The sequence below is a fragment of the Perna viridis genome, chromosome 7 (genome assembly GCF_037379345.1).
Source record: "Perna viridis isolate PV_CMFRI_1.1 ecotype Kerala chromosome 7, ASM3737934v1, whole genome shotgun sequence".
Taxonomy (NCBI): Eukaryota; Metazoa; Mollusca; class Bivalvia; order Mytilida; family Mytilidae; genus Perna; species Perna viridis.
The window spans coordinates 34,546,056-34,690,234 of NC_142451.1; the positions used below are offsets into that span (position 1 = coordinate 34,546,056).

General features: G+C 32.9%; 3 protein-coding genes and 2 long non-coding RNA genes across 12 annotated transcripts; 2 read left to right on the plus strand and 3 right to left on the minus strand.

Annotated features, from left to right (window-relative positions):
* Positions 1-1,210: 1,210 nt before the first annotated feature.
* Positions 1,211-94,376, minus strand: LOC148612434 (kelch-like protein 18). 3 transcript variants are annotated; one of them, XM_088593852.1, is made up of 12 exons: positions 94,303-94,376; positions 50,434-50,549; positions 44,006-44,136; positions 36,219-36,359; positions 29,344-29,542; positions 27,705-27,865; positions 26,438-26,574; positions 24,472-24,579; positions 19,497-19,611; positions 18,975-19,079; positions 5,856-5,967; positions 1,211-1,652 (listed from the first exon to the last, which is right to left on the minus strand). In XM_088593852.1, the coding sequence occupies exons 2-12, from the start codon at positions 50,539-50,541 to the stop codon at positions 1,263-1,265; spliced, it is 1,707 nt and encodes a 568-aa protein (XP_088449978.1). In that variant the 5' UTR covers positions 50,542-50,549; positions 94,303-94,376; the 3' UTR covers positions 1,211-1,262. The 3 variants fall into 3 exon arrangements, with proteins under 3 accessions (XP_088449978.1, XP_088449979.1, XP_088449977.1); XM_088593853.1 differs by lacking the exon at positions 94,303-94,376 and adding an exon at positions 55,794-55,954; XM_088593851.1 differs by lacking the exon at positions 94,303-94,376 and having other exon boundaries at positions 50,434-50,867.
* LOC148612435 (uncharacterized) lies at positions 7,246-11,339 on the minus strand. Of its 2 annotated transcripts, none has more exons than XM_088593855.1 (2): positions 9,851-11,339; positions 7,246-7,699 (listed from the first exon to the last, which is right to left on the minus strand). In XM_088593855.1, the coding sequence occupies exons 1-2, from the start codon at positions 10,574-10,576 to the stop codon at positions 7,691-7,693; spliced, it is 735 nt and encodes a 244-aa protein (XP_088449981.1). In that variant the 5' UTR covers positions 10,577-11,339; the 3' UTR covers positions 7,246-7,690. Both variants share the same exon structure in this region, with proteins under 2 accessions (XP_088449981.1, XP_088449982.1).
* LOC148612436 (uncharacterized) lies at positions 7,817-9,844 on the minus strand. Its single transcript, XM_088593850.1, has one exon. The coding sequence runs from the start codon at positions 9,836-9,838 to the stop codon at positions 7,916-7,918; it is 1,923 nt and encodes a 640-aa protein (XP_088449976.1). The 5' UTR covers positions 9,839-9,844; the 3' UTR covers positions 7,817-7,915.
* LOC148612437 (uncharacterized) lies at positions 52,016-56,737 on the plus strand. Of its 2 annotated transcripts, none has more exons than XR_015924405.1 (5): positions 52,016-52,595; positions 54,030-54,245; positions 55,061-55,136; positions 55,978-56,084; positions 56,596-56,737. It is a non-coding gene; the product is annotated as an uncharacterized LOC148612437 (long non-coding RNA). The 2 variants fall into 2 exon arrangements; XR_015924404.1 differs by having other exon boundaries at positions 52,048-52,543.
* LOC148612438 (uncharacterized) lies at positions 89,816-92,384 on the plus strand. Of its 4 annotated transcripts, XR_015924403.1 has the most exons (3): positions 89,816-90,564; positions 91,687-91,725; positions 91,937-92,375. It is a non-coding gene; the product is annotated as an uncharacterized LOC148612438 (long non-coding RNA). The 4 variants fall into 4 exon arrangements; XR_015924401.1 differs by having other exon boundaries at positions 91,687-92,384; XR_015924400.1 differs by lacking the exon at positions 91,687-91,725.
* Positions 94,377-144,179: the final 49,803 nt, after the last annotated feature.

The window sequence follows — 144,179 nt, forward strand, 5'->3', positions numbered from 1 at the left end:
AACACTGAAACGTAAAAATATATTGTTTCTCGTTTATCAACTTTCTGTTTTCTGGAACATAGAAATTTTCAATTTATGTATTGACATGTAAAATTTTTGTTGCAAAAATCTTTGCTCACTTAATCAGAATTATTGTTTCAATTTGATATCATATAACACAAGTTGTTAGCAATTAGTGTCGGTATCTAATATAACTCCCTATTGAACGGTAATAAAGAATGAGTTAGGATATACTTAGCTTGACACCCTGTACAACCCATTGTTATTCTAAAAACATTTATTATGTTTTTTCACAAGAGGACAGGCGAATTATGTGCTCGTGGCATTCATTTAGACAAAATGTTGCTTTTTAAATTTCGCAGCGCTCACTCCATGCGTATTGCCCAGGTTTGAGTTTCCTTTTTTGTACACTGTTCTGTTAACATCATTGCCAAGAATCCGAGAATACCTTATACTGAACAGATAAGTTAACTATAAGCTTGAACCCGTACTAGTAGACTTGTTTCTTTCATCTAAATGCTCCGAAAGTACAGTACTTACAAATATATGCTTTGAATTAACATATATATAGCCTTTGTTTAATAATGAGTTTAATTTTAGAAGAACCTGAATGCACTATACAAAGTTCTGTTTTTTAATATAGTGAATTATTCCAAAAGAAATTAAACTTGCAGTATATTCGAAAGAACAACAATTATGGATTAAACGGAATAAATCTGAAATTCTCCTTTTTATTACAGTTCTGTTATTATATAAAAGCCATGACTAAGGTAGTACCTTTATAGGTCACAATAAGTCTTTATTCCGAGCTCGAGTTCGCCAAGGTTTTACTTACAGATTAAGTGTGATACAAATGGGTATCTTTTATACCAATTTTAAGGTTATAGTGGTAGGGTATAAGAATTATTATTCCATGGAAAAAATATTTTTAAAATGTTTTATTTAATAGACAATGATACCAAATGTAAAAACAATTTTAAAAAAAAATTTCAGTAATAATACAAAATATGAGTTGCATCTTAACATCTGACTAAAGTGTCAAACAACAACTTCACCACAACAGTATATGACCCCATTCCACCAGCATATAAAAAAGCTTACTATTGTAAATGTGATACAATGACTACAGGTTTTATAATGAATAGCAGTTATGCTTTGATTTTATTTCATAATTATTGAACGTCAACAAATTAACAGTGACACAAACAAGTTCTCAATATTTTTAGTATTTTATTACAGTTAATGATCACATTTTTAAGGTCTCATATATCTAACTCAATAGGTAATACGCCAACACCAACACCACCTTCATGTGTACACATAGGCTTCAATCCTGTCCATTCATCTTTCTCAGGATCATAGCATTCTACAGTTGTCAATTGCACGATACCATCATAACCACCAATAGCAAACAATTTGCCATAAGTAGCAACCATGGCTACTCTACTTCTTCGAATTTGCAAAGGTTTAACATAAGTCCATTCTTTCTTCACTGGATCATAGCACTCTACACTATTTAAAAACACTGAGCCATCATAACCTCCAGCTACATACAGTTTGCCATTTAATGCTGCAACGCCTAAACGACAACGTTTAGTCAACATGTTTGGGGCATCAGTCCAAGTATTTGTAGATGGATTATAGCATTCTACCTAAAAGTGAATTTAACACTATACTTTATTTCAGGAGTTAACATGTGCGTTATAACAAAATAGTAACAGGTTAGGTATAGAAAAGTTTGTTTGTTTGTCCGAGCAGCAATATTTCAGCTATATTCAGACGATGAACATGAAATTGATGATAAAATGAACATGAAATGATGATGAAATGAAAAAAGGGATGGGACACAAGGACAATGGGGTCGACAAAATTTGATTGCCACTGGAAATAAGGAGAGGTGGGTAGGGTCGGGCAATTTAGCCATCTGTGGCGGAGCCCTATGGTTCCTACTCCGGGAGAATACCACAGTAGGGTTCTTTTACGTGCGAGGAACGTGGCATCTTTCCCAACACGGTGCACCACTATGGTTTGCGGTCAGGTTTTCCGTGTTATACCTGACAGCCCCAACATGTAACACGCCATGGGTACCCCATTCCACCACCTGGGGCACACATCCCAGTTGCTCTGTGGGCAGAGCGCCCTAGCCCCCGGCTAGGGTTCTGAGCACTATTTAGACGCCTTTTACGACAAGCTTAGCGCTGCTGCAGGCCTATTCTTTTAACACTGCACGGGGTGGTATAGAAATGAAATGATTCACACCGCACAGCTTGATATAACTGTAGGGGTCGAACATTGAGTATGGACAAAACATTCAAGCCTGATACAAGTATGAATTAGACTGTAATTAATTCTTTAACAAAACATAACTTCATGACACAGAAAGCATGAAAGAGTTAAAAATAAACTATGAAATTTGCAACCATGCGTTTCCTAGATATGACCATCCTTAAATTATTTGACATGTCAAAGAATGTCTTGAGTGTAACTTTTGCTTATAACTACTGCTAAGTTTTGGGACCCACTGGACCAACCAGACAACATGGGGCAAGAGCATTGATTACTTGTTTAAAGTACTGCTAGAATTTAATGCTATGTTGAAACTAAAATTATACATGAACTGAGTGATATTGGTAAAACATGAATTTGGAATATCTATGAAGCACCCAACAATAATTATCAAGCTTCAAACACATCTATCTATGATGCCTAGACTTATATAAAGTTTCATCAAATGCCAATGAATAGTTTAGGAGCGTTTGACCTGCCTTTAATAGGTGATCATGATGGATCAGGTCATGATCCGTTGTAAAACTTGGGTCACTTCAAAACAGTATAAACTAGACATTGCCCCTAATGGAACTATTACCTCCTGCAGCCTGTTGAACTCTACATACATTTGGGGACCAATGTGGACATACGATTCATATTGGACACAATTTTATGGTGGATGGACAAAGCACTTTTGACACACAATTTGCTGCTATTTCTAAAACACCCAAACAGGAATCAGCACTATTTATTTGTTGAAAACACAATTATAACAGAATATGACTAACTCTTGACAATATGCATATCTCTATACTGGTAATCTAACATTCCATTTTCTAAATAATGTCAAAGAATGTCTTGAGTGTAACTTTTGCTTATAACTACTGCTAAGTTTTGGATAGTATGCACATCTCCAGGTGGTTATATTACATCCCACAAAGTTTCATAACAATACTGCAAGCTGCTTAGAAAACAGTTTGGACGGACGGACAGGTTGAAACCTATATACACCCAAACTAGTGAAACCCCCACTTTATATCAGAATACAAGGAAAATAAACAAAGTCCTCAGCACACAGGAAGTTATTCCAAAATTGGATCCCACAATATGGCAATCTACAGAAAGAATGTATTAAAATTTTGATTTGAAAATATTGTTACGAACACACTGAAACACAGATACTTGAACACACCCACAAGAGTAAAACTGTACTTACCCTCTAATAAAGGACTGAATAGCAAATGCATTTTTCCACTGAACTTTACACTGATGCAGTTTTAATAACAATTATTTCCTAACAAAGTAGGTTGAAGAAATCACATGTAAATAAGAAAAACCCTTGATTTCCTTATATGGATAATCTGCAAGTTGAAAGAGTAATCAAAGAAACCAAGATTCTGAAGATTGAATGTTTGATTTTTGAAATGCGCTCAATTAGACATTCACAATGATATATCATATGACCTCCTTCGACAAAGCTGACAATTTGATGCAAAATCAATTCAATAATAAGTACTTATGTCAAATTTGAAATTTTCAAGTTGTAGTTTTGTTGTTTTTTTTTTGGTGATAATTGGTCCTTGGTTTTGTGTCAAACGAATGTAATTGAGTAGATATTTTATTCATTGTGAAAAAAAGTATATTTGTTGTTGGGTTTGAAAAATATACCCCTGCTTAAATATACTAAAACTTCAATAGAAAAAAAAGACCAGATATCTCAAATCTGTAAACAGTATGTTTATTTCCAGAACATGGACAACACATGGACAAAAAAAAAATTCAGAATTATTTGGCCTTGAAAAAAGTTACAAGGTCAACATCACACAATCATGTCAAGATCACAAACATAACTATTTAAAACAATTAAATAATTACAACTTCTGAACGGACAGTGGGACAATTGTCAATTTACTCTCAAAATGTAGAGCTCATCAAGGGGGTAATTTCAAATACTACATGTGTGCACTTATCTCTCTTGCCATTTTCTAAAAATCAAGGCTCAACATTTACAGTAAGAAAACTTTTTTTTCGCTCTGTGACCTTTGACCTTGGATGTAAAAGAAAGGTCATATGGATCAAAGATCATTGGTAAAGGTCCCAGATCACTATGATTACCGGTTCTTGGAAAAAAAATAAGTATAATATTTCAAGGAATGTAACTCCCATAAAGTTTGAAAACAAATTACATGTTTATGTTTATAAAGTTATGTGTTTCCTTGAGTTTGTAATAGTTTACAGATTGATTCTATCGAACACCCCAAATTATTCATGAAAAGCCAAGGGTAGACAAAAGAGGAAAGGAAAACAATGACACCTTGAACAAATAAGTTTTTATGGTGTAGATGGATACACTGTAACAATCCACGAGTTCATGATGACGACCATAAAACTTCTGTAGTGATGACCTCAATGTTGTAGAAACATAACCTTGTCCCAGAAGCCTAATTGTAAGAAGACTAGCGTGATACAAAAAATCTGTGTTGTTACGGTCAGCTTTGGCAATGTATGAGTTGTGTTATGAAATCTCCATATGAAGGTGTTGAAGGGATGTTGCCACAGATAGAAAGAGAGTTGATAACATGGTTTGACATCATCACATTTGTCAAATAGTTTTCAATAGTAAAGAAAGATACAATGAACTATTTAAGAGGAAACTGACTTTTAAAATAGATAATGAAATTTTATCTCAGTCACCTCTTATAGTACATAATGACCTCTTTTTTTGTAAACAAAGTATGATATTATATCTTTAAAATGAACAAGGGAGACCATTTGTAAAAAGCCATTATAAGTTTTTGATATTTGATAACTTCAATAAGGGATGATGAAATCTTTTAAAGGGTTGTCCTATAAAAGTCCTCAACAAGTTCTATAGATGGTCTAAATTTGGTGATAATATCATAAAGAATGAAGAAACACAGCATGTTTAAGTAAATGTTGGGGAAAAAAAAACTTATGAAAAACAATAAGGTCTTTCCCATGTAGGGAAAACCTTAAAAAACTGACAAAACTCAATAATCCATATCACTGAACACTCTATATAACCCCTCTAAATCCATGAAACTTTTTGTGGTATAAACCCAGTACACTAGAATCTGAGTAATATGAATCCTTTTTGGACTTTAAAATTGGTCTGAATAAGATAGATGTTCAGCACCAAGGTTCAAAATAAATTTAAATCAAGGAAATAGATACTTACCATTTACCATATTTTGAAGTGAATCAGTAAAAACATAGGGGTTCTATCCAGGGGACAAGAAGTTATGATAGACACATGGACGAACAGGTTAAAAATATATATATATCCCAGCAACTTCATTACGTGGGGTATAAAGATCAACCAACTACATGTAATACATAATTCATGGTAAAAATGTGTTACATTGACAAAGATGTCAATACAAATGGCAGCACCATACCATTACATAAGTGCAATTTTTTTGTGTTTATTAAAGAGCCATCATTTTGGAATGAGTTAAAAATCAGGTCACATTACATAAATCACCTCAAACCTAAAGTTACCCTTTAAAACTCCTGCTTTAATTAATAAGGTATAAATATATCTCCATTTAAATGCTAGTACTTACAGAATCAAAAATAGACAAACCATCATGTCCACCACATGCATATATATCTCCATTGAGACAAGAAACTCCAGCTGCACTACGATGCTTCAACATACTGGATACCATTGTCCACCTTTTGAAAATAAGTAAAAGCTATCATACAGTTATTTTAAGATTTAAGAATTGACTAATTTATGTTTTGGCTAAAGCAGGTATTTCATGGAGTTCAGGACAAGAATTTAAGACCAGACATGCTGAGTCAAATCTTTATTGTGCTAGCTCACAGAAGGAACAACATGCAGGTAGGCATGTCACCAATCTCTTGACATTATTTTGACTCAGAGCCAACCAGTCATCTCTCTATTCCCTAATTACTGAGTGTTTGAGGATGAAACAGTTTTAATGTCTTTAGTTTGACTCAAACTGACCTCCAGCACTCAAGGCAAGCATTTTAAGGCAGTTTAACATGTTTAAGTATCTTTACTATTGATAAAGATGTGAACACATGTTTAAATTCCAACAAGAATGGTAACAAACATTCAAGCTTTATCATTGCTAAAGCTCTGATTTAGTATTGGGAATAAATAATTGACACAGGATATAAATTTGGGCAGAAATGATGTGGCCCCTAAATCCTGAGCAGTACAAGTCACATACCCTAAAATCAATCCTTGTCTTTTTCTTATTGTATCGCACCTTGTGGTATAATTTCAAAAAGAGCTGATCTACCTGTATACACGTGACTTCCGGTTTACCTGTACAATTCAGTTTTCTATGGCGCTAGAAAGACACCATAACTTAAAACTGAATCATGAACAGGGGTGGCTGGGTGGGTTATTACATATGTCAGGTAGGTATAATTTATTCATAAAATTCTAACTTGTATCCAAATTTGTTAATTTTATATCATAAATTAACCGACCTACCTGACATATGTACTATAGGATTTGTCTTGATTACAAAGCCTACTTATCATAGCTGTGGTATCATGATGAAGTTGTCAGAGACTCTTTTTCAGCTCTGTCTTCTTCCACTGTACACACATCTTTAAAAACCATGTATTTACAACCCACAATAGAAATAATCACTGACTCCTTGTCAATTATTTCTGTTCACAAAACATAAAGAATGTTTTTATCTACAATATCATCACATGTGAATAATGTGATGTGGCCGTTAAAAACCTTTCCCATCCACTAATATACATCTATACATCCTGGCTAGCTCGCCGGGAAAGAATTCATCAAAATACATTCAAATATTCAAAAAGTCAACATTCACGTCCTTCAAATAAAATTTGGTGAATGTTGTTGGCTGACTCCAGTCAGTACTTTCCATAACATTTTTCATTGATGCTCCCGTAAATAATGTCCAGGAAGGACCCACTGATCTAGTAGAGTGTCCTTTAACTTTTCCAATTTCCTTCTTTTTTATCTTATAGGCTCTTTTAATGACTTGAACTATCCACCTTGAAATTGTCTGAGCCGAAACTGATTTGTGTGGTTTATTTACCGCCAAAAATAATTTTGTTTCATCTTGACCATCTTTTTATTTGAATTCCTCTGTTCTCTTCAAATAATAGTAAATAGCTTTTTTAGGGTCTAGCTGTTTATTTTTTTTTTTTGGAATTTTCATGGAAAACTCTATCCTGCTTTAAAAGACCATGTCTAATGAAAGTAATACCCTTCTGCTGAACATTCACCGATTCATTCCCAATTCTCAACGACTGAAGATCTCCACATCTTTGAAATGTAGTAATCGCTATGAGAAAAACAGTTTTCCAAGTTAAATATTTCAGGTTAGATGATTTCAAGGGTTCTTGGTTCCCTTGATTACTCTTTCAAATGGTGGTTGTCTCAGCATATCTAAAACATGAGGTAAATCCCATTCAGGTAACAATTTTCCTACAGGAGGTCTAGAATTATATACACCTTTTAATAATCTAATTATATACTGATGTTGACCTATTGGTGTTTTATCAATGGGAGCTAATACTGATGACAACATAGAGCGGTATCCTGCTATTGTCCTGTATTTCAGACCTTTATCATAAAGATCAGTTGAAAAATTTGCACATGCTTCTAAATATGCCAAATAGGGATCAATTTTCCTTTCAGTACACCAGCTGTGAAATTTTCTGAACTTACTTTTGTAATCCTTCTGTGTTCCAGATCTCCATGACTGTGATAACAACTTTCGAGTGTTTTTAGAAAAGCCTTTTGCTTTGAAATTTCTGTCGATAGTCGCCATCCAGTCAACTGAAACACTTCGGGATTTGGATGAACAATTTTGTTTTTGCCCTGTGTCGTCAGATCTTTTAGAGGTGGTAACTTGAGTGGGGGAGTTACAAGAAGTTGCAATAACTGAGGATACCATGTCTGTCTGGGCCAGAACGGTGCTATCAGTATTAGCTCGTACTTATATTGTTGCATGTGTTGTAGTATTTTTGGCACTAGTGACAGAGGAGGGTATGCAAATGCAAACATTTGTTCCCATGAAATTGACAGTGCATACAGAGCATATGCCTCTGGATCTTTGGTCCAGGAGCAATACACTGGAACTTCCAATTCAATTGGTCTGCAAGTGTATTGTTTACCCCCAAAATATGTGCTGACTTCAGCACTATGTTGTTCTCTAAAGCCAAATTCCACAGATTCCAAGTCTGCTGACACAACTGGGCCGACCTTGTCCCTCTCTGTTTGTTCATGTATTGGACCACTGTTGTATTGTCCGATCTTATCAATACAGATTTGTTTCTCAACTGAGGAAGAAAATGTTTTATTGTCAAAATTACTGCTTCTAATTCTAGATTGTTTATGTGTTGAGTTTTCATCTTGTCTGGCCAAAGCCCCTGAATTGTCTGATTGATCATGTGACCTCCCCATCCCATGAGAGATGCATCCGTTGTGATTGTAAAAGACATTTGAATGGGAGTTAACAATCTTCCCTTCATAGTGTTTGCTGTACACAACCACCAACTGAGATGAATTTTGAGGTCTGGAGTACATGGAACTGTGTAATCCAGATTCATTTTGGATGGACTCCATATCCGAAATAAATGTATTTGTATTGGTCTCATGAACAATCGACCATTCGGGATCAGTTCCACACAAGATGCAATTATTCCCAGTATTGCTAGATATTATCTTGCTGAATTTTGACCCTTCAAAAGTTTTCAAATTTCTATTCTGAGATTTTTTAACCTTTCTTCTGTCGGGTATACTTTCCCTAGATCTAATCTGAACCTTCTGCCTATGTAAATTATATCTTGTGTTGGGACTAGATTGGACTTCTGTTTGTTCATAATAAAACCTAGTCGAATAAGGAGATTTATAATGACCTTTCAATCTTTTATAAGAATATTCCTGACTTGATTTACGGCAAGCCAGTCGTCCAGATATGTTGCTGATCTTATGCATTGTTTCCTTAGATGGGCCGCAATTGCCAAAATTATTTTCGTGAACACTCGAGGTGCACTTGTTGGGCCGAAACACAGAGCTTTGAACTGATATATTTTCTTTTGAAACGAAAATCTCAGATACTTCCTGTGTTTCAGGAAAATTGGAACATGTAAATATGCCTGTTTTAGATCTCAAGTCATTGCCCAATCTCCTTTTTTGACTAAATTTAAAATTTTTGACATTGTGTCCATTTTGAAATGTTGTTTTCGAAGATACCTGTTTAGAGATCGAAGGTTTATCACTGGTCTCATTTCCCCGTTCTTTTTTGGAACCAGAAAAAGTGTACTGTAAAAACTGCATTGCGCTTGATTTTCTGCAACCGGCTCTATGGCATTTTTTCCTAATAAGTTCCACTTCTAAAATGTCTATATTTTTTGCATTTACCACTGTTTGTTTTATACCTAAAAAAAGAGGCTTTTGAATAAATTCCAATTTGTATCCCTCTTTTATTATGGAGAGAATCCATTTGTCTTTTGTTATTTTCTCCATTTCCAGAAGGAAATGAGACAGTTGACCTCCAACTGGTATCTTCGGTAACAACATTATATTTCTCACCTTGTCATTGTTTTTTTCCTCCTTTAAAGGAGCCTCTGCTCTGACTGTTGTCAGACTTCTTTTGCTGACCTTGTCCTTGTGGCTTCTTTCTATCAAAGTCTGAGTTATTTCTTTGTACTCTTGGAATACAAAAAGAACTATTACATGTACCAGATTGCTGATTATCTGTGTTCTTATCTTTGTCAAGCAAAAGTTTCTTAGCACTACTAGCACCATTGTCTGGTTTTTGTTTTCTCTTTCTATCTTTACTTTCAAATTTTGGAAGTAAATCATCAAGAGTTTTTTTTTCTTTTCCTTGTTAGACTTAAGTGTGGACTCAAGCTTGTCACCAAAAACGCTTTGACCTGACAACGGCAAATCGGATATATCTCCGTTGTCTTCTAATGTATACAGAGAAGTATCAGTCATAGCAAGTTGCCTTCTTATGATGTGATGAAAAGCACCCATTCTTCCAATCTGATCAAGACATTTGGTAGTCATAGTAAAAATGTCACGTACTTGCTTAACAGCTTTGTCTAAATTAACAGATTCTTCAGATAATGTTTCAACCAAAGTACCCAAACTTTGCTGCACATACATTTGCATAATAATACCAAGATAAGAGGCCTGCTGTCCACAATAGCCTAATTTCTCTATCATTTTGTATGGTTGTGTAAATAAACTCTTCCCCGACTTGGAAAAAGCTGCTCGTTTACCATGTTTATTAATAAGACATCTTTCAATCATGTCATCTAAAGTAGGAACTTGTAAAAATGTTTCTGTCTCTTCGTCAACAGGAAACAGTTCCTTATTTTCCTCTGCAAATGCGCTAACAGCACTTTTTAAGGCTTTTAAGCATGCCAGCTACCCAATAAGACTTGATTTTGTGAATCATCTAGCTTCATGTCAGTCTTTTTTTCTGACTTAGTTGTTACAGCATCATTGCCAAATAAATCAAATAAGCATTTCTTAGTTTTGTCACTAAGATTTTCATCTATAGACTTAATGTATCATCAGATTCATCTAAATCAGACCTCTCATTTTCACCCACTTGCAGAGAGATTCTATCATCATCACTTTCCACATTTTCAGTGTGGACCTGATCACCCTGTGACTTTCTTTGTGACAAATTCTCATTTAGTGGTCTTTGTGACTGCCTATCTGGAGAAAATCGTCTTTGTGACTGACTTTCTGTTTCTGAAAAAACATGTCTTTGTGACAAATTTTCTGTATCTGGAGACAACCTTTGTGGTTGCACCAACCTAGAGGACATATTATCAAAAAATTTGTCTAATTTATCGTCCATAACTTTATCAAAGTCTGCGAATTTGCTGTTCCATATTTCTTCAAGCAAATCATACTTCGACTTTTTCTGTTTACCGGAACTAGACTTACTAACTGACCTGCATATGTTCTTTGTACTCTCCGCAGTTTTGTCCTCCATATGTGAAGTAGCTGGTGATAATTCACCATCACTGTTGTCCATAACCTTTGGGTCAGACATGACTGAATGTTTAAACATTCACAGAAGTGTAGAAACTATTCGACGAGCTGAAAAGACGTACAAAGTCTTTCGCACTGAGAAAGAAAACTGAATTGTACAGGTAAACCAGAAGTCACTTGTATACAGGTAGATCAGCTGTTTTTGACTTCCGGGACAAGCTAAATACCACAAAGAAAGAAATCCTATAGTACATATGTCAGGTAGGTCGGTTAATTCAAGATATAAAATGATGGATTGTTCTTGATCCCTTTTTCTTTCATAAATGGCTCAATTAAGTCACAACTCCCAAAATTAATACCAGCATTCCTTTTGTTGTATAACACCTTGTGATACAGATTCATTATTACTCAAGTTATTGTCCGGGTATTATGAAAATCCCTGTTTCTGGCCCGTCTTTTGTCCCCTAATTCTTAAATGGTTAAAATAACAACCCCAAAATTCAATCCCAGGCTTCCTATTGTGGTTTGGCACCTTTTGATATAATTTCATACAGATCTAGGCACTTACTATTATGTTACTGAACAGATATCATGAAAATTCCTGTTTCCAGCCCTATAATTCCTAAATGGTTCAAGTCACAACCCCTAAAATAAATCAAAGACCTCCCTTTGTGGTATGGCACCTTACGGTAAAATTTCATAAAGATTTTAATAGTTATACTCAAGTTATTGGTTGGAAGTGCCTATGGACACCATAATACCTTTATACAACAACAAACTTTTTTGCAATTGTATAATAACAAAAACAATATACATATAAGGTCTGGACTAGTTCCTGCCCTTACATTTTTTATTGACTGTCCCGCCTTAATATTTCACGACAAATTCCATCCTCCTGTTTTTTACCTGAAATTATTCTTGAACACACTGCACCCATCCCTCTCAAAAAAATCAACCACAAGAAAAAATTAATTAAAAAAAAAATAAAAAGCTTCCCCAAAGCACAGCATGATGTAACTGCGAGCCAGTAGCACAATACTTTGAAATTCAATTTAAGTACATGAATAAAGATCTGCTCCAAGGTGCACTAATGCATCTCTTTGTACCTCATTTTCAAAAAACTGAAATGCACCAGGTAACAATGCACAAGCTGAGTAGTTACCCCATTTTAGAGAAAGAAATATTTTTACGTAAACTTTCCCTTTAATCAGATGTGAACCTTTTGAGACCTAATTTCTTCTAAAAAAATCCTATGAGATGTAAGTTGTGTTTGCAAGGTCTAAGCATGAAAAGAATTCTTTAAAAATTTACAGCACATCATTATCTTCCTTCATGAACTTCTCTACATAATATGATGGTTAACATTTAAATAAAGATTGAAATGCATCGAACAGTTGAGAGAGGTTGAAATGTAAATTTTTTTGGCATACTTGACCATGACCTTGACCAAAACTTTTCCAAAATCAATAGGTATCTCACTTATCTATCATGTAAGAATATAGTAATGTTTGTTTGAATCAGAGGTAAACTTTCAGAGTTATAATCTGACAACTCCCTTCTTAAAAAAAAAAGAAAAAAGGTTTTTTTATTACTGTGACCTTGACCTTGAGTGATATTTCCCCAAAATTAACAGGGTTTGCACTTACCTAATTCATAACAAAATCACAAGGTTTGATTCGAATCAGATGTAAACCTTTTTTAGGTATCGACCATAAACCTCAATTCTATGGTAAACAGTTTAAGTTTTTTGGCCACTGTGATCTTGCCATACATGAAAGGTCCCCAAAATATACAGAGACCTTATTTACCTGGTATAAAACAATATCCCAAAGTTTGGTTTGAATCAGATGAAATCTTTTTGAATTTTCTTCTGGAAACCTCAATTTAAAAAAAAAGTTTAAAAAGTTTTTTGGAAGCTGTGACCTTGACCTTAAACTAAGGATCATACGGAAACCAATGTTAACGCACACCAACCTGCCCGCCATCACCAAACCAATAGCCAAGTTCAACTTTGTTAAAACTTAGCTAAAAACAGTAATTGATAGGGTTAATTCTGTAAGCATACTTCTTAAACCTCTTGTATATAGGCTGGGATTTTTATATAAACTGAAAAAAAAACTAATTCAAAATCGAACCATGAAAAACAGTCAAATTTTTTGGGCATGGTCCAATTTGGCCCATGCAACTGCAATTTAGAGATAAATGAAATCTGATTTTGATCATATACAAATCATATAGTTACTAGTTCCCTATAAAAAGCTCATCTTTCTATTTTACTCAAATTATTATATTGAAAAAAAAAAGAATGAATGAAATGCTTTGCAGGGCACAGCTTGATATGACAACAGAGGTCAATCCTGAACAGTTGGGCACATTATGGACACAACATTCAAGCTTGATAGAGTTCAGAATTTGGATTGTGATAAAATGTTTGAAAAAGAGTAAGATTCCAATATAGAATGGTACTGTTAAAAAACCTTTAAAATTTTCATTCAAACATTTTCTTCCTTTTACCTGCATTTCCCATATAATTAAAACATTTTTTTTACATGTTGAAACTGAATGTTAATCTTTTATATTGATTTCATGGCTATTAACCTTTTCTACAGTTCATGTGGGATATTCTCCTCACTGACACTGTCAATTAAACAATATCCAACTACAAATCTCGTTTCATTTCACATTTTTTTGAAGCCCGTCAAAAATTAAATTTTCAATTACATTAAAAAATTCTGTTTAAGAAAATAATTTCCTAGATGTACATAAGATTTAAAAAATAGACCCTTTTCATCAATTTGAATTTTCCTGCCAAATTTACTTGGTTAAAATTACTGTTCTTCACTTTCTGTTTATCAATCATAAAATATTGATGAAAGGATTAAAATTCTGACTGATTAAAACAGAACAAGCTTAACATTATATTTTGTACAAACTCAACTTTCTTAAAGCAAATTTAATACTTAACATCTTTCAAGGCAAAAAAGAAGTCCCTCAAATCTTCATTTCATTTAAAATCTAGATCTTAACTTTATTTGTAGCAATGATGGGACATTGTTATGCAGAATTACTGCCAGAAACATATTAACTAATTCTGAAAAAGATATTAATTGATATACAGACTATATTCTGTGTGTTGCTTAGAAGCAGTATGGAAGTTCCTGACAAGACCAGGTGACATAAGGTATTTTTGATCCTGAAGAAAAAAAAACTCAAAAATTAAACAAGAGGTTGCATGCTATGTTGTGCTAAGAATACCCCCCTCAACTTGGAAAGAAAGACACTGAGGCAATCTGTAAACAAGAGTAGATGAGCAAGGAACCTGAAAAGAGGAGACATGGTACACATCATCATGCAGAAGCAACATACCAAATATCTAAGCATTTCCTCATATATAAGCTGAGAAATCTCTTAAAAAAACTTCCATTATGTACCCCCTGAAAAAAAAAAACTATCCGTAAACATGAAGTAGATGAGTGAGGAACCTTCATGAAAAGGGGTGTGTGGGAAATGCTAAGTACAGACTCTCATGATAAGAGTAATGTAGTAGCCATGAAGTCTCTTTGTTATGTTCTTTTGTGTATGATCTTATGAATATATGGGCTTTGTAACCATAAACGATAATAAACGCCACTGAAAATTCTACAACCTATTATCACTGAGTTCCACTACATTTTGTGGTTCTGTGACCCCATACATGTATATATTAGATTGTAAAGTTAGACATATATATAAATTTGCAGATTCATTACTAAGTCAGAGAATCACGCAAAATCTGTGCAAGAAGTTGCCTCAACGCCCAGCAGACTTAACCCAAATACATCTAGTTACATGCCAATGCCCATGTAATTACACGCACAATGTAGATATGAACACTTCAAGGGCAATAGACACAATGCAACAGCAATATTCTATTCCAGCCCCGGAGATGCATACACACACATCAGATCATGTATGTAACTCAAATATGCCCATGAATACTCGCCCATCAGATTACAGAACACATCATGCAACGATCATAGGCTACCGCAACTAGACATACCTTACTTTAATGATGACATTCTCAAATGGCAGACATTTTGGGATCGCTTTGAATCATTAATTCATTTGAATGATACTTTGACACCCATACATTTAAATCTTTTAAATCAAACAATCATCTTGACATAAACTATACATGGGAAAATTACAAGTCTTTCTAAATAAAGGAGAGATAATTGGCAGAAAAATATCAAATAGAAATGAAATGGCAATTCTTTTTTTTTAATAACAAGAAAAAAGTTCAGAGACACCAAATATTTATTTAAATATAAAGGAATGCCAGATTAGTAAATTTTTTTTACCCATTTTTAAGAAGTTCTAGAGAACAGTTTTATAATAGTTAGCAATAAAGGGAAAACACCCTCAATACTATTTAAGTGTCCTTAAATCAGCAAATGTTTATAATAAGTGATTCATGCATATCTTAATTCCAAATATCTTTTGATTGGAAATCCTTCAGTAGACCTCATAGAAACTATATTCAACAATAAGAATGCAAATAAAAGTTAATCACTGGAAATATTAACACTAAAAAGTTTGGTTGTGTTTTGCTATAGAAGAGTGCAGGAATATTACATCATTTATTATATACCTTAACTAGTCAAAATTATTTTATGATATTAACAGATCCAAGGAAATGAATGCAGGCAGAGTTGGTTTTAGGACGTAACAAATGTGTTTGAACAGTTTCATTGATTATCTTAGATATGATGAATAGCCCCTGCTTGATTTTAGACAGACTTGTACTTAAAACTGGACAAAATTATGCCCATGCACTTCACATGGACACAATTGATTTTTTTTTCTTTCAAAACACTTAAAGGACTACACTAAAAACACCTTTGGGTCTGGGAGACAGATATTGCATCTTGACCCTACCTACCCACAACACAAAAGCACTTAAGCACCCCAATAAATAAACACTGTTTATCATGGATTCATATATTGTTTCTTTTAAATTATAATCAAAAGAAGAGTGTTGATCTTGTGTTTGATAAGTGTTTTGTGCACATTTACTGAATGTTATGTGTGCATGAAACCTGAATGTCTAAAAAAGTATAGCAAGTATTTCATTATATTAATTCATTCCTTTTTACAATAACTGTATCATCATTTTTCTAATATTCACTTATCACACACCATTGGACACATAATATTTTTTACTAATGATTATCTTTATATATTTAAAATAATTTATATTCATAATTTGAAGAATTGTCAGTCATCATATAAATTTGATTTTGTTGCACTCTCATTTTAAATAAAATCAAAGTTTATTTTTGGTCTGCAAAAACATATGTCTCCCACATCCCGCAAACAGTTCAGAGCAGCAATGAAAGCTATGCAGGTAAAGAAAGAGTAATCAAGGGAACCAAGGTTACAGCGGTAATCAAAAGAATGTAATCTGGGGACAAAGACCAGACATGGAAAACAGACATACACAACAAAGAACATGAAGTAACTAAAATCATACATACAAAGTAACAAATGCAAATGAGCAACTCGGACTCCACTAAAAACTGGGAGTCTGGACCAGGTGCACAGGTAGAGTAAATGTCCTCTGCTTTTCTAGAAACACCCGTCAAGTTGCTCATAAAAAGTCAAGTCCGGGGTAGACAAACGAGGAAAGAAAAACTATGACCCGTTGAATAAATCAGTTTTCATGGTGCAGATGGATACACCATAACGATCCATGAGTTCATGATGACGACCATAAAACTTCTGTAGTGATGACTTCAATCTTGTAGCAACATAACCCTATTCCAGAAGCCTATTTGTTAAAGTTCTAGCACGATACAAAAAGTCTGCGTAATTTTGGCAAGCTCTGGTAAGCTTGGCATAACGTATCAGTTGTGATATGAACACTCCATACGCAGGTGCTGAAGGGATGTTGCCACAGATGAAAGGAAAGTAGACAATTTTGAATGAAAAGTCATCACGTTTGTCATAAAGTTTGGTCAATAGTTTTCCTTTACCATCAATTTCTAAGATATGAGGCTGACTTCAGTGTCTGTAGTATCCTTTATCTCAAGTTCTTTGGGGTAGATGCGATGTATCAAATCCCCGAAATTAGGACTGTTTAAAGATAATACGTCATCTATATAGCAGAAACTGAGATTAAAGGATCTAGCTAAACGATATTCTTTCTTTCTGATCAGATCAGCTATATAGTCAGCCTCGTAAAAGTGAAGGAAAAGGTCAGCAAGTAAAGGAGCACATTTTGTTCCCATTGGAATGCCGACCGTTTGTTATAAAACATGTCCACCACACTGGACAAATATGTTGTTGATTAAAAATTCCAGCATTTTGTAAACATCTTCCTCGGTATATTTGGAAGATGATTTGGAATTATTTCCAAAGTATGAGGAATCTCTACCAAGAACTATATATTTGTATCTAGGTGTACCATCTTTTTTGGAAAAACAACGATGTATAATGTTTTTAAGTCAGGATTTTAACTGAGTATGGGGAACATACAGTGTTGAGAAATCATAAGTTTTAATGCTACTATATACAGATAATAGTCTTGAAATGATTGTCTCCTAACGACCCTTCAAATTTTTCAGGATCCACATTGAATTGATACCACTACGGGAGTAACAAGTTTTGTGGTAGGACTGTAGACTCTCTTTGACAGTTGTGAGTATAGAACATGTAGAAGTTAAAAGTTTTAAAAGAGGTTTGGTGGTACATTTTGCAGATCCAGCTATGAAACGTTTGTATGGATTCTTGTGGAGTTTAGGAATCCAGTACATAGACGGTAAATCACAATCATCGTCCTTAGTAGAGAGACCAAAAGAGGATAGCACAGATTTAAAGAAATGGTTTCCCAATTTTTATTTTCACCATGAATTTCTATAATTATATTATATCATAATGTAGTTCTTAGATATTGCAAAGGCCCCTTAACAATTATAATATAATACCTGAATAATTTTTTTAATGGTGAAGCCCAGTCAAGGTAATTTATGAGGGTTTTTGGTTAAAACTTCTAATTTCAAAGGGGTATAACTCCTACAAAAATTAGGGGATCAAAAATTCCTGGTAATATGCACAACTACATATGATGTTCTTGCTACATACGAAGTTTTGTAAAAAAATGATTCAGTAGTTTCAGAGGAGTTGCCCTGACAATGTAACTTATGAGGATTTTTGGCCAATTTCTTAGTTCAAAGTGGCATAACTCCTACAAAAATTAGGGGAACAAAATGTCCTGGTAATATGCACAACCACATATAATGTTCTTGATACATACCAAGTTTTGTAAAATTCAGTTCAGTAGTTTCAGAGGAATTGCACTGACAAGGTTATTTATGAGGAATTTTAGCAAATTTCTAAGTTCAAAGGAGCAATACTCCTACAAAAATTAGGGGATCAAATTTCCTGGTAATATGCACAACTAAATATAATGTTCTAGCTACAAACCAAGTTTCATAAAATTTGGTTCTGCAGTTTGAGAGGAGTTGTGCTGATAAGCTGTGACAGACAGACAGACAGACAGACGAACAAGCCCCCCCCCAAAAAATGTCTCCCAAAAGTAGGAGGGAGAGACATAAATATATACATTAAACTATCACCCACATTGACAGTGCCATACTGTTATTTTAGCAGTCAGTACTTAACACTATAAATTTACATTAATGCTTATTTCAAATTAACTTACTTGTTGGTTTCTGGATCATATAATTCAACAGTCCTAAGGGATGACACACCATCATAACCTCCACAAGCATATATGTGTTTACCTAATGAAGCTGCACCATGGGCACTGAAATAAAGTATATACAAATACCTAAGCTAGAAGAAAAAAATGCATTTTTCAAATTGTTTCAGCTGTATACAAATCAGGAGTTATTCTTTTTAATCTGATAAATATAACAGTTATCATGTAAATTCCAAAGCTTGAATAATAAATTTGTTTTTTTTTTACCAAATACACAAATACACCTGCGTAATCAAGCCAAAAGGTGTTATGGGTACACAAGCCATGTTAAAAATTGTGAAAACAAACATTTTCATCCACAGGCCAAAACCATACTAAGGAGATTTTATGAATTGGTATTTTACTGGTCTGTAAGTGGAATTTTTGCAGTTCCACCAGCATTTTCAACTACCTTGGGATTCTGACAACTGGTATTTTAAGGACTCATGTTCTTAATTAAAAAAAAAAGAAAAAAAAACAGACCTGCGTTTACATTGCATTTTCTGCAAAGGCTTCCACACTCTGCAACTAGGTTTGAATACCTCTACAGTGTCTAGCCTGTCATCTCCATCATAGCCCCCTATTGCATATATACAATCTAAATATTGAAAAAAAAATCATAATTAGTGTTTGAAATGTGAAATGGATAATATTCTCTATAAAAATGCACTATTTGAATAGGCTAAAGATAATAACATAGACACATGCACTAATGATAGGAAAAAAAGAAGAATACCCAATTTTCCCTAAATTTCCCAATACCTCACATGTAAAAATTCCCAGTCATTTGGAAAAACAGGAAGTAGATGACCTCAAAAACTGGAAAGGGGAAACATGGTACAAGTCATCATGCATAAGCCATATACCAAATATCTAATCATTCCCTCAAGAAGAAGCCATGAAATCTGTGATGGAAATATTTGTTAGGAAAGGAATGACAGACAGCTATATTTCCCTTTCAAGCGGCGGTTATAATAGGAAGTTACATATAGCTGTAATCTGTATATAGAAATATCTTAAAAGCTTATATATGACACCTTGTAGTAAAATTCATATAAGATCCATTCACTTTTAAATTGTTGCATGAACAGAAGAAAAACGCTTGTTTCTGGTCCCTAATTCCAAAACGATTCAAGTCTTAAGCCCAAAATCACTCCTAGCCTTCCTTTGATGGTATGGCACCTTGTAATACAATTTCAAAACAATTCATTTCCTCTAAGTTAAGTTATTGTCTTGACATCAGACAAATGCATGTTTTTGGTTCCCATTTTTAAACGAATGCAAACAATTTACGGTCATACATTTGTATATTGGTTTGTCATTGTTCATAGACACTTGGTTTTCGTGCGATTTACTTGAGTATTAGTTGGTTGATCTTTATAAAGGTTAATAAAAAGGGATCAAACCACAAAAGGAAGGTCGGTATTGATTTTTGGGGGTTATAGCCCAACTGTTTTAGAAAAAGGGGCTTAAAACAAGCACTTCACTATAAAACTGCAGTAAAAGAATGGTAATGTCAATGATATTGTTTCACAATATTCCATATCACAATGGTCCGACTCAAATTGATTTTTGGGGTACTACTTGAACTTTTAGAAATTAGAGACCAAAAAGGGGCCAGAAACATGCTTTTTCCTGATGTCAAGACAATAACTTAATTTTGAGAATTTTCTTTGTATTGGATTCCATATTATAACCCCTGCCTTCAATTGTCAAACAGATTTCAGATATCTCTTATAATGGGTCAAATGGACTTTAAACACTCCCAACAAAAAATAGACATTCTTATTTTTGGTCCAATTTCTAAATATTTTTCTTTGATTCCACGAAATATCCCGGCATTTTTCAATCAGATTCCAGATATCTCTTTCAGCTTTCAAGTTATACAAAAATGTAAGAGGTCAAAGTGGCCACAGCAGAAAATTTCTGATATTTTCTGATTTTGAAATTTTTTAATTGAATTAAGTATTGTGCTATATTGTGTCCATACCAGTTGTTGTGTCCATAATGCATTTAAGTCCCTATGCCTAAATGTATCAAAACTAATATAGTGTCAACACTTGCCCAAACAGTTCAGGGTTTGAACACTGTGGTTGTATCATGCTGGGCTCTGCAAAGCTCTTTCTTAACCCCTAATTTTCCAGAAAACAATACCATAGGACATTCCTATGCTTTTACTAGGGTAATGTAATTCTATGAAATACTTGTTTTTGGCCCCTTTTTTGCACCTAATTCTGACACATTTGGGGGCCATAACCCCAACATCAATACCAACCTTCCTTTTGTGGTTGGGAACCTTGTTATAAAACATTATGAAGATCAACCAACTAATAATCAAGTTTTTGCACGAAAAACAATATGTGTCTATGAATGACGATGACAAGGAAGATGACATGGACAACAGCGACATACCATTATAAAACCGTAAGCACTTTGTGGTCATAAAATAAAAATCTATGCAGAACATAGCTTGATACTACTGCAGAGATTGAACCCTGAACAGCTGTATCAAGTAAGGACATACCACTCAAACTTGATCATATTGATATAGCTTTGATTCCTATTACACAAGATAAGAATTTGACAAGTTTCAAATTACCTGTAGTCACTTTTTGGCCCCTTATTCTTAAGTGGTTCCAGTCAAAATCTCAAAAATCAATCCAAAACCTTCCTATTGGGGTAATCGTGGCAATTGTGATTCAATTTCAAAGTGATTCATTCACTTTCACTCCAGTTATTACCCAGAAATAAAAAAAGGCTTGTTTCTGGCTCCTTTGTGGTTTGGGAACTTGTTATAAAATTTTATAAAGATCAACCAATCAATATTCAAGTCATGGGATGAAACCAAAGGGTCAATGGAAACTGACAACACAGATGACAGTGGAATACCATTATATGGTCGCAAGCTTTTTTTGGATGGAAGAAACACAGGCAGGGATTTTAATGAGAAATCTAGAAATTTTCAAAATCAGACCAAACAAAAAAGTATATTTTTTTAGGATGTTGACCATATAAGCTCTTTAAAACTCAAAACCGCAAAGGATACCATATTTTGGTGTGTATTATGCGCACATTTTTACATAGAAATTATTTCCAGAATATGGGGGCGTATTATACATCAATACATAAGAATTTGCCACGAATTTAAAGATTTTGGTACATGAAAAAACATTGCGTAATGTTAACAAACAAACTGGAAGTGAAATGTTACATACCGGAAGAAATTTTATCCAATCATCAAATACATTTTTAAGGATTAAATTTTTAGTGATATTTTCTTCAATCATGTTCAAATGACTTAAAACTGCATTAGCTGCCATATTTGTTCAGTTTTGATTCTACTGAATTTTGCTGATTCAATGAATTAAGTTTGTAGAAATGCAATTAATGTTGATAATACCTACATAATACTGTGAAAACAACATTTTTTTAGTCAGAGAAGGTGGATAGGTCTGATCTAATTATTTTTCGCCATTACTTCCGAAGATTGCCGACAGGACATTCACCAGGGTTAAAAATACTTTAACCTTGGTAAAAAAATAATAACGGATACACAGTTAAGCATGTTTTCATTTTATTCATCTATTTCTTGATTAGTTCTCAAATAAATACTGACCATATTTGAGCCGCATTATATCACAATACGTAAATTTCAAAAGGATCCTTGTGATTTATTCAAACTTTTTTCTTTTACAGCTTGAGTCCGTCGGTCTTCCTTGCCATTGAATAACCACTTTCACTTTGCAATCAGATTTGTTATTAAAGAAGCGACCCTTACAGCACATGCACGGATTAAGGTCACCAGAAGTCACATGCATTAGAACTTATCTAGGTCGATTTTTCGTCTTGCAAGACAATAAATATATAGACACCTATTTTATGTATTTAATGCAATTTATTTGTGGGTATCAAATGAAATTGTACAAGAAAAGTACAATTTAGTAGACATAATTCAAAGTTAAGATAATTTAAAAGAAACAAAAATTTAAGTTTGTTTGTTTGTTTGTTGGAGTTTAACGTCCAAGCAGCAATATTTCAGCTATATTCAGACGATGAACATAAAATTGATGATAAAATGAACATGAAATGATGATGAAATGAAAAAGGGATGGGACACAAGGACAATGGAGTCGACAAATTTTGATTGCCACTGGAAATAGGGAGAGATGAAAACAACAGCTAATGCAGCTTTAATAAAATGTTTCAAACAAGGGTTTACAATATTTCCTTCTTATAAAGCATGGTTAGAAATTAATATGAAACAATTAAAAACCAAAAAGTAACTAATTCCCTTTTTGTCAAACCCTCTTTATCAAATGCTTTTACAGCTGCAAAGGATTACTCTGATACTTATTTTTTTTGTTTCTTACAGTTTTCTTTCTTAAAAGTATGTTTTTAAATGAAAAATTGTGAAATTTGAGTAATAACCGGAAGTGTCCGATTTTCCCGACTTTTGTTTTTTAAGCCATTTCATACATCCTGTGTCAATTTTATCATGCTTCCAAATTAAAATTATGCAATTTATGTAGCTACTGATGTTTACATGATGTTTTAGTCTGCATAGAAGTTTCTTTCCTTCACATTTTCAAAGGAAATACTGCATCAAGGTAAAAAAATTGACCGACCAAGTGCAAAATATTAATTTTTTTTGTCTTACAAAATTTTACTACACCCTAAGTCCAAAAAACTTTTTTTCACTTATTTAGACCTTCAAAATTGCACTGCACACATTACATAAATGCGCACTATACACACCAAAATATGGTATCTTAAATTTGATTGAAAAATGTAGGAAGAGACCATCATTAGGAATCTAATAAATACTTTTTTCAAAGATTGGACTTTAATTACATCAGTAGATTTTTTTTGGGTGTGACTCCTTTAGTTCTTTAACATCTGAACACCATATGAGATGTCTGAAATCTGACTGAAAAATGCAGGTCAGGATTTTTCTGAAGAATCTATTAAACACAAATTTTCAAATCAGATCAAAAATAAAAAAGAAGATTTTTGGAGGCATGGCACAATTGAGTAACCCTTTAACTAAAACCTTACAGATAAGTCTATGCTGTAAAATCTTTTATAAAAAGAATTTCAAAAAGATCACACTAACATCTGATTCTTCCAAATTGATTTTTTTCTATTAATTCTAATGGCAACACCTATTTTACCCTTTTTATCCCCATATTTTCAAAGAGGGTGGGGCAAAAACCTCCAAGATCAATTGGGCCCTCCATCATGTCCATATAAATAACGTGTTAAATTTCAATTACATCTGATAAGCTTTACAATCTGATTAAGATCAGCTGTTGGGATACGCTACATTGCCTTAAGCTCTCTTTTGCGGTCGTTATAAAAAATACTTAAGTGCCTAAAATGGGGGATATCAAAAAGGGCAAAATCCATCGGCAAAACAGGCTTGAGAACATGTGACCTTCAGTATAATATTTAAAATTACCATTAAGAACTGCTACTCCAACTCTACTCCTGACTGTTGTCATTGGTTCTACCACTGTCCATCTATTTACAATAGGATCAAAACATTCAACTAAATTCACTGAATCACCTTAAATAAAAAGATTAAAATAAAGCTATATTTTCCTCATCTTTCCATTTTGTACTTTTCGAAACAAAACCTACAGACCACATTCATTATGGAGCCTTACACAGCTTGCTTTATGGTATGGGTTTTGCCAATCATTAAAGACCATGTAGTAACCTCTTAAAGTTTAATCATTTGTTAGGATATGACTGATCAAATTTGTCTCCAAAGTCTGGGTGAATTGTATTTTCTGTCAGTCTTCACTTTAAGTAAAAGTTAAACCTAACAAGTGTGGAGATATATGCAAAAATCTACTGTCTGACCCTTATGTTCTATTTTTAGTAATGGCGGCCATATTTTCTAACTGATCAAAAATCCAAACAGTCATTTTGTGCAGGATACTTTAAGAAACAATCATCTTAAGTTTCATCCAAATCCATTCTGTAGTTTCAGAAGAGAAGATGTTTGAAGAAATTGTTAAAGATGATGACAATGACGGACTCCAAGTGATTGTAATAGCCCACATGGCGTATGGCCAGATGAGCTAAAAATCCTTATCTTATGAAATATTTCTATAGAGAATTCATTTGTTCAACCTTGGAAAACACTTTTGCCATAGGTTTTCTTCCGTTTCTTCAGTTCAGAAAAAAATGGATCAAACACCAAAACATTGTCATTTTTTGTGTTTTATTTTGTACATGTACTTATTTGCTGGATCTGAGGCTCACCATGGGTAAGACAGGATCCAAAGTACATTTTTTCCTAAGCTTGTACCATGTAAAGGCAATTGAAGACAAATAAGATTCATTATATAAGTAAGTGGAAGGTCAGGGGTTCCTAGAATGGTCAATTATGTGAAAAACTTAGTATTTTTTTTATCAAATTTTGGCCACAGATTCAGCAACAGATTCACTGACTCAATAAAAGTTACCAGGGAGTCTCATTTTAAAGCACATTAACTCTGCTTGCAAATAAAAACAAATTGTGTTTTCCTTAGCTGAAAATAATATTGCCAGAACCCAGAAATTAGTTAACAGTCCAAGACTGTATATTAATGCATGTAGCATGGTAAAGGTTAAAGTAACAAGAATAGGTATGGTGAATATGTCAAAAATGACAATAACCCCACCGGGATGAAAATGTCAGCCCAGGCCCACCCATTGGTCTTTGATGAACAATGTCAGAGGAAACCCTTACAACAAGGCAAGTAGCAGCTGGCCCAAAAACATTATTATACACAGGTACAGCAAAAGAGTTGCTCCTGTATACTGAAGTGAAAAATAAATTAAGGGTGAAAATGAAACAAGACATACAAAGGCTAGAAATTTGTGACTTCAGACGGCGCAAAAAATATGGCAGGTTAAAGTACTTTGGCAAGGAAACATCCTATCTGGGTAGTTGAAATCAGTAAGACTGTCCCAAATTGATTTGTTTAGGTGGAAATAATTAGGCAAAAAGGAATGACAAATTCTAAACTTAATTAATTTATCATGATAAAGTTAGATCAGATGTTAATATTCATAACTACTAGCACTTGTTCATGATTAAATTCTCCTTAAAGATGATATTAAGACTCAAAATGGCAGTAAATTAACAAAAATTTTAGATGCATGCAAGTTAATTCCATTAATACTTGCAATTGAGTTGGTTAATAAAAATTGCAGATGGTAAATTTTAATGAATAACTTCTATCACCCAAGTGGCAAATCATGAAAATAAAACCAAGATTTTGCTTCCAGTAACAGTACTTTAATCATGAAAATGAATGCACACAAATTTCTGAATTTTAAACCTAACATTACGATGAATCTATGTGTACATATGATGGGAGAACTTCATACAGCTATGACAATGACATGAACACTAAATAAATAGAAAAAACCTGAAGATGTGAGTCCTCCAATGGCATATATAATTCCAGGAATATCAGAACAGCATCTTGGTCGTGTTTTAAATGTCTGTAGAAGACTACGTCTTTCAGGCATGAGATGGTAATCTCTTGCTTCATCTAAAAGGTCTCTAAAAGAAAAAAAATACCAACCACGATAAATAAGGCAGGCAAATATTTCCCTATTAAGATGAGTATGATGTGTATTCATTTGATATATCTCCTATTTGATTGTGACTTCCTTATTAACCACTGACAATGAACAAAGATGGATCATTAAAAACCTTTACACAGAACCACTGTATTGCAGACTACCATGTTCATGTTTTTCTAAATCTGATAGCATTGTGTATAACAGCATATGCAAATTATATTTTGGAACATGAAACCTTTCTTTATCAAATTTCAAAGTAATTGCAGGATGAAATATGCACATACAACATGGACATGGATGTCCATACCATCCCTAAAATAATAAAGAGCTGCAATGTGACAAATGATATGATAGTCAGCAGACATACCAAACATAAAGTGATTATAAGTCCCTATAACATTAAGTAATTATAAGTCCCGATATCTTATATTTAGATTAACATATAACATTTTTGTATATACATTATAAGTGCTTGTTTAAACCCTATACCATCTACCCAGTACGGCATACCCTATATCACACCTATAGATCTATATTGCATACATTATATCACACCTCTAGACCTATATTGCATACCTTATACCCAACCCTTCACAGACTATACTTGAAGTACGGTTAAAATACATGATATAATAAACATAACATTTTAAAATCTGTATCACATGCTGTATCAACCCTGGACCTATATCATCCTACAGGAAGGTGGCCCTTGGGGTGATATAGGAATAGGGTTGATACAGCACGCGATACAGGTTTCGACATGTAATATTCAGTATATATTATTAATTTTAGAACAATATTGGCTAGACCTACAAAGCCATTAACACTTGGAGCAAGAATGCAAGAATTATCATAAGTCTTTATGTTTTCTCATTTGTAATTGATTTAAGTCTCCAAACTCATAAGTAAATCTTTCAACACTTTTTGATTAATTTTCAGTTGTATTTTAGGCCAACGAGAGCCTTTATCATGTTTATCTTCCTTCTCCTTTATTATTATATAGAGAGTTTTACTGAACCTAAGTGGATGTAACATATACTACATACATTGCAGTTATAAATCAACCTTATTGTACACAGAGACTACAATATGAATCTGTTCATTTACCTGCATTTTAAAGAATTTTTGACGAGTTCTTCAGTAGCTACTTTATCAGAGAGGTATTGTGGTGTCAGTAAAGGTAATCTGACCTTGACCATTAAACCAGGTAATTCCTTGCTCCTTTCTTCAACATCTTTCTTTATCCAGTTGATGACTGCTTCAAAAACCTAATTTGATTCATAAATAAACTGAAGTTATCTGTGAGCTACTACAGTAAAACCTGTCTAAACCAAAACAGAATTTGTTTGGTTTAAGAAGGATTTTGGATTATACAGGTTCGAAATGTAATGAAATTGGATAAAATGAAGAGACTTCAGAAAGAATCTGGTTAAGAAAGGTTTCCAGTTTATTCTAAGTTCACTTTAGTGAAAAATTGCACTTAGTCCTTCAACAGGCTGACAAGTTGGCTGACAAGTAAGCAGTAGTTCCAGAGCCGAGATAGTCCACTGGGCACCCTGCCATTCATCAACTTTATGATGTTTTCCACGTTACCCTATGTAACCCCCATTTATAAATCAATTTATAATCAAATGACATCTGATAACATTCTCCAATTCTCCAAATATATATGTACGTCACTGTACAATCAGTAAAATGCTTGTTCTAAACCTTTTGGTCTCTATTCTTTCACAGTTCAACTCCAAAGAATTCAATCCCTGTCTTCCTTTTGTAGTATGACAATTAGATCAATTCACTTTTACTCAAGTTATTGTCTTGACATCAGAAAAATGCTTTTTTCTGGCCCCTTTTGACCCTCAATTCTTTTATGATTCAAGTCACATTCCCAAAATTAATCACAGCCTTCTCTTTGTGGTATGCCCCCTGTGGTACAATTTTATAAAGACCATTACTCTTATACTCAAGTTACTGACAACAACAAGAACAGCATGATACAATACTAAGACCACATATTTTTATGCAGCCAATTTTCTCTCATACTCAAGTTACAGTCCAAAAATCAAATGCCCATGAACAACAAAAACAAAGCCCTATGCTAACAATATTACCATAACATTTCTACATATAATAAGACTTTAAACTTTTTGTGGTTGCATAAAAGCATGTGTAATCATACCCATTTACTGTAATCCAAACCAGATGCTGCACACTATGTTGAGTTAAGAATAACTCAATTCAACCAGTTCTATCAAACTTAGTAGTACTGGTCACAAGAAATATACTTGAAAAACTGTGAACATTGTCTCACTAATTTAACTTGATGCTCAACTCCCCCATTTGATAACATGCATCTTTTGACCTCCATATTGATTTGGATCAAAATCAAAAATAGAAGGTGCACAATGGGAATATGTAATAAAACTTTTGTGAAAGTTTCATTTAATTCCATTAAATGATGTAGGAGGAGTAATGGATAAGAGATGGCCCCCCTCAGTAATTGAAGGAAGGAAGTAGACAGACAGACAGACACCCCTAGCATTATATACCCCCAATTTTGCCAGTGAGGGGTATAATAAGTGAGGAACCTGGAATGGGGAGATGACATGGTTCAAGTCATCATGCAAATGGTACCAAATATCTGAGCATAAAGAAATATCTAAGTATAATATATGGGAAAACAAAATATGTTATATATTTTATGCAAAAAATGGAGCATATACTAGCATATTTTTCAGATTTAACAAACCTGTTCTTCAGATTCAGTATTGAGTTCATCACGTGATATAATGTCTACAATATCAGTAGAAGAAAGGCAAGCAAACTCCTCTGACTTCATCACATCTTTAAAATGTTTCTGTAAATATTTGTTAGTAGCTTCAACCAGGCTGTTACACATATACTGGTCTGCAAAATTTCTCACTCCAAGGACATTGTTTGGATGTAGTCTAAAATATGTAAATATTTAATGGATAAAGTAGCATAACTTTTTTGAACGGTAATAAAATAGAAACATATGCATTATATGATCATAAGAACAAAAGAACATGTAAATTAAAAAAAAAACATAAATCTGAAAAACAGTCAGTCAAGCATTTTAAATGAAATGCTTTAAAGGGCACAGCTTGATACGACTGCAGTAGTTGAGCCCTGTACAGATGGGGCAAATATGGACAAAACATTCAAGCTTAATACAGTTTCGAGTTTTGATTGTGATTAAATGTTTGACACAGAATAAAATTCTGACAGAGAATGAATCTGCTCATAGAACTTTAAAACTTCCATTTAAACCGTTCCTTAATTTCATCCGATATCATAGATGCTAACCCCTTTTTAATACACAATCAGTAAAAAGAATAGAGATGTCTGTAATTCAACACTTTTGTCAGTAATCATCATAAAAATTGAAAATGACATCTCGAATTTGTATTGGATAAAAAAGTATTTCATTCACTATAATAAACAATAAGATTTATCTTAACTGAGATGGATAGCATTCATGAAACCTGAACAAACATGATCCCAATCCCCATTGTGCTTATTTCAATAGGCTCTACGAAACTTCTAAACAATCAGAATATTTTTTCTACACCAGGAACTGCTTGGACTAGAAATGATTGGTAATCTGTAAATAATTGCCTCTTGACCGTAGACCATATATTCTACACGAAATTTGTAAAAACTTGCTGACAAATTGTAAAAGTTGGCATCTATGTGATATGCATAACTGAAAAATTAAACATGTCAAAGAATATCCGTAGTTTCATTTATGTGAGACCACACAGATGAATGTCTTTGATATTATATCAGTGAACAACTGACAGTGGCTACTAAAAATACTACGAGCAAGCTCCCAAAGAGAACCCCTAGTTTCAAATGGAGCTGGCTTTTAAGCTCAATTATCTCCCTTTGGAATCATTCGACAGTAAAAATGTTCCTTCATAGACATTTACAAATGATGCCCAACCTATCCATATAATTTTATGAAAATCCCTATGGCGATTTAGGAGAAGTTGCACTGATAAGAAATGTGGACAGATGGATGGACGGACAAGACAGAAAGACAGATGGAGTGATTCCTATATATCCCTCTATCTGCCTAACTTTGTTTGCAAGGGGTATTATAAAGTAATTAAATAAACAAATTTGTTTAACTTTACATTTTCTTTCTAAGTATTCCTTAGGTTTTGACATAAAATATATAACACTTTGAAAAATTTTCAATTTCATAAGAGGTGAGCTAATTCCCCTGATTTCACCTATGAAAATATAGCTAGTAATAAAATGTGAATAATATATGTTAGTCCTCAATAACTACATTGTATTACACTAAACCTTTCTTTTTATATAAATGTTAGTTACTCAGCTGGTTGTAGAAATAGAATAATCATAAAATTTCTCTTCACATAGTATGCAATAATTATATTTTAGTATAATATTTCTATTTTATTTTAATGAACCTTTTTAATATGTTACTATGTGCATGATGTGCCTTCCTTAATTCACCTCAAATGATAAACATTTTTAAAATCAATTAACAGTTAATATGCAACTATATTGAGTAAAACCTGAAAAAAGAACAATTTGTGTGTTCTGCAATTTCAACCAAATATTTTTACCTTATCTCAAAGACAAATTTTATAATGTAATTAACACACACTACTGATACATGTTTCAATTCCAACAAGTATGAACTCATCATTCATGCTTAACATGCAGCCTCGTGCAGGTCCGGGTGTCAAAAGAATAGGCCTGCAGTAGCGCTAAGCTTGTCGTAAAAGGCGACTAAATAGTGCTCAGAAACCTAGCCGGGGGCTAGGCGCTCTACCCACAGAGCAACTGGGATGTGTGCCCCAGGTGGTGGAATGGGGTACCCCTGGCATGTTACATGCTGGGGTTGTCAGGCTATAATACAGAAAACCGGACCGCAAACCATAGTGGTGCACCGTGTTGGGAAAGATGCCACGTTCCTCGCACGTTAAAGAACACTGCTGTGGTATTCGGTAGGAGTAGGAACCACTGCGCTCCGCCACAGGAGGCTAAATTGCCCGACCTTACCCATCCCTCCCTTTTTCTAGTGGCAATCAAAATTTGTGGACCCTACTGTCCTTGTGTCCCATCCCTTTTTTCATTTCATCATCCATTTCATGCTCATCGTCTGAATATAGCTGAAATATTGCTGCTCGGACGTTAAACCCCAATAATCAATCATTCAATCAATCTGAACATGCAAAATTCAAGATCTTTAGAAACGAAAAGCTACCAGGAACATGAAACCCTTATCTGCTTTAATTTTTGCCTTTCAATAACTCTAACAAGGAGTTGTCCAAAAAATTTTACTTCAAGACTTTGGTAGGACTAATTATAAGGATCATTTCATCAATTGAAAGTTTCTTTTTATCTATTATATTTTTCAAGATATTGGCTGAAAACTTCTAAAAACATCATTTTTCATCTATCAAGGGCAATAACTGTAACAATGAGTTCTACAATAAATTTGATCCAATGCAGTTTTGAAGGCCTTACAAGGAAAATTTCAGTTATTGAAAGAGTAATCAAGGGAACCAAGATTCTAGCAGAAATCAAAAGAATGCAATCCAGGGACAAAGACCAGAGATGGAAAACAACACACACAACAAAGAACAAAAAACCCCAAAATATTATATACAAAGTAAAAACCTGAGGCTACCAGAAACATGAATCGCTCACCTGGTTAAATTTTGTCTTTCAAGGACATTAAATTTAACAAAATGTTGTCCAACAATTTCGACTCATGAAGACTTTGGTAGGACTTTTCAAAAGGATCATTTCAGCAATCGAAGGTTTCTTTCTATCCATCATTGTTTTCATGATATTGTCTGAAAACTTTAAAAAAGATAAAATTTACATTTCAAGGGCAACAATTCTTAAAAGGAATCGACTGACAACTTATATTCCTGGAGACTTTTTGATGCCTTAAAATAAGGGTCATTTCAGCAACTGAAAGAATTTGGCTAAACCTAACGGTTTTTGGAGATATAATATGTCAAAAAACCACTGCCTGATCCCTGTTCTTTTTCTAGAAACGGCAGCAATGTTTTTCGACAGATCAAAAATCCCCAGCGGAAACTGAGATCAAAGGATCTAGCCAAACGATATTCTTTATTTTGGAACAGATCAGCTATAAAGTCAGCCTCATAAGAGAGAAGGAATAGGTCAACAAGTAAAGGAGCACAATTTTTTCCCATTGGAATGCCAACCGTTTGTTGAAAACACGTCCATCACACTGCACAAATATATTGTTGATAAAAAATTCCAGCATTTTGTAAACATCATCTTCTGTATATTTGGAAGATGATTTGGAATTATTTCCTACAAAGTATGAGGAATCTCTACCAAGAACTATATATTTGTATCTAGGACTTTCTAGGTGTACCATCTTTTTTGAAAAAATAATGATGTATAACGTTTTTGAGTTGGAATTTTAACTGAGTGTGGGGAATAGAAGTATACAGTGTTGAAAAATCATAGGTTTTAATACTATTATATTAAGATAACAGTCTTGATTGTCGCCAAAAGATCTTTTGAATTTTTCAGGATCAACATTTAATTAATACCACTATGGGAGTAACAAGCATTGTGGTAGGACTGTAGACCCTCTTTGACAGTTGTGAGTAATAGAAGTTAAATGTTTTGAAAGAGATTTAGTGGTACATTTTGCAGATCTAGCTATGAAACGTTGTTTGTATGGATTCTTGTGGAGTTTAGGAATCCAGTACATAGACGGTAAATCACAATCATCGTCCTTGGTAGAGAGACTGAAAGAGGATAGCACAGATTTATCGTTTTCCACAATCTCTTCTTTGGAGAGTGTGGTAGCAGTATAGATCTGATCACTGCTATGATTTTCTATGTCTACCTCTGAAAATAAATATTGGACGTAAAACATTTTGCAGACAAAAACAACATTGTTTTGGGCCTTGTCTGCTGGTACGACAACATATTTGTCATGTATAGTAGACAATATTTTTGCTACATCGGGGACTTTGAAAACTGATGTAGCCTTGGCACTCATTGACCTACTTAAAATTTTCATTCATTTCAAAATCAAAGACCTCATGGCCTTTAATCAGTCTGACAGAGAATCAATGTCTTCTTGTTCTTGCTTTATCCATTTTCTTGCATAGTCCTCCATGGCATCTATAAGAACTTTAAAGTTAAAATTCCAATTTATGGAGCGTGGTTCACAGTACTTGGGACCTTTAGAAAGGATATTATGCAGAGATTCATTTTCGATGATGGTTAAATCTCCTGTAATGACATGACCAGACGGACCATATTTTGAATGGAGAGTTTTTGCAAGAGTTTTTTGTCATGTGGTTTAGCCTTGAAGTCCTCAATCTTGAGGTTCTGCAATAGCCTTTTATAATTGAAAAATTTGGATGCAATGGGTGAAATATAGGACTGTGAAATAATTGGTACGGATTTGTCTTTGAAATACAGGGGAATTTTGTTGATAACGTTTTTGTGATGGAGGATGTTAGCCAAATTAATTGCATCTATACCTTTGTTGACAAATGGAATTGGAAGAAATGATCGTTTTTCTTCATCTTGACTTTTCACACAAACTGGTTTAAAGAGTCTATGGAAACCAATATCCAAAATGATGGTTACAAGTCTATATAATGATGAGGTGAGGTCAGAAACAGGAGTGTCAAGACTTGTTTTGTAAAGGAAGTGTAGTAAAGTGAGAGGTATAGTATAAAGTTTTGTTCTAATGTGATAAAGTCCAAGAGGTTTTTGTTTGAAAGGAAGGAGACCATCTATGGAGATATCATGTAACTTAGGTGACGTATAGTGGTGATGGCCATGACTCCTTTCCCATCTTGGATTTTTGTCAAATAAATTCATCACATTTATGCTATTGTTAACAACAACTAGACTGTTGCCAAGTGATGGCAAAAGCTCACATGCCCTTCGACCAAGTGAGCTACAAATGTAGACAGCCACCTTTTAGAACTCTTCTATCAAAAGAAATCGATGATGTTGATCATCATTAGATTTTATTGATTTTTACTGATAGCTGCTGATTAGCTCGTGACATCACTTAGTTCGTTTGGTTCTGATACCAAGTACTGCAGATTCATATGTAAACAAATAATATTCTATAAATATTTCTACATTTCTGCTTTTCTAGTCACCTAAACAAGTTGTCAAAAGAAATACTCAAGAAGTTTTTTGACCAGCAACACAAAAATTCTTTGAAAATAGCAACTAGATTTTCCTCAGAAATACCAGTCTCCTGTCGTTCGTCAATGTTTTCTGAAATTTCCTTTCAAGTTGTGGCTCAATCTCATCTTATGTGCATTTTCGCTCCAAATTTTAAGTAACAAGTCCCAAATTCCCAAAACTATTTTTCAGGCATCATAAACAATTACCTATGTACTTTCACTTTACAAACTGACTTTGTGACTTCACAGCTCTATCAAACATGGTTGGCCGCAAGTTTTAACATTTATGACTTGTACAATAACATAGTCTTCTCCTTTAAGCTGTCTAAGGGAAAGGAGAGCATACTAACAACTTTCCCACACAATAATTACACTTGCCCCAAATGACAGGAAAGTGGAATGCTAGAACACTGTCTTGTCCAAATGGTAAAAAGATATTTGAAATCTGATTTAAAACAAGATAGGGATTTTCACGAGGAATCTAATAAAAAAAAATTTCAAAATCCAAAAAAAAATTGTACCCCTTTAACGGATCCAAACAGTTAAAAGATAAGTCTATCCTGTCATGAGTTCTTTAAAAAAATTTCAAAAGAAGCATTGACATCAGAATCATTTAAATCAGAGTTAACAATAGTCTTTCTTTATATCAATTCTAATGATAATACCGATTTTAATTGTTTTAGCCCTGTTTTTTCAAAGGGGATGGGGTATAAATATCCAATAACTATAGGGCCCTCTGCCATGTCCCCCTAAACAATGTGTAAAAATTTCAAAAAGAGCAAATAACCTTTACCCTCATTATTTGTAAATAAACAAAGTTAAGGGACACCTTCAACAACAACAACACTTTTGCTGATGACAGGGTGATACCATTATATATGACCAAACTGTGATTTGCTGGACTGACAGATCGAGTGCAAACCTAGTCGCCTTCTGAGAAATGGGTTAAGTACAAAAGAGATTCATATTTTATATTTTGTAAAAATATTTCCATGTGATACTCTCCTCATACAAATGGATTCAAGTGACTACTTAACTTGCAAACAAGTAAAAAGACAGAAATTGATAAAACTATATCACAAATTATTTCGAAAATCACTTTTACCAAAATTTGGTATGGAATTTACCTGTTTTGACCACTAAAATTGGCATTATGGTTCTTTCATGGGGATTTCTTATAGACCCATGTACATTTACTTAAGTTATACACCCTTTGGTGTTAATGTTGGGGTAGTCAATAAGCATGCCGAGAGCATGCTCAGTATACACTTCCGTGAGGAAAATTCTTTTGTTCTACACAAGCTCTACCTCGCGGAAGTGTATATTGAGCATGCTCACCAACTTACCACAAAAGCATCTATTCATGAGCACAAAACCACAGCACCATAGCATTATATGATAAATTTTATTGTACCTTTTCTTTAGAAATACACAGCAAGCCTCTTTAACAGACTGCAGATGTAAAAAGCTGGAGGCCACAAGCAATATCTGCACATTGTCTGAATCAATCTGTACTTTTCCACTGTATGCAAAATTGACCAAGGATTCAAGAGCACTAAAAATGTAATAAAAAGTCAGATAAATATTTGGTACAGTAGACCTATAGGCATATAATTATGAAATTTGAGTAGTAAAACAAACCATGAAAATAATCAGTAACCTCAATTATCACAATTTAGCACATCATCTGCAAACAATTCTGAGTATTGGAAAAAAATATTTCAAAAACAATATATATTACTGTTTTTAGGGAAGTTTCGAGTTATGTCTATTCCTAAAAATTTCAGTTCAAGAACTGACCCAAATCACATGATATAATTAAATGTTCAGCATGACTGATGAGATTTTTTCCTTCCCAAGGGCAATACATGTACCTCTAACAAGGAGTTGTCCGATAATTTTGACTTTGGCAGGATCAACTTATCATAAGGATCATTTCATCAATTGAAAGTTTCTATCTATCTACTATAGTTTTCAAGATATTGACTGAAAACTGCAAAAAACATAATTTTTTATCTTTCAAGGGCATAACCTCTGACAAGGAGTCATCCATCAACTTTCATTCCACAGACTTTTGAAGGCCTTATCATAAGGATCATTTCATCAATTGAAAGTTTCTTTATATCTATCATAGCTTTTCAGATACTGTGAAAGTACTTTAATTGGTGGATAGAAATTTTTGTGGATTAGGGAAGGAACACAAGTTCATGGATTCTTGAATTTGTAGTTTTGAAGAATTCAGCATACACATCAACGAGAATCTACTATTTGTTGAAAACCAAATTTTTCGTGGTTTAGGCTACCCAAACAAACCATGAAAATTGGTACACTAGGAACAATAGTTCTTTCATAGTATTAACAGAAATCTGTAAAAGAACATCATTTTTCACCTCTCAAGGACTACAACTATAGCAGGGAGTAGTCTGATAACTTTGATCCAATGCAGACTTTTTTAATAAGGGTCATTTCGGCACCTGAAATAATCTGGCTAAACCTAACGGTTCTGGAGATATATGAGAAAAACTTCTGACCAACCCTTTATTCTATTTCCAGTAGCAGTGGCCATGTTTTTCAACAGATCAAAAATCCCCACATCCCTGAGTTTTATGCAGAATACCCTCAGGAACATTCATACCATGTTTGGTTCCAATTGGTCGAGAGTTTTTAAAAACTGTGAACGACAACGAACGACCATGATGATGGATGCCAAGCAATGGCAACAGCTCACACAGCCTTTGGCCAGGTCAGCTAAAAATAGCTTATTTGGTATCACTAAACTTTGTGACCCGCCCCGGGGAAAAATGCTGAAATTGACATAATTTTTAATGTAAAAAGCCTAGAGCATCAATGCTACAGTAAAATTGACTTACTTGGTATTTTTTGTTTAGTTCTATCACAATCGATACTTCTTGGGATCTTTAGATGACTATAAATGGCTTTCAAACCAGAATTTATCAAAAAATCTAAAATTGGGTTGTTGAAATTTTGCATAAAAGTTGCATAAATTTGATATTTTTGAAAAAAAAATGAAGTTGCTTTATCTGTTTTTCATAAAAAAAAATTAAGAGAAAAAAAAAAAGAAAAGAAAGAAAAGAGGAGAGGAGAGGAATCTCATGTACATATAATGAATGTACTATAAACTGCCATTCAACGTTAAATTATGTACATGTACATGTATGAAGAAGTATGTAACAAATGTCTTTAATATTAACATTTTACGGTTTATTGTTGAAATTAAATGGATATCAATATCCAGAGACTTTTGTGTTACATTAATCCAGTTTGTTAAACAAACTATTTGAAAGATGCATAAAATGAAATGAAAAAAGAAGACTATGCTACACTTTTGAACAATGAGAATTTACTTCTAATATTATAATTTGTTGTATTAGAATTAGTTTTGAATGCAATGTGCAATGAGGACAGTCCCTTGCCCTGACATATGCAACATAAAGCGTAACAATTAACTTATTAACTTTATGGCTGAAAAGTTCCCAAACAAGCACAACATAATTAGCTCCAAGATGATGGCTTTATTGTCTTTAATGGGTCTTTTGATCAACTTCAAATGTTATTTAACATTGCTAATAAGAACCTGAACTACTCAAGTGTACTTTATACATTATCTAAGTCCTCAGTAAATTTCTTAGAGAAAGTGCAATTAAATTCAAATGGAATAGGGTGAAACCTTACGACACCTAAGACTTAATAGTAGTCCAATGTGCCTAATGCATAATTTCAAAAGTTTTAATTCATTAAAAAATTACCTAACTGTACAATATATGGCTTATGCTCCCACTTGCAGAGTGTGTGCTCTCAGACTTAAAAGTCAATAAAAAAAATAATAAAAAGTTATTAACATTTGTAACAAAATACTACCCAACATTACACACAATCTCGTATTTGTTACGAAAACACTGGTCTTAAATAATTAATGACACTGAATGCTCTCAACTATTAGAACCACCACTAAAGCAGACGCTGGTCAAACCTTTATAATGCACATCTTTCATGAACAATTTAACTATAAATGTTACTCCATAGCACTTTTTAGATGTTAAAGATAAAATCATCACATGTACATGTATATACAGTTCTTTATATATGCATCTTTTACATAATACATTCAATTACAAAACTAATTAACATTTTCCCTATATGATCGGAAGCCAATTCCTGCAACATTCCTGAAATATACTTGTGATATGTGTATATGTATTACAAAATACATTTGATTTCACTTAACTATAATTTTTCATCTGACGATGAAATTTTTCTCCTTTAAGACTGCTTCAATGGTTGCAAGCTGGAGTGTGGAGACATTATACGAAACCGGAAAAGCTACCCAGGCTGCAACAGAAATGGAGCGCTACAACCTTGATATTTTGGGATGAAGTTTGATGGACATCATCTGGAGTGGTCATACTATCTTCAGGGCAAACTCTACTGTACTCTGAACCACAAAACGAGGATGGCAACCATCAACATGGAGTAGAAATCTCACTCATGAAGGCCAAATCATCATTCATTGAATGGAATCCTGTGAGTGAAAGACTTATTGTGACAAGATTTATGTCAAAGATGCAAAAAGTAACAGTCATTCAATGCTACACTTCTACCAACACAGCAGAGGAAGCAGACAAAGAAGAGTTTTACAACCAGCTCAAAGCTACCCAAAGTTGAACAACACTTGGCGCATCTTGATTGTGATGGGTGACATGAACGCCAAAGTTTGAAAAGATAACACAGGGAGAGAACTCATAACGGGGAAGGAAAGAATTAGTAACATCAATGAAAAATGGAGAACTCAGAATGCAGATTTTTGCTCCCAGAATGATCTGGTCATAGGAGGTATGAAATTTCAACTCCCTAACAAGGATGTACCATAGCAGCAATATTTCATCTGTTCTGTTGACATTCGGACCTGCATGGGGCCCTACATCACCTTACATGACCTGTTTGAAAACATCTGGGAAACAGTCGAAATCTCTGAGTGGAGTTTATGCTACATCATTATATTTCCGAAGAAGGGCGACCTGAGCAACTGCCAAAAACTGGAGATTAATTCAGCTACTCTCCAGATTCTGATGCGGTCGATCATGTATTGACCAAATTGCCCACATTACGGGTCATCATCGAGGAGTAGATAAAATTGCAATCAGCCCTCTATAAAAACTTTGTGGACTTCAAGAAGGCCTTAGCATAGTTAAGACCCTGTGGAATCCCTGTCAAATTGTAAAGATTATCCAAGGACTCTACAAAAACACCAAATGCCAAGTCATCCACAATTCAACACTCTCACTGTCCTTCAATGAACATACAAGAAATACTCCAAGGTTGTCATCTGTCTAATTGATATATTTTGGTGTGCTAAAGGGCTATAGACTCTAGATTGGCCATGCATAATTGATTGTAACATGGGCTGCTTCCCTGCAATAGTCCCAGACTTTCTCATGCTATCGCAGGGCTTTCCCGCCTGCACGAGTCTCAGACTTTCTTGTGCTATTGCAGGGGAAGCTAATCCCGGCCTGTATGAGTCCCCGGCTTTCTCGTGCTCTGTATGGTTTAGAAAAAAGAAGCAGCTCCTCATCAATTCCTGGCTGCAGACAAAGCCATGTCTTGTTTAGACAAAGTAAACTTCATTCAACCCTCACCAAAAATATGGGATGGTTGGGAGGATGTTATTTTTTATTTTTTATTCCTTACAAGATACTTGCTGGCCTATTTTAATCTTTTTGGTGTATAGACAAGTTCTAAATCCATAGCCACATCAGTTCCAGATAAGAAACATTATTTTGGTCACAAAGAATAGAAAGATTTGTATATTATAGTGCCTAAATACAAGAAACTGAAGTGAAAAAATTCCTGATTTTGAAATTCCTGTCCCATATGAAAAAAAAAGTCATTTTTAGGAGCGAGAGGAGATGTAAACCTATTAATTCATTTTATTTGGTCAAACAAGAATAAAATATCTAATTATCTAAGACTTTACTATCATATGTCCTCCCTTGATATTTATATAATATTTTACATTTTTTGTTTATCGTAAATTTTACTAGCAAAAAACAAAAAACAAAAAAAAAACCTGCCATATTCCTGAAAAAAAAATTATAATTCAATTGCTATTGAAAAAAAATTAAATAATTTTAAGAAGAGCAGAAAAAAATTATTTAGCAACATTGAAAATCCCAGGCCCCCTTGGTATAAAAATGGTCAGTACCTAACAAGATGTTTAAAATTGAAACTTAATGACAAGTGTGATAATTTTTACTTCCCAATAATTAACTTCCCCTTCCTCAGGAGCAATATACCAACATGTACAACCTTAAAGGTGCAAACATTTCACAGTTGATCTGTTACCGTCAAGACTGTGATCTGTGCACAGACTCTTTTTGTACAGCGTAAATATTGTCAAATAAAGTTCTTGATCAGGCATATCTTCAGGCTTTGTCAATATCATCGCTACAGAAGTTTTATGTCTGACATCACAATCTGATTGACCGAAATTAAGTTGTTTTTTTTTTATTCCACATCTAAGATCTTACTGGTTTGACCTAACTTGACATTTTACTACCTGTTAGATTTGTTACTGAAAATAGTGGCTTCATCCAGGAGATGAAATCATGGAAGATCAAGGTTAAATCATGATAGATCTTTCATAAGACATATGAACAACACTTGTGAGTCCATCTTTCATAAGGCATATGAACAACACTTTTGACTCCACCTTTCAAAAGACATATGAAATATTTGCAAACAAGAAGTAGATGTCATGGGGGCCAACTTGATAGTTTAAGAAGTAGTGATCATAGGACTGTGCATGAATCCCACAATAGAGAATATCTATCCAAAGCTTTTACCCAGTAAATAATATTGTAATGCACTGTCTTGCCATGATATGTAAAGTACCAAGAAAATGACTAAATACTTATCAGATCAGTGTTCTACAGACATGTACAGTAATTATTACATTCTGTAAATATGAAATGCAAAAACAGCTCATCTACGATTACAAGCACCTGTCATTTTTCATCTTTCAAGGGCAATAAATTTTACAAGGACAGCTTTAATCCCTTGGAGACTTTTGCAGACCATATAATACAGATCATTTCAGCAATTGAAGGAATTTGGCTCAACTTAACAGATTTGGAGATATAATAAGCAAAAAACTAATGTCTGACACCAATGTTCTATTTTTAGTAACAGCAGCAACATTTTTTGACGGATCAAAAATCCCCACATCAGTTCTGTGCAGGATACCTCAAGAAACATTCAAAGCAAGTTTGGTTCAAATTGGTCAATTAGTGTCTGAGAAGGTTTTTGAAAGAAATGCCTGTAATCCATATTAATAGCAAAAAAAACTTCGAAAAAAGAGCAATAACTCCAACATGGTTTATTGGATTAAAATGAAAATTTGACCACAGGTTAATCTCATCTTGCTCAACACGTTTACCCCGTCAGAATTTGACTATACCTATTTGGTTTTGGTGATATAATAAGCTAAAAACTACTGTCTGACCCAAATGTTCTATTTTAAGTAATGGCAGCCATTCTTTTCAACAGATCAAATATCCCCACATCAGTTCTATGCACTGGATTTCTCAAGTAACATTCATACCAAGTTTGGTTCCAATTGGTCAAGTAGTATCAGAGGAGAAGATTTTTGAAAAAAAATTAAAATAAAATATACAATGTAGCAAAAAAAATGTAGAAAAAAGGGCAATAACTCCCATGATAGAACAGATTATGATGAAAATTTGACCACAAATAGATGTCATCAAGCTGAACACTTTTAACCAGTCAGAATTTGGCTAAACCTAACAGTTCTGGATATATATGTGAACAAGAGGCTCCCAGGAGCCTGAATCGCTCACCTAGTGAAATTTTGTTCTTCTAGGGCAATGACTCTAACAAGGAGTTGTCATACAATTTTGACTCAAGAAGATTTATTGTAAGGATCATTTCATCGATTGAAAGTTTCATTCTATCTATTACAGTTTTCAAGACATTGGCTAAAAATTGTAATAAAAACATCATTTTTCACCTTTCAAGGGCAATAACTCTTACATGAAGTTGTCAGACAGTTTTGACCCCAGGAGACTTTAGTAGGCCTTGTAATAAGAATCATTTCAGCAATTGAAATAATTTGGCTAAACATATCTGTTTTGGAGATATATGCAAAAACTTCTGACTGACCCCTATGTTCTATTTTTAGTCATGTTTTTCATTGAATCAAAAATCCCCACATTAGCTCTATACAGGATACCCAAGGAAACATTCATACTGATTTTGGTTCCAATGGGTCCAGTAGAGTTAGAGAAGTTGTTTTCAAGTTATTTCAACTAGTTTCAATTTTAATTAGTGGTGGCCATGTTTTCAACAGATAAAAAATTGTTAACAATATTTTAACAAACATTCATCCAATGTTTGGTTACAATCCATCCTACAAGTTGTCTACGAGGAGATTTAAAAAAGAATCATTTCAGGACCCATTACTCATTCAATTGTCAACAGAACTTTCTGAAAATTTCTGCATTCATGTACATGTACATGTAGGTAATCCCATCATACTGAACAATTTTAATTCCTGCCAGATATTCACTAAACCAAATGTTTTTGAGTTATTTGCATAATTCTTCAATTTTACCCATAGGGTCTATTTTTAGTGGCCATGTTTTTCACAAGATTAAAAATTCACATGCATAGATTGCTAAACATATTCTTCATAATATTCAAGCAAAGTTTTGTGTTCAACCATCCAGTCAGTTTCAGAGGAGATTGGTTTTCAATTGGTCAAGTAGTTTCAGAGCCGAGTAGTTTTGAAAAATTGCTAACGATGATGAATACCAAGTGATGGCAATAGCTCACATGGCCTTTGGCAAGGTGAGCTAAAAACAGCAAAAAAACGTCGTAAAAAGAGCAATAACTCCAACATGGTTTACCAAATTAAATCAAAATTTCACAACAGATAGATCTCATCAAGCCGAGCACTTTTACTTAGTCAGAATTTGACTTTACTTAACAATTTTGGAAATATAACCAAAAAACTCCTGTCTGACCCCTATCTTCTATATTTGGTAACGTCTGCCTTTTTTTTTTTAACGGATCAAAAATCCACAACGTTGACAGATGCTAAGTGATGGCAATAGCTCAAGTGGCCTCTGGCCAGGTGAGCTAAAAAGGAATTTTAATTAATAATACTTAGGGTCTATTCCCTGCATACTGATCTCATCTTGCTTTGACTCTACCATATCATTAGTGAACATCGCATTGAAGTATGGGATTGAAGCTGCTAAAACAATTCTATGTGCTGTAAACTTTCTATCACCAACCTGGAATTAAAAAAATATAGATTTTCCAGACAGAATCAGAATGGTTTTGAGTGTGAACAATGTGAATATATATGAATACTCAGGTTCTTTTCAAAACTTATGATGTTGACACAATTGTTCTGGAACAAGAATTAAAATACATTAACAGGCTGTCTATTAAAAAATAATGCAATATGGTCAGAATTCCAAAAGTCATTTTGGAATTGCTGTAAATCTTATACTGGGAATGACAGATGGTTATAGAGATTCCATATATATTGTACTAAATATGCATGTCAGACTTGGTTCTTTTTTTTAGTAACAATTATTTTAGGTTATAGAAACATTTCTTTTATGATGTTCCTATTTTCATGATGAAAACAAGAGCCTTTTTGTGTTCAGAGACATAAAGTAATCAAGGGAATCCAGTTCTAGTGGAAATAAAAAAAATGTAATCCAGGACAGGGAAAACAAACACACACAACAAAGAACATGAAATAACCAAAATAATACATGTACATACAAAGTAACAAAAGTAAATGAGCAACTCAGATTTCACTGAAAACTGGGGACATGGACAAGGTGCATCAGTAGGTTAAGCGTCTTCTGCTTTTCTAGAAACACCTGCCGAGTTGCTCATAAAAAGTCAAGTCACGGGTAGATGAAAGAGGAAAGGAAAACCATGACACATTAATCAATCATGGTGCAGATGGATACACTGTAATCTGTAATGATCACAAGTTTAAGATGACAACCGCACAAACAAAAGTATTTTTGCTCACTGATCAAGATTGGTGAGTGGTATTAGATTCACTACAAAAAATTATGTACTCCCTCCCTGTCGGTTTTTAAGAAGTTGTGGATTTGAAGTTGGTCCTCTTAATCAACCAATGACTATATCATTTATATGCAAGACCTGTTTTTTATCAGGAAATCCCCCAAAATCCAGGGCTTCAGTACGGTATGGAATTCAGATATACACTTCTTATTAAAACAATATCAAATCTTTCAAAACGCTATCCAAAGTCTTAAAGTGAAGTTTAAACCTCTGAATGTTTCCAGAAAAACATAAAAATTTAGACTGAAAAGTGGAAAATAATCAATTATTAGTTTGGTAGGGTTACACCCAGTTACACATAACCGGTTATTCATATGAAACCTGCAAATTAAATTGTTGTGTGGTTTCATGGGGTAACTTGATCTCCATTGATAATCCAGTAGAAAACACAAAGCACTTAATTTGATCTTTTTAAGTCTCTAATATTGTTAGCGACTTCTTGCACTTTTAATTTCAGTACTTTACATTCACATAGGATTTGCATAATTATATATTACTGCTCCACATTAAGCCTTAGATCAGTGCCGTGTTTACCGTCATTGCTTTGTATTTCTAGCTTCATACGAGATCAAAATAAATATCTGTTAAATATCATACACATGTATTCTATGTACATTTTTAGTTTGCATGAGAATGGGAAGTTTACATTAAAAGATGAAATGATCAGTAAGCATTGAACATTACCAAGTTTCCAATTCAGACACAGGGGCTCATTAAAATTGACTACATAGGTCATATACATTATCAGTGTCCGATATCTATATATAGCAATTGCCACTTGTTTAATCTGGTTCCTGGTAAACAGTTATTTTGATTGAAAACATTCCGGTCATCATGGTTATGAAAGAGTAATCATATCAAGGAACCAAGATTCTAGTCACCAGATTTTAGAGCATATCGCATTCGTGCCATTTCGGATGTTGAAAGTGGCATAGAATATTTGATGATTAGTGAGTTTGAAGACTTCAGTCTTTGATTTACAATTGAACAGTAAATTCTCAATTTCAAGAAACATTTTTTCAGCTTGAGACAAGTTTGTACTGCCTGCTACAATCATAATGTGTCCATGAAGTTTAATTTATTCATAAACTAAAATATTGAGTTACCTTCATCATGTTTAGTATAGCTTAAAGAAAAATAAAATCAATCTCAATGAAAGAAAATAAACATACAATGCTGATTGTGTGCATGTTTGTAACATCATATAACACATACAAATACAAATAATATATAATTAAACTAACTAGACATTCATGATTGCCCTTAATGGGACTAATACCCGTACAGCGTGTTAAACCCTGTACAGTTGGGGGCCAATGTGGACAAACATTTTATACACATGTATGATTCATATTGGATAAAAATTTTATGGTGGATAGACTATGAACTTCTGAAACATAGTTTACTGTCATTTCTAAAGCATCCAACTCCAAAAAGTACCATTTTTTGTTGACAACACAATAAAAGAACATGACTAATTCCTGGCAATTTGCATATCTCCATAAACATGTAGTAATCTAATTTTACACTCCATTGAGTTTCATAACAATCCTGCGAGTCGTTAAGACACATTAGACCAAGTTTTGCAGAAAAAAAAATGCTAACATGTACATCCGATGCCTTTTCTACAATTTTTGTCCAAACATGAATTCCTGACAATATGCATAATATAATCTAACCCTCCATTTTCACTTTCATTATAATCTTCCAAGTCGTTAAGGAGGAGTTTTGGACAATACAAAAACCAAGTTTTGCTGAAAAATGTCCAACTTTCAACAGCTGTCATTTCTACAATTTTTATCTGAACAAAAACTCCTGAAAATATGCACATTTCCATATGGTTATGTACACCCCATTAAAACCCTGCAAATTGTGAGAAGTTTCAGACAACACATCCTACCAAGTTTTGCTGAAAAATGCTTAGGTCCAACAGCTATCATTTCTACAATTTTTGTCTAAACATAAATTCCTGACTACAATGTATATACACAGCTCCATATGACAATCTACCTCTCCATTACATGTAAGTTTCATTACAATCCTGCAAGTCATTAAAGAGAACTTGTGGACAATGCATATGTCATCAGACAAAGTTTAGCTGAAAAATGCCTAAGTTCCAACTGCCGTCATTTTTACAACTTTTGTTCAAACACATCCATATGGTAATCTTACACCCCATGAAGTTTCTTTACAATCCTACAAATTGTTGAGAAATTTTATACAAGGCACGAGACCAAGTTTTACAGCAAAATGTCTAAGTTCAACAGCCATCATTTCTACAATTTTTGTTCAAATAAATTCCTGACAGTATGCACATCTCCATGTGGTTATATTACATCACACAAAATTTCATAACAATGTGCAAGCTGCTAAGAAAATTTTGGACAGACAGACAGATGTAAAGGATGGACATATGGACTGGGTGAAATACATACATATACCCCCAATTCAATTCTCCCTGACCACTCCCTACTTCTCCCTTGGGTCTCTCTGAAAGACAAAGTCAATTCTCCATGTTTTCTCATTACTTTCATTACCACAGCCAGCACTCCACAGTATTGTAGAACTGCCTAATTTTGGTCTTGTAATCTGATGCTTTGTAACATTTATCACTTTAAAAAAATTGTCAAGCATCTGTAAATCTATATATCTAGAAATAGCTCAAGCCAGGATGCAGTAAAAATTTTCTGGAAAAAAATTACCCACAGCATATAGGGTTACCATAGAAACCATGCAAAAATATGCGAACATTTGCAAAAAAGTTCATAAAATCAGGTTTAAAAATATCAAATTTCCCGCAAAATATCTGAAATTTTTATTTCAATCCCTGAAACTGTTCAAACTTTTCCCTTCAAAAACCCCTTGCCCTATGGGCATCGCCGGTTAGATTTTGAGCTATTTCACTTTGTAATCCACTTATTGAATTTAGCATGGTAAAAAATTGACTTACTTTCACTTTCACAATGAAGTCAAATTGTCATTGAAAAAAAGCCCCTTCAACATTGAAAATATATAAAACATTGCAAAATACTTTTGAAAGTCTCCTTTTTTCAGAAAATGTTTTATCAACAATAGATTCTTCATTTTTAATCACTATAGCAACCACCGGTTTCCATTTATGTCATTTTTTATCCCTAGCCAAAAGTGCGAAACTAAACTAAACTGTGGAGTGCTGGCACAACTATGTACAATACTCAACAGTTCTCAACGATGTTAGAACTGTCAAATTTGCTATGCAAATTTTTGGTTGTTCCGAACATGTACTGCTGTAACATCTATGGTAACACCGCCTGCACTAAGTCCAGTGCCCTAGACCACTCAGCCAGCTAGGCTATATAAAATATAGCTTTCGCTGGCCGGGTCATTCCTCCTCCTAGAATTAATCTAGGGCTATAACTTAGTACACGATGTATGGTAGTAAGGAACAGTTCATCTAGGTGTTATTATGTACAGTACAGCTCGCAGCATAGTCTGATAAATATCTGGCATACCTCATACCTGGCATCCAATGCCAGGTATTTATTGCTTATTGGCCCTTAATTAACAAGATATGTAAAACTCTTTTATTTTTGATAAGTTTTTGCTTTTTTAAAATAAAACTGAACTGTATTATTACATATATGTGACAATTTATATATTATAAGTCGGAAGAAATCTGCCATCCAGCAAACTTAATAGGTATTGGATTGTCGAGTCATGACGATGCAGCACATACAAAAAATTTACATTGAATATTTCAGATAACCGATATCCTTCAGCATTAACTAATAAAGTTCAAGATCAAAACATAGATTCAGAAGCTGAACCACGCACACTGTGGGTGATAGTACCTTTATCAAAGGCACACATAAACAAATGATAAGGAATCTGAATGAAAATAAGAAAGGGGGCATTTTTATCAAAACCTAGAAAACAATTAACTGTGGAAAACAATTGAGAAAAGTCATAATATTGTACAGCGTAATGATGTATAGCATGTAGTGCTGTACCAAACTTAGACCAAGCCCTAAAAATGAATTATCTTTTCTCGTTTATTCCATCTGGAGAAATTCTTCAAAATTTTTCATCCAAAAGCTTTCCCAAGACAATCTTTATCATTTTGACCAGTTTTTATTATGTTCTATGATTGAAACAACAATATTGTGGAGATCCTCCTGGGTGTGTCCGGCAGATCTAAGATGGCGACTTAGAGGGAGGTCTGGTTTACATTTGTAGTCAGTATGTACACTATTTAAGATTTTTAGGTTTCCTGCATGAATGATACCTAGATGCACGCTAAATGCTTACCAAACAGTGACATCAGACTCATTGGAGATAACAATCTTTCTTTTGTTTTGACACACAAGTCGTTTCGTTTTGTTATTGGTTTGTTTTTTAATTATTATTATTAACATGAATCAAGTTTATTCGTGACAGAAAACTCATCTACATTCTTTAAATCATATTCATTCATTGGAATTATGGTACAATTTTTAGACTTGGGGAATTTTACTATCTATTTCTAAATTTATTTTCCTGCCAAAAAACATGTGTTCTCGAGAGTTGAAGGATGATACACAACAACATGGTAACGTAAACAAAAGGCAGCCATTTCCTTTTTCTATCCAAAGTGTTTCCAAACTCTTGCAGAGTTACCTCCTGTAAGAGCAGGTGTAATTTCGAAGTTCGGATTTGGGTGCAGAAAAAAGAGGTAACTCAAATGAAAATGGAATCCCCAGCAAACAAACACAACAGTGTTTCTAAAATTTACAGGGTGTTTCATTTTGTTGGTAGGTTACATAAGGATGATTTTCATTTGTATCCCGGGTAAAGAAAATTTATGGCAGGGTCAGTAGAACGAGAAATTCCCTTTTGACTTTCGAGATTTTCTGAAATATCGTTGATATCGGATGGAAAACCTCACATGTTCCGACTAGACACCTGCTCCAAAGGAAGATAAATGTTGACAAAATGTTGGTCCGCAAGTTGGGAATACCTTTAGTTGTGAATATCCTCAAATCCTTCAATAGCAAAATATATGGATATGTGAATTAAATGACAAAATGCTCACAGGACCTACATGTACAACACCAACATCAAATCAGGTTGAACAACAAGTCCTGTGCATGCGCTACCAAAGAATTTAATGATAATGGTGAGCATTACTAAGCTTATTTTTTAAAGTTATTTTTATTACTTCCAACGTTTTTTATATTTATCATTATGCATATTGGTCTGAGAGTAAATCTTACCGTTTTCAAGACAGAAGCAATTCTCGCCAATCTGCTCACCAAAATTTTATTCCTCAATGAAAATCTTTGTATGATAGCTCACTTTTGAGCCAGTTGATGGCAAAATATCAGCAATATTTTAAACATTTTTTTCTAAATTTTGGGCATGAACTTGTTTCAAAGGATTGGACGAAAAATTGTTTAATGAGAACTACTCCTTGACCAGTATATGTGCACGAAAACAACACTATTAAATTCGACCATGGTTACCTTAAGTGTAACATCACACAGTTTCCCCTGCCTCCTAATACTTTCGAAGACTGGAAAGGCATTGTTTGGAAGATCCTCTTTGTGAAACACCATAACATCATCAGCCATTATGATCTCTGAAGATATACAATGATGTTTAAAGAAGTCTACTGATAATTTTTTTTGTAAAACGATATACATGTATCTTGCATAATTGTCTGTTATTCCGAAGAGACTTCCTGAGTAAATAAGCTGGTTCTAGTCTGACAAGAAACGTCCCGGTCAACCGTATCGCCATTGATTTTTTGCTCAAATTCACATCTTAAGTCTTCGAAAAACATTTATGGGATTCCCATTTATTTCAATTCATTTAAGTTACATATTCGGTGAAAAAGAATGTGACTGAATGCTTTTTTTTAATGCAATATCACTAATTCGGGAACCAGTCGCCTGCACAAGGTATCGGGTGGTTTCGCCCTCGTTACATGTTCGCCCTAAGTTGTTTCGCCCTAATTGGTGATTGGTTTCGCCCTTATCAATTAACAGGTACATGATTGATGTTTTAATGATCTTTTGATCTTCAAAAAATTGCCGAAAATGTATAAAAGACATAAGTTCGAACTGGCATATTCATTCTTGAATTCGCATCTTGACATGTCCTTATTGTGGACAACTTGTGTATTTCTTGTAACCAGACAGTCCGACCTCGTCAACATGCCATCACTTGTGATGCATGTAACAGGTGGCAGTACCGTACATGTGATACAGGTAGGGAATGCTTTATCTAATTTAGAATATTATTTTTTTATTTTAAAAAAATGTAAATTTTTTACATCAAAGTTCTTTCATAGTCTTTCAACAATTTTCTTTTAATCATTTAGTTACATTAACAGTCTTATATTTATTGTCTCTTCTTTTATGTTGGCTAACGTGACAGGGCAATTGTTATTGTTGTTATTTTTTTCTTATGTTTTTATTCATTAAAACTTTATTTTGATTATAATTTGTTTTATCATGCTTATCTGATGTATTTGCCTGATTTATGTTGTTAGTTTGTTTGTTTGTTGGGGTTTAACATCCGAGCAGCAATATTTCAGCTATATTCAGACGATGAACATGAAATTGATGATAAAATGAACATGAAATGATGATGAAATGAAAAAGGGATGGGACACAAGGACAATAGGGTCGACAAATTTTGATTGCCCCTGGAAATAGGGAGAGGTGGGTAGGGTCGGGCAATTTAGCCTCCTGTGGCAACGCCCTATGGTTCCTACTCCAGGAGAATACTACAGTAGGGTTCTTTAACGTGCGAAGAACATGGCATCTTTTCCAACACTGTGCATCACTATGGTTTGCGGTCAGGTTTTCCGTATTACAGCCTGACAACCCCAGCATGTAACACGCCATGGGTACCCCATTCCACCACCTGGGGCACACATCCCAGTTGCTCTGTGGGTAGAGCGCCCTAGCCCCCGGCTAGGGTTCTGAGCACTATTTAGTCGCCTTTTACGACAAGCTTAGCGCTGCTGCAGGCCTATTCTTTTAACACCCGGACCTGCACGGGGCGATTTATGTTGTATAATACATATTGATAAATATACTTAATAAATAAATAAATCAAAGCTTTTGTTTTGTCATTTGTATGCAATTAATTACCAAGTACCAGTCCAACTGAGACAACAAGTATATATATATAATGCTGCTACACATTCAGGGAAAACTAGGAAAGACTTCAGCAACAGTTTATTAATTGATGAGTTATAAGAGTAAAAACATATAAAGAGTTCAACAAAAAACAACAAGAACAAAAAAATTAAAAAAAGACAAAATAAACCAAAATAAAAAAACAGCAAAAGAACAAAAAAAACAAAAAAAAAAACAAGACATTATTTGGTAGATATTAATTGGTTGTGCAGTTTTACATTTGACTTATAGTTTATTTCACTATTTTATTTTGATATACAAAAATCAGGGCGAACAAGATTTAGGGCGAAACCACCCTAGGCGAACCGGTAGTAAGGCGAAACCACTCAGGTGCGAACCGGAATTAGGGCGAAACAACTCGGATTCCCTGCACAAGACCTATTAATTCGACACCGGAAAAGATCTAGGACCTGAGATAATAGAGGTAATCCGGAGACAAATGGAGCGTCTTCTTTTCATTGTTATTGGTTTACATGGTATATTTGATAATTAGTAATTAGTGTGCTGAGTTTCATCGATAAAAAAATGTTTTAGTGGTGCCCTAAATCCGTTTTTTTTGCCGAGGAAGTCTATTTATAGACTGAACTTGACTTCTAGAGATCGTCGGCAACCAAATTAGTATACGTAATTACACCTTGAACAGAACACACTTGAAGTACATTTTGTATAGCTAAAATATGAGAAAGCACAAACATGACATGCAAAAATCTCTTTGATATGCAGTATCAACCCTCAACCTATATATATCACCCAGCTATGGCAAGCCAAAGTGGACAAAAATGAGCATTTTCTGATATTAAAAAATATTTTTTTAATATTACAAATTCATTTTCTAATATTACAAATTAGATTTCTTATTTGTAATATTACAAAATGAATTTTTAATATTAGAGATTGAATTTGTAATATTAGAAAATAAGTGTTTTCTAACATTAAAATATTTTTTTAATATTACAAATTCATTTTCTAATATTACAAATTAGATTTCTTATATCACAAAATACACTTTTAATATTAAAAAATCATTTCTTGATATTAAAAATTCAATTGAATTTCTAATATTAAAAAAACTATTTTTAATATTAGAAATTGATTTTCTAATATTGGAAAATGGTTTGTCGTATTAAATTACGATTTTTTAATATTAGAAAATCATTTTGTAATATTACAAAATGTGTGATATTTTATAATATTACTAAATCAGGAATTTGTAATATTACAAAATGAATTTTTAATATTAGAGATTGAATTTGTAATATTAGAAAATAAGTGTTTTCTAACATTAAAATAATTTTTTGATATTACAAATTCATTTTCTAATATTACAAATTAGATTTTTAAATATCACAAAACACTTTTTTAATATTAAAATCCAATTGAATTTCTCACATTAAAAAACGATTTTTTAATATAAAAAATTGATTTTCTAATAATAGAAAATGGTTTCGTCGTATTCAGTTATGATTTTTAATATAGAAAATCATTTTGTAATATTAAAAAATGTGATTGATTTTGCAATATTGCAAAGTGATTTTTTAATATTACAAATTCAATTTGTAATATCACAAAATGTGTGATATTTTATAATATTACTAAATGAGGAATTTGTAATATTAGAAAATGAGTTTTTAAAATTATAAAGTGAATTTCTGATATTAAAAAATGATTTTGTAATACTAAAAATTCATTTTCTAATGTTACAAAATATTGATTTTTGTCCACCTTGGCTTGCCATATCCAGCTGACCAGTGGCCCTTGAGTTGATATAGTAATCTCCTGTTGGTATTGCATGTAATACAGATTTTGGCGTGTACTATTCATTATGAATTTAAAGAAATAGTAATACAATGTATCTGTGTATTATATCCACGTAAGTCATAACTGATCATCAATATATGGTTCTTTTGTAGTAAATTGCCAAGATATACCAGATACATTTATTTAGAATGTAGATCATAAAATAATAAACAGGATTTTCGTGACACAAGAAAGACACAGTCAATTATGTTAGAAATTATATGTCCATGAAAGTGCATTGAAAATGTGTTTGGATATCAAGGCTACCAAAAGCAGACATTTCCTAAGAGCTGATTTTCATGGACATTCCTACATGTACAATGTACAAAGTAAGTGTTGAAGGCATACATTATTTATTCATATACTTTGTACATGTATGTACGTAGTTATTTAAAATTTTCAAAACTGGTGATAGGTATACTGTGTTTATTGCTAGTGTAGAACAGTGTAGTCATTATATTGACACTTTCTTAGCAAAAGTTACATTTGTATGTCTGTGAACAAGAAATTTACACGGAAAACTACAAAAATACATGTGCATGTACTCTAATTATGGTTACTGGCATGTGCAGTATGGTATCAATTAAAGATTTCATAGGTGAAATTAAGATATTTGTAATATAGTAATATATGGTGCTTAGTTTCCGGTGGGTGAAAATGGAGCAGCCGGTGGAAACAGGAGTTCGGAATTCTCGGACTTTTACGTGACTTTTGAAGTAAAATCAGACTTCCGAACGGTATTTTGTGAAAAACCATGCTGTCACATTGGGGGGGTCGTCTGAATTTGAGTTTCGTGTACTCACATATGGACATATATTCCACCAAAAAGTAAGTGACACATTAAGGTGAATACAAATGAACCTGAAAATCGTAGTTTGAGATAATTCCAAACCTTCTATAAAAAACACCAAACTATTTAAAATTTTCTTCATTGTGTTTTTTTATCAGCAGCTTGCTTATGAACTTTGGCATATTTGTCGCTAAATTAATGTTGTATTTGAGTATATTTTTTCATTTCGAACATGACAGTTTGTTTTTATTTCAATTGTTTGCTATATTTTCTTGTTTTTATATTTTTATATATCAAAAAATTGATTAGCAAAATGAACGAACATTAATGATATGCATTCATTATTGTTTACAGTGCCGCCATGATGAAAATACAAATATTTTATTTAGCTCGAACACAGTTACAATAATGAAGAATTATGATAAATAACGTAAGTGTTTATCATATACCATATATATATATGTATTTGTTAATTATAATTTGTCTAAATCATGTGCTGTAGTCTAGGTAAATGTGTGCAGTATAAATTACAGGAGATATGGTACACAAGAAACTTTCTTAAGCCTTACGTGTACTGACTACTGTATACATGTTCCATAGTCCATACAAACATTTTTATAAAGACATGAAGAGTTGTCGTTGAGTCAATGACTGTTGATTTTCATTTAAATGAAACAGTCTATGATACAAACTTGTTGAACATGATGAGGGTAACACAAACAAAACCTTACAAGAATCTGTTATTTGTGTATACAGTACCCCATATTTCATTTTTGAGAACAAAAATAAATTCATGTACAAGGTCAAGGAAACTCCAGTGAAACAAGTATTGCTGAAAAGTTGACCAAGAGCAATCAAAAGCAATATTTAATGTTCCAATGTATTGTACATGTAAGTCATATGAGAACATTTCATACATAACTTGAAGTAAACTACATGAATTATATGATTTGGAAATTAATCTAAACATTAACATATACATTTGTATGACCTTGTATATGACACAATTTTCAATTTTTTAAGAAGTTTATCGTGCTATTTTTTTTTACTTTTTTAATAGATCCATAAATACAAGCTGTTGACTTACATTGTATATCAGCAACTAAGGATAATGAACTAGTTTTATCAGTCATCAGATTTCTTTTGCACAGTATGTTGTCATGAACATGTACAATTATACCATAGTCATCACAGTATGATAAAAGTCTATCCATGTTGATTTTCAGTATCTCTTTCCATATTAAAAGGAAATATGTTTTGATATTTTCCAGAAAATTTTGGATGCAGCCGTCATGTTCACCTACCAATGATACAAGTTACCAGACAAATTATGCATAACAGGAAGCTCTGTTCAAATGAAGTATGATAAATAGGTTGTGTAGGTATTTGAGGTTCAGTACACAATATTTTTATGCCTTTTTAAAAAAAAAAAAATTAATATTGATTTGGGGTGTTCCAAAGGTAGGACCCACCTCTTTTGTTGGGAAATGTTGGAAATAATGTGGAAAATTTCTGCAAAAATGAGGAAATTATTAGCTTGGACCCCCACTTTCAAAGTCTTTTGATTGTTCACTAGAAACTCTCATTAGTCAATTTATTTTAGAAATGTATTTGTATTATTTCTACATGTGTAATGTAGATAGATCCCATATGTGTTTATCGCTTAAAATGTAGCACTACAGTTCCCATGACACTTAAATGAAGGTTGTAACATAGACATAATATTTTAGCATAATGGGATGTTTTGTTTGAAGAAAAAAAAACATCCAATGATCCATATAATGTAGGGTTTACTTAAATAGAGGTCTACTTCAATACAGGATTCATGAATCACAATAACTTTGAATATGAGTATTATGTATATTTATTACTGATTTTTATACTTCCAGGTCATCCATGGCATATATATGACTGAAAAGAATTCATACATGTATAATTTAGATGATCTTCATTGCTGCTCAATCTCTGCTTGCACTGTAATGAAAGCTGATATGAAGCTGAAGTTTGAAAATAAATATTTTCAAAATCATATTTCTTATTCAAATGTACAAGGTTTAAATGTGTTGTGCTTCAAAAGTAAAAGTCACTTTCATACATGTATACAATAACAGCCATGTATACTTCTTGACAGTACCATCCTGGAATACAACCTAGAATCCCTTGCACTGCAAGCTGTCACTCTATCAACTGAGCTAAAAAATTACTTCATTGTTTTCTGTAGATTAGGTTGATTATGGTCTTTTGTAAATAGTTTTACTTTATTTGTTTTTGGGCCTTTTTATAGATTGCTTAATGGTATGTGGTTTGCCCATTATTGATATCCATGTGGTGATTTCACTTGTAGAAGCTTAATCGTTACTTGCTTTGTTTTTTGAATGACTATCTCATTGGCAAACATAAATGGTACATGTATTTAAGTTTTCTAGTTATGACTATTGAGTGCTAAATCTTTCACTACTTCTTGAACAAGTAATTTTGTGTAACAACTATTTGGCTAAGCAACTGTTGATTTTGTGAGGTAGCACTATGAAACCGCCTCAAAATGTCATAATAGTAGAGTAGTATAAAGCAGGATCATTTCATACAGTAAAACATTCTTGTCCTGAAATGCAAGAAATAATTGCAGTATGCATTGAAACCACAACCAGTCAATAAAAAAAAACAAGTTCCATGGGTAAATAGAATGAAATATAAACATTCACAGACATTAAACATTTGGAAAAAGAAGAGATTTATTGTTGAATTTTGAGCTAATCATAATCATGCCATGTACTTGCATCTATAATTTACATTGAATTGATCTGAATTCATGGTTTCCTTGTATAAACTCTACAAGACTGGTAAGTTGTGATTTTTTTTGTTCACAAGTTAAGAGAGATAATCATACCATAAGCTCATGATGCACCTGTTTAATAGGACATCTTATCGAATGATAATTATTAGTCAACTGTGCTGGTAATACCTGTTCATTGATCAGAGGGGGTTGGCACACCTCCTTTTTACCAGAAAATTAGTCATTTTCATGTGTAAAATTGACAAAACATGGAAAATAATGTGTTAGCATCACCATCACTTTGGCTTGCACCCCTCCTTTTCGAAGTGTCTGGAGCGGTCCCTGTTCACTAATCTGTAAATAGCTTTCATCATATTTTGCTTTAACCGTCTAGCATGAAACAAGTTGCCTGTTTTGAAACTATTTTAATATTCTCCATAAAAGCAATAAAGAAATATATAAAAAAAACAATACAATGCTTAGGTAGCAAACCATATTATACTCCAGCAATGCTAAAGGTTGTCTGGCAAGCTATTTTCTGACTTGGTGCCATCCTAGGGTATAGAGGAACGGAATTCTAACCTCTTACGTTATAGGAGTAACAGGGACGGATCCAGGATTTTAGATAGGGGCGCACAGTAAAAATTCTGCCGAGCGGAGCAAGGTGACACAAATTTTGAGGTTAAATTTTTGAAACATTATAGAGTGGTGCAATGTTGATATCTTTTGTGGTAAAATTAGCGAGAAATTTTAAGTTTCAACTTGAAACCGCCTAAATCTACCCATGACAACCCATGCTTTGCAAATTTTAGGGGGCGCACTCCTCCACCAGAATACGCCTCCGAGTAACCATGTTGATTTTTATGAGTGGGGTCGGGGCTAGGATCACATTTGAAATAGAAAGGCAGGACAATGATATATGATTTTATATAAATACAAAGATGCAATAGGCGAAAAAAAAAAGGGTTCTGGTTTGAATATTACATAAAAAGATCTGGGACACAAAATTTGACTATATAGCCCCCTTTTTCCCCTTACGATTCAAATGGATATACGAATGTATCATTATTTACCTGGGAGGGGGGACTGGTCATTTTGAAATCCTATAAAATTTTCTTGACCCCCCATATTTTCTTATCCCCCTTAAAAATATTTTGTTTTAAATGTGATACCCCCTCTATTAAACATGCGTATGGAGTTTTCATATACATGCAACAACTACTGCATTATGCCAGAGCTTGTCGAAACTACGCAGAGTTCTTGTATCGCGCTAGAATTCTAACAAATAAACTTCTGGAACAGGGTTGTGTTGCTACAAGATTGAAGTCATCCCTATAGAAGTTTTATGTTATGGTCGTCATCCAGAAATCGTGGATCGCTATGGTGTATCCATCTGCGCCATGAAAACTGAATTGTTCAACGTGTCATGGTTTTCCTTTCCTCTTTCATCTACCCCGGACTTGTCTTTTTATGAGCAACTCGGTGGGTGTATCTAGAAAAGCAGAGGACGCTTACCCTACTGGCGCACCTGGTCCATGCTCCAAGTTTATAGTGGAGTCATAGTTGCTCATTTGCTTTTGTTAATTTGTATATTTGATTTTAACAAAATTTCATGTTCTTTGTACGTCTGTTTTCCATGTCTGGCCTTTGTCCCTGGATAACATTCTTCTTATTACCGTTATAACCGTAGTTCCCTTCACTACTCCTTGAAGCAAAAGCAGTTGAGATGTTAAAGAATTCTTACAATAAAAAATTCAAGTCTTCAATTCCAAAACTTGATACTTTGGAAAAGTCTTATCAAAATCAAGCAGAATCAGACACAGCTCTTGAGATTCAAGATATTGGTAAGGAAATTGAATCGTCAGCAGATAAGTCGGACCAATTTGATTTAATAACTGTAAATGTTTTAGGTCCTGATGGTTATGTTGATATGTGAACTTGATTTTACCAGAGATCATGCATGTGACAATGAAATAAAATGTTGAATGGTGGTAAAATATGTTTTAATTGGACTGGTGTAATGCTCTGCTAAACTAAAAATTTGGATCCCCCTTGAAATCCATGTGCAAAAAAATGACCCCCCTCTTTTAAGTTATAAAACAACTGAACCCCCTTTTCCACTTACAGAAAAAATGACCCCCTGGATATATGTACTTGGTATGTTTAAATTTTCAAATAAATGTCTACGGTTTGAATATTATTTGTAAATTATTATATAAAGGATGCCGAATCTAGAGGTTTAACCTTAAAAAAAAAAGCTGTTATGCACGTGGCTAATTACAATATTCGTTATGTTTCGGCTAAGTTTACAGCCAATGAAATGAACATCTCGTTAGCGAGAACACAGCGTTACTTTATATATTTATCGGGCATTTTTAAAGAACCCAAAGCTTATCCGAGAGGAAATAATCGCCATTTTCTTGCAGCATATTTCTCTGTTTCCTTCCCCTTTCCCTATGATATCCCCTGAATGGAGGTGAAAAATTCGAGCGCAGAAAATAAGGTCAGTTAGAGAGAATAATAACGGAATGTGCTATTTAAAATATGCCTAGACGTAAAAAACTAAGGGATAAAAGAAGAGATCATAGTTATGACTTTACATCATCAGACCAATCGAGTGTTGCCGACAAAAGACAGTGCATTGATGATTGAGAATGTAAACAAGGTCAAAAACAAGAACGATTGTACGAATATAAACAATGTAAGCAATCACAACAAAATGTCACTAAATAATTCAACAATACAACAGGGGTCCCATCCAACCGGGCCTATGACTAGTTCACCAGGACCTGGATACAATCAGTTCCAACCTTTTTTGCCATTTCCACCTATGACAAACATTTTACCAAATATGCCACAGTATCCACCCATGGCTAGTCCAGATTTATACCTGAAAGAAATCTATCAAAGAATGGAGCATATCGAAACAAAACTTTCATTGCTTGATAACATTGAAAAACGATTAGACACAATTGATTCAAAATTTGATAAAGTAGATTCTGATATAGAGCGGTGCAGGGTACGAATAGAACACTTAGAACGAAACGCTGAATTTTTATCTGACATTAAAGATGAGCACGTAGCGATAAAGAAAAGGCTAGACAATATTAAAAGCGGTGTAGAAATTACACAAACAGATAGTAAAAAGGTGCGCGACCGATTAATAGACATAGAAACACAAAACCTTCAAAATAACTTACTTTTTTCGAAATAGCCGAAAAGAGTGCTGAAATTATTACCGAGGGTAGAAGAGAAGGCGACGCAGAATATGGCGCGACCGCGAATGAGAGGTGACAAGCTGTATATCGACGGAGAGCTATGGCAGGAATAGAATTAGGCGGAGGATCATGTTTGTCTCAGTCATGATGTGTTGAAAATATATTCTTGGAATATATCAAAAGGGCTTATTCGAAAAATTCAAGATAAAAAGTTTCAAAGTATTGTGAATTCATATGATATTGTATGCTTCCAAGAGTGTTGGGTTAAATGCCCAGAAGATTTTGACATGAAGGGATATGAAAAGGAATCTGTTCATAGGAAAAAGTGCAATGGAGGTGGTATGGTATAAAAAGTGGTTGAAACCATATTTAAAATTAATCAAAATTAGTGCTGATAGTATAATTTGGTTCAGAATTGATAAGAGTATAATGCTTAATAATAAAGATATGTTTTTATGTTCTATTTATATGCCACCTGATAAAAACATTTTTCACGGAAGTATGACATTGATGTATTTGAGACACTTGAAACAGATATTGAGCATTTTTCCAATAAATTTATTGTAGCAATTAGTGGTGATATTAACGGACGTGTGGGCTTAGAACTTGTTTGTTTGTTTGTTGGGGTTTAACGTCCGAGCAGGAATATTTCAGCTATATTCAGACAATGAACATGAAAAGGATGACAAAATGAACATGAAACGAAAAAAAAAGGATGGGTCACAAGGATAATAGGGTCGACAAATTTTGATTGCCACTGGGAAAAGGGGGGATGGGTAAGGTAGGGCAATTTAGCCTCCTGTGGCGGAGCAGAAAGGTTCCTACTCCTATCGAATACCACAGCAGGGTTCTTTAACGTGCGAGTAACGTGGCATTTTTCCCAACACGGTGCACCACTATGGTTTGCGGTCAGGTTTTCCGTATTATAGCCTGACAACCCCAGCATGTAACACGCCATGGGTACCCCATTCCACCACCTGGGGCACACATCCCAGTTGCTCTGTGGGCGGAGCGCCTAGCCCCCGGCTAGGTTTCTGAGCACTATTTAGTCGCCTTATACGACAAGCTTAGCGCTGCTGCAGGCCTATTCTTTTAACACCCGGACCTGCACGGGGCGGGCTTAGAACTAGATTACATACAAGGAGAAGCAATTCAATCTCAGTTACGTGACAATTTAGATTTTATTGACTACCAAAATGACTATGAATATTATAAGGTTAAAAGAAAATCTGAAGACGATAAGACAATCAATGCTTTTGGCAGAAAATTACTACAGTTATGTTATTCTACAGGTCTGCGTATCTGTAATGGATGATTTGGTATAGAAAGTGAAAAGATAACATTTAATAACAAAAATGGGTCGAGTGTAATTGACTATTTATTAGTTCCAAAAAATGATATGAATGTTGTTGAAAGTTTTCATGTTGGTAATTTTAATACTTATTCTAGCCATGCTCCTATTTTGGCAGATATTTTCCTTAAACATATAATATCTTATATCAAGAAAAATGTAATTGTCAAAATATGAATTATAACGTTTTAAATGGAATGATGAGAGCGAAGATGCGGTCAGAGAGCGTTTGATTGAAAACGCAGGTAGATTTGATGAGATTGCATCGTTAATTGACGAAAGTACTGATGTGAACAGAAGTGTAGAATTACTTAACATTCTATTGAAAGACATTTTTGAAGGTTTTACAAAGACCGAGATAAAACGCAAGCAAACGTGTGACTATTGTGAGCAACATAACTGTACATGTCCTAGTTACATGTTCGTCCTGAGTTGTTTCGCCCTGATTGGTGAGTGGTTTCGCCCTTATCAATTAACAGGTAAATGATTGATGTTTTAATGAATAAAAGGTATTGTTATTCATGATAAACTAATTAGTACTCTAAACAAAAATAAAAGAACGGACATTGTTATTACAGAAATATTCTTCAAACTGTAATTGACAATAGATGTTATTTTCATCTTTAAATCAGCTTGCAACCTTTTGATCTTCAAACAATTGCCGAAAATGTATAAAAATGCATAAAGTTCGAACTGGCATATTCATTCTTGAATTCGCATCTTGACATGTCCTTATGGCAGACAACTTGTGTATTTCTTGTAACCAGACAGTCCGACCTCGTCAACATGCCATCACTTGTGATGCATGTAACAGGTGGCAGTACCGTACATGTGATACAGGTAGGGAATGCTTTATCTAATTTAGAATATCATTTTTTTATTTTAAAAAAATGTAAATTTTTTACATCAAAGTTCTTTCATAGTCTTTCAACAATTTTCTTTTAATCATTTAGTTACATTAACAGTCTTATATTTATTGTCTCTTCTTTTATGTTGGCTAACGTGACAGGGCAATTGTTATTGTTGTTATTTTTTTCTTATGTTTTTATTCATTAAAACTTTATTTTGATTATAATTTGTTTTATCATGCTTATCTGATGTATTTGCCTGATTTATGTTGTTAGTTTGTTGGGGTTTAACATCCGAGCAGCAATATTTCAGCTATATTCAGACGATGAACATGAAATTGATGATAAAATGAACATGAAATGTTGACGAAAGAAAAGTTGATTTCCCGCTTCAAGTATGATTTTTTTGTCAGCGCGGCCAGTTCATTAATTAATTGCAACGTTATATTCACATTTATATTGTAAACAGATATCACAGAGAAAACGTTATTTAAAGAGCTTTTTGCTGATCACAAAATTATCACAAAAAAGATATATTGAGAATAACGCAGACAAATTAGTATATTTTCTATTAAAACTTTTATATATAGGTACCCTATTCCAGGCGTAAGACTAATATCTCAGTGTTTGCCAGGAAAAATTACTTTTGATAAAAAGCTGCTGCATTAGTCAGAGTAAGCAAATTTGTGGTTTATTCTGACATGGTAGATACATAACCTGTACTATCAGTTCCAAATCATTATTTAACCCCCACTTATTTTTTCGTCAACATTTCAAGAATTAAAACATGTTTGCAAGGTCGAAATCGATCATTGTACGTATTTTCAAGGAAAAAAATGAGAAAAATCATCAAATAAAGATGCACATTTTTTTTCGATCATTATCACCAAATTGGAAAAAATGTCCCGAAAGGGTCTCCATGCAACGAATTGATAGTTTTTCACCGAAAAAAGTTTTCCATTTATAGAGAAATTTAATATTTTTGGATGATTTTGAAATTTTTGTTTTTCCGTCAACATTTCAAGAATTAAAACATGTTTGCATGGTGGAAATCGATCATTCTACGTATTTTCAAGGACAAAAATGAGAAAAATCATCAAATAAAGATGCACATATTTTTTCGATCATAATCACCAAATTGGAAAAAATGTCCCGAAATGGTCGCCATGCAACGAATTGATAGTTTTGCACCGAAAGAAGTTTTCCATTGATAGAGAAATTTAATATTTTTGGATGATTTTGAAATTTTTGTTTTTCCGTCAACATTTCAAGAATTAAAACATGTTTGCACGGTGGAAATCGATCATTCTACGTATTTTCAAGGACAAAAATGAGAAAAATCATCAAATAAAGATGCACATATTTTTTCGATCATAATCACCAAATTGGAAAAAATGTCCCGAAAGGATTTCCATGCAACGAATTGATGGTTTTGCACCGAAAAAAGTTTTCCATTGATAGAGAAATTTAATTTTTTGCATGATTTTGAAATTTTTGTTTTACCGTCAACATTTCAAGAATTAAAACATGTTTGCACGGTGGAAATCGATCATTCTACGTATTTTCAAGGACAAAAATGAGAAAAATCATCAAATAAAGATGCACATATTTTTTCGATCATAATCACCAAATTGGAAAAAATGTCCCGAAAGGATTTCCATGCAACGAATTGATAGTTTTGCACCGAAAAAAGTTTTCCATTTATAGAGAAATTTAATTTTTTTGGATGATTTTGAAATTTTTGTTTTACCGTCAACATTTCAAGAATTAAAACATGTTTGCACGGTGGAAATCGATCATTCTACGTATTTTCAAGGACAAAAATGAGAAAAATCATCAAATAAAGATGCACATATTTTTTCGATCATAATCACCAAATTGGAAAAAATGTCCCAAAAGGATCTCCACGTAACGAATTGATAGTTTTGCACCGAAAAAAGTTTCCATTTATAGTGTAATTTAATTTATATCGCATGATTTTGAAATTTTTCTTTTACCGTCAACATTTCAAGAATTAAAACATCTTTGCACGGTGGAAATCGATCATTCTACGTATTTTCAAGGACAAAAATGAGAAAAATCATCAAATAAAGATGCACATATTTTTTCGATCATAATCACCAAATTGGAAAAAATCTCCCGAAAGGATCTCCATGCAACGAATTGATAGTTTTGCACCGAAAAAATTTTCCATTTATAGTGTAATTTAATTTATATCGCATGATTTTGAAATTTTTGTTTTTCCGTCAACATTTCAAGAGTTAAAACATGTTGCACGGTGGAAATCGATCATTCTACGTATTTTCAAGGACAAAAATGAGAAAAATCATCAAATAAAGATGCACATATTTTTTCGATCATAATCACCAAATTGGAAAAAATGTCCCGAAATGGTCGCCATGCAACGAATTGATAGTTTTGCACCGAAAGAAGTTTTCCATTGATAGAGAAATTTAATATTTTTGGATGATTTTGAAATTTTTGTTTTTCCGTCAACATTTCAAGAATTAAAACATGTTTGCACGGTGGAAATCGATCATTCTACGTATTTTCAAGGACAAAAATGAGAAAAATCATCAAATAAAGATGCACATATTTTTTCGATCATAATCACCAAATTGGAAAAAATGTCCCGAAAGGATTTCCATGCAACGAATTGATGGTTTTGCACCGAAAAAAGTTTTCCATTGATAGAGAAATTTAATTTTTTGCATGATTTTGAAATTTTTGTTTTACCGTCAACATTTCAAGAATTAAAACATGTTTGCACGGTGGAAATCGATCATTCTACGTATTTTCAAGGACAAAAATGAGAAAAATCATCAAATAAAGATGCACATATTTTTTCGATCATAATCACCAAATTGGAAAAAATGTCCCGAAAGGATTTCCATGCAACGAATTGATAGTTTTGCACCGAAAAAAGTTTTCCATTTATAGAGAAATTTAATTTTTTTGGATGATTTTGAAATTTTTGTTTTACCGTCAACATTTCAAGAATTAAAACATGTTTGCACGGTGGAAATCGATCATTCTACGTATTTTCAAGGACAAAAATGAGAAAAATCATCAAATAAAGATGCACATATTTTTTCGATCATAATCACCAAATTGGAAAAAATGTCCCAAAAGGATCTCCACGTAACGAATTGATAGTTTTGCACCGAAAAAAGTTTCCATTTATAGTGTAATTTAATTTATATCGCATGATTTTGAAATTTTTCTTTTACCGTCAACATTTCAAGAATTAAAACATCTTTGCACGGTGGAAATCGATCATTCTACGTATTTTCAAGGACAAAAATGAGAAAAATCATCAAATAAAGATGCACATATTTTTTCGATCATAATCACCAAATTGGAAAAAATGTCCCGAAAGGATCTCCATGCAACGAATTGATAGTTTTGCACCGAAAAAATTTTCCATTTATAGTGTAATTTAATTTATATCGCATGATTTTGAAATTTTTGTTTTTCCGTCAACATTTCAAGAGTTAAAACATGTTGCACGGTGGAAATCGATCATTCTACGTATTTTCAAGGACAAAAATGAGAAAAATCATCAAATAAAGATGCACATATTTTTTCGATCATAATCACCAAATTGGAAAAAATGTCCCGAAAGGATTTCCATGCAACGAATTGATGGTTTTGCACCGAAAAAAGTTTTCCATTGATAGAGAAATTTAATTTTTTGCATGATTTTGAAATTTTTGTTTTACCGTCAACATTTCAAGAATTAAAACATGTTTGCACGGTGGAAATCGATCATTCTACGTATTTTCAAGGACAAAAATGAGAAAAATCATCAAATAAAGATGCACATATTTTTTCGATCATAATCACCAAATTGGAAAAAATGTCCCAAAAGGATCTCCACGTAACGAATTGATAGTTTTGCACCGAAAAAAGTTTCCATTTATAGTGTAATTTAATTTATATCGCATGATTTTGAAATTTTTCTTTTACCGTCAACATTTCAAGAATTAAAACATCTTTGCACGGTGGAAATCGATCATTCTACGTATTTTCAAGGACAAAAATGAGAAAAATCATCAAATAAAGATGCACATATTTTTTCGATCATAATCACCAAATTGGAAAAAATCTCCCGAAAGGATCTCCATGCAACGAATTGATAGTTTTGCACCGAAAAAATTTTCCATTTATAGTGTAATTTAATTTATATCGCATGATTTTGAAATTTTTGTTTTTCCGTCAACATTTCAAGAGTTAAAACATGTTGCACGGTGGAAATCGATCATTCTACGTATTTTCAAGGACAAAAATGAGAAAAATCATCAAATAAAGATGCACATATTTTTTCGATCATAATCACCAAATTGGAAAAAATGTCCCGAAAGGATTTCCATGCAACGAATTGATGGTTTTGCACCGAAAAAAGTTTTCCATTGATAGAGAAATTTAATTTTTTGCATGATTTTGAAATTTTTGTTTTACCGTCAACATTTCAAGAATTAAAACATGTTTGCACGGTGGAAATCGATCATTCTACGTATTTTCAAGGACAAAAATGAGAAAAATCATCAAATAAAGATGCACATATTTTTTCGATCATAATCACCAAATTGGAAAAAATGTCCCGAAATGGCCTCCATGCAATGAATTGATAGTTTTGCACCGAAAGAAGTTTTCCATTTATAGAGAAATTTAATATTTTTGGATGATTTTGAAATTTTTGTTTTACCGTCAACATTTCAAGAATTGAAACATGTTTGCACGGTGGAAATCGATCATTCTACGTATTTTCAAGGACAAAAATGAGAAAAATCATCAAATAAAGATGCACATATTTTTTCGATCATAATCACCAAATTGGAAAAAATGTCCCGAAAGGATTTCGATGCAACGAATTGATAGTTTTGCACCGAAAGAAGTTTTCCATTGATAGAGAAATTTAATATTTTTGGATGATTTTGAAATTTTTGTTTTACCGTCAACATTTCAAGAATTAAAACATCTTTGCACGGTGGAAATCGATCATTCTACGTATTTTCAAGGACAAAAATGAGAAAAATTATCAAATAAAGATGCACATATTTTTTCGATCATAATCACCAAATTGGAAAAAATGTCCCGAAAGGATCTCCATGCAACGAATTGATGGTTTTGCACCGAAAAAAGTTTTCCATTTATAGAGAAATTTAATATTTTTGGATGATTTTGAAATTTTTGTTTTTCCGTCAACATTTCAAGAATTAAAAAATGTTTGCACGGTGGAAATCGATCATTCTACGTATTTTCAAGGACAAAAATGAGAAAAATCATCAAATAAAGATGCACATATTTTTTCGATCATAATCACCAAATTGGAAAAAATGTCCCGAAAGGATTTCCATGCAACGAATTGATAGTTTTGCACCGAAAAAAGTTTTCCATTTATAGAGAAATTTAATTTTTTGGATGATTTTGAAATTTTTGTTTTACCGTCAACATTTCAAGAATTAAAACATGTTTGCACGGTGGAAATCGATCATTCTACGTATTTTCAAGGACAAAAATGAGAAAAATCATCAAATAAAGATGCACATATTTTTTCGATCATAATCACCAAATTGGAAAAAATGTCCCGAAAGGATTTCGATGCAACGAATTGATAGTTTTGCACCGAAAAAAGTTTTCCATTGATAGAGAAATTTAATATTTTTGGATGATTTTGAAATTTTTGTTTTACCGTCAACATTTCAAGAATTAAAACATCTTTGCACGGTGGAAATCGATCATTCTACGTATTTTCAAGGACAAAAATGAGAAAAATTATCAAATAAAGATGCACATATTTTTTCGATCATAATCACCAAATTGGAAAAAATGTCCCGAAAGGATCTCCATGCAACGAATTGATGGTTTTGCACCGAAAAAAGTTTTCCATTTATAGAGAAATTTAATATTTTTGGATGATTTTGAAATTTTTGTTTTTCCGTCAACATTTCAAGAATTAAAAAATGTTTGCACGGTGGAAATCGATCATTCTACGTATTTTCAAGGACAAAAATGAGAAAAATCATCAAATAAAGATGCACATATTTTTTCGATCATAATCACCAAATTGGAAAAAATGTCCCGAAAGGATTTCCATGCAACGAATTGATAGTTTTGCACCGAAAAAAGTTTTCCATTTATAGAGAAATTTAATTTTTTGGATGATTTTGAAATTTTTGTTTTACCGTCAACATTTCAAGAATTAAAACATGTTTGCACGGTGGAAATCGATCATTCTACGTATTTTCAAGGACAAAAATGAGAAAAATCATCAAATAAAGATGCACATATTTTTTCGATCATAATCACCAAATTGGAAAAAATGTCCCGAAAGGATTTCCATGCAACGAATTGATAGTTTTGCACCGAAAAAAGTTTTCCATTTATAGAGAAATTTAATTTTTTGGATGATTTTGAAATTTTTGTTTTACCGTCAACATTTCAAGAATTAAAACATGTTTGCACGGTGGAAATCGATCATTCTACGTATTTTCAAGGACAAAAATGAGAAAAATCATCAAATAAAGATGCACATATTTTTTCGATCATAATCACCAAATTGGAAAAAATGTCCCGAAAGGATTTCCATGCAACGAATTGATAGTTTTGCACCGAAAAAAGTTTTCCATTTATAGAGAAATTTAATTTTTTTGCATGATTTTGAAATTTTTGTTTTACCGTCAACATTTCAAGAATTAAAACATGTTTGCACGGTGGAAATCGATCATTCTACGTATTTTCAAGGACAAAAATGAGAAAAATCATCAAATAAAGATGCACATATTTTTTCGATCATAATCACCAAATTGGAAAAAATGTCCCGAAAGGATTTCCATGCAACGAATTGATAGTTTTGCACCGAAAAAAGTTTTCCATTTATAGAGAAATTTAATATTTTTGGATGATTTTGAAATTTTTGTTTTACCGTCAACATTTCAAGAATTAAAACATGTTTGCACGGTGGAAATCGATCATTCTACGTATTTTCAAGGACAAAAATGAGAAAAATCATCAAATAAAGATGCACATATTTTTTCGATCATAATCACCAAATTGGAAAAAATGTCCCGAAAGGATTTCCATGCAACGAATTGATAGTTTTGCACCGAAAAAAGTTTTCCATTTATAGAGAAATTTAATTTTTTGCATGATTTTGAAATTTTTCTTTTACCGTCAACATTTCAAGAATTAAAACATGTTTGCACGGTGGAAATCGATCATTCTACGTATTTTCAAGGACAAAAATGAGAAAAATCATCAAATAAAGATGCACATATTTTTTCGATCATAATCACCAAATTGGAAAAAATGTCCCAAAAGGATCTCCATGCAACGAATTGATAGTTTTGCACCGAAAAAATTTTCCATTTATAGTGTAATTTAATTTATATCGCATGATTTTGAAATTTTTGTTTTACCGTCAACATTTCAAGAATTAAAACATGTTTGCACGGTGGAAATCGATCATTCTACGTATTTTCAAGGACAAAAATGAGAAAAATCATCAAATAAAGATGCACATATTTTTTCGATCATAATCACCAAATTGGAAAAAATGTCCCGAAAGGATCTCCATGCAACAAATTGATAGTTTTGCACCGAAAAAATTTTCCATTTATAGTGTAATTTAATTTATATCGCATGATTTTGAAATTTTTGTTTTACCGTCAACATTTCAAGAATTAAAACATGTTTGCACGGTGGAAATCGATCATTCTACGTATTTTCAAGGACAAAAATGAGAAAAATTATCAAATAAAGATGCACATATTTTTTCGATCATAATCACCAAATTGGAAAAAATGTCCCGAAAGGATCTCCATGCAACGAATTGATAGTTTTGCACCGAAAAAAGTTTTCCATTTATAGAGAAATTTAATTTTTTGCATGATTTTGAAATTTTTGTTTTACCGTCAACATTTCAAGAATTAAAACATGTTTGCACGGTGGAAATCGATCATTCTACGTATTTTCAAAGACAAAAATGAGAAAAATCATCAAATAAAGATGCACATATTTTTTCGATCATAATCACCAAATTGGAAAAAATGTCCCAAAAGGATCTCCATGCAACGAATTGATAGTTTTGCACCGAAAAAATTTTCCATTTATAGTGTAATTTAATTTATATCGCATGATTTTGAAATTTTTGTTTTCCGTCAACATTTCAAGAGTTAAAACATGTTGCACGGTGGAAATCGATCATTCTACGTATTTTCAAGGACAAAAATGAGAAAAATCATCAAATAAAGATGCACATATTTTTTCGATCATAATCACCAAATTGGAAAAAATGTCCCGAAAGGATTTCCATGCAACGAATTGATGGTTTTGCACCGAAAAAAGTTTTCCATTGATAGAGAAATTTAATTTTTTGCATGATTTTGAAATTTTTGTTTTACCGTCAACATTTCAAGAATTAAAACATGTTTGCACGGTGGAAATCGATCATTCTACGTATTTTCAAGGACAAAAATGAGAAAAATCATCAAATAAAGATGCACATATTTTTTCGATCATAATCACCAAATTGGAAAAAATGTCCCGAAATGGTCTCCATGCAATGAATTGATAGTTTTGCACCGAAAGAAGTTTTCCATTTATAGAGAAATTTAATATTTTTGGATGATTTTGAAATTTTTGTTTTACCGTCAACATTTCAAGAATTGAAACATGTTTGCACGGTGGAAATCGATCATTCTACGTATTTTCAAGGACAAAAATGAGAAAAATCATCAAATAAAGATGCACATATTTTTTCGATCATAATCACCAAATTGGAAAAAATGTCCCGAAAGGATCTCCATGCAACGAATTGATAGTTTTGCACCGAAAGAAGTTTTCCATTGATAGAGAAATTTAATATTTTTGGATGATTTTGAAATTTTTGTTTTACCGTCAACATTTCAAGAATTGAAACATGTTTGCACGGTGGAAATCGATCATTCTACGTATTTTCAAGGACAAAAATGAGAAAAATCATCAAATAAAGATGCACATATTTTTTCGATCATAATCACCAAATTGGAAAAAATGTCCCAAAAGGATCTCCATGCAACGAATTGATAGTTTTGCACCGAAAAAATTTTCCATTTATAGTGTAATTTAATTTATATCGCATGATTTTGAAATTTTTGTTTTACCGTCAACATTTCAAGAGTTAAAACATGTTGCACGGTGGAAATCGATCATTCTACGTATTTTCAAGGACAAAAATGAGAAAAATCATCAAATAAAGATGCACATATTTTTTCGATCATAATCACCAAATTGGAAAAAATGTCCCGAAAGGATTTCCATGCAACGAATTGATGGTTTTGCACCGAAAAAAGTTTTCCATTTATAGAGAAATTTAATATTTTTGGATGATTTTGAAATTTTTGTTTTTCCGTCAACATTTCAAGAGTTAAAACATGTTTGCACGGTGGAAATCGATCATTCTACGTATTTTCAAGGACAAAAATGAGAAAAATCATCAAATAAAGATGCACATATTTTTTCGATCATAATCACCAAATTGGAAAAAATGTCCCGAAAGGATTTCCATCCAACGAATTGATGGTTTTGCACCGAAAAAAGTTTTCCATTGATAGAGAAATTTAATATTTTTGGATGATTTTGAAATTTTTGTTTTACCGTCAACATTTCAAGAATTAAAACATGTTTGCACGTTGGAAATCGATCATTCTACGTATTTTCAAGGACAAAAATGAGAAAAATCATCAAATAAAGATGCACATATTTTTTCGATCATAATCACCAAATTGGAAAAAATGTCCCGAAAGGATTTTCATCCAACGAATTGATGGTTTTGCACCGAAAAAAGTTTTCCATTTATAGAGAAATTTAATTTTTTTGCATGATTTTGAAATTTTTGTTTTACCGTCAACATTTCAAGAATTAAAACATGTTTGCACGGTGGAAATCGATCATTCTACGTATTTTCAAGGACAAAAATGAGAAAAATCATCAAATAAAGATGCACATATTTTTTCGATCATAATCACCAAATTGGAAAAAATGTCCCAAAAGGATCTCCATGCAACGAATTGATAGTTTTGCACCGAAAAAATTTTCCATTTATAGTGTAATTTAATTTATATCGCATGATTTTAAAATTTTTGTTTTTCCGTCAACATTTCAAGAGGTAAAACATGTTGCACGGTGGAAATCGATCATTCTACGTATTTTCAAGGACAAAAATGAGAAAAATCATCAAAAAAAGATGCACATATTTTTTCGATCATAATCACCAAATTGGAAAAAATGTCCCGAAAGGATTTCCATGCAACGAATTGATGGTTTTGCACCGAAAAAAGTTTTCCATTTATAGAGAAATTTAATATTTTTGGATGATTTTGAAATTTTTGTTTTTCCGTCAACATTTCAAGAGTTAAAACATGTTTGCACGGTGGAAATCGATCATTCTACGTATTTTCAAGGACAAAAATGAGAAAAATCATCAAATAAAGATGCACATATTTTTTCGATCATAATCACCAAATTGGAAAAAATGTCCCGAAAGGATTTCCATGCAACGAATTGATGGTTTTGCACCGAAAAAAGTTTTCCATTGATAGAGAAATTTAATTTTTTGCATGATTTTGAAATTTTTGTTTTACCGTCAACATTTCAAGAATTAAAACATGTTTGCACGGTGGAAATCGATCATTCTACGTATTTTCAAGGACAAAAATGAGAAAAATCATCAAATAAAGATGCACATATTTTTTCGATCATAATCACCAAATTGGAAAAAATGTCCCGAAAGGATTTCCATGCAACGAATTGATGGTTTTGCACCGAAAAAAGTTTTCCATTTATAGAGAAATTTAATATTTTTGGATGATTTTGAAATTTTTGTTTTTCCGTCAACATTTCAAGAGTTAAAACATGTTTGCACGGTGGAAATCGATCATTCTACGTATTTTCAAGGACAAAAATGAGAAAAATCATCAAATAAAGATGCACATATTTTTTCGATCATAATCACCAAATTGGAAAAAATGTCCCGAAAGGATTTTCATCCAACGAATTGATGGTTTTGCACCGAAAAAAGTTTTCCATTTATAGAGAAATTTAATTTTTTTGCATGATTTTGAAATTTTTGTTTTACCGTCAACATTTCAAGAATTAAAACATGTTTGCACGGTGGAAATCGATCATTCTACGTATTTTCAAGGACAAAAATGAGAAAAATCATCAAATAAAGATGCACATATTTTTTCGATCATAATCACCAAATTGGAAAAAATGTCCCAAAAGGATCTCCATGCAACGAATTGATAGTTTTGCACCGAAAAAATTTTCCATTTATAGTGTAATTTAATTTATATCGCATGATTTTAAAATTTTTGTTTTTCCGTCAACATTTCAAGAGGTAAAACATGTTGCACGGTGGAAATCGATCATTCTACGTATTTTCAAGGACAAAAATGAGAAAAATCATCAAAAAAAGATGCACATATTTTTTCGATCATAATCACCAAATTGGAAAAAATGTCCCGAAAGGATTTCCATGCAACGAATTGATGGTTTTGCACCGAAAAAAGTTTTCCATTTATAGAGAAATTTAATATTTTTGGATGATTTTGAAATTTTTGTTTTTCCGTCAACATTTCAAGAGTTAAAACATGTTTGCACGGTGGAAATCGATCATTCTACGTATTTTCAAGGACAAAAATGAGAAAAATCATCAAATAAAGATGCACATATTTTTTCGATCATAATCACCAAATTGGAAAAAATGTCCCGAAAGGATCTCCATGCAACGAATTGATAGTTTTGCACCGAAAAAATTTTCCATTTATAGTGTAATTTAATTTATATCGCATGATTTTGAAATTTTTGTTTTCCGTCAACATTTCAAGAGTTAAAACATGTTGCACGGTGGAAATCGATCATTCTACGTATTTTCAAGGACAAAAATGAGAAAAATCATCAAATAAAGATGCACATATTTTTTCGATCATAATCACCAAATTGGAAAAAATGTCCCGAAAGGATTTCCATGCAACGAATTGATGGTTTTGCACCGAAAAAAGTTTTCCATTGATAGAGAAATTTAATTTTTTGCATGATTTTGAAATTTTTGTTTTACCGTCAACATTTCAAGAATTAAAACATGTTTGCACGGTGGAAATCGATCATTCTACGTATTTTCAAGGACAAAAATGAGAAAAATCATCAAATAAAGATGCACATATTTTTTCGATCATAATCACCAAATTGGAAAAAATGTCCCGAAATGGTCTCCATGCAATGAATTGATAGTTTTGCACCGAAAGAAGTTTTCCATTTATAGAGAAATTTAATATTTTTGGATGATTTTGAAATTTTTGTTTTACCGTCAACATTTCAAGAATTGAAACATGTTTGCACGGTGGAAATCGATCATTCTACGTATTTTCAAGGACAAAAATGAGAAAAATCATCAAATAAAGATGCACATATTTTTTCGATCATAATCACCAAATTGGAAAAAATGTCCCGAAAGGATTTCCATGCAACGAATTGATAGTTTTGCACCGAAAGAAGTTTTCCATTGATAGAGAAATTTAATATTTTTGGATGATTTTGAAATTTTTGTTTTACCGTCAACATTTCAAGAATTAAAACATCTTTGCACGGTGGAAATCGATCATTCTACGTATTTTGAAGGACAAAAATGAGAAAAATTATCAAATAAAGATGCACATATTTTTTCGATCATAATCACCAAATTGGAAAAAATGTCCCAAAAGGATCTCCATGCAACGAATTGATAGTTTTGCACCGAAAAAATTTTCCATTTATAGTGTAATTTAATTTATATCGCATGATTTTGAAATTTTTGTTTTACCGTCAACATTTCAAGAGTTAAAACATGTTTGCACGGTGGAAATCGATCATTCTACGTATTTTCAAGGACAAAAATGAGAAAAATCATCAAATAAAGATGCACATATTTTTTCGATCATAATCACCAAATTGGAAAAAATGTCCCGAAAGGATTTCCATGCAACGAATTGATGGTTTTGCACCGAAAAAAGTTTTCCATTTATAGAGAAATTTAATATTTTTGGATGATTTTGAAATTTTTGTTTTTCCGTCAACATTTCAAGAGTTAAAACATGTTTGCACGGTGGAAATCGATCATTCTACGTATTTTCAAGGACAAAAATGAGAAAAATCATCAAATAAAGATGCACATATTTTTTCGATCATAATCACCAAATTGGAAAAAATGTCCCGAAAGGATTTCCATCCAACGAATTGATGGTTTTGCACCGAAAAAAGTTTTCCATTGATAGAGAAATTTAATATTTTTGGATGATTTTGAAATTTTTGTTTTACCGTCAACATTTCAAGAATTAAAACATGTTTGCACGTTGGAAATCGATCATTCTACGTATTTTCAAGGACAAAAATGAGAAAAATCATCAAATAAAGATGCACATATTTTTTCGATCATAATCACCAAATTGGAAAAAATGTCCCGAAAGGATTTTCATCCAACGAATTGATGGTTTTGCACCGAAAAAAGTTTTCCATTTATAGAGAAATTTAATTTTTTTGCATGATTTTGAAATTTTTGTTTTACCGTCAACATTTCAAGAATTAAAACATGTTTGCACGGTGGAAATCGATCATTCTACGTATTTTCAAGGACAAAAATGAGAAAAATCATCAAATAAAGATGCACATATTTTTTCGATCATAATCACCAAATTGGAAAAAATGTCCCAAAAGGATCTCCATGCAACGAATTGATAGTTTTGCACCGAAAAAATTTTCCATTTATAGTGTAATTTAATTTATATCGCATGATTTTGAAATTTTTGTTTTACCGTCAACATTTCAAGAATTAAAACATGTTTGCACGGTGGAAATCGATCATTCTACGTATTTTCAAGGACAAAAATGAGAAAAATCATCAAATAAAGATGCACATATTTTTTCGATCATAATCACCAAATTGGAAAAAATGTCCCGAAAGGATTTCCATCCAACGAATTGATGGTTTTGCACCGAAAAAAGTTTTCCATTGATAGAGAAATTTAATATTTTTGGATGATTTTGAAATTTTTGTTTTACCGTCAACATTTCAAGAATTAAAACATGTTTGCACGTTGGAAATCGATCATTCTACGTATTTTCAAGGACAAAAATGAGAAAAATCATCAAATAAAGATGCACATATTTTTTCGATCATAATCACCAAATTGGAAAAAATGTCCCGAAAGGATTTTCATCCAACGAATTGATGGTTTTGCACCGAAAAAAGTTTTCCATTTATAGAGAAATTTAATTTTTTTGCATGATTTTGAAATTTTTGTTTTACCGTCAACATTTCAAGAATTAAAACATGTTTGCACGGTGGAAATCGATCATTCTACGTATTTTCAAGGACAAAAATGAGAAAAATCATCAAATAAAGATGCACATATTTTTTCGATCATAATCACCAAATTGGAAAAAATGTCCCAAAAGGATCTCCATGCAACGAATTGATAGTTTTGCACCGAAAAAATTTTCCATTTATAGTGTAATTTAATTTATATCGCATGATTTTGAAATTTTTGTTTTACCGTCAACATTTCAAGAATTAAAACATGTTTGCACGGTGGAAATCGATCATTCTACGTATTTTCAAGGACAAAAATGAGAAAAATCATCAAATAAAGATGCACATATTTTTTCGATCATAATCACCAAATTGGAAAAAATGTCCCGAAAGGATTTCCATCCAACGAATTGATGGTTTTGCACCGAAAAAAGTTTTCCATTTATAGAGAAATTTAATATTTTTGGATGATTTTGAAATTTTTGTTTTTCCGTCAACATTTCAAGAATTAAAACATGTTTGCACGGTGGAAATCGATCATTTTACGTATTTTCATGGACACTTGTACGATATTTGACAATTTAAAACTAAATAATAATCCATAGTTCTATAAAATGAAATCATGACATTTCAATGACTACATATATCAAGTAAACTCCGTGCCATACACTCTTACTGTAGGCTAGAAACCACTAATTCCAATAGACTTCAATGCAAATCTCACAATATTCACTGGCTTCTCCTGACTTTACCTTAACTTTAACCTGCAGAGGACTATATATCAAGCATGATTCTACATATGTCAGCTCACAATCCTCAGAATGGCATGTGGGTTTTTAGCAGACTTGCCGAGCAGTACTGGTCACCGGAAGTGAAGTGTCTATAAATAGCATGGGAAATCCCATTGTTTTCACAAGATAGGTGTATATTTAGAAATCATTATGGAGATTAGACTCCACATCACAAGAAGCAAAATGCACATATAAAATATACCGAAATGATTTTACTTTCAGAAACTGTTTAATTTTTTAAAATAAAATGAGAACTTTTTTCACAGCATTATGAGGAACAGGGGTAATTTCTGCGCAGGACTATTTTTGCGTACGTTGCAAATGCTCAGTGGTTGAATTGGTGGTCTGTAACCTGTAGCGAAATGTGTAGCCATGCTGTTTGTAATTCTAGTCTCTTCGGCACCTGGGTATTTGGCACAAGATATAGTCACTTCGGCACCTGTTCAAATCGGGACCTGGTTATATCGGTACCTACTTTAGTTAAATCGGAAAATGTTTTCCACTGGTCTTTTTTGAATAATTAAAAGTACCAAATCTATGTTTTTCAATTTTGTTAATATATGTAAAAAAGACTGAAAATTAAAGAAATTGGGAAAACTCACTTATCCCATATAAAACAAAATTTAGCAGGAATAGTGATGGGCCCCTGAGCTTCTTAGCCAGCACTCCACAGTATTGTAGAACTGCCTAATTTTGGTCTTGTAATCTGATGCTTTGTAACATTTATTACTTTAAAAAATTGTCAAGCATCTGTAAATCTATATATCTAGAAATAGCTCAAGCTAAGGCCTTCAAGATGCAGTAAAATTTTCTGGAAAAAAATTACCCACAGCATATAGGGTTACCATAGAAACCATACAAAAGTATGCGAAAATTTGCAAAAAAGTTCATCAAATCAGGTTTAAAAATATCAAATTTCCCGCAAAATATCTGAAATTTTTATTTCAATCCCTGAAACTTTTCCCTTTCAAAGACCCCTTCCTCATATGGGCATCGCCGGTTAGATTTTGAGCTATTTCACTTTGTAATCCACTTATTAAATTTAGCATGGTAAAAAATTGACTTACTTTCACTTTCACAATGAAGTCAAATTGTCATTGAAAAAAAGGCCCTTCAACATTGAAAATACATAAAACATTGCAAAATACTTTTGAAGTCTCCTTTTTTCAGAAAATGTTTTATCAACAATAGATTCTTCATTTTTAATCACTACAGCAACCACCGGTTTCCATTCATGTCATTTTTCAAGAATATATAAATACAAAGAATCTCAGTGAACTGGCGGATAACTCGCATAGTACTTCCTAGAAGCTGTCATACCAACAAGTACACTTTCCCAATTTGAATATAACCAAAACAGTGCACTTTGAAAGGTATTTATATAGATAAAATAATTTAAGTTATAATATAGTTAAATATAATTTTTAAAAAAAGTGTTCAATTCATCACAATTTTGTTATTTAAGCTTAATATTATATGCAAATTTCAACATTTTGGGTTCTGGGACTATTCGGGGAACGTCTGGGGACTTATGTGACTTGCTTGCAAGCACAACTTAAAACTTATTAAGTCGCCGACCACAAAATAGCGGTGACTTATTGTTTTTACTGTTTTTCTTCTTATTATTATTATCATTATTATTATTATTATTATTTTAATTCCCCTGTCATAAAAATTGATGACAGTGTCCGCCCATCTTCTCAGAAGTGGCTCGTCCGATTGAGATGAAATTTTTCAAGATGTTAGAACTACTCTTCAAAAGATGCAGAACCTGGAAAAAAATTTCAGCTACCGCCATTTTTTTCAAAATGGCCGTCGGACTAGAGGTACCCATTTTTTCACACCGGAAATTGGAACATCATACTTCTCGAATACCGCTGATCAGAATTTGACGAAACTTGGTGTATAAATTAAGCGCAAAAATACAAACAAAATTACGAATAAAATCGTGTGCATCTCGGCCACTATTTTCAAAATGGCCGCCAACGCGGTCGAGAATTCAAATTTGTCAGATTTTGATGAAAATTGATATCTAGGTTCTTTAAGTCGTCTCCATTAATAATCTGTGGCTCAATTGGCAAATTTAGCTACGCCAGCACTCCACAGTATTGTAGAACTGCCTAATTTTGGTCTTGTAATCTGATGCTTTGTAACATTTATCACTTTAAAAAATTGTCAAGCATCTGTAAATCTATATATCTAGAAATAGCTCAAGCTAAGGCCTTCAAGATGCAGTAAAATTTTCTGGAAAAAAATTACCCACAGCATATAGGGTTACCATGGAAACCATGCAAAAGTATGCGAAAATTTGCAAAAAAGTTCATCAAATCAGGTTTAAAAATATCAAATTTCCCGCAAAATATCTGAAATTTTTATTTCAATCCCTGAAACTGTTCAAACTTTTCCCTTCAAAAACCCCTTCCTCATATGGGCATCGCCAGTTAGATTTTGAGCTATTTTACTTTGTAATCCACTTATTAAATTTAGCATGGTAAAAAATTGACTTACTTTCACTTTCACAATAAAGTCAAATTGTCATTGAAAAAAAGCCCCTTCAACATTGAAAATATATAAAACATTGCAAAATACTTTTAAAAGTCCCATTTTTTTCAGAAAATGTTTTATCAACAATAGATTCTTCATTTTTAATCACTATAGCAACCACCGGTTTCCATTTATGTCATTTTTCATCCCTAGCCAAAAGTGCGAAACTAAACTAAACTGTGGAGTGCTGGCTACGTGTTAGACGCCATTTTCAAAATGGCCGTCACTAGGTGCGAAATTAAAAGTTTTCCGATTTTGATGAAAATTGATATTTAGGTTTTTTATGACATCCTGATTAATAATCTGCAACTCAATTGGCAATTTGAGCTACTCATCGGCTGTTATTTTCAAAATGGTCGCCTCTGCGCTCAAAAATTCGAAGTTGTCCGATTTTGACGAAAATTGATATCTAGGTTCTTTTAGAAATCCCGATTAACAATCTGCGGCTCAATCAATAATTTGAACTGCATATCGACCACCATTTTCAAAATTGCTGAATTGGCAATTGGAGCTACGTATCGACCGGCACTTTCAAAATGGTCGAAAATTCAAACTTTTTCGGTTTCCTTGAAATTTGATATCCACGTTCTTTACGCTGCCTCTATTAATAATAAGCAGTTCAATTGACAATATTTTTCTCAAAACACAGATCTGGAAACGGGAGGCGACTTCTGCACGTTTCGTAGAAATGAAATTTTAATTATGTCGCCCCAGCCCCGACATATTGTTATTTTACGGTTTCTTCTTCTTATTATTATTATTATTATTATTATTATTATTTTTCTTCCGATGATTTTTATCCGGAGTTTTTAGAGAGCATCACTAAAGGGAATGAATTGAAACTTGGTATGGAGAAGGAGTGCACCAGAATTTTTGGTGAAAAAAAATGGCTACCGTTACCATGGAAACGTGAAAAGTTCATAATCTAGAACATTGCAATATCTCGGAAACCTAGGTGGCTAGAAACTTGAAATTTGGTAAGGTGGTAGAACGCAATGTGTCGAATAAAATTAAGCAAAAAAGTGAATTGATATGTTGCCAGTTGCCATGGCAACCAAAAAAAGTGAAAATTTCATGGATACCAAAATCCACTTTTTTCTCACACCTGTAACTTTTTTTATATACGCAAGGATGTTAAGGTACTTTTGTGCATGTTTTGTACGGGGGTGACAACTCTGTCATGATATAAAATGGAAACCAAAGAAACGGCTACGCCATTGCCTCACTTCATTCATAAAATGATGTCATTTCAATATTTTACGGTTCTTTATAGCTTTGGTTTTGTTTGCATTCGGTAGAAATAAATGTACTCTTTTTAATGTTGCGGGTTCGATGAAAGAAAACTCAATTTAAAGGTGAAAATATGTCATTTTGTAAATGTGCACATCATTAGTCATGAGTTTTTTACCTTATAAGAAAAACGACGTTGGCGAGAAGCTTGAAAAATTTCTGTCAGCTGTTTGCTCGTTGTTCTTAAAAAGGAAGAAGAAAACAACGTTATACGACGTAATCTCACATCTATTCCAATGTACCAACGTATGGGATTATAGCTGCAGGTAATGTTTGTACACTGTAGTTATCGACTTAGTATTATTTTTGCTCATACACATGACGAATCATCGCTTTAATTGGGTCAAAATTGAAATCATGCATATTCTATTGGGCTATAGCTCAGGAAATTTCAAAAACTGGTTGAATCATAGAAATATAGTGTCCAATTGTACGTATATCTGTAGCTATATTCTTTGCTAACTGTCTTATAGGTGTTATTCACTGTGTTAACAAAGCAATATTTTTGCTTTTTTGTATCCATGCAGGCTATAGCCACTTCACTCAATGTCACATTATGTTTAACTTCAATAATTGACATTTATAATTGGCCATTTTATCTCCAGTGGTGGGTTGGCAAAATGTACTGACCCCCAACCCCCCTTTATAGAAATTTTAGCCAATGTTATGTGCCTACAGTATTTATAATTTTCTTAATTTTACAAAATAAGGAATGAATAAGTATTTTTCATCACCTGCTGAAAAATGTGGGAAAAAATCCCAGGTTGTATGAATATATTAATTACATACTACCTACATGTGTTTAGATGTTAATTTTAAAAAGTAAACCTGATTTCTAAGTTTCAATAATGCAATGAAGAAAGAAATGTCAGTTTCATTGTCAAAATGATACTTAAGAGTCAGAATGATATTCTTTTCATAATGAATGATTGTATGACATTTAAAATTCGATGCCATTTTTTTCCTTTTTTTTTTTTTTTGGGGGGGGGGTGGGGGGGTTCAAATGTGTTCAAAATTAGAGAAAATCTAGCAATTGTTATGTGCTGACAATTGTTTTTATAAACAGGGTAAAGGTTAAATTACATTTATTCATTTTATTATCCTACTGCCTGATTTGATATAATTTTGAACTTTTTATCTGAATTATTTGATACTTTGTACATATTAAATGAAATTGATTCCTCAAGCATTCTACATGCAACTACATTCATGATATTGCATGTATCATGCATGAGGAATGAATTTATGTGCAGTAGAGAGTAAAAAATTGCATGTATAATGCATGAAGAATGAATTTATGTGCAGTACTAAGTATGAAATTGCATGTAAAATGACTGAGGAAAGAATTAATGTGCAGTTGAGAGTAAAAAAATGCACGTAGAATGCCTGAGAAATGAATTTATGTGCAATAAAGTAATAAATTGCATGTTGAATGCATGAGGAATGAATTAATGTGCAGTAGAGAGTAAAAAAAAAATGCATGTTGAATGCATTAGGAATGAATTTATGTGCAGTAGAGAGTAAAAGATTGCATGTATAATGTATGAGGAATGAATTCATGTGCAGTACTAAGTAAGAAATTGCATGTAGAATGCCTGAGGAATGAAATTATGTGGAGTACTAAGTATGAAATTGCATGTAGAATTTTTGAGGAATGAATTTTTCAATTGTTTTGAAACTGGCAAAATAATATCAAGTATAATGCTATTTTACTCAAGTTAGTAGTTGGGGTTTAAGTCATAAAACAGGCAGAGAAAAAAAAACAAGGAAATGTTTTTAATTGTGGGTATATGTAATATCTTGGCAACTATTACACACAAATACAAAAATTAGATCTGTATGTATTTTTAACATTTTCTGCAAAACCTTACAAATCTGAACATTATATGTAAAAATGTGATCCCCTTTTGATAAATGCATAATATTGAAAGTGATTCATTTTATTTCTTTTACATTTTAGGTTGCACCAAAGGCTTTGTTGGGTTCCAGCTCATACCACCAATCATTAATCATGAATGAATCAACAAAATAATGGCTAGTTTATACTCTGAAGAGCTGTTTTGACCCATATAATAACATGATATTAAGAGTATTATATGTGTGAATATACATGTACATGAATGACAAATGAAGTATACCCGAAGCTCCTGTTGATGAACACCAAGAAAGAAATCTCTGCTTATAATAAGATAAAATGTGAGGAGAAATTGAGTGAAAGAGCCAATTGTAAAGGAGATATTGGTACTTACAATGTATACATAGGCAATTTCACATCATGTATAAAACATCTTTGTACATGTACATGTAGATACATGCATTGACAGAAATAAACAGAATGTGGTAAAATATGGTGAAAATAAAGATTATTTGCTTGAATTCTTAAAATCAATTGCAGTATCCTCAAAGGGAAATGGACTCAAAAATCAAATTATTTTGAATATTACAGATATTACAGGTCAATCAAGTACTGTAACATATGTAACTGAATGGTTTTCAAACGTAGTATCATTCAAGTAACTAAAACCTGTGGCTTCCAAAGCGGTGTTCATTGCAAACAAGTTCTCGAAAATTGACTCTGGGGGTAAAATAATGAATCCTAAGGAAAAATAATTACTATTTTTCAAATGAGCCTTGCAACCATTCCATTGTTTCAAGGTTTTCTCCTTAGCAAACAATTTGGACATTAAAATATTTCTTGTAGATTGTGAGAATTTATAATTCAAAGAGAAAAAAAAATTATCTGAACTCATTACAAATTTGGTTTTTATTGTGAATGGGCAAGTCTAAACACAAAAATTACTTTCATTTGTTTCTTCTTTACAAAAACAACTCGTATCTCTTCCAAGTTTGTATTAATTTAGACATAAACAACACCCTATCAAAGCACCTTGCCAAGAAAATGTAGCCCATAGTAGGGTTGATGTACATGTTATTGGCTAAAGTGGTTGAGAACACAAAAAATGTGTCGCATATGCGATTATTTGTTATATTTTATGACATGCATAGCAATGAAATGTTATGGATATGTTTAAAAACTAGCCTGGCGAATGAGCCTAACTCTTTTTAACTATAATTTGCGTAGTTGTAGATGAATAATAGGCTCATGTTATTGTTTTTTCTAAGTTGTTTTGGTTCTGATCGTATGTCCATACCTGTTTTTGCAGGATAAACATGATATATGTTACTGTTCTGATGAAATTACTAAAGACTTCTAAATTACAGTTAAACATTACAAGTCTGACCACAAGGAAGAATGTTAAAAAATACAGAAAGCTAGCTTTAAATGATCAAAATGGGAAATTTCAGTACCAAATAAAGACTTGCATAAAAGACATGCTAATTGTATTACAGATGGCACAGTCAGAAAATTCAAAGTTCATTTAGTGTTTGAATGGATAGTACGTACATGTATACGCTATAAGTGCCCAAACAAAACTCAGTGTCGGATCCAGACGTTGATCACCTGGGGGAGGGAGGGAGGGGCTGACCTAATTTCACATTTTTCGTGAAGTTGTTTACATTTTTAACAAGAGCAGAGGGAATATTTCAGGGTTCCGGTAAAATGGCATTAATGCCATGCGGAGCGTGTCAGACAATTGGGGGGGGTCAAAACTGGTGGGAAATCAAGTTTTCATACTAAAATATACATTTAAAAAAAAAAAACAACAAAAAAAATTAAAAAAAAGAAACGGGGGTGTAAACGTTCCCTCTGTCCCCTCCAAATTTACTACTGTGTGATTCAAAAGACAGAACCACCAATCTTGGGTCTCGCAAGGCAAACCCCGACATATTACTAAAATCAAAATGCTTGATGTAAAATCGGATTTACTTTTCAATTTATATTATGTTCTTATCTTCAATTGTTCTTTTTTATTTTCATTGTATCGTTAAAGATAATGCTGGGTGATACTAAGATATATTACTCCTGAGTCGCTTTATAGTTCCGCTAGTTTGCAGCAATTATCATTGTATCAATAATCCTTTACCTAAACATTGGACATTTATCTGATTATAAGGTACGTGTACTTGCATCGAAACACGCGCCTCAATAGTTGTAAACATCTTAGGAGGTGACGTGACGCAAAATAAATCAACTGAAAGATATTTGACCAGATATAAACACGCTGGGTGTTAAATGGTTTTACCCCTAGTTGTACAAGCTATAAAACACTTGTAACTTATTTTATGGTGATGATTATTAATTGTAAAAGAAGCAGAGTAGGGATGTGGGCTAAGTTCCCTTAGCTCTCCCGATAAATCTGCCACTGCTAAACACTTAAATAGTACTACATGTATAATGGAGAAAAAACAGGCTAGGGTATGTATCACAAATGCTAAAATTACATAAAAAAACGGGTCAGACATGCGTTCAAAGGCTTTTATGGGTTCAATAAATAAAAAATCCGATTTTTTTCAAAAAAGTTTAAAAAAAAAAAAAAATAACCATATCCTGTCCTCGAGTGCCTGTGGAATGGTGCTTTGAACAGTCCTTGCGAAAAAGTAGATTCGACTTTGTAATATTCAAGATTGCTTTATTTCATTAATAGTTCATTAAAATTATATTGTTTTAATTTAATAATTTAATAAGATGAGAACAAAGTGTTTTAAAATTAAAAATTATTAATTAACCAGTAGTGCCACGTCCGGTGGTATTGATAGCGGAAATTTAAATGTTTTTAAAAATTGCTGTGACTAATTTACCTGAACATATAGAAAAAAGCAAATGAAGTGCAAAATCTTGATGAAATTTGTAAAAAAAAAAAACACTGTTTTGGACCAAAATTTAAATGTCTACGATCTCAAGTTAATTAGTCAGAGCACTTTTTGGATAGTATAAAGCAACTTAAAAATGTCTGTTAAATTTCAGAATCGGCTTCCTCCTAGACTTTTCATGTTTCTGATATTTTATAAAGAAGGCATGTTTTGATCACGTGATTCGTTTCTTTTTCAGGAATGTTGAAATTTTTCAAAAAGAATCCATGGACTGATATCGTAGAATATGTATATATGTAATTTTTGTATGAAAAATGTTAAATAAAGGATTTATTGGAAGGTTGAAACATATTCAAAATTGTACAGGATTTTTGTCAACTTTTCTGGAAAACACCTCAACACCGTTGCATAGTCGGCAATTTTAATGAAACTTTGTTGTATGTTACGTCTCACTAATATCTCGGAATTCGTATAAAAATTTTTCGCCACAATGCCGCCATTTTCAAAATAGCTACCAAAGTTCATAATCAATGACATTGCAATATCTTGGTAACCTAGGTGGCTGGAAACTTGAAATTTTGTATGGTGGTACAGTTAATTAAGCCTTATAAAATTCAGCCAAAAAAAGTGAATCGATTTGTTGTCTGTTGCTATGGCAACGAAAAACTGAAAATTTCATGGATTCCAAAATCCATTTTTTCACACGGCCATAAGTTTTTTATTCATTGAACAAATTTAATGAAACTTGGTAATATAATGTGTATCATGTAGACCTCGGAATCCCAGCAAAAATTCTGACGAAAAGTCACCATTTTCAAAATGGGTGCATTAGGTCACAATCTAGGGCATTGTCTTATCTCAACAACATGAATAGCTACAAATTTGAAAATTGGTTTGTCAAAGGAGTTGAATAGGCATAACAATACAATAATAAAATTGGAAATATAAACGGCTGCCGGGGGCAACATTCGCTATTGCTCGCAATGGCAATTATAGCTATTATTTTTTTTTTCTTCCAATGATTTTTGTCCGGAGTTTTTAGAGAAAAACAAAATCGTGCGCATCTCGGCTGCCATTTTTAAAATGGCCATCAACGCTGTCGAAAATTAAAATTTGTCCAATTTCGATGAAAATTGATATGTAGGTTCCTCCCGATTAGGAATTTGCGGCAAAATCAATAATTTGAACAACGTATGGTAAGCCATTTTCCAAATGACTGCCACTGCGGTCAAAAATTCTAAATTGTTCGGTTTCGTTGATATCCATGTTCTTTACGGTACTTCAATTAGTAATCAATTGACAATATGTTTCTCAAAAGACAAACAAGGAAATGGGAAGCGACTTCTACACGTTTCGTGGAAACGTAAATTTTAATCGTTATTATTATTATTATTATGTCGTCCCAGACAAATGTCTGGGCGACATGTTGTCATTGTACTGTTTCTTCTTATCATTATTATTTTTCTTCCAATGATTTTTGTCTAGAGTTTTTAGAGAGCATCACTGAAGGGAAAGAATTGAAACCTGGTATAGAGGTAGATGGTATTCAGAAGGATTGCACCAGAAATTTTGGCGAAAAAAATGGCTACCATTTCCATGGAAACGTGAAAAGTTCATAATCTAGGACATTGCAATATCTCAGAAAATAGGTGGCCAGAAACTTGAAATTTGGTATGGTGCTAGAACACAATGTGCCTAATAAAATTAAGCAAAAAAAGTGAATCAATATGTTATCAATTACCATGGCAACGCAAAAAGTGAAAATTTCAAAGATACCAAAATCCACTTTTAGCTCACACCTTAACTTTTTTATTTAGTAGGCAATTTTAATGAAACTGTTGTATGTTGCGCCTCATTAATAATTCGGAATTCGCATAAAAATTTTTCGCGGATACGCCACCATTTTCAAAATGGCTTTTAAAGTTCATAATCTAGGACATTGCAAAATCTTGGAAACTTAGGTGGCTAGAAACTTGAAATTTGGTATGGTGATACAGTTTAGACTAATAAAATAAAGCAAAAAAATTGAATCGATATGTTGTCTGTTGCCATGGCAACGAAAAACTGAAAATTTCATGAATCTCAAAATCCATTTTTTACATGGTCCTGAGTTTTTTATTCATCAAACAAATTTTAATGAAACTTAGTAATATAATGCGTTACAGTCAGACTTCGAAATCCAAGCAAAAATTCTGACCAAAAGTCAAATTTTCAAAATGGCTGCCTTGGGTCACAATTTGGGACATTGTGTTATTTCACCAACATGAACTACAAATTTGAAAATAGGTCAGTTAAAGGAGTTGAATAGGCATAAAATACAATATTTAAATTAAAAACTTAAACGGTTGCCAGGGGCGACATTCACTATTGCTCGCAATGGCAATTCTTGTTATTATTATTATTTTAATTCTCCTGTTATAAAAATTCTCTGATTTGTCCACATGTTTTCTCCATAACAGCTCATTTGATTGCGATGAAACATCACAGGAAGTTAGAAATAACCTTCGAAGGATGCAGAACTCCACAATTTTTATTCCAGCTGCGGCCATTTTTTCAAAATGGTCGCCGGGCCGGACATACCTATTTTTTACACCGGAAATTGGAACATCAAATACCTCAAACACAGCTGACAAGAATTTGACGAAACTTTTTATGTATATTAAGCTCAATGGTCTAAACATAATCTGAAAAAAAATCGCATGCGTCTCGGCCACCATTTTCAAAATGACCGCCACCGCGAAAAAAATTCAAAGTTGTTCGATTTCAACGAAATTTGATATCCAGGTTCTTTACATGCCTCGATTAATTATAAGCACTTCCTTTGACAATGTTTCTCAAAAGACTGATTAGGAAACAGGAGGCGACTTCTATGCGTTTTGTGGAAACATAAATTTTAATTATTAAGTCCCTAAACACGAAGTGTCAGGGACAAATTTTTTTGCACCTGTTCTTCCGTATTATTATTTTTCTTACTGGTGAACTTGTCCATGCGTTTTCTCGTAAACTAATAGAGGGATTGGAACGAAACTTGCTGAGGAGTTGGGCCACAACCCACAGATGTGCACAATGCAAAAAAAAATTAAAAGGAGAGGCACTTTCGCGGAAAAGGGGGATAGATCATAATTTAGGACATTGCAATATCTTGGAAACCTAGGTAGCTAGGAACTTGAAAATCGGTGTAGTGGTAGAGTTTGATGAGCTCTACACTATGGCTATGCAAAAAAGTTAATCGATATGTTTTGTGTTGCCATGATTAGGGAGGTCGGTAGTGCGTTTATCGATATTCTTGCGAGAGCAAAATTCTCAATTTTGAGTCAACTTTAACACGTTAGAAAATGGTTAAAAATCCATTGCATGACAATAAAAAATATATGTAATTGAAAATGAGACATTTCTCTATCTAAATATACAACTTTCATTGTTATTGGAGTTGATGGTCATTTGGTACAAACGTTTGAAGTGACGATACTTTGAGAAAAATGGCCGCCTGAAAAACTATGTGTCAAAGATCATACCTATTTCAAAATTCATTCCGCAAGCTATTACTGGACCGATTTTCTTCATTTATGGCTTAAATTTTTGGAAATATCTTCAATTTTGATAATCCGGTTGTCAGGCTAATTTTTTGGTTACAAAACATACTTTTTACGCAATTTTAAGGAAAAACATGTTGAAAAAAAAAAGTTTTTGCGTACCCGGAATGCACTGACAGTCGGATTCCGAAAATTTAATCCTTTCTGCGTCCATCCGTAACCCTGGTTTAACAATAATAGCTTGCGGAATCGATTGGATATTAGGGTGGTCAGGGCGTGGTTTTCACAAAAATTAAAGCGGGACCGGTTATCGTTCTTGCTAACCGGATGTTACTGATCCGCCATAGCTTCTGTTAAGATTTTCGAACACTCGTGGATAAATGCCTTTTACCGAATGTTTTCTGGACGGATTTTTGACCGGTGGTGCAGACAACGATGGACCTAGGCCATGGAGGCCAATCACTTACGGTAAGTACCGAAATTATGTCTAATATAAGCCTAATCGCCCTGTTTCCGGAAGGTCAAATTCTAGGATGACCTTTTATCATCTGCAAGCTTAAAAACTATATTCACCTTCTTGGAAGGTCTGATTTTCGTTTGATTCTGCATGAGCTGATTTAAAAAAGATTACTCTCATTTAGCATTAGTTGGAATATGTTTCCATAACATTTTTATTAAACGATGAATATGTAATGAGGTAAATTCTCCCAACGTTTGATTGCAATCCATTCAAAATCTTTCGGACTTTATCGACTTTCCTATATTATCGGAAGTCTCTGTATTTTACCTTGCTTTTTTTTCTATTGGTTGGGAGAATTTGCACATATTGCATTTAATTTCCTTGATAATTCAATTTTAATTTATATGTAGTGCCCAATTTATATGAAACTCACATGTTTAAGCATAAACCTTCTTTATATTTATTTTAACTGTTTTATTTATTCAAAATTATCATATGTAGAAAAAAAATTCAACCTTAAATTGCTTCTTCAAATGATACACAACTTTTTTATCTGGTTTTCATTTTATCAGTTAATATATATTAATTATGACTTTTATTAGAACAATTATCATGTAGCCCTGCTTGTACTTTACTTGATAAATAGAACTTATTTGATGAGATTTACATATGTGGCAATTGCATATTTTACATATGACCTGCATCTTCTTAAGTTTACTTTATATATTCATATTGTACAATTTTTAACAGCTATCTTACATATTCATTTTTTAGAGGATTGTAGATGCTCTACTTATTTAATATTCATATACATGTACAATTGCTTGGAAAAGGTTTAAAATCCTAGTAATATACATTATTTATCATTAAATTTTAATTAATTATGGTTTAATATTTTTTTTGCCTTTTTAGGATCACATTGATTGACTCATAATACCAATCTTTTGTTGTATGTATATGAAACATACTTGTACTGTGTTTTTTCTTCTAATTATTGATTTATTTCAGAAGAAAGTATTAGTAAACAGGCTGCCTAAATATTTATTTTATTTTGTCATATAAAAAGTAAACACTGATGTAAATTTTATTATGATTTAGTTTTATTTTCTGTTTGTTTTTCATCATTTTAGTTTCATTTTGTTGAGTTCTGGAGATGTTTCGAATTCATGGTAAGTTAGTTTTTATACTTTGATTTAGTTTAGTAGCTTTATTTATTTTAATAGTAAAACTTTTGAGTCTTTTAATTATGGTAACAAATAAGCATTTACATTTGAATCATATATTACTTACAAGAACTGTCGATTAGTTTTGTGTTTAGACTCTGCTTTAAAACTGCTTCACAGTACATATTCATTGAATTCCACTACTTGTTTATTTCAGATGGCCTGAGCAGCATAGTGGGCTATGCTATGAGACGAATATGGGCTGAGTCTGAGGTAGGACCATGTGGGGTACAGTAAGTAGGGTAGTTCCAGACACACCTGAACCCGATAACCTGATTGGTAAGAGAGTTCAACACTTGATAGAAGAACCAGACGGATCACGCAGCGAAATTATTCATATTAAGTTATTTAACATAACATTAATATAACCTTATAAAACAATCTTCTTGTTTTGAAATGAAGATAATTATTCTGGAAAAGGAAGTTCGGTGTTTTTAACTCCTCGCCACATCTTTTGTCAACCGCTTTGTGAGCAACCAACATCAAATAAAGTTTTACATTTTTTCAGATTGTTAGCAAACCAGATTATGATTTAATAGAAAGTAAACTAACTGTAAGTAAATTGATAAGGTAAATGATGTTAACAGGTGTAATGTCCTTATGTACATAATTTCTTTTGTAGATTTGGCAGACATAGTAGATCCTGGTGAAGAAACCCTTCTGGCCTGAAATGGAAACTTCATTAAAGTTCATTAAACTTAATCAAATGATGACATTTTGTTTATTATCATTGAATGTACATAATAGTACACATGAGGAAACAGCTAGGGCTTCAAAGTTCCATAGTGAAAGGATGCGCATTGGTTCAAGTCAATGTATTCATAAAAATTTCCTCAATTTCTTGGGAAAACAGCATTTGTTTTTGAAATTTTATTCAATTTTAACATAATAATGAGATTATTATGTTAAAAGACCCTATTTAAACAAAAAAACATTACAAGACTACATTAGGAATCTTAGAATTGACCAGACCTTGATATAATATTATTTTGCCACTTTTTGCGGCAAAAATGTATGTTTATTTTGATTATCGTCTGGCTTCATTTAAGGTATAGGCCTAACAAATTTTCATCCACATTAAACATTTTATAGCAAAATAAGATGAAAGTATCTTCATGTGATAGCTTAGATTCTAAGCTTTAAAATGGTACCACATAAGTATATGGTAGGTTGATATTTTGATCAATATAAGCATAAATATGCGTTTTTTTTGTAAATCTGAAATTTTCAAAAATGTTCGATTTACCCCCATTTTTCAACATTTGCTTGTTGGTTTTTAAATATAATTCAATTATTTCTTGATAAAAATGTGTTTTTACATATTCAATCACAATAACAATAACTGTCATGTGCTAAAAACTGCTTTTAAATTCAAAATGTCTTTTTTTGTCTGACCTTTCGCCATTTTTTCCACTGAAAATAGCTCTAAAATTTACCCTAAAATGTAAATTTTCGACCTCAAAAAATTTTTTTGAGCTGAAAAACATGATTTTTCAAGTCAAGCAACTTTATTGCCACACAAAACAAGTGACAGAAAAAATTAAATATTTTTTTTGAATTCTTAGTAAGCAAAAATGTATTTTTTTGTTGAAAAAACGCATTTAAAAAAAAGGGGGTCTGCCGCAGTGTTTCTGATTCCAATGAAAAACAAATCAGAGGTTTTGACATAATATTTGTTTATTTATTTCTGTTTAATGGATTACTCTTGAAAGAACAGCAAAGTATCAGATTTCTACTACCTTCCAATTTCCAAATATGAATATCCAAAAATGGCACTTTAATTCAAAGTCCAAAGTGTTTTTTTGCCAATTTTAAAAAAGTGTAATTTTCTTTGTATCTAAGATACAAGTTTCCTGAATGGCTTAAATCAAAGTATGAAATGGCTTTATTTAAATGATTAAGACACAATGTATGAATTTATTTACCTGTTTGACTTATGTGGGCCACAGAAGTGCCCAAAATGTGACATTTTTGCCTTCGCAAGAAAAATGACCAAAATTTTGAACTTTAAATTGTAATAACTTTTGAACCCCTTGACCGATTTTAAAAATTTTTGCACCAGTAAGTTACATTTCTTGGGCTCTTTCAAACTAATATGAACTTGTACATTTTCTATATACTTCATATTTTGACTGACCTCCCTACCATGATAAGAAAAAAACGAGAAAAAAAATCGTCATTTTTTGCGATTTTTCATATGTTTTTTCTTTACGTAGAAAAAATGAGATATCGTCACCAAACTTAGGAAAAACATATAGAACCATCTAAATGTGATGGAATGCACATTTCAGATCCCTTTGTTCAATCCCTTTTGTTTATATGCAAATAAAATATGTTTAAACTAAACATTTCAGATTTTTTTTTCGATGGCCACCATTTTAAAATGGCCGCCATCCAAAATAAGGTGTACGATATTTGCCATTTTTAAACTAAATAGCAATTCATTGTTCTATAAAATGAAATTATAACAAAAATCTTGATGTTTTACATATATCACGTAAATTGTTTGTCATACACTCTTACTGTTGCTAAATATGTGCTTTTCAATCGCAACTTTCCTACTTTCACTTTGCTGTCAGCCATGCTGTTTGTGTGATTCTAATCACTTCGGCACCTGGGTAATCGGCACCAGATAGAGTCACTTCGGCACCTGGTCAAATCGGGACCTGGTTAAATCGGTACCTTCGCTAGTTAAATCGGCACCTGTTTCTCATTGGTCTTATATGATTGATTAAAAGTACTAAATCTACGTTGTAACAATTTTGTAAATATATGTAAAAAAGATTGAAAATAAAAGAAATTCAGAAATCATATTTTTATCTTCTTCTCGGAAAACCACTTGGCCCATAAAATCAAATTTAGCAGGAATAGTGAAACGCCTTTGAGCTTCTGGTATTATTATCTTAAGAGGGGATAGCAACTCTTGTATTACCTGTGGAATCTACAGGTGTGCACGCCACGAAAAAAATGAAAAGAGGTGTGCTTTGGCGGAAAAGGGGGATAGCTCATAATATAGGATAACGAAAAAACGAAGGATGATTTTTCTGATATTTTTCGTTAATTAAGGAACTGTACATTTAAATATATCACTAAAATCAGCCGAACTTTTCAATAGAATTATCAAAGCTTGGTTAAATGCATATTTTGAAATATCCAAGATAACTGCCATTTCGAATGGCTGCCATTCAAAGTAAGATGCCCTAATAAAAAAAGTGTTGAATTAATTGAAATTAAACGGCAATTCAAAGCTTGACTGTGAAGAAATAAGCAGAATAAAAAAAGAATTTCGTCTGGAGAGAACAGAAAATTGGGCAAAAGGCGATATATACATTTAACTAATCTGGTCGCATGACTGTGTCTCTTCGCGTGAACATGTTATAATTGGTATTCATATTTTAAGTTAGACGTACCACAATGTTTATTTATAATACTTCAATAGCGAATGACTTATCGGGATCTAAAGTTCAACATTGACAAATGTACGAGGCGCGTTTCAGCAGTTGGTAGTAATATTTTTACTAAACAATAGGAAGAAAATATCGCACAACAGCCGCTGTTGAAGTATTTTACACATAAGAGAGTGCACCTCCCATGTGTACTTGTATAAGTTTGTGTCTTCTTGTGGCGTACTTTGTGTCAAATTTGAAATAAAAATTCAGGATTGAAATTTGCAAGAAATAAAAAGGCATAATCTATTATTGTCCTTATTTTTTTACGTTTTCATTAAATAGTATATTTCGGTGCTCTATGCAGAAGAAAAAAGTTTTCAAATAATGGCAGGACAAAAAATTTGATCCCAGAATCAAATAAAATAAATTGGCAGGCCATCCTTGTCGGTTAACATACATCCTGATTGTAAGGCTTTATTATTTTTCCAGTGTCCCTACTCTGATACTGCATAGATATTTTTGGAAATGGACGACAATCAATCATGATTTCATACAAAGAAATATCCTCAAATTTCAAGGGAGCATTCGCCGGATCCGCCCCTCTAAATCCGCGCCTGGATTAGATACTCCGCATGAAACTTTTTCTACATAAATGTACTAGCAAATTATGTTTTATTTGCAATAATACGGAACTATATTTAATATTCCCCATTTAAACATCTTGTCGGGATTAGGAAAACTAAATCACATTCTCCAAGAAAAGAACATTGTTCCATATCTCCCATCCGATTCTCGCTAAAATGTTTTGCTAATCAAAATTGGCATAACTCCCCTGTCATAGGCCAGGCATTTACGGAAGATTTTCCAAAGCGGCCCTTGAATCTCGACGTCATATTGCTTCTAAGGTCAAAGGGAGATAACTCGCGAATTTCGCACAAAAACGACGTCACAAATTGACGACGATGTAGGTACGAGATCACAATTAATTCCCCTTGACTTTTCGTTGGCAGTGGTCACTTTTCATGTCTGCGGGGTCTCCGAAGCAAAGTTGCTAAAAATAAAACATGATGGTGAATTTTTCTAGCACTCTAAAAGAAATCTGCTTTTATACATGTTTCCATATTGGTGAAGTTTGAATGAGTTTGAAGCGGTGGAATTTTTTTTATATGTCAAGATGGGTCTGTTGAAATGCACTACGAAATTAATTGTGTCCACCTACCCATAAGAGAGGTCACATTTTTGTAAAACATGCTATTTTTATATGTTTTGGGGGTTTATTTCTCAGAATTCATGGAATGAACATGAAATGCAGCAAATAAAAACCTATTTCTTTTCTCATTTTTTTTGCATTTTAGCCCAAAAATGGGTTTCTATGGGACTTTCAATGTAAAACTCATAATTGCTTATGGCATCAGGGAAGAATTGGGCAAATGAGCTAATTATTGTCTCATTTTGAGTTTTTTGCACACACAGTGTCATATTAACAGCAAAAAAAACTATTCATAAGCAGTGGACAGGGTAAAGGTAAAAAATTTAACATTTAGAATCTGTTTTTAACCTGCGGCAAAGGTCATTTGGCAAAATTACAGTGTTAGTCAATGGTCTCAACTTCTCGGAATACTCCCTTGCACTGCATTGGTATGAAATTCTGGATTATGGGAGAGAAATGTCTTAAAAATGTAAAAACAACCATGATTTCCCATTCTTTTACATATGTTTTGAATAAACGTCTCACTTAAATCCCTACTGAGTTGATGAAAAACACTTATTTTGGAGCCGGTCATACACTAAAAAGCCTAAAAGCAGAAAAAACCTGACTTGATACGAAAAAGAAACATCCAGATGAGTTCATATGTACCACATAAGCATCAAAACATGCATTTTAAAATATCTTTTCACTATTTTGTGGCTGTAGGGGTAAAATCTTTGTATAAATGGCATATTTACCAAAACCCACAGTTTTACAACCCTGGTCCTGGCTTGATTTTAATTACCCCATCTGATAGTTTACTCTAAAACACTGCCTCTGGTTGTTTTTAAAGTACATTTAATGTGTCTATAGCACTTTGGAAGCAAGTTTGGGTTGATTCATTCTTTTTTAGCTACTAAAAATGAGTTTTTATATAAGTACCCCTGCACTATGTGAAAATTTTCTAATACTGCAGTGTCACGTATTAAACCACATATTTCTGTCTTAAATCAGATGGAAAGATGACTAGCTGGTGTTTTCTACTTCAGAAACATGCAATGCAATGGAAATAAAGAAAAGAAATCAGAAAATCTGTCAAATATTTGAATTGTGGCTATTTAGAGGACACTTCTTCACCCAATCTGCAAAAAGTTGAAGTCGCGACATATACCAATGATATAAAAATTGCCATAAATCATTTATTTTTCAACAAATCTCTGTAAAACTTTGCAGTTAGACTTAGAAATGAATAGACTTTCCACAGAAGAAGCCTTTACTTGAGTTTCAAAATAAGCCGATCTAATAGGTACGAGATCACAATTAATTCCCCTTGACTTTTTGTCGTATACATATATAGTTCCTTCTTTTTTAGTGTGTTTCTTCCTGATTTTTTTTCTTTGCTGTCATAAACTTTATTGCTTAGTACTAACTGCAGAAATGTGGGGCAAGGATCACATTTACAAGGTTTTTTTTTTTTTTTTTCATTCTATAATTTTATGTGGAAGTTGTGATTTGGTCCTTTGAAAGAAGGTCAAAATTTAGGACATTTGGCAGTGGTCACTTTTCATGTCTACGGGGTCTCCGAAGCAAAGTTGCTAAAAATAAAACATGATGGTGAATTTTTCTAGCACTCTAAAAGAAATCTGCTTTTATACATGTTTCCATATTGGTGAAGTTTGAATGAGTTTGAAGCGGTGGAATTTTTTTTATATGTCAAGATGGGTCTGTTGAAATGCACTACGAAATTAATTGTGTCCACCTACCCATAAGAGAGGTCACATTTTTGTAAAACATGCTATTTTTATATGTTTTGGGGGTTTATTTCTCAGAATTCATGGAATGAACATGAAATGCAGCAAATAAAAACCTATTTCTTTTCTCATTTTTTTTGCATTTTAGCCCAAAAATGGGTTTCTATGGGACTTTCAATGTAAAACTCATAATTGCTTATGGCATCAGGGAAGAATTGGGCAAATGAGCTAATTATTGTCTCATTTTGAGTTTTTTGCACACACAGTGTCATATTAACAGCAAAAAAAACTATTCATAAGCAGTGGACAGGGTAAAGGTAAAAAATTTAACATTTAGAATCTGTTTTTAACCTGCGGCAAAGGTCATTTGGCAAAATTACAGTGTTAGTCAATGGTCTCAACTTCTCGGAATACTCCCTTGCACTGCATTGGTATGAAATTCTGGATTATGGGAGAGAAATGTCTTAAAAATGTAAAAACAACCATGATTTCCCATTCTTTTACATATGTTTTGAATAAACGTCTCACTTAAATCCCTACTGAGTTGATGAAAAACACTTATTTTGGAGCCGGTCATACACTAAAAAGCCTAAAAGCAGAAAAAACCTGACTTGATACGAAAAAGAAACATCCAGATGAGTTCATATGTACCACATAAGCATCAAAACATGCATTTTAAAATATCTTTTCACTATTTTGTGGCTGTAGGGGTAAAATCTTTGTATAAATGGCATATTTACCAAAACCCACAGTTTTACAACCCTGGTCCTGGCTTGATTTTAATTACCCCATCTGATAGTTTACTCTAAAACACTGCCTCTGGTTGTTTTTAAAGTACATTTAATGTGTCTATAGCACTTTGGAAGCAAGTTTGGGTTGATTCATTCTTTTTTAGCTACTAAAAATGAGTTTTTATATAAGTACCCCTGCACTATGTGAAAATTTTCTAATACTGCAGTGTCACGTATTAAACCACATATTTCTGTCTTAAATCAGATGGAAAGATGACTAGCTGGTGTTTTCTACTTCAGAAACATGCAATGCAATGGAAATAAAGAAAAGAAATCAGAAAATCTGTCAAATATTTGAATTGTGGCTATTTAGAGGACACTTCTTCACCCAATCTGCAAAAAGTTGAAGTCGCGACATATACCAATGATATAAAAATTGCCATAAATCATTTATTTTTCAACAAATCTCTGTAAAACTTTGCAGTTAGACTTAGAAATGAATAGACTTTCCACAGAAGAAGCCTTTACTTGAGTTTCAAAATAAGCCGATCTAATAGGTACGAGATCACAATTAATTCCCCTTGACTTTTTGTCGTATACATATATAGTTCCTTCTTTTTTAGTGTGTTTCTTCCTGATTTTTTTTCTTTGCTGTCATAAACTTTATTGCTTAGTACTAACTGCAGAAATGTGGGGCAAGGATCACATTTACAAGGTTTTTTTTTTTTTTTTTCATTCTATAATTTTATGTGGAAGTTGTGATTTGGTCCTTTGAAAGAAGGTCAAAATTTAGGACATTTGGCAGTGGTCACTTTTCATGTCTGCGGGGTCTCCGAAGCAAAGTTGCTAAAAATAAAACATGATGGTGAATTTTTCTAGCACTCTAAAAGAAATCTGCTTTTATACATGTTTCCATATTGGTGAAGTTTGAATGAGTTTGAAGCGGTGGAATTTTTTTTATATGTCAAGATGGGTCTGTTGAAATGCACTACGAAATTAATTGTGTCCACCTACCCATAAGAGAGGTCACATTTTTGTAAAACATGCTATTTTCATATGTTTTGGGGGTTTATTTCTCAGAATTCATGGAATGAACATGAAATGCAGCAAAAAAAAAGACCTATTTCTTTTCTCATTTTTTTTGCATTTTAGCCCCAAAATGGGTTTCTATGGGACTTTCAATGTAAAACTCATAATTGCTTATGGCATCAGGGAAGAATTGGGCAAATGAGCTAATTATTGTCTCATTTTGAGTTTTTTGCACACACAGTGTCATATTAACAGCAAAAAAAACTATTCATAAGCAGTGGACAGGGTAAAGGTAAAAAATTTAACATTTAGAATCTGTTTTTAACCTGCGGCAAAGGTCATTTGGCAAAATTACAGTGTTAGTCAATGGTCTCAACTTCTCGGAATACTCCCTTGCACTGCATTGGTATGAAATTCTGGATTATGGGAGAGAAATGTCTTAAAAATGTAAAAACAACCATGATTTCCCATTCTTTTACATATGTTTTGAATAAACGTCTCACTTAAATCCCTACTGAGTTGATGAAAAACACTTATTTTGGAGCCGGTCATACACTAAAAAGCCTAAAAGCAGAAAAAACCTGACTTGATATGAAAAAGAAACATCCAGATGAGTTCATATGTACCACATAAGCATCAAAACATGCATTTTAAAATATCTTTTCACTATTTTGTGGCTGTAGGGGTAAAATCTTTGTATAAATGGCATATTTACCAAAACCCACAGTTTTACAACCCTGGTCCTGGCTTGATTTTAATTACCCCATCTGATAGTTTACTCTAAAACACTGCCTCTGGTTGTTTTTAAAGTACATTTAATGTGTCTATAGCACTTTGGAAGCAAGTTTGGGTTGATTCATTCTTTTTTAGCTACTAAAAATGAGTTTTTATATAAGTACCCCTGCACTATGTGAAAATTTTCTAATACTGCAGTGTCACGTATTAAACCACATATTTCTGTCTTAAATCAGATGGAAAGATGACTAGCTGGTGTTTTCTACTTCAGAAACATGCAATGCAATGGAAATAAAGAAAAGAAATCAGAAAATCTGTCAAATATTTGAATTGTGGCTATTTAGAGGACACTTCTTCACCCAATCTGCAAAAAGTTGAAGTCGCGACATATACCAATGATATAAAAATTGCCATAAATCATTTATTTTTCAACAAATCTCTGTAAAACTTTGCAGTTAGACTTAGAAATGAATAGACTTTCCACAGAAGAAGCCTTTACTTGAGTTTCAAAATAAGCCGATCTAATAGGTACGAGATCACAATTAATTCCCCTTGACTTTTTGTCGTATACATATATAGTTCCTTCTTTTTTAGTGTGTTTCTTCCTGATTTTTTTTCTTTGCTGTCATAAACTTTATTGCTTAGTACTAACTGCAGAAATGTGGGGCAAGGATCACATTTACAAGGTTTTTTTTTTTTTTTTTCATTCTATAATTTTATGTGGAAGTTGTGATTTGGTCCTTTGAAAGAAGGTCAAAATTTAGGACATTTGGCAGTGGTCACTTTTCATGTCTACGGGGTCTCCGAAGCAAAGTTGCTAAAAATAAAACATGATGGTGAATTTTTCTAGCACTCTAAAAGAAATCTGCTTTTATACATGTTTCCATATTGGTGAAGTTTGAATGAGTTTGAAGCGGTGGAATTTTTTTTATATGTCAAGATGGGTCTGTTGAAATGCACTACGAAATTAATTGTGTCCACCTACCCATAAGAGAGGTCACATTTTTGTAAAACATGCTATTTTCATATGTTTTGGGGGTTTATTTCTCAGAATTCATGGAATGAACATGAAATGCAGCAAAAAAAAAGACCTATTTCTTTTCTCATTTTTTTTGCATTTTAGCCCCAAAATGGGTTTCTATGGGACTTTCAATGTAAAACTCATAATTGCTTATGGCATCAGGGAAGAATTGGGCAAATGAGCTAATTATTGTCTCATTTTGAGTTTTTTGCACACACAGTGTCATATTAACAGCAAAAAAAACTATTCATAAGCAGTGGACAGGGTAAAGGTAAAAAATTTAACATTTAGAATCTGTTTTTAACCTGCGGCAAAGGTCATTTGGCAAAATTACAGTGTTAGTCAATGGTCTCAACTTCTCGGAATACTCCCTTGCACTGCATTGGTATGAAATTCTGGATTATGGGAGAGAAATGTCTTAAAAATGTAAAAACAACCATGATTTCCCATTCTTTTACATATGTTTTGAATAAACGTCTCACTTAAATCCCTACTGAGTTGATGAAAAACACTTATTTTGGAGCCGGTCATACACTAAAAAGCCTAAAAGCAGAAAAAACCTGACTTGATATGAAAAAGAAACATCCAGATGAGTTCATATGTACCACATAAGCATCAAAACATGCATTTTAAAATATCTTTTCACTATTTTGTGGCTGTAGGGGTAAAATCTTTGTATAAATGGCATATTTACCAAAACCCACAGTTTTACAACCCTGGTCCTGGCTTGATTTTAATTACCCCATCTGATAGTTTACTCTAAAACACTGCCTCTGGTTGTTTTTAAAGTACATTTAATGTGTCTATAGCACTTTGGAAGCAAGTTTGGGTTGATTCATTCTTTTTTAGCTACTAAAAATGAGTTTTTATATAAGTACCCCTGCACTATGTGAAAATTTTCTAATACTGCAGTGTCACGTATTAAACCACATATTTCTGTCTTAAATCAGATGGAAAGATGACTAGCTGGTGTTTTCTACTTCAGAAACATGCAATGCAATGGAAATAAAGAAAAGAAATCAGAAAATCTGTCAAATATTTGAATTGTGGCTATTTAGAGGACACTTCTTCACCCAATCTGCAAAAAGTTGAAGTCGCGACATATACCAATGATATAAAAATTGCCATAAATCATTTATTTTTCAACAAATCTCTGTAAAACTTTGCAGTTAGACTTAGAAATGAATAGACTTTCCACAGAAGAAGCCTTTACTTGAGTTTCAAAATAAGCCGATCTAATAGGTACGAGATCACAATTAATTCCCCTTGACTTTTTGTCGTATACATATATAGTTCCTTCTTTTTTAGTGTGTTTCTTCCTGATTTTTTTTCTTTGCTGTCATAAACTTTATTGCTTAGTACTAACTGCAGAAATGTGGGGCAAGGATCACATTTACAAGGTTTTTTTTTTTTTTTTTCATTCTATAATTTTATGTGGAAGTTGTGATTTGGTCCTTTGAAAGAAGGTCAAAATTTAGGACATTTGGCAGTGGTCACTTTTCATGTCTACGGGGTCTCCGAAGCAAAGTTGCTAAAAATAAAACATGATGGTGAATTTTTCTAGCACTCTAAAAGAAATCTGCTTTTATACATGTTTCCATATTGGTGAAGTTTGAATGAGTTTGAAGCGGTGGAATTTTTTTTATATGTCAAGATGGGTCTGTTGAAATGCACTACGAAATTAATTGTGTCCACCTACCCATAAGAGAGGTCACATTTTTGTAAAACATGCTATTTTCATATGTTTTGGGGGTTTATTTCTCAGAATTCATGGAATGAACATGAAATGCAGCAAAAAAAAAGACCTATTTCTTTTCTCATTTTTTTTGCATTTTAGCCCCAAAATGGGTTTCTATGGGACTTTCAATGTAAAACTCATAATTGCTTATGGCATCAGGGAAGAATTGGGCAAATGAGCTAATTATTGTCTCATTTTGAGTTTTTTGCACACACAGTGTCATATTAACAGCAAAAAAAACTATTCATAAGCAGTGGACAGGGTAAAGGTAAAAAATTTAACATTTAGAATCTGTTTTTAACCTGCGGCAAAGGTCATTTGGCAAAATTACAGTGTTAGTCAATGGTCTCAACTTCTCGGAATACTCCCTTGCACTGCATTGGTATGAAATTCTGGATTATGGGAGAGAAATGTCTTAAAAATGTAAAAACAACCATGATTTCCCATTCTTTTCCATATGTTTTGAATAAACGTCTCACTTAAATCCCTACTGAGTTGATGAAAAACACTTATTTTGGAGCCGGTCATACACTAAAAAGCCTAAAAGCAGAAAAAACCTGACTTGATATGAAAAAGAAACATCCAGATGAGTTCATATGTACCACATAAGCATCAAAACATGCATTTTAAAATATCTTTTCACTATTTTGTGGCTGTAGGGGTAAAATCTTTGTATAAATGGCATATTTACCAAAACCCACAGTTTTACAACCCTGGTCCTGGCTTGATTTTAATTACCCCATCTGATAGTTTACTCTAAAACACTGCCTCTGGTTGTTTTTAAAGTACATTTAATGTGTCTATAGCACTTTGGAAGCAAGTTTGGGTTGATTCATTCTTTTTTAGCTACTAAAAATGAGTTTTTATATAAGTACCCCTGCACTATGTGAAAATTTTCTAATACTGCAGTGTCACGTATTAAACCACATATTTCTGTCTTAAATCAGATGGAAAGATGACTAGCTGGTGTTTTCTACTTCAGAAACATGCAATGCAATGGAAATAAAGAAAAGAAATCAGAAAATCTGTCAAATATTTGAATTGTGGCTATTTAGAGGACACTTCTTCACCCAATCTGCAAAAAGTTGAAGTCGCGACATATACCAATGATATAAAAATTGCCATAAATCATTTATTTTTCAACAAATCTCTGTAAAACTTTGCAGTTAGACTTAGAAATGAATAGACTTTCCACAGAAGAAGCCTTTACTTGGGTTTCAAAATAAGCCGATCTAATAGGTACGAGATCACAATTAATTCCCCTTGACTTTTTGTCGTATACATATATAGTTCCTTCTTTTTTATTGTGTTTCTTCCTGATTTTTTTTCTTTGCTGTCATAAACTTTATTGCTTAGTACTAACTGCAGAAATGTGGGGCAAGGATCACATTTACAAGGTTTTTTTTTTTTTTTCATTCTATAATTTTATGTGGAAGTTGTGATTTGGTCCTTTGAAAGAAGGTCAAAATTTAGGACATTTGGCAGTGGTCACTTTTCATGTCTACGGGGTCTCCGAAGCAAAGTTGCTAAAAATAAAACATGATGGTGAATTTTTCTAGCACTCTAAAAGAAATCTGCTTTTATACATGTTTCCATATTGGTGAAGTTTGAATGAGTTTGAAGCGGTGGAATTTTTTTTATATGTCAAGATGGGTCTGTTGAAATGCACTACGAAATTAATTGTGTCCACCTACCCATAAGAGAGGTCACATTTTTGTAAAACATGCTATTTTTATATGTTTTGGGGGTTTATTTCTCAGAATTCATGGAATGAACATGAAATGCAGCAAATAAAAACCTATTTCTTTTCTCATTTTTTTTGCATTTTAGCCCAAAAATGGGTTTCTATGGGACTTTCAATGTAAAACTCATAATTGCTTATGGCATCAGGGAAGAATTGGGCAAATGAGCTAATTATTGTCTCATTTTGAGTTTTTTGCACACACAGTGTCATATTAACAGCAAAAAAAACTATTCATAAGCAGTGGACAGGGTAAAGGTAAAAAATTTAACATTTAGAATCTGTTTTTAACCTGCGGCAAAGGTCATTTGGCAAAATTACAGTGTTAGTCAATGGTCTCAACTTCTCGGAATACTCCCTTGCACTGCATTGGTATGAAATTCTGGATTATGGGAGAGAAATGTCTTAAAAATGTAAAAACAACCATGATTTCCCATTCTTTTACATATGTTTTGAATAAACGTCTCACTTAAATCCCTACTGAGTTGATGAAAAACACTTATTTTGGAGCCGGTCATACACTAAAAAGCCTAAAAGCAGAAAAAACCTGACTTGATATGAAAAAGAAACATCCAGATGAGTTCATATGTACCACATAAGCATCAAAACATGCATTTTAAAATATCTTTTCACTATTTTGTGGCTGTAGGGGTAAAATCTTTGTATAAATGGCATATTTACCAAAACCCGCAGTTTTACAACCCTGGTCCTGGCTTGATTTTAATTACCCCATCTGATAGTTTACTCTAAAACACTGCCTCTGGTTGTTTTTAAAGTACATTTAATGTGTCTATAGCACTTTGGAAGCAAGTTTGTTTTTTGTGGGTTGATTCATTCTTTCTTAGCTACTAAAAATGAGTTTTTATATAAGTACCCCTGCACTATGTGAAAATTTTCTAATACTGCAGTGTCACGTATTAAAACACATATTTCTGTCTTAAATCAGATGGAAAGCTGACTAGCTGGTGTTTTCTACTTCAGAAACATGCAATGCAATGGAAATAAAGAAAAAAAAATCAGAAAATCTGTCAAATATTTGAATTGTGGCTATTTAGAGGACACTTCTTCACCCAATCTGCAAAAAGTTGAAGTCGCGACATATACCATTGATATAAAAATTGCCATAAATCATTTATTTTTCAACAAATCTCTGTAAAACTTTGCAGTTAGACTTAGAAATGAATAGACTTTCCACAGAAGAAGCCTTTACTTGAGTTTCAAAATAAGCCGATCTAATAGGTACGAGATCACAATTAATTCCCCTTGACTTTTTGTCGTATACATATATAGTTCCTTCTTTTTTAGTGTGTTTCTTCCTGATTTTTTTTCTTTGCTGTCATAAACTTTATTGCTTAGTACTAACTGCAGAAATGTGGGGCAAGGATCACATTTACAAGGTTTTTTTTTTTTTTTTTCATTCTATAATTTTATGTGGAAGTTGTGATTTGGTCCTTTGAAAGAAGGTCAAAATTTAGGACATTTGGCAGTGGTCACTTTTCATGTCTACGGGATCTCCGAAGCAAAGTTGCTAAAAATAAAACATGATGGTGAATTTTTCTAGCACTCTAAAAGAAATCTGCTTTTATACATGTTTCCATATTGGTGAAGTTTGAATGAGTTTGAAGCGGTGGAATTTTTTTTATATGTCAAGATGGGTCTGTTGAAATGCACTACGAAATTAATTGTGTCCACCTACCCATAAGAGAGGTCACATTTTTGTAAAACATGCTATTTTTATATGTTTTGGGGGTTTATTTCTCAGAATTCATGGAATGAACATGAAATGCAGCAAATAAAAACCTATTTCTTTTCTCATTTTTTTTGCATTTTAGCCCAAAAATGGGTTTCTATGGGACTTTCAATGTAAAACTCATAATTGCTTATGGCATCAGGGAAGAATTGGGCAAATGAGCTAATTATTGTCTCATTTTGAGTTTTTTGCACACACAGTGTCATATTAACAGCAAAAAAAACTATTCATAAGCAGTGGACAGGGTAAAGGTAAAAAATTTAACATTTAGAATCTGTTTTTAACCTGCGGCAAAGGTCATATGGCAAAATTACAGTGTTAGTCAATGGTCTCAACTTCTCGGAATACTCCCTTGCACTGCATTGGTATGAAATTCTGGATTATGGGAGAGAAATGTCTTAAAAATGTAAAAACAACCATGATTTCCCATTCTTTTACATATGTTTTGAATAAACGTCTCACTTAAATCCCTACTGAGTTGATGAAAAACACTTATTTTGGAGCCGGTCATACACTAAAAAGCCTAAAAGCAGAAAAAACCTGACTTGATATGAAAAAGAAACATCCAGATGAGTTCATATGTACCACATAAGCATCAAAACATGCATTTTAAAATATCTTTTCACTATTTTGTGGCTGTAGGGGTAAAATCTTTGTATAAATGGCATATTTACCAAAACCCACAGTTTTACAACCCTGGTCCTGGCTTGATTTTAATTACCCCATCTGATAGTTTACTCTAAAACACTGCCTCTGGTTGTTTTTAAAGTACATTTAATGTGTCTATAGCACTTTGGAAGCAAGTTTGGGTTGATTCATTCTTTTTTAGCTACTAAAAATGAGTTTTTATATAAGTACCCCTGCACTATGTGAAAATTTTCTAATACTGCAGTGTCACGTATTAAACCACATATTTCTGTCTTAAATCAGATGGAAAGATGACTAGCTGGTGTTTTCTACTTCAGAAACATGCAATGCAATGGAAATAAAGAAAAGAAATCAGAAAATCTGTCAAATATTTGAATTGTGGCTATTTAGAGGACACTTCTTCACCCAATCTGCAAAAAGTTGAAGTCGCGACATATACCAATGATATAAAAATTGCCATAAATCATTTATTTTTCAACAAATCTCTGTAAAACTTTGCAGTTAGACTTAGAAATGAATAGACTTTCCACAGAAGAAGCCTTTACTTGGGTTTCAAAATAAGCCGATCTAATAGGTACGAGATCACAATTAATTCCCCTTGACTTTTTGTCGTATACATATATAGTTCCTTCTTTTTTAGTGTGTTTCTTCCTGATTTTTTTTCTTTGCTGTCATAAACTTTATTGCTTAGTACTAACTGCAGAAATGTGGGGCAAGGATCACATTTACAAGGTTTTTTTTTTTTTTTTTCATTCTATAATTTTATGTGGAAGTTGTGATTTGGTCCTTTGAAAGAAGGTCAAAATTTAGGACATTTGGCAGTGGTCACTTTTCATGTCTACGGGGTCTCCGAAGCAAAGTTGCTAAAAATAAAACATGATGGTGAATTTTTCTAGCACTCTAAAAGAAATCTGCTTTTATACATGTTTCCATATTGGTGAAGTTTGAATGAGTTTGAAGCGGTGGAATTTTTTTTATATGTCAAGATGGGTCTGTTGAAATGCACTACGAAATTAATTGTGTCCACCTACCCATAAGAGAGGTCACATTTTTGTAAAACATGCTATTTTCATATGTTTTGGGGGTTTATTTCTCAGAATTCATGGAATGAACATGAAATGCAGCAAAAAAAAAGACCTATTTCTTTTCTCATTTTTTTTGCATTTTAGCCCCAAAATGGGTTTCTATGGGACTTTCAATGTAAAACTCATAATTGCTTATGGCATCAGGGAAGAATTGGGCAAATGAGCTAATTATTGTCTCATTTTGAGTTTTTTGCACACACAGTGTCATATTAACAGCAAAAAAAACTATTCATAAGCAGTGGACAGGGTAAAGGTAAAAAATTTAACATTTAGAATCTGTTTTTAACCTGCGGCAAAGGTCATTTGGCAAAATTACAGTGTTAGTCAATGGTCTCAACTTCTCGGAATACTCCCTTGCACTGCATTGGTATGAAATTCTGGATTATGGGAGAGAAATGTCTTAAAAATGTAAAAACAACCATGATTTCCCATTCTTTTACATATGTTTTGAATAAACGTCTCACTTAAATCCCTACTGAGTTGATGAAAAACACTTATTTTGGAGCCGGTCATACACTAAAAAGCCTAAAAGCAGAAAAAACCTGACTTGATATGAAAAAGAAACATCCAGATGAGTTCATATGTACCACATAAGCATCAAAACATGCATTTTAAAATATCTTTTCACTATTTTGTGGCTGTAGGGGTAAAATCTTTGTATAAATGGCATATTTACCAAAACCCACAGTTTTACAACCCTGGTCCTGGCTTGATTTTAATTACCCCATCTGATAGTTTACTCTAAAACACTGCCTCTGGTTGTTTTTAAAGTACATTTAATGTGTCTATAGCACTTTGGAAGCAAGTTTGGGTTGATTCATTCTTTTTTAGCTACTAAAAATGAGTTTTTATATAAGTACCCCTGCACTATGTGAAAATTTTCTAATACTGCAGTGTCACGTATTAAAACACATATTTCTGTCTTAAATCAGATGGAAAGTTGACTAGCTGGTGTTTTCTACTTCAGAAACATGCAATGCAATGGAAATAAAGAAAAAAAATCAGAAAATCTGTCAAATATTTGAATTGTGGCTATTTAGAGGACACTTCTTCACCCAATCTGCAAAAAGTTGAAGTCGCGACATATACCATTGATATAAAAATTGCCATAAATCATTTATTTTTCAACAAATCTCTGTAGACCTTTGCAGTTAGACTTAGAAATGAATAGACTTTCCACAGAAGAAGCCTTTACTTGAGTTTCAAAATAAGCCGATCTAATAGGTACGAGATCACAATTAATTCCCCTTGACTTTTTGTCGTATACATATATAGTTCCTTCTTTTTTAGTGTGTTTCTTCCTGATTTTTTTTCTTTGCTGTCATAAACTTTATTGCTTAGTACTAACTGCAGAAATGTGGGGCAAGGATCACATTTACAAGGTTTTTTTTTTTTTTTTTCATTCTATAATTTTATGTGGAAGTTGTGATTTGGTCCTTTGAAAGAAGGTCAAAATTTAGGACATTTGGCAGTGGTCACTTTTCATGTCTACGGGGTCTCCGAAGCAAAGTTGCTAAAAATAAAACATGATGGTGAATTTTTCTAGCACTCTAAAAGAAATCTGCTTTTATACATGTTTCCATATTGGTGAAGTTTGAATGAGTTTGAAGCGGTGGAATTTTTTTTATATGTCAAGATGGGTCTGTTGAAATGCACTACGAAATTAATTGTGTCCACCTACCCATAAGAGAGGTCACATTTTTGTAAAACATGCTATTTTCATATGTTTTGGGGGTTTATTTCTCAGAATTCATGGAATGAACATGAAATGCAGCAAAAAAAAAGACCTATTTCTTTTCTCATTTTTTTTGCATTTTAGCCCCAAAATGGGTTTCTATGGGACTTTCAATGTAAAACTCATAATTGCTTATGGCATCAGGGAAGAATTGGGCAAATGAGCTAATTATTGTCTCATTTTGAGTTTTTTGCACACACAGTGTCATATTAACAACAAAAAAAACTATTCATAAGCAGTGGACAGGGTAAAGGTAAAAAATTTAACATTTAGAATCTGTTTTTAACCTGTGGCAAAGGTCATTTGGCAAAATTACAGTGTTAGTCAATGGTCTCAACTTCTCGGAATACTCCCTTGCACTGCATTGGTATGAAATTCTGGATTATGGGAGAGAAATGTCTTAAAAATGTAAAAACAACCATGATTTCCCATTCTTTTACATATGTTTTGAATAAACGTCTCACTTAAATCCCTACTGAGTTGATGAAAAACACTTATTTTGGAGCCGGTCATACACTAAAAAGCCTAAAAGCAGAAAAAACCTGACTTGATATGAAAAAGAAACATCCAGATGAGTTCATATGTACCACATAAGCATCAAAACATGCATTTTAAAATATCTTTTCACTATTTTGTGGCTGTAGGGGTAAAATCTTTGTATAAATGGCATATTTACCAAAACCCGCAGTTTTACAACCCTGGTCCTGGCTTGATTTTAATTACCCCATCTGATAGTTTACTCTAAAACACTGCCTCTGGTTGTTTTTAAAGTACATTTAATGTGTCTATAGCACTTTGGAAGCAAGTTTGGGTTGATTCATTCTTTTTTAGCTACTAAAAATGAGTTTTTATATAAGTACCCCTGCACTATGTGAAAATTTTCTAATACTGCAGTGTCACGTATTAAAACACATATTTCTGTCTTAAATCAGATGGAAAGCTGACTAGCTGGTGTTTTCTACTTCAGAAACATGCAATGCAATGGAAATAAAGAAAAAAAAATCAGAAAATCTGTCAAATATTTGAATTGTGGCTATTTAGAGGACACTTCTTCACCCAATCTGCAAAAAGTTGAAGTCGCGACATATACCATTGATATAAAAATTGCCATAAATCATTTATTTTTCAACAAATCTCTGTAGACCTTTGCAGTTAGACTTAGAAATGAATAGACTTTCCACAGAAGAAGCCTTTACTTGAGTTTCAAAATAAGCCGATCTAATAGGTACGAGATCACAATTAATTCCCCTTGACTTTTCGTTGTATACGAATATAGTTCCTTCTTTTTTAGTGCGTTTCTTCCTGATTTTTTTTCTTTGCTGTCATGAACTTTATTGCTTAGTACTAACTGCAGAAATGTGGGGCAAGGATCAAATTTACAAGGTTTTTTTTTTTTCATTCTGTAATTTTATGTGGAAGTTGTGATTTTGTCCTTTGAAAGAAGGTCAAAATTTAGGACATTTGGCAGTGGTCACTTTTCATGTCTACGGGGTCTCCGAAGCAAAGTTGCTAAAAATAAAACATGATGGTGAATTTTTCTAGCACTCTCATAGAAATCTGCTTTTATACATGTTTCCATATTGGTGAAGTTTGAATGAGTTTGAAGCGGTGGAATTTTTTTTATATGTCAAGATGGGTCTGTTGAAATGCACTACGAAATTAATTGTGTCCACCTACCCATAAGAGAGGTCACATTTTTGTAAAACATGCTATTTTTATATGTTTTGGGGGTTTATTTCTCACAATTCATGGAATGAACATGAAATGCAGCAAAAAAAAACCTATTTCTTTTCTCATTTTTTTTGCATTTTAGCCCAAAAATGGGTTTCTATGGGACTTTCAATGTAAAACTCATAATTGCTTATGGCATCAGGGAAGAATTGGGCAAATGAGCTAATTATTGTCTCATTTTGAGTTTTTTGCACACACAGTGTCATATTAACAGCAAAAAAAACTATTCATAAGCAGTGGACAGGGTAAAGGTAAAAAATTTAACATTTAGAATCTGTTTTTAACCTGCGGCAAAGGTCATTTGGCAAAATTACAGTGTTAGTCAATGGTCTCAACTTCTCGGAATACTCCCTTGCACTGCATTGGTATGAAATTCTGGATTATGGGAGAGAAATGTCTTAAAAATGTAAAAACAACCATGATTTCCCATTCTTTTACATATGTTTTGAATAAACGTCTCACTTAAATCCCTACTGAGTTGATGAAAAACACTTATTTTGGAGCCGGTCATACACTAAAAAGCCTAAAAGCAGAAAAAACCTGACTTGATATGAAAAAGTAACATCCAGATGAGTTCATATGTACCACATAAGCATCAAAACATGCATTTTAAAATATCTTTTCACTATTTTGTGGCTGTAGGGGTAAAATCTTTGTATAAATGGCATATTTACCAAAACCCGCAGTTTTACAACCCTGGTCCTGGCTTGATTTTAATTACCCCATCTGATAGTTTACTCTAAAACACTGCCTCAGGTTGTTTTTAAAGTACATTTAATGTGTCTATAGCACTTTGGAAGCAAGTTTGGGTTGATTCATTCTTTTTTAGCTACTAAAAATGAGTTTTTATATAAGTACCCCTGCACTATGTGAAAATTTTCTAATACTGCAGTGTCACGTATTAAAACACATATTTCTGTCTTAAATCAGATGGAAAGCTGACTAGCTGGTGTTTTCTACTTCAGAAACATGCAATGCAATGGAAATAAAGAAAAAAAAATCAGAAAATCTGTCAAATATTTGAATTGTGGCTATTTAGAGGACACTTCTTCACCCAATCTGCAAAAAGTTGAAGTCGTGACATATACCATTGATATAAAAATTGCTATAAATCATTTATTTTTCAACAAATCTCTGTAAAACTTTGCAGTTAGACTTAGAAATGAATAGGCTTTCCACAGAAGAAGCCTTTACTTGAGTTTCAAAATAAGCCGATCTAATAGGTACGAGATCACAATTAATTCTCCTTGACTTTTTGTCGTATACGAATATAGTTCCTTCTTTTTTAGTGTGTTTCTTCCTGATTTTTTTTCTTTGCTGTCATAAACTTTATTGCTTAGTACTAACTGCAGAAATGTGGGGCAAGGATCAAATTTACAAGGTTTTTTTTTTTTTTTCATTCTATAATTTTATGTGGAAGTTGTGATTTGGTCCTTTGAAAGAAGGTCAAAATTTAGGACATTTGGCAGTGGTCACTTTTCATGTCTACGGGGTCTCCGAAGCAAAGTTGCTAAAAATAAAACATGATGGTGAATTTTTCTAGCACTCTCATAGAAATCTGCTTTTATACATGTTTCCATATTGGTGAAGTTTGAATGAGTTTGAAGCGGTGGAATTTTTTTTATATGTCAAGATGGGTCTGTTGAAATGCACTACGAAATTAATTGTGTCCACCTACCCATAAGAGAGGTCCCATTTTTGTAAAACATGCTATTTTTATATGTTTTGGGGGTTTATGTCTCAGAATTCATGGAATGAACATGAAATGCAGCAAAAAAAAACCCATTTCTTTTCTCATTTTTTTTGCATTTTAGCCCAAAAATGGGTTTCTATGGGACTTTCAATGTAAAACTCATAATTGCTTATGGCATCAGGGAAGAATTGGGCAAATGAGCTAATTATTGTCTCATTTTGAGTTTTTTGCACACACAGTGTCATAATAACAGCAAATAAACACTATTCATAAGCAGTGGACAGGGTAAAGGTAAAAAATTTAACATTTAGAATCTGTTTTTAACCTGCGGCAAAGGTCATATGGCAAAATTACAGTGTTAGTCAATGGTCTCAACTTCTTGGAATACTCCCTTGCACTGCATTGGTATGAAATTCTGGATTATGGGAGAGAAATGTCTTAAAAATGTAAAAACAACCATGATTTCCCATTCTTTTCCATATGTTTTGAATAAACGTCTCACTTAAATCCCTACTGAGTTGATGAAAAACACTTATTTTGGAGCCGGTCATACACTAAAAAGCCTAAAAGCAGAAAAAACCTGACTTGATATGAAAAAGTAACATCCAGATGAGTTCATATGTACCACATAAGCATCAAAACATGCATTTTAAAATATCTTTTCACTATTTTGTGGCTGTAGGGGTAAAATCTTTGTATAAATGGCATATTTACCAAAACCCGCAGTTTTACAACCCTGGTCCTGGCTTGATTTTAATTACCCCATCTGATAGTTTACTCTAAAACACTGCCTCTGGTTGTTTTTAAAGTACATTTAATGTGTCTATAGCATTTTGGAAGCAAGTTTGGGTTGATTTATTCTTTTTTAGCTACTAAAAATGAGTTTTTATATAAGTACCCCTGCACTATGTGAAAATTTTCTAATACTGCAGTGTCACGTATTAAAACACATATTTCTGTCTTAAATCAGATGGAAAGCTGACTAGCTGGTGTTTTCTACTTCAGAAACATGCAATGCAATGGAAATAAAGAAAAAAAAATCAGAAAATCTGTCAAATATTTGAATTGTGGCTATTTAGAGGACACTTCTTCACCCAATCTGCAAAAAGTTGAAGTCGTGACATATACCATTGATATAAAAATTGCTATAAATCATTTATTTTTCAACAAATCTCTGTAAAACTTTGCAGTTAGACTTAGAAATGAATAGGCTTTCCACAGAAGAAGCCTTTACTTGAGTTTCAAAATAAGCCGATCTAATAGGTACGAGATCACAATTAATTCTCCTTGACTTTTTGTCGTATACGAATATAGTTCCTTCTTTTTTAGTGTGTTTCTTCCTGATTTTTTTTCTTTGCTGTCATAAACTTTATTGCTTAGTACTAACTGCAGAAATGTGGGGCAAGGATCAAATTTACAAGGTTTTTTTTTTTTTTTCATTCTATAATTTTATGTGGAAGTTGTGATTTGGTCCTTTGAAAGAAGGTCAAAATTTAGGACATTTGGCAGTGGTCACTTTTCATGTCTACGGGGTCTCCGAAGCAAAGTTGCTAAAAATAAAACATGATGGTGAATTTTTCTAGCACTCTCATAGAAATCTGCTTTTATACATGTTTCCATATTGGTGAAGTTTGAATGAGTTTGAAGCGGTGGAATTTTTTTTATATGTCAAGATGGGTCTGTTGAAATGCACTACGAAATTAATTGTGTCCACCTACCCATAAGAGAGGTCCCATTTTTGTAAAACATGCTATTTTTATATGTTTTGGGGGTTTATGTCTCAGAATTCATGGAATGAACATGAAATGCAGCAAAAAAAAACCCATTTCTTTTCTCATTTTTTTTGCATTTTAGCCCAAAAATGGGTTTCTATGGGACTTTCAATGTAAAACTCATAATTGCTTATGGCATCAGGGAAGAATTGGGCAAATGAGCTAATTATTGTCTCATTTTGAGTTTTTTGCACACACAGTGTCATAATAACAGCAAATAAACACTATTCATAAGCAGTGGACAGGGTAAAGGTAAAAAATTTAACATTTAGAATCTGTTTTTAACCTGCGGCAAAGGTCATATGGCAAAATTACAGTGTTAGTCAATGGTCTCAACTTCTTGGAATACTCCCTTGCACTGCATTGGTATGAAATTCTGGATTATGGGAGAGAAATGTCTTAAAAATGTAAAAACAACCATGATTTCCCATTCTTTTCCATATGTTTTGAATAAACGTCTCACTTAAATCCCTACTGAGTTGATGAAAAACACTTATTTTGGAGCCGGTCATACACTAAAAAGCCTAAAAGCAGAAAAAACCTGACTTGATATGAAAAAGTAACATCCAGATGAGTTCATATGTACCACATAAGCATCAAAACATGCATTTTAAAATATCTTTTCACTATTTTGTGGCTGTAGGGGTAAAATCTTTGTATAAATGGCATATTTACCAAAACCCGCAGTTTTACAACCCTGGTCCTGGCTTGATTTTAATTACCCCATCTGATAGTTTACTCTAAAACACTGCCTCTGGTTGTTTTTAAAGTACATTTAATGTGTCTATAGCATTTTGGAAGCAAGTTTGGGTTGATTTATTCTTTTTTAGCTACTAAAAATGAGTTTTTATATAAGTACCCCTGCACTATGTGAAAATTTTCTAATACTGCAGTGTCACGTATTAAAACACATATTTCTGTCTTAAATCAGATGGAAAGCTGACTAGCTGGTGTTTTCTACTTCAGAAACATGCAATGCAATGGAAATAAAGAAAAAAAAATCAGAAAATCTGTCAAATATTTGAATTGTGGCTATTTAGAGGACACTTCTTCACCCAATCTGCAAAAAGTTGAAGTCACGACATATACCATTGATATAAAAATTGCCATAAATCATTTATTTTTCAACAAATCTCTGTAAAACTTTGCAGTTAGACTTAGAAATGAATAGGCTTTCCACAGAAGAAGCCTTTACTTGAGTTTCAAAATAAGCCGATCTAATAGGTACGAGATCACAATTAATTCCCCTTGACTTTTTGTCGTATACGAATATAGTTCCTTCTTTTTTAGTGTGTTTCTTCCTGATTTTTTTTCTTTGCTGTCATAAACTTTATTGCTTAGTACTAACTGCAGAAATGTGGGGCAAGGATCAAATTTACAAGGTTTTTTTTTTTTTTCATTCTGTAATTTTATGTGGAAGTTGTGATTTGGTCCTTTGAAAGAAGGTCAAAATTTAGGACATTTGGCAGTGGTCACTTTTCATGTCTACGGGGTCTCCGAAGCAAAGTTGCTAAAAATAAAACATGATGGTGAATTTTTCTAGCACTCTCATAGAAATCTGCTTTTATACATGTTTCCATATTGGTGAAGTTTGAATGAGTTTGAAGCGGTGGAATTTTTTTTATATGTCAAGATGGGTCTGTTGAAATGCACTACGAAATTAATTGTGTCCACCTACCCATAAGAGAGGTCACATTTTTGTAAAACATGCTATTTTTATATGTTTTGGGGGTTTATTTCTCACAATTCATGGAATGAACATGAAATGCAGCAAAAAAAAACCTATTTCTTTTCTCATTTTTTTTGCATTTTAGCCCAAAAATGGGTTTCTATGGGACTTTCAATGTAAAACTCATAATTGCTTATGGCATCAGGGAAGAATTGGGCAAATGAGCTAATTATTGTCTCATTTTGAGTTTTTTGCACACACAGTGTCATATTAACAGCAAAAAAAACTATTCATAAGCAGTGGACAGGGTAAAGGTAAAAAATTTAACATTTAGAATCTGTTTTTAACCTGCGGCAAAGGTCATTTGGCAAAATTACAGTGTTAGTCAATGGTCTCAACTTCTCGGAATACTCCCTTGCACTGCATTGGTATGAAATTCTGGATTATGGGAGAGAAATGTCTTAAAAATGTAAAAACAACCATGATTTCCCATTCTTTTCCATATGTTTTGAATAAACGTCTCACTTAAATCCCTACTGAGTTGATGAAAAACACTTATTTTGGAGCCGGTCATACACTAAAAAGCCTAAAAGCAGAAAAAACCTGACTTGATATGAAAAAGTAACATCCAGATGAGTTCATATGTACCACATAAGCATCAAAACATGCATTTTAAAATATCTTTTCACTATTTTGTGGCTGTAGGGGTAAAATCTTTGTATAAATGGCATATTTACCAAAACCCGCAGTTTTACAACCCTGGTCCTGGCTTGATTTTAATTACCCCATCTGATAGTTTACTCTAAAACACTGCCTCTGGTTGTTTTTAAAGTACATTTAATGTGTCTATAGCACTTTGGAAGCAAGTTTGGGTTGATTCATTCTTTTTTAGCTACTAAAAATGAGTTTTTATATAAGTACCCCTGCACTATGTGAAAATTTTCTAATACTGCAGTGTCACGTATTAAAACACATATTTCTGTCTTAAATCAGATGGAAAGCTGACTAGCTGGTGTTTTCTACTTCAGAAACATGCAATGCAATGGAAATAAAGAAAAAAAAATCAGAAAATCTGTCAAATATTTGAATTGTGGCTATTTAGAGGACACTTCTTCACCCAATCTGCAAAAAGTTGAAGTCGTGACATATACCATTGATATAAAAATTGCTATAAATCATTTATTTTTCAACAAATCTCTGTAAAACTTTGCAGTTAGACTTAGAAATGAATAGGCTTTCCACAGAAGAAGCCTTTACTTGAGTTTCAAAATAAGCCGATCTAATAGGTACGAGATCACAATTAATTCTCCTTGACTTTTTGTCGTATACGAATATAGTTCCTTCTTTTTTAGTGTGTTTCTTCCTGATTTTTTTTCTTTGCTGTCATAAACTTTATTGCTTAGTACTAACTGCAGAAATGTGGGGCAAGGATCAAATTTACAAGGTTTTTTTTTTTTTTTCATTCTATAATTTTATGTGGAAGTTGTGATTTGGTCCTTTGAAAGAAGGTCAAAATTTAGGACATTTGGCAGTGGTCACTTTTCATGTCTACGGGGTCTCCGAAGCAAAGTTGCTAAAAATAAAACATGATGGTGAATTTTTCTAGCACTCTCATAGAAATCTGCTTTTATACATGTTTCCATATTGGTGAAGTTTGAATGAGTTTGAAGCGGTGGAATTTTTTTTATATGTCAAGATGGGTCTGTTGAAATGCACTACGAAATTAATTGTGTCCACCTACCCATAAGAGAGGTCCCATTTTTGTAAAACATGCTATTTTTATATGTTTTGGGGGTTTATGTCTCAGAATTCATGGAATGAACATGAAATGCAGCAAAAAAAAACCCATTTCTTTTCTCATTTTTTTTGCATTTTAGCCCAAAAATGGGTTTCTATGGGACTTTCAATGTAAAACTCATAATTGCTTATGGCATCAGGGAAGAATTGGGCAAATGAGCTAATTATTGTCTCATTTTGAGTTTTTTGCACACACAGTGTCATAATAACAGCAAATAAACACTATTCATAAGCAGTGGACAGGGTAAAGGTAAAAAATTTAACATTTAGAATCTGTTTTTAACCTGCGGCAAAGGTCATATGGCAAAATTACAGTGTTAGTCAATGGTCTCAACTTCTTGGAATACTCCCTTGCACTGCATTGGTATGAAATTCTGGATTATGGGAGAGAAATGTCTTAAAAATGTAAAAACAACCATGATTTCCCATTCTTTTCCATATGTTTTGAATAAACGTCTCACTTAAATCCCTACTGAGTTGATGAAAAACACTTATTTTGGAGCCGGTCATACACTAAAAAGCCTAAAAGCAGAAAAAACCTGACTTGATATGAAAAAGTAACATCCAGATGAGTTCATATGTACCACATAAGCATCAAAACATGCATTTTAAAATATCTTTTCACTATTTTGTGGCTGTAGGGGTAAAATCTTTGTATAAATGGCATATTTACCAAAACCCGCAGTTTTACAACCCTGGTCCTGGCTTGATTTTAATTACCCCATCTGATAGTTTACTCTAAAACACTGCCTCTGGTTGTTTTTAAAGTACATTTAATGTGTCTATAGCATTTTGGAAGCAAGTTTGGGTTGATTTATTCTTTTTTAGCTACTAAAAATGAGTTTTTATATAAGTACCCCTGCACTATGTGAAAATTTTCTAATACTGCAGTGTCACGTATTAAAACACATATTTCTGTCTTAAATCAGATGGAAAGCTGACTAGCTGGTGTTTTCTACTTCAGAAACATGCAATGCAATGGAAATAAAGAAAAAAAAATCAGAAAATCTGTCAAATATTTGAATTGTGGCTATTTAGAGGACACTTCTTCACCCAATCTGCAAAAAGTTGAAGTCACGACATATACCATTGATATAAAAATTGCCATAAATCATTTATTTTTCAACAAATCTCTGTAAAACTTTGCAGTTAGACTTAGAAATGAATAGGCTTTCCACAGAAGAAGCCTTTACTTGAGTTTCAAAATAAGCCGATCTAATAGGTACGAGATCACAATTAATTCCCCTTGACTTTTTGTCGTATACGAATATAGTTCCTTCTTTTTTAGTGTGTTTCTTCCTGATTTTTTTTCTTTGCTGTCATAAACTTTATTGCTTAGTACTAACTGCAGAAATGTGGGGCAAGGATCAAATTTACAAGGTTTTTTTTTTTTTTCATTCTGTAATTTTATGTGGAAGTTGTGATTTGGTCCTTTGAAAGAAGGTCAAAATTTAGGACATTTGGCAGTGGTCACTTTTCATGTCTACAGGGTCTCCGAAGCAAAGTTGCTAAAAATAAAACATGATGGTGAATTTTTCTAGCACTCTCATAGAAATCTGCTTTTATACATGTTTCCATATTGGTGAAGTTTGAATGAGTTTGAAGCGGTGGAATTTTTTTTATATGTCAAGATGGGTCTGTTGAAATGCACTACGAAATTAATTGTGTCCACCTACCCATAAGAGAGGTCACATTTTTGTAAAACATGCTATTTTTATATCTTTTGGGGGTTTATTTCTCACAATTCATGGAATAAACATGAAATGCAGCAAAAAAAAAACCTATTTCTTTTCTCATTTTTTTTGCATTTTAGCCCAAAAATGGGTTTCTATGGGACTTTCAATGTAAAACTCATAATTGCTTATGGCATCAGGGAAGAATTGGGCAAATGAGCTAATTATTGTCTCATTTTGAGTTTTTTGCACACACAGTGTCATAATAACAGCAAATAAACACTATTCATAAGCAGTGGACAGGGTAAAGGTAAAAAATTTAACATTTAGAATCTGTTTTTAACCTGCGGCAAAGGTCATATGGCAAAATTACAGTGTTAGTCAATGGTCTCAACTTCTTGGAATACTCCCTTGCACTGCATTGGTATGAAATTCTGGATTATGGGATAGAAATGTCTTAAAAATGTAAAAACAACCATGATTTCCCATTCTTTTCCATATGTTTTGAATAAACGTCTCACTTAAATCCCTACTGAGTTGATGAAAAACACTTATTTTGGAGCCGGTCATACACTAAAAAGCCTAAAAGCAGAAAAAACCTGACTTGATATGAAAAAGTAACATCCAGATGAGTTCATATGTACCACATAAGCATCAAAACATGCATTTTAAAATATCTTTTCACTATTTTGTGGCTGTAGGGGTAAAATCTTTGTATAAATGGCATATTTACCAAAACCCGCAGTTTTACAACCCTGGTCCTGGCTTGATTTTAATTACCCCATCTGATAGTTTACTCTAAAACACTGCCTCTGGTTGTTTTTAAAGTACATTTAATGTGTCTATAGCACTTTGGAAGCAAGTTTGGGTTGATTCATTCTTTTTTAGCTACTAAAAATGAGTTTTTATATAAGTACCCCTGCACTATGTGAAAATTTTCTAATACTGCAGTGTCACGTATTAAAACACATATTTCTGTCTTAAATCAGATGGAAAGCTGACTAGCTGGTGTTTTCTACTTCAGAAACATGCAATGCAATGGAAATAAAGAAAAAAAAATCAGAAAATCTGTCAAATATTTGAATTGTGGCTATTTAGAGGACACTTCTTCACCCAATCTGCAAAAAGTTGAAGTCGCGACATATACCATTGATATAAAAATTGCCATAAATCATTTATTTTTCAACAAATCTCTGTAAAACTTTGCAGTTAGACTTAGAAATGAATAGGCTTTCCACAGAAGAAGCCTTTACTTGAGTTTCAAAATAAGCCGATCTAATAGGTACGAGATCACAATTAATTCTCCTTGACTTTTTGTCGTATACGAATATAGTTCCTTCTTTTTTAGTGTGTTTCTTCCTGATTTTTTTTCTTTGCTGTCATAAACTTTATTGCTTAGTACTAACTGCAGAAATGTGGGGCAAGGATCAAATTTACAAGGTTTTTTTTTTTTTTCATTCTATAATTTTATGTGGAAGTTGTGATTTGGTCCTTTGAAAGAAGGTCAAAATTTAGGACATTTGGCAGTGGTCACTTTTCATGTCTACGGGGTCTCCGAAGCAAAGTTGCTAAAAATAAAACATGATGGTGAATTTTTCTAGCACTCTCATAGAAATCTGCTTTTATACATGTTTCCATATTGGTGAAGTTTGAATGAGTTTGAAGCGGTGGAATTTTTTTTATATGTCAAGATGGGTCTGTTGAAATGCACTACGAAATTAATTGTGTCCACCTACCCATAAGAGAGGTCCCATTTTTGTAAAACATGCTATTTTTATATGTTTTGGGGGTTTATTTCTCACAATTCATGGAATAAACATGAAATGCAGCAAAAAAAAACCTATTTCTTTTCTCATTTTTTTTGCATTTTAGCCCAAAAATGGGTTTCTATGGGACTTTCAATGTAAAACTCATAATTGCTTATGGCATCAGGGAAGAATTGGGCAAATGAGCTAATTATTGTCTCATTTTGAGTTTTTTGCACACACAGTGTCATAATAACAGCAAATAAACACTATTCATAAGCAGTGGACAGGGTAAAGGTAAAAAATTTAACATTTAGAATCTGTTTTTAACCTGCGGCAAAGGTCATATGGCAAAATTACAGTGTTAGTCAATGGTCTCAACTTCTTGGAATACTCCCTTGCACTGCATTGGTATGAAATTCTGGATTATGGGAGAGAAATGTCTTAAAAATGTAAAAACAACCATGATTTCCCATTCTTTTCCATATGTTTTGAATAAACGTCTCACTTAAATCCCTACTGAGTTGATGAAAAACACTTATTTTGGAGCCGGTCATACACTAAAAAGCCTAAAAGCAGAAAAAACCTGACTTGATATGAAAAAGTAACATCCAGATGAGTTCATATGTACCACATAAGCATCAAAACATGCATTTTAAAATATCTTTTCACTATTTTGTGGCTGTAGGGGTAAAATCTTTGTATAAATGGCATATTTACCAAAACCCGCAGTTTTACAACCCTGGTCCTGGCTTGATTTTCATTACCCCATCTGATAGTTTACTCTAAAACACTGCCTCTGGTTGTTTTTAAAGTACATTTAATGTGTCTATAGCACTTTGGAAGCAAGTTTGGGTTGATTCATTCTTTTTTAGCTACTAAAAATGAGTTTTTATATAAGTACCCCTGCACTATGTGAAAATTTTCTAATACTGCAGTATCACGTATTAAAACACATATTTCTGTCTTAAATCAGATGGAACGCTGACTAGCTGGTGTTTTCTACTTCAGAAACATGCAATGCAATGGAAATAAAGAAAAAAAAATCAGAAAATCTGTCAAATATTTGAATTGTGGCTATTTAGAGGACACTTCTTCACCCAATCTGCAAAAAGTTGAAGTCGCGACATATACCATTGATATAAAAATTGCCATAAATCATTTATTTTTCAACAAATCTCTGTAAAACTTTGCAGTTAGACTTAGAAATGAATAGGCTTTCCACAGAAGAAGCCTTTACTTGAGTTTCAAAATAAGCCGATCAAATAGGTACGAGATCACAATTAATTCCCCTTGACTTTTCGTCGTATACGAATATAGTTCCTTCTTTTTTAGTGTGTTTCTTCCTGATTTTTTTTCTTTGCTGTCATAAACTTTATTGCTTAGTACTAACTGCAGAAATGTGGGGCAAGGATCAAATTTACAAGGTTTTTTTTTTTTTTTCATTCTATAATTTTATGTGGAAGTTGTGATTTGGTCCTTTGAAAGAAGGTCAAAATTTAGGACATTTGGCAGTGGTCACTTTTCATGTCTACGGGGTCTCCGAAGCAAAGTTGCTAAAAATAAAACATGATGGTGAATTTTTCTAGCACTCTCATAGAAATCTGCTTTTATACATGTTTCCATATTGGTGAAGTTTGAATGAGTTTGAAGCGGTGGAATTTTTTTTATATGTCAAGATGGGTCTGTTGAAATGCACTACGAAATTAATTGTGTCCACCTACCCATAAGAGAGGTCCCATTTTTGTAAAACATGCTATTTTTATATGTTTTGGGGGTTTATTTCTCACAATTCATGGAATAAACATGAAATGCAGCAAAAAAAAACCTATTTCTTTTCTCATTTTTTTTGCATTTTAGCCCAAAAATGGGTTTCTATGGGACTTTCAATGTAAAACTCATAATTGCTTATGGCATCAGGGAAGAATTGGGCAAATGAGCTAATTATTGTCTCATTTTGAGTTTTTTGCACACACAGTGTCATAATAACAGCAAATAAACACTATTCATAAGCAGTGGACAGGGTAAAGGTAAAACATTTAACATTTAGAATCTGTTTTTAACCTGCGGCAAAGGTCATATGGCAAAATTACAGTGTTAGTCAATGGTCTCAACTTCTTGGAATACTCCCTTGCACTGCATTGGTATGAAATTCTGGATTAGGGGAGAGAAATGTCTTAAAAATGTAAAAACAACCATGATTTCCCATTCTTTTCCATATGTTTTGAATAAACGTCTCACTTAAATCCCTACTGAGTTGATGAAAAACACTTATTTTGGAGCCGGTCATACACTAAAAAGCCTAAAAGCAGAAAAAACCTGACTTGATATGAAAAAGTAACATCCAGATGAGTTCATATGTACCACATAAGCATCAAAACATGCATTTTAAAATATCTTTTCACTATTTTGTGGCTGTAGGGGTAAAATCTTTGTATAAATGGCATATTTACCAAAACCCGCAGTTTTACAACCCTGGTCCTGGCTTGATTTTCATTACCCCATCTGATAGTTTACTCTAAAACACTGCCTCTGGTTGTTTTTAAAGTACATTTAATGTGTCTATAGCACTTTGGAAGCAAGTTTGGGTTGATTCATTCTTTTTTAGCTACTAAAAATGAGTTTTTATATAAGTACCCCTGCACTATGTGAAAATTTTCTAATACTGCAGTGTCACGTATTAAAACACATATTTCTGTCTTAAATCAGATGGAAAGCTGACTAGCTGGTGTTTTCTACTTCAGAAACATGCAATGCAATGGAAATAAAGAAAAAAAATCAGAAAATCTGTCAAATATTTGAATTGTGGCTATTTAGAGGACACTTCTTCACCCAATCTGCAAAAAGTTGAAGTCGCGACATATACCATTGATATAAAAATTGCCATAAATCATTTATTTTTCAACAAATCTCTGTAAAACTTTGCAGTTAGACTTAGAAATGAATAGGCTTTCCACAGAAGAAGCCTTTACTTGAGTTTCAAAATAAGCCGATCTAATAGGTACGAGATCACAATTAATTCTCCTTGACTTTTTGTCGTATACGAATATAGTTCCTTCTTTTTTAGTGTGTTTCTTCCTGATTTTTTTTCTTTGCTGTCATAAACTTTATTGCTTAGTACTAACTGCAGAAATGTGGGGCAAGGATCAAATTTACAAGGTTTTTTTTTTTTTTTCATTCTATAATTTTATGTGGAAGTTGTGATTTGGTCCTTTGAAAGAAGGTCAAAATTTAGGACATTTGGCAGTGGTCACTTTTCATGTCTACGGGGTCTCTGAAGCAAAGTTGCTAAAAATAAAACATGATGGTGAATTTTTCTAGCACTCTCATAGAAATCTGCTTTTATACATGTTTCCATATTGGTGAAGTTTGAATGAGTTTGAAGCGGTGGAATTTTTTTTATATGTCAAGATGGGTCTGTTGAAATGCACTACGAAATTAATTGTGTCCACCTACCCATAAGAGAGGTCCCATTTTTGTAAAACATGCTATTTTTATATGTTTTGGGGGTTTATTTCTCACAATTCATGGAATAAACATGAAATGCAGCAAAAAAAAACCTATTTCTTTTCTCTTTTTTTTTGCATTTTAGCCCAAAAATGGGTTTCTATGGGACTTTCAATGTAAAACTCATAATTGCTTATGGCATCAGGGAAGAATTGGGCAAATGAGCTAATTATTGTCTCATTTTGAGTTTTTTGCACACACAGTGTCATAATAACAGCAAATAAACACTATTCATAAGCAGTGGACAGGGTAAAGGTAAAAAATTTAACATTTAGAATCTGTTTTTAACCTGCGGCAAAGGTCATATGGCAAAATTACAGTGTTAGTCAATGGTCTCAACTTCTTGGAATACTCCCTTGCACTGCATTGGTATGAAATTCTGGATTATGGGAGAGAAATGTCTTAAAAATGTAAAAACAACCATGATTTCCCATTCTTTTCCATATATTTTGAATAAACGTCTCACTTAAATCCCTACTGAGTTGATGAAAAACACTTATTTTGGAGCCGGTCATACACTAAAAAGCCTAAAAGCAGAAAAAACCTGACTTGATATGAAAAAGTAACATCCAGATGAGTTCATATGTACCACATAAGCATCAAAACATGCATTTTAAAATATCTTTTCACTATTTTGTGGCTGTAGGGGTAAAATCTTTGTATAAATGGCATATTTACCAAAACCCGCAGTTTTACAACCCTGGTCCTGGCTTGATTTTAATTACCCCATCTGATAGTTTACTCTAAAACACTGCCTCTGGTTGTTTTTAAAGTACATTTAATGTGTCTATAGCACTTTGGAAGCAAGTTTGGGTTGATTCATTCTTTTTTAGCTACTAAAAATGAGTTTTTATATAAGTACCCCTGCACTATGTGAAAATTTTCTAATACTGCAGTGTCACGTATTAAAACACATATTTCTGTCTTAAATCAGATGGAAAGCTGACTAGCTGGTGTTTTCTACTTCAGAAACATGCAATGCAATGGAAATAAAGAAAAAAAATCAGAAAATCTGTCAAATATTTGAATTGTGGCTATTTAGAGGACACTTCTTCACCCAATCTGCAAAAAGTTGAAGTCGCGACATATACCATTGATATAAAAATTGCCATAAATCATTTATTTTTCAACAAATCTCTGTAAAACTTTGCAGTTAGACTTAGAAATGAATAGGCTTTCCACAGAAGAAGCCTTTACTTGAGTTTCAAAATAAGCCGATCTAATAGGTACGAGATCACAATTAATTCCCCTTGACTTTTTGTCGTATACGAATATAGTTCCTTCTTTTTTAGTGTGTTTCTTCCTGATTTTTTTTCTTTGCTGTCATAAACTTTATTGCTTAGTACTAACTGCAGAAATGTGGGGCAAGGATCAAATTTACAAGGTTTTTTTTTTTTTTTTCATTCTATAATTTTATGTGGAAGTTGTGATTTGGTCCTTTGAAAGAAGGTCAAAATTTAGGACATTTGGCAGTGGTCACTTTTCATGTCTACGGGGTCTCCGAAGCAAAGTTGCTAAAAATAAAACATGATGGTGAATTTTTCTAGCACTCTCATAGAAATCTGCTTTTATACATGTTTCCATATTGGTGAAGTTTGAATGAGTTTGAAGCGGTGGAATTTTTTTTATATGTCAAGATGGGTCTGTTGAAATGCACTACGAAATTAATTGTGTCCACCTACCCATAAGAGAGGTCCCATTTTTGTAAAACATGCTATTTTTATATGTTTTGGGGGTTTATTTCTCACAATTCATGGAATAAACATGAAATGCAGCAAAAAAAAACCTATTTCTTTTCTCATTTTTTTTGCATTTTAGCCCAAAAATGGGTTTCTATGGGACTTTCAATGTAAAACTCATAATTGCTTATGGCATCAGGGAAGAATTGGGCAAATGAGCTAATTATTGTCTCATTTTGAGTTTTTTGCACACACAGTGTCATAATAACAGCAAATAAACACTATTCATAAGCAGTGGACAGGGTAAAGGTAAAAAATTTAACATTTAGAATCTGTTTTTAACCTGCGGCAAAGGTCATATGGCAAAATTACAGTGTTAGTCAATGGTCTCAACTTCTTGGAATACTCCCTTGCACTGCATTGGTATGAAATTCTGGATTATGGGAGAGAAATGTCTTAAAAATGTAAAAACAACCATGATTTCCCATTCTTTTCCATATATTTTGAATAAACGTCTCACTTAAATCCCTACTGAGTTGATGAAAAACACTTATTTTGGAGCCGGTCATACACTAAAAAGCCTAAAAGCAGAAAAAACCTGACTTGATATGAAAAAGTAACATCCAGATGAGTTCATATGTACCACATAAGCATCAAAACATGCATTTTAAAATATCTTTTCACTATTTTGTGGCTGTAGGGGTAAAATCTTTGTATAAATGGCATATTTACCAAAACCCGCAGTTTTACAACCCTGGTCCTGGCTTGATTTTCATTACCCCATCTGATAGTTTACTCTAAAACACTGCCTCTGGTTGTTTTTAAAGTACATTTAATGTGTCTATAGCACTTTGGAAGCAAGTTTGGGTTGATTCATTCTTTTTTAGCTACTAAAAATGAGTTTTTATATAAGTACCCCTGCACTATGTGAAAATTTTCTAATACTGCAGTATCACGTATTAAAACACATATTTCTGTCTTAAATCAGATGGAACGCTGACTAGCTGGTGTTTTCTACTTCAGAAACATGCAATGCAATGGAAATAAAGAAAAAAAAATCAGAAAATCTGTCAAATATTTGAATTGTGGCTATTTAGAGGACACTTCTTCACCCAATCTGCAAAAAGTTGAAGTCGCGACATATACCATTGATATAAAAATTGCCATAAATCATTTATTTTTCAACAAATCTCTGTAAAACTTTGCAGTTAGACTTAGAAATGAATAGGCTTTCCACAGAAGAAGCCTTTACTTGAGTTTCAAAATAAGCCGATCTAATAGGTACGAGATCACAATTAATTCCCCTTGACTTTTTGTCGTATACGAATATAGTTCCTTCTTTTTTAGTGTGTTTCTTCCTGATTTTTTTTCTTTGCTGTCATAAACTTTATTGCTTAGTACTAACTGCAGAAATGTGGGGCAAGGATCAAATTTACAAGGTTTTTTTTTTTTTTTTTCATTCTATAATTTTATGTGGAAGTTGTGATTTGGTCCTTTGAAAGAAGGTCAAAATTTAGGACATTTGGCAGTGGTCACTTTTCATGTCTACGGGGTCTCCGAAGCAAAGTTGCTAAAAATAAAACATGATGGTGAATTTTTCTAGCACTCTCATAGAAATCTGCTTTTATACATGTTTCCATATTGGTGAAGTTTGAATGAGTTTGAAGCAGTGGAATTTTTTTTATATGTCAAGATGGGTCTGTTGAAATGCACTACGAAATTAATTGTGTCCACCTACCCATAAGAGAGGTCCCATTTTTGTAAAACATGCTATTTTTATATGTTTTGGGGGTTTATTTCTCAGAATTCATGGAATGAACATGAAATGCAGCAAAAAAAAACCCATTTCTTTTCTCATTTTTTTTGCATTTTAGCCCAAAAATGGGTTTCTATGGGACTTTCAATGTAAAACTCATAATTGCTTATGGCATCAGGGAAGAATTGGGCAAATGAGCTAATTATTGTCTCATTTTGAGTTTTTTGCACACACAGTGTCATAATAACAGCAAATAAACACTATTCATAAGCAGTGGACAGGGTAAAGGTAAAAAATTTAACATTTAGAATCTGTTTTTAACCTGCGGCAAAGGTCATATGGCAAAATTACAGTGTTAGTCAATGGTCTCAACTTCTTGGAATACTCCCTTGCACTGCATTGGTATGAAATTCTGGATTATGGGAGAGAAATGTCTTAAAAATGTAAAAACAACCATGATTTCCCATTCTTTTCCATATGTTTTGAATAAACGTCTCACTTAAATCCCTACTGAGTTGATGAAAAACACTTATTTTGGAGCCGGTCATACACTAAAAAGCCTAAAAGCAGAAAAAACCTGACTTGATATGAAAAAGTAACATCCAGATGAGTTCATATGTACCACATAAGCATCAAAACATGCATTTTAAAATATCTTTTCACTATTTTGTGGCTGTAGGGGTAAAATCTTTGTATAAATGGCATATTTACCAAAACCCGCAGTTTTACAACCCTGGTCCTGGCTTGATTTTAATTACCCCATCTGATAGTTTACTCTAAAACACTGCCTCTGGTTGTTTTTAAAGTACATTTAATGTGTCTATAGCACTTTGGAAGCAAGTTTGGGTTGATTCATTCTTTTTTAGCTACTAAAAATGAGTTTTTATATAAGTACCCCTGCACTATGTGAAAATTTTCTAATACTGCAGTGTCACGTATTAAAACACATATTTCTGTCTTAAATCAGATGGAAAGCTGACTAGCTGGTGTTTTCTACTTCAGAAACATGCAATGCAATGGAAATAAAGAAATAAAATCAGAAAATCTGTCAAATATTTGAATTGTGGCTATTTAGAGGACACTTCTTCACCCAATCTGCAAAAAGTTGAAGTCGCGACATATACCATTGATATAAAAATTGCCATAAATCATTTATTTTTCAACAAATCTCTGTAAAACTTTGCAGTTAGACTTAGAAATGAATAGGCTTTCCACAGAAGAAGCCTTTACTTGAGTTTCAAAATAAGCCGATCTAATAGGTACGAGATCACAATTAATTCCCCTTGACTTTTTGTCGTATACGAATATAGTTCCTTCTTTTTTAGTGTGTTTCTTCCTGATTTTTTTTCTTTGCTGTCATAAACTTTATTGCTTAGTACTAACTGCAGAAATGTGGGGCAAGGATCAAATTTACAAGGTTTTTTTTTTTTTTTTCATTCTATAATTTTATGTGGAAGTTGTGATTTGGTCCTTTGAAAGAAGGTCAAAATTTAGGACATTTGGCAGTGGTCACTTTTCATGTCTACGGGGTCTCCGAAGCAAAGTTGCTAAAAATAAAACATGATGGTGAATTTTTCTAGCACTCATAGAAATCTGCTTTTATACATGTTTCCATATTGGTGAAGTTTGAATGAGTTTGAAGCGGTGGAATTTTTTTTATATGTCAAGATGGGTCTGTTGAAATGCACTACGAAATTAATTGTGTCCACCTACCCATAAGAGAGGTCCCATTTTTGTAAAACATGCTATTTTTATATGTTTTGGGGGTTTATTTCTCACAATTCATGGAATAAACATGAAATGCAGCAAAAAAAAAACCTATTTCTTTTCTCATTTTTTTTGCATTTTAGCCCAAAAATGGGTTTCTATGGGACTTTCAATGTAAAACTCATAATTGCTTATGGCATCAGGGAAGAATTGGGCAAATGAGCTAATTATTGTCTCATTTTGAGTTTTTTGCACACACAGTGTCATAATAACAGCAAATAAACACTATTCATAAGCAGTGGACAGGGTAAAGGTAAAAAATTTAACATTTAGAATCTGTTTTTAACCTGCGGCAAAGGTCATATGGCAAAATTACAGTGTTAGTCAATGGTCTCAACTTCTTGGAATACTCCCTTGCACTGCATTGGTATGAAATTCTGGATTATGGGATAGAAATGTCTTAAAAATGTAAAAACAACCATGATTTCCCATTCTTTTCCATATGTTTTGAATAAACGTCTCACTTAAATCCCTACTGAGTTGATGAAAAACACTTATTTTGGAGCCGGTCATACACTAAAAAGCCTAAAAGCAGAAAAAACCTGACTTGATATGAAAAAGTAACATCCAGATGAGTTCATATGTACCACATAAGCATCAAAACATGCATTTTAAAATATCTTTTCACTATTTTGTGGCTGTAGGGGTAAAATCTTTGTATAAATGGCATATTTACCAAAACCCGCAGTTTTACAACCCTGGTCCTGGCTTGATTTTCATTACCCCATCTGATAGTTTACTCTAAAACACTGCCTCTGGTTGTTTTTAAAGTACATTTAATGTGTCTATAGCACTTTGGAAGCAAGTTTGGGTTGATTCATTCTTTTTTAGCTACTAAAAATGAGTTTTTATATAAGTACCCCTGCACTATGTGAAAATTTTCTAATACTGCAGTGTCACGTATTAAAACACATATTTCTGTCTTAAATCAGATGGAAAGCTGACTAGCTGGTGTTTTCTACTGCAGAAACATGCAATGCAATGGAAATAAAGAAAAAAAAATCAGAAAATCTGTCAAATATTTGAATTGTGGCTATTTAGAGGACACTTCTTCACCCAATCTGCAAAAAGTTGAAGTCGCGACATATACCATTGATATAAAAATTGCCATAAATCATTTATTTTTCAACAAATCTCTGTAAAACTTTGCAGTTAGACTTAGAAATGAATAGGCTTTCCACAGAAGAAGCCTTTACTTGAGTTTCAAAATAAGCCGATCTAATAGGTACGAGATCACAATTAATTCCCCTTGACTTTTTGTCGTATACGAATATAGTTCCTTCTTTTTTAGTGTGTTTCTTCCTGATTTTTTTTCTTTGCTGTCATAAACTTTATTGCTTAGTACTAACTGCAGAAATGTGGGGCAAGGATCAAATTTACAAGGTTTTTTTTTTTTTCATTCTATAATTTTATGTGGAAGTTGTGATTTGGTCCTTTGAAAGAAGATCAAAATTTAGGACATTTGGCAGTGGTCACTTTTCATGTCTACGGGGTCTCCGAAGCAAAGTTGCTAAAAATAAAACATGATGGTGAATTTTTCTAGCACTCTCATAGAAATCTGCTTTTATACATGTTTCCATATTGGTGAAGTTTGAATGAGTTTGAAGCGGTGGAATTTTTTTTATATGTCAAGATGGGTCTGTTGAAATGCACTACGAAATTAATTGTGTCCACCTACCCATAAGAGAGGTCCCATTTTTGTAAAACATGCTATTTTTATATCTTTTGGGGGTTTATTTCTCACAATTCATGGAATAAACATGAAATGCAGCAAAAAAACTCTATTTCTTTTCTCATTTTTTTTGCATTTTAGCCCAAAAATGGGTTTCTATGGGACTTTCAATGTAAAACTCATAATTGCTTATGGCATCAGGGAAGAATTGGGCAAATGAGCTAATTATTGTCTCATTTTGAGTTTTTTGCACACACAGTGTCATAATAACAGCAAATAAACACTATTCATAAGCAGTGGACAGGGTAAAGGTAAAAAATTTAACATTTAGAATCTGTTTTTAACCTGCGGCAAAGGTCATATGGCAAAATTATAGTGTTAGTCAATGGTCTCAACTTCTTGGAATACTCCCTTGCACTGCATTGGTATGAAATTCTGGATTATGGGATAGAAATGTCTTAAAAATGTAAAAACAACCATGATTTCCCATTCTTTTCCATATGTTTTGAATAAACGTCTCACTTAAATCCCTACTGAGTTGATGAAAAACACTTATTTTGGAGCCGGTCATATACTAAAAAGCCTAAAAGCAGAAAAAACCTGACTTGATATGAAAAAGTAACATCCAGATGAGTTCATATGTACCACATAAGCATCAAAACATGCATTTTAAAATATCTTTTCACTATTTTGTGGCTGTAGGGGTAAAATCTTTGTATAAATGGCATATTTACCAAAACCCGCAGTTTTACAACCCTGGTCCTGGCTTGATTTTAATTACCCCATCTGATAGTTTACTCTAAAACACTGCCTCTGGTTGTTTTTAAAGTACATTTAATGTGTCTATAGCACTTTGGAAGCAAGTTTGGGTTGATTCATTCTTTTTTAGCTACTAAAAATGAGTTTTTATATAAGTACCCCTGCACTATGTGAAAATTTTCTAATACTGCAGTGTCACGTATTAAAACACATATTTCTGTCTTAAATCAGATGGAAAGCTGACTAGCTGGTGTTTTCTACTTCAGAAACATGCAATGCAATGGAAATAAAGAAAAAAAAATCAGAAAATCTGTCAAATATTTGAATTGTGGCTATTTAGAGGACACTTCTTCACCCAATCTGCAAAAAGTTGAAGTCGCGACATATACCATTGATATAAAAATTGCCATAAATCATTTATTTTTCAACAAATCTCTGTAAAACTTTGCAGTTAGACTTAGAAATGAATAGACTTTCCACAGAAGAAGCCTTTACTTGGGTTTCAAAATAAGCCGATCTAATAGGTACGAGATCACAATTAATTCCCCTTGACTTTTCGTTGTATGCGAATATAGTTCCTTCTTTTTTAGTACGTTTCTTCCTGATTTTTTTTCTTTGCTGTCATAAACTTTATTGCTTAGTACTAACTGCAGAAATGTGGGGCAAGGATCAAATTTACAAGGTTTTTTTTTTTTCATTCTGTAATTTTATGTGGAAGTTGTGATTTGGTCCTTTGAAAGAAGGTCAAAATTTAGGACATTTGGCAGTGGTCACTTTTCATGTCTACGGGGTCTCCGAAGCAAAGTTGCTAAAAATAAAACATGATGGTGAATTTTTCTAGCACTCTCATAGAAATCTGCTTTTATACATGTTTCCATATTGGTGAAGTTTGAATGAGTTTGAAGCGGTGGAATTTTTTTTATATGTCAAGATGGGTCTGTTGAAATGCACTACGAAATTAATTGTGTCCACCTACCCATAAGAGAGGTCCCATTTTTGTAAAACATGCTATTTTTATATCTTTTGGGGGTTTATTTCTCACAATTCATGGAATAAACATGAAATGCAGCAAAAAAAAACCTATTTCTTTTCTCATTTTTTTTGCATTTTAGCCCAAAAATGGGTTTCTATGGGACTTTCAATGTAAAACTCATAATTGCTTATGGCATCAGGGAAGAATTGGGCAAATGAGCTAATTATTGTCTCATTTTGAGTTTTTTGCACACACAGTGTCATAATAACAGCAAATAAACACTATTCATAAGCAGTGGACAGGGTAAAGGTAAAAAATTTAACATTTAGAATCTGTTTTTAACCTGCGGCAAAGGTCATATGGCAAAATTACAGTGTTAGTCAATGGTCTCAACTTCTTGGAATACTCCCTTGCACTGCATTGGTATGAAATTCTGGATTATGGGAGAGAAATGTCTTAAAAATGTAAAAACAACCATGATTTCCCATTCTTTTCCATATGTTTTGAATAAACGTCTCACTTAAATCCCTACTGAGTTGATGAAAAACACTTATTTTGGAGCCGGTCATACACTAAAAAGCCTAAAAGCAGAAAAAACCTGACTTGATATGAAAAAGTAACATCCAGATGAGTTCATATGTACCACATAAGCATCAAAACATGCATTTTAAAATATCTTTTCACTATTTTGTGGCTGTAGGGGTAAAATCTTTGTATAAATGGCATATTTACCAAAACCCGCAGTTTTACAACCCTGGTCCTGGCTTGATTTTAATTACCCCATCTGATAGTTTACTCTAAAACACTGCCTCTGGTTGTTTTTAAAGTACATTTAATGTGTCTATAGCACTTTGGAAGCAAGTTTGGGTTGATTCATTCTTTTTTAGCTACTAAAAATGAGTTTTTATATAAGTACCCCTGCACTATGTGAAAATTTTCTAATACTGCAGTGTCACGTATTAAAACACATATTTCTGTCTTAAATCAGATGGAAAGCTGACTAGCTGGTGTTTTCTACTTCAGAAACATGCAATGCAATGGAAATAAAGAAAAAAAAATCAGAAAATCTGTCAAATATTTGAATTGTGGCTATTTAGAGGACACTTCTTCACCCAATCTGCAAAAAGTTGAAGTCGCGACATATACCATTGATATAAAAATTGCCATAAATCATTTATTTTTCAACAAATCTCTGTAAAACTTTGCAGTTAGACTTAGAAATGAATAGGCTTTCCACAGAAGAAGCCTTTACTTGAGTTTCAAAATAAGCCGATCTAATAGGTACGAGATCACAATTAATTCCCTTTGACTTTTTGTCGTATACGAATATAGTTCCTTCTTTTTTAGTGTGTTTCTTCCTGATTTTTTTTCTTTGCTGTCATAAACTTTATTGCTTAGTACTAACTGCAGAAATGTGGGGCAAGGATCAAATTTACAAGGTTTTTTTTTTTTTTCATTCTGTAATTTTATGTGGAAGTTGTGATTTGGTCCTTTGAAAGAAGATCAAAATTTAGGACATTTGGCAGTGGTCACTTTTCATGTCTACGGGGTCTCCGAAGCAAAGTTGCTAAAAATAAAACATGATGGTGAATTTTTCTAGCACTCTCATAGAAATCTGCTTTTATACATGTTTCCATATTGGTGAAGTTTGAATGAGTTTGAAGCGGTGGAATTTTTTTTATATGTCAAGATGGGTCTGTTGAAATGCACTACGAAATTAATTGTGTCCACCTACCCATAAGAGAGGTCACATTTTTGTAAAACATTCTATTTTTATATGTTTTGGGGGTTTATTTCTCACAATTCATGGAATAAACATGAAATGCAGCAAAAAAAAACCTATTTCTTTTCTCATTTTTTTTGCATTTTAGCCCAAAAATGGGTTTCTATGGGACTTTCAATGTAAAACTCATAATTGCTTATGGCATCAGGGAAGAATTGGGCAAATGAGCTAATTATTGTCTCATTTTGAGTTTTTTGCACACACAGTGTCATAATAACAGCAAATAAACACTATTCATAAGCAGTGGACAGGGTAAAGGTAAAAAATTTAACATTTAGAATCTGTTTTTAACCTGCGGCAAAGGTCATATGGCAAAATTACAGTGTTAGTCAATGGTCTCAACTTCTTGGAATACTCCCTTGCACTGCATTGGTATGAAATTCTGGATTATGGGATAGAAATGTCTTAAAAATGTAAAAACAACCATGATTTCCCATTCTTTTCCATATGTTTTGAATAAACGTCTCACTTAAATCCCTACTGAGTTGATGAAAAGCACTTATTTTGGAGCCGGTCATACACTAAAAAGCCTAAAAGCAGAAAAAACCTGACTTGATATGAAAAAGTAACATCCAGATGAGTTCATATGTACCACATAAGCATCAAAACATGCATTTTAAAATATCTTTTCACTATTTTGTGGCTGTAGGGGTAAAATCTTTGTATAAATGGCATATTTACCAAAACCCGCAGTTTTACAACCCTGGTCCTGGCTTGATTTTAATTACCCCATCTGATAGTTTACTCTAAAACACTGCCTCTGGTTGTTTTTAAAGTACATTTAATGTGTCTATAGCACTTTGGAAGCAAGTTTGGGTTGATTCATTCTTTTTTAGCTACTAAAAATGAGTTTTTATATAAGTACCCCTGCACTATGTGAAAATTTTCTAATACTGCAGTGTCACGTATTAAAACACATATTTCTGTCTTAAATCAGATGGAACGCTGACTAGCTGGTGTTTTCTACTTCAGAAACATGCAATGCAATGGAAATAAAGAAAAAAAAATCAGAAAATCTGTCAAATATTTGAATTGTGGCTATTTAGAGGACACTTCTTCACCCAATCTGCAAAAAGTTGAAGTCGCGACATATACCATTGATATAAAAATTGCCATAAATCATTTATTTTTCAACAAATCTCTGTAAAACTTTGCAGTTAGACTTAGAAATGAATAGGCTTTCCACAGAAGAAGCCTTTACTTGAGTTTCAAAATAAGCCGATCTAATAGGTACGAAATCACAATTAATTCCCCTTGACTTTTTGTCGTATACGAATATAGTTCCTTCTTTTTTAGTGTGTTTCTTCCTGATTTTTTTTCTTTGCTGTCATAAACTTTATTGCTTAGTACTAACTGCAGAAATGTGGGGCAAGGATCAAATTTACAAGGTTTTTTTTTTTTTTCATTCTGTAATTTTATGTGGAAGTTGTGATTTGGTCCTTTGAAAGAAGATCAAAATTTAGGACATTTGGCAGTGGTCACTTTTCATGTCTACGGGGTCTCCGAAGCAAAGTTGCTAAAAATAAAACATGATGGTGAATTTTTCTAGCACTCTCATAGAAATCTGCTTTTATACATGTTTCCATATTGGTGAAGTTTGAATGAGTTTGAAGCGGTGGAATTTTTTTTATATGTCAAGATGGGTCTGTTGAAATGCACTACGAAATTAATTGTGTCCACCTACCCATAAGAGAGGTCACATTTTTGTAAAACATGCTATTTTTATATGTTTTGGGGGTTTATTTCTCACAATTCATGGAATAAACATGAAATGCAGCAAAAAAAACCCTATTTCTTTTCTCATTTTTTTTGCATTTTAGCCCAAAAATGGGTTTCTATGGGACTTTCAATGTAAAACTCATAATTGCTTATGGCATCAGGGAAGAATTGGGCAAATGAGCTAATTATTGTCTCATTTTGAGTTTTTTGCACACACAGTGTCATAATAACAGCAAATAAACACTATTCATAAGCAGTGGACAGGGTAAAGGTAAAAAATTTAACATTTAGAATCTGTTTTTAACCTGCGGCAAAGGTCATATGGCAAAATTACAGTGTTAGTCAATGGTCTCAACTTCTTGGAATACTCCCTTGCACTGCATTGGTATGAAATTCTGGATTATGGGAGAGAAATGTCTTAAAAATGTAAAAACAACCATGATTTCCCATTCTTTTCCATATGTTTTGAATAAACGTCTCACTTAAATCCCTACTGAGTTGATGAAAAACACTTATTTTGGAGCCGGTCATACACTAAAAAGCCTAAAAGCAAAAAAAACCTGACTTGATATGAAAAAGTAACATCCAGATGAGTTCATATGTACCACATAAGCATCAAAACATGCATTTTAAAATATCTTTTCACTATTTTGTGGCTGTAGGGGTAAAATCTTTGTATAAATGGCATATTTACCAAAACCCGCAGTTTTACAACCCTGGTCCTGGCTTGATTTTAATTACCCCATCTGATAGTTTACTCTAAAACACTGCCTCTGGTTGTTTTTAAAGTACATTTAATGTGTCTATAGCACTTTGGAAGCAAGTTTGGGTTGATTCATTCTTTTTTAGCTACTAAAAATGAGTTTTTATATAAGTACCCCTGCACTATGTGAAAATTTTCTAATACTGCAGTGTCACGTATTAAAACACATATTTCTGTCTTAAATCAGATGGAAAGCTGACTAGCTGGTGTTTTCTACTTCAGAAACATGCAATGCAATGGAAATAAAGAAAAAAAAATCAGAAAATCTGTCAAATATTTGAATTGTGGCTATTTAGAGGACACTTCTTCACCCAATCTGCAAAAAGTTGAAGTCGCGACATATACCATTGATATAAAAATTGCCATAAATCATTTATTTTTCAACAAATCTCTGTAAAACTTTGCAGTTAGACTTAGAAATGAATAGGCTTTCCACAGAAGAAGCCTTTACTTGAGTTTCAAAATAAGCCGATCTAATAGGTACGAAATCACAATTAATTCCCCTTGACTTTTTGTCGTATACGAATATAGTTCCTTCTTTTTTAGTGTGTTTCTTCCTGATTTTTTTTCTTTGCTGTCATAAACTTTATTGCTTAGTACTAACTGCAGAAATGTGGGGCAAGGATCAAATTTACAAGGTTTTTTTTTTTTTTCATTCTGTAATTTTATGTGGAAGTTGTGATTTGGTCCTTTGAAAGAAGATCAAAATTTAGGACATTTGGCAGTGGTCACTTTTCATGTCTACGGGGTCTCCGAAGCAAAGTTGCTAAAAATAAAACATGATGGTGAATTTTTCTAGCACTCTCATAGAAATCTGCTTTTATACATGTTTCCATATTGGTGAAGTTTGAATGAGTTTGAAGCGGTGGAATTTTTTTTATATGTCAAGATGGGTCTGTTGAAATGCACTACGAAATTAATTGTGTCCACCTACCCATAAGAGAGGTCACATTTTTGTAAAACATGCTATTTTTATATGTTTTGGGGGTTTATTTCTCACAATTCATGGAATAAACATGAAATGCAGCAAAAAAAAAAACCTATTTCTTTTCTCATTTTTTTTGCATTTTAGCCCAAAAATGGGTTTCTATGGGACTTTCAATGTAAAACTCATAATTGCTTATGGCATCAGGGAAGAATTGGGCAAATGAGCTAATTATTGTCTCATTTTGAGTTTTTTGCACACACAGTGTCATAATAACAGCAAATAAACACTATTCATAAGCAGTGGACAGGGTAAAGGTAAAAAATTTAACATTTAGAATCTGTTTTTAACCTGCGGCAAAGGTCATATGGCAAAATTACAGTGTTAGTCAATGGTCTCAACTTCTTGGAATACTCCCTTGCACTGCATTGGTATGAAATTCTGGATTATGGGAGAGAAATGTCTTAAAAATGTAAAAACAACCATGATTTCCCATTCTTTTCCATATGTTTTGAATAAACGTCTCACTTAAATCCCTACTGAGTTGATGAAAAACACTTATTTTGGAGCCGGTCATACACTAAAAAGCCTAAAAGCAGAAAAAACCTGACTTGATATGAAAAAGTAACATCCAGATGAGTTCATATGTACCACATAAGCATCAAAACATGCATTTTAAAATATCTTTTCACTATTTTGTGGCTGTAGGGGTAAAATCTTTGTATAAATGGCATATTTACCAAACCCCGCAGTTTTACAACCCTGGTCCTGGCTTGATTTTAATTACCCCATCTGATAGTTTACTCTAAAACACTGCCTCTGGTTGTTTTTAAAGTACATTTAATGTGTCTATAGCACTTTGGAAGCAAGTTTGGGTTGATTCATTCTTTTTTAGCTACTAAAAATGAGTTTTTATATAAGTACCCCTGCACTATGTGAAAATTTTCTAATACTGCAGTGTCACGTATTAAAACACATATTTCTGTCTTAAATCAGATGGAACGCTGACTAGCTGGTGTTTTCTACTTCAGAAACATGCAATGCAATGGAAATAAAGAAAAAAAAATCAGAAAATCTGTCAAATATTTGAATTGTGGCTATTTAGAGGACACTTCTTCACCCAATCTGCAAAAAGTTGAAGTCGTGACATATACCATTGATATAAAAATTGCCATAAATCATTTATTTTTCAACAAATCTCTGTAAAACTTTGCAGTTAGACTTAGAAATGAATAGGCTTTCCACAGAAGAAGCCTTTACTTGAGTTTCAAAATAAGCCGATCTAATAGGTACGAGATCACAATTAATTCCCCTTGACTTTTCGTTGTATACGAATATAGTTCCTTCTTTCTTAGTGTGTTTCTTCCTGATTTTTTTTCTTTGCTGTCATAAACTTTATTGCTTAGTACTAACTGCAGAAATGTGGGGCAAGGATCAAATTTACAAGGTTTTTTTTTTTTTTTCATTCTGTAATTTTATGTGGAAGTTGTGATTTGGTCCTTTGAAAGAAGGTCAAAATTTAGGACATTTGGCAGTGGTCACTTTTCATGTCTACGGGGTCTCCGAAGCAAAGTTGCTAAAAATAAAACATGATGGTGAATTTTTCTAGCACTCTCATAGAAATCTGCTTTTATACATGTTTCCATATTGGTGAAGTTTGAATGAGTTTGAAGCGGTGGAATTTTTTTTATATGTCAAGATGGGTCTGTTGAAATGCACTACGAAATTAATTGTGTCCACCTACCCATAAGAGAGGTCACATTTTTGTAAAACATGCTATTTTTATATGTTTTGGGGGTTTATTTCTCACAATTCATGGAATAAACATGAAATGCAGCAAAAAAAAAAACCTATTTCTTTTCTCATTTTTTTTGCATTTTAGCCCAAAAATGGGTTTCTATGGGACTTTCAATGTAAAACTCATAATTGCTTATGGCATCAGGGAAGAATTGGGCAAATGAGCTAATTATTGTCTCATTTTGAGTTTTTTGCACACACAGTGTCATAATAACAGCAAATAAACACTATTCATAAGCAGTGGACAGGGTAAAGGTAAAAAATTTAACATTTAGAATCTGTTTTTAACCTGCGGCAAAGGTCATATGGCAAAATTACAGTGTTAGTCAATGGTCTCAACTTCTTGGAATACTCCCTTGCACTGCATTGGTATGAAATTCTGGATTATGGGAGAGAAATGTCTTAAAAATGTAAAAACAACCATGATTTCCCATTCTTTTCCATATGTTTTGAATAAACGTCTCACTTAAATCCCTACTGAGTTGATGAAAAACACTTATTTTGGAGCCGGTCATACACTAAAAAGCCTAAAAGCAGAAAAAACCTGACTTGATATGAAAAAGTAACATCCAGATGAGTTCATATGTACCACATAAGCATCAAAACATGCATTTTAAAATATCTTTTCACTATTTTGTGGCTGTAGGGGTAAAATCTTTGTATAAATGGCATATTTACCAAACCCCGCAGTTTTACAACCCTGGTCCTGGCTTGATTTTAATTACCCCATCTGATAGTTTACTCTAAAACACTGCCTCTGGTTGTTTTTAAAGTACATTTAATGTGTCTATAGCACTTTGGAAGCAAGTTTGGGTTGATTCATTCTTTTTTAGCTACTAAAAATGAGTTTTTATATAAGTACCCCTGCACTATGTGAAAATTTTCTAATACTGCAGTGTCACGTATTAAAACACATATTTCTGTCTTAAATCAGATGGAACGCTGACTAGCTGGTGTTTTCTACTTCAGAAACATGCAATGCAATGGAAATAAAGAAAAAAAAATCAGAAAATCTGTCAAATATTTGAATTGTGGCTATTTAGAGGACACTTCTTCACCCAATCTGCAAAAAGTTGAAGTCGTGACATATACCATTGATATAAAAATTGCCATAAATCATTTATTTTTCAACAAATCTCTGTAAAACTTTGCAGTTAGACTTAGAAATGAATAGGCTTTCCACAGAAGAAGCCTTTACTTGAGTTTCAAAATAAGCCGATCTAATAGGTACGAGATCACAATTAATTCCCCTTGACTTTTCGTTGTATACGAATATAGTTCCTTCTTTCTTAGTGTGTTTCTTCCTGATTTTTTTTCTTTGCTGTCATAAACTTTATTGCTTAGTACTAACTGCAGAAATGTGGGGCAAGGATCAAATTTACAAGGTTTTTTTTTTTTTTTCATTCTGTAATTTTATGTGGAAGTTGTGATTTGGTCCTTTGAAAGAAGGTCAAAATTTAGGACATTTGGCAGTGGTCACTTTTCATGTCTACGGGGTCTCCGAAGCAAAGTTGCTAAAAATAAAACATGATGGTGAATTTTTCTAGCACTCTCATAGAAATCTGCTTTTATACATGTTTCCATATTGGTGAAGTTTGAATGAGTTTGAAGCGGTGGAATTTTTTTTATATGTCAAGATGGGTCTGTTGAAATGCACTACGAAATTAATTGTGTCCACCTACCCATAAGAGAGGTCACATTTTTGTAAAACATGCTATTTTTATATGTTTTGGGGGTTTATTTCTCACAATTCATGGAATAAACATGAAATGCAGCAAAAAAAAAAACCTATTTCTTTTCTCATTTTTTTTGCATTTTAGCCCAAAAATGGGTTTCTATGGGACTTTCAATGTAAAACTCATAATTGCTTATGGCATCAGGGAAGAATTGGGCAAATGAGCTAATTATTGTCTCATTTTGAGTTTTTTGCACACACAGTGTCATAATAACAGCAAATAAACACTATTCATAAGCAGTGGACAGGGTAAAGGTAAAAAATTTAACATTTAGAATCTGTTTTTAACCTGCGGCAAAGGTCATATGGCAAAATTACAGTGTTAGTCAATGGTCTCAACTTCTTGGAATACTCCCTTGCACTGCATTGGTATGAAATTCTGGATTATGGGAGAGAAATGTCTTAAAAATGTAAAAACAACCATGATTTCCCATTCTTTTCCATATGTTTTGAATAAACGTCTCACTTAAATCCCTACTGAGTTGATGAAAAACACTTATTTTGGAGCCGGTCATACACTAAAAAGCCTAAAAGCAGAAAAAACCTGACTTGATATGAAAAAGTAACATCCAGATGAGTTCATATGTACCACATAAGCATCAAAACATGCATTTTAAAATATCTTTTCACTATTTTGTGGCTGTAGGGGTAAAATCTTTGTATAAATGGCATATTTACCAAACCCCGCAGTTTTACAACCCTGGTCCTGGCTTGATTTTAATTACCCCATCTGATAGTTTACTCTAAAACACTGCCTCTGGTTGTTTTTAAAGTACATTTAATGTGTCTATAGCACTTTGGAAGCAAGTTTGGGTTGATTCATTCTTTTTTAGCTACTAAAAATGAGTTTTTATATAAGTACCCCTGCACTATGTGAAAATTTTCTAATACTGCAGTGTCACGTATTAAAACACATATTTCTGTCTTAAATCAGATGGAACGC

Excerpts from the sequence above, each read along its gene's own strand:
- LOC148612436 (XM_088593850.1), bottom strand. The coding sequence starts at position 9,838 with ATGTTGTTACCGAAGATACCAGTTGGAGGTCAACTGTCTCATTTCCTT.
- LOC148612435 (XM_088593855.1), bottom strand. The coding sequence starts at position 10,576 with ATGATTGAAAGATGTCTTATTAATAAACATGGTAAACGAGCAGCTTTT.
- LOC148612434 (XM_088593851.1), bottom strand. The coding sequence starts at position 50,613 with ATGTATATCGTTTTACAAAAAAAATTATCAGTAGACTTCTTTAAACAT. Across the intron at positions 44,137-50,433 it reads TGTGTGATGTTACACTTAAG|GTTGGTGATAGAAAGTTTAC; the intron begins GTAACCATGGTC and ends TTTTAATTCCAG. Across the intron at positions 5,968-18,974 it reads TATGATCCAGAAACCAACAA|GTGGACAATGGTATCCAGTA; the intron begins GTAAGTTAATTT and ends TATTTTCAAAAG.